The sequence below is a fragment of the Myxine glutinosa genome, chromosome 8 (assembly GCF_964187855.1).
Source record: "Myxine glutinosa chromosome 8, kmMyxGlut1.1, whole genome shotgun sequence".
NCBI lineage: Eukaryota > Metazoa > Chordata > Myxini > Myxiniformes > Myxinidae > Myxine > Myxine glutinosa.
This window is the reverse complement of record NC_136268.1, coordinates 118,457,811-118,601,989: the sequence shown is the minus strand read 5'-3', so window position 1 is coordinate 118,601,989 and position 144,179 is coordinate 118,457,811. Positions and strand designations below refer to the sequence as shown.

The following is a 144,179-nucleotide window of genomic DNA, read 5'->3' as shown; positions in this document are numbered from 1 at the left end:
TCCACACTAATACATGTGCAAAAGTGGTTTCCTGCACCAACACAAGTGCAAAAAGTGGTTTTTCAACACTAACACAAGTGCGAAAAGGGGTTTTTCAACACTATCATAAGTGCAAAAAGTGTTTTTCCACACTAATACAAGTGCAAAAGTGGTTTCCTGCACCAACACAAGTACGAAAAGTGGTTTTTCAACACTAACACAAGTGTGAAAAGTGGTTTTTCAACACTAACACAAGTGCGAAAGTGGTTTCCTGCACCAACACAAGTGCGAAAAGTGGTTTTTCAACACTAACACAAGTGCGAAAAGTGGTTTTTCAACACTATCACAAGTGCAAAAAGTGTTTTTTCCACACTAATACAAGTGCAAAAGTGGTTTCCTGCACCAACACAAGTGCGAAAAGTGTTTTTCCACACTAATACAAGTGCAAAAGTGGTTTCCTGCACCAACACAAGTGCGAAAAGTGGTTTTTCAACACTAACACAAGTGTGAAAAGTGGTTTTTCAACACTAACACAAGTGTGAAAAGTGGTTTTTCAACACTAACACAAGTGCGAAAAGTGGTTTTTCAACAATAACACAAGTGCGAAAAGTGGTTTTCCACACTAATACAAGTGCAAAAGTGGTTTCCTGCACCAACACAAGTGAGAAAAGTGGTTTTTCAACACTAACACAAGTGCGAAAAGTGGTTTTTCCACACTAATACAAGTGCAAAAGTGGTTTCCTGCACCAACACAAGCGCGAAAAGTGGTTTTTCAACATTAACACAAGTGCGAAAAGTGGTTTCCAACACCAACACAAGTGGGAAAAGTGGATTTTCAACGCTAACACAAGTGTGAAAAGTGGTTTTTCAACACTAACACAAGTGCGAAAAGTGGTTTCCTTCACTAACACAAGTGGGAAAAGTGGTTTTTCAACACTAACACAAGTGCGAAAAGTGGTTTCCTTCACTAACACAAGTGGGAAAAGTGGTTTTTCAACACTAACACAAGTGCGAAAAGTTACCCACTAATACAAATGCAAAAGTGGTTTCCTGCACCAACACAAGTGCGAAAAGGGGTTTTTCAACACTAACACAAGTGCGAAAAGTGGTTTGTCAACACTAACACAAGTGCAAAAGTGGTTTCCTGCACCAACACAAGTGCGAAAAGTGGTTTTTCAACACTAACACAAGTGCGAAAAGTGGTTTTTCAACACTATCACAAGTGCAAAAAGTGTTTTTTCCACACTAATACAAGTGCAAAAGTGGTTTCCTGCACCAACACAATTGCGAAAAGTGTTTCTTTCAACACTAACACAAGTGCGAAAAGTGGTTTTTCAACACTAACACAAGTGCGAAAAGTGGTTTCCTGCACCAACACAAGTGCGAAAAGTGGTTTTTCAACACTAACACAAGTGTGAAAAGTGGTTTTTCCACACTAATACAAGTGCAAAAGTGGTTTCCTGCACCAACACAAGTGCGAAAAGTGGTTTTTCAACACTAACAGAAGTGCGAAAAGTGGTTTTTCAACACTATCACAAGTGCGAAAAGTGGTTTTTCCACACTAATACAAGTGCAAAAGTGGTTTCCTGCACCAACACAAGTGCGAAAAGTGGTTTTTCAACACTAACAAGTGTGAAAAGTGGTTTTTCAACACTAACACAAGTGCGAAAAGTGGTTTTTCAACACTAACACAAGTGCGAAAAGTGGTTTTTCCACACTAATACAAGTGCAAAAGTGGTTTCCTGCACCAACACGTGAGAAAAGTGGTTTTTCAACACTAACACAAGTGCAAAAAGTGGTTTTTCCACACTAATACAAGTGCAAAAGTGGTTTCCGGCACCAACACAAGTGCTAAAAGTGGTTTTTCAACACTAACACAAGTGCGAAAAGTGGTTTTTCAACACTATCACAAGTGCAAAAAGTGGTTTTTCAACACTAACAAAAGTGCGAAAAGTTGTTTTTCCACACTAATACAAGTGCAAAAGTGATTTCCTGCACCAACACAAGGGCGAAAAGTGGTTTTTCAACACTAACACAAGTGCAAAAAGTGGTTTTACAACACTATCACAAGTGCAAAAAGTGGTTTTTCCACACTAATACAAGTGCAAAAGTGGTTTCCTGCACCAACACAAGTGCAAAAAGTGGTTTTTCAACACTAACACAAGTGCGACAAGTGGTTTTTCAACACTAACACAAGTGCGAAAAGTGGTTTTTCCACACTAATACAAGTGCAAAAGTGGTTTCCTGCAACAAAACAAGTGCGAAAAGTGGTTTTTCAACACTAACACAAGTGTGAAAAGTGGTTTTTCAACACTAACACAAGTGCGAAAAGTGGTTTTTCAACAATAACACAAGTGCGAAAAGTGGTTTTTCCACACTAATACAAGTGCAAAAGTGGTTTCCTGCACCAACACAAGTGAGAAAAGTGGTTTTTCAACACTAACACAAGTGCGAAAAGTGGTTTTTCCACACTAATACAAGTGCAAAAATGGTTTCCTGCACCAACACAAGCACGAAAAGTGGTTTTTCAACACTAACACAAGTGCGAAAAGTGGTTTCCTACACCAACACAAGTGGGAAAAGTGGATTTTCAACACTAACACAAGTGCGAAAAGTGGTTTTTCAACACTAACACAAGTGCGAAAAGTGGTTTCCTTCACTAGCACAAGTGGGAAAAGTGGTTTTTCAACACTAACACAAGTGCGAAAAGTGGTTTTTCCACACTAATACAAGTGCAAAAGTGGTTTCCTGCACCAACACAAGTGCGAAAAGTGGTTTTTCAACACTAACACAAGTGCGAAAAGTGGTTTTTCCACACTAATACATGTGCAAAAGTGGTTTCCTGCACCAACACAAGTGCAAAAAGTGGTTTTTCAACACTAACACAAGTGCGAAAAGGGGTTTTTCAACACTATCATAAGTGCAAAAAGTGTTTTTCCACACTAATACAAGTGCAAAAGTGGTTTCCTGCACCAACACAAGTACGAAAAGTGGTTTTTCAACACTAACACAAGTGTGAAAAGTGGTTTTTCAACACTAACACAAGTGCGAAAGTGGTTTCCTGCACCAACACAAGTGCGAAAAGTGGTTTTTCAACACTAACACAAGTGCGAAAAGTGGTTTTTCAACACTATCACAAGTGCAAAAAGTGTTTTTTCCACACTAATACAAGTGCAAAAGTGGTTTCCTGCACCAACACAAGTGCGAAAAGTGTTTTTCCACACTAATACAAGTGCAAAAGTGGTTTCCTGCACCAACACAAGTGCGAAAAGTGGTTTTTCAACACTAACACAAGTGTGAAAAGTGGTTTTTCAACACTAACACAAGTGTGAAAAGTGGTTTTTCAACACTAACACAAGTGCGAAAAGTGGTTTTTCAACAATAACACAAGAGCGAAAAGTGGTTTTTCCACACTAATACAAGTGCAAAAGTGGTTTCCTGCACCAACACAAGTGAGAAAAGTGGTTTTTCAACACTAACACAAGTGCGAAAAGTGGTTTTTCCACACTAATACAAGTGCAAAAGTGGTTTCCTGCACCAACACAAGCGCGAAAAGTGGTTTTTCAACACTAACACAAGTGCGAAAAGTGGTTTCCAACACCAACACAAGTGGGAAAAGTGGATTTTCAACGCTAACACAAGTGCGAAAAGTGGTTTTTCAACACTAACACAAGTGCGAAAAGTGGTTTCCTTCACTAACACAAGTGGGAAAAGTGGTTTTTCAACACTAACACAAGTGCGAAAAGTGGTTTTTCCACACTAATACAAGTGCAAAAGTGGTTTCCTGCACCAACACAAGTGCGAAAAGTGGTTTTTCAACACTAACACAAGTGCGAAAAGTGGTTTTTCCACACTAATACATGTGCAAAAGTGGTTTCCTGCACCAACACAAGTGCAAAAAGTGGTTTTTCAACACTAACACAAGTGCGAAAAGGGTTTTTTTTTTCAACACTATCATAAGTGCAAAAAGTGTTTTTCCACACTAATACAAGTGCAAAAGTGGTTTCCTGCACCAACACAAGTGCGAAAAGTGGTTTTTCAACACTAACACAAGTGCGAAAAGTGGTTTTTCAACACTAACACAAGTGTGAAAAGTGGTTTTTCAACACTATCACAAGTGCAAAAAGTGTTTTTTCCACACTAATACAAGTGCAAAAGTGGTTTCCTGCACCAACACAAGTGCGAAAAGTGGTTTTTCAACACTAACACAAGTGCGAAAAGTGGTTTTTCAACACTAACACAAGTGCGAAATGTGGTTTTTCAACACTAACAAAAGTGCGAAAAGTGGTTTTTTCCACACTAATACAAGTGCAAAAGTGGTTTCCTGCACCAACACAAATGCGAAAAGTGGTTTTTCAACACTAACACAAGTGCAAAAAGTGGTTTTTCAACACTATCACAAGTGCAAAAGTGGTTTCCTGCACCAACACAATTGCGAAATGTGGTTTTTCAACACTAACAAAAGTGCGAAAAGTGGTTTTTCCACACTAATACAAGTGCAAAAGTGGTTTCCTGCACCAACACAAGTGCTAAAAGTGGTTTTTCAACACTAACACAAGTGCGAAAAGTGGTTTTTCAACAATATCACAAGTGCAAAAAGTGGTTTTTCCACACTAATACAAGTGCAAAAGTGGTTGCCTGCACCAACACAAGTGCGAAAAGTGGTTTTTCCACACTAATACAAGTGCAAAAGTGGTTTCCTGCACCAACACAAGTGCGAAAAGTGGTTTTTCAACACTAACACAAGTGCGAAAAGTGGTTTTTCAACACTATCACAAGTGCGAAAAGTGGTTTTTCCACACTAATACAAGTGCAAAAGTGGTTTCCTGCACCAACACAAGTGCGAAAAGTGGTTTTTCAACACTAACACAAGTGCGAAAAGTGGTTTTTCCACACTAATACAAGTGCAAAAGTGGTTTCCTGCACCAACACAAGTGCGAAAAGTGGTTTTTCAACACTAACACAAGTGCGAAAAGTGGTTTTTCAACATTATCACAAGTGCAAAAAGTGTTTTTTCCACACTAATACAAGTGCAAAAGTGGTTTCCTGCACCAACACAAGTGCGAAAAGTGGTTTTTCCACACTAACACAAGTGCGAAAAGTGGTTTCCTACACCAACACAAGTGGGAAAAGTGGATTTTCAACACTAACACAAGTGCGAAAAGTGGTTTTTCAACACTAACACAAGTGCGAAAAGTGGTTTCCTTCACTAACACAAGTGGGAAAAGTGGTTTTTCAACACTAACACAAGTGCAAAAAGTGGTTTTTCCACACTAATACAAGTGCAAAAGTGGTTTCCTGCACCAACACAAGTGCGAAAAGTGGTTTTTCAACACTAACACAAGTGCGAAAAGTGGTTTTTCCACACTAATACATGTGCAAAAGTGGTTTCCTGCACCAACACAAGTGCAAAAAGTGGTTTTTCAACACTAACACAAGTGCGAAAAGGGGTTTTTCAACACTATCATAAGTGCAAAAAGTGTTTTTCCACACTAATACAAGTGCAAAAGTGGTTTCCTGCACCAACACAAGTACGAAAAGTGGTTTTTCAACACTAACACAAGTGTGAAAAGTGGTTTTTCAACACTAACACAAGTGCGAAAGTGGTTTCCTGCACCAACACAAGTGCGAAAAGTGGTTTTTCAACACTAACACAAGTGCGAAAAGTGGTTTTTCAACACTATCACAAGTGCAAAAAGTGTTTTTTCCACACTAATACAAGTGCAAAAGTGGTTTCCTGCACCAACACAAGTGCGAAAAGTGTTTTTCCACACTAATACAAGTGCAAAAGTGGTTTCCTGCACCAACACAAGTGCGAAAAGTGGTTTTTCAACACTAACACAAGTGTGAAAAGTGGTTTTTCAACACTAACACAAGTGTGAAAAGTGGTTTTTCAACACTAACACAAGTGCGAAAAGTGGTTTTTCAACAATAACACAAGAGCGAAAAGTGGTTTTTCCACACTAATACAAGTGCAAAAGTGGTTTCCTGCACCAACACAAGTGAGAAAAGTGGTTTTTCAACACTAACACAAGTGCGAAAAGTGGTTTTTCCACACTAATACAAGTGCAAAAGTGGTTTCCTGCACCAACACAAGCGCGAAAAGTGGTTTTTCAACACTAACACAAGTGCGAAAAGTGGTTTCCAACACCAACACAAGTGGGAAAAGTGGATTTTCAACGCTAACACAAGTGCGAAAAGTGGTTTTTCAACACTAACACAAGTGCGAAAAGTGGTTTCCTTCACTAACACAAGTGGGAAAAGTGGTTTTTCAACACTAACACAAGTGCGAAAAGTGGTTTTTCCACACTAATACAAGTGCAAAAGTGGTTTCCTGCACCAACACAAGTGCGAAAAGTGGTTTTTCAACACTAACACAAGTGCGAAAAGTGGTTTTTCCACACTAATACATGTGCAAAAGTGGTTTCCTGCACCAACACAAGTGCAAAAAGTGGTTTTTCAACACTAACACAAGTGCGAAAAGGGTTTTTTTTTTCAACACTATCATAAGTGCAAAAAGTGTTTTTCCACACTAATACAAGTGCAAAAGTGGTTTCCTGCACCAACACAAGTGCGAAAAGTGGTTTTTCAACACTAACACAAGTGCGAAAAGTGGTTTTTCAACACTAACACAAGTGTGAAAAGTGGTTTTTCAACACTATCACAAGTGCAAAAAGTGTTTTTTCCACACTAATACAAGTGCAAAAGTGGTTTCCTGCACCAACACAAGTGCGAAAAGTGGTTTTTCAACACTAACACAAGTGCGAAAAGTGGTTTTTCAACACTAACACAAGTGCGAAATGTGGTTTTTCAACACTAACAAAAGTGCGAAAAGTGGTTTTTTCCACACTAATACAAGTGCAAAAGTGGTTTCCTGCACCAACACAAATGCGAAAAGTGGTTTTTCAACACTAACACAAGTGCAAAAAGTGGTTTTTCAACACTATCACAAGTGCAAAAGTGGTTTCCTGCACCAACACAATTGCGAAATGTGGTTTTTCAACACTAACAAAAGTGCGAAAAGTGGTTTTTCCACACTAATACAAGTGCAAAAGTGGTTTCCTGCACCAACACAAGTGCTAAAAGTGGTTTTTCAACACTAACACAAGTGCGAAAAGTGGTTTTTCAACAATATCACAAGTGCAAAAAGTGGTTTTTCCACACTAATACAAGTGCAAAAGTGGTTGCCTGCACCAACACAAGTGCGAAAAGTGGTTTTTCCACACTAATACAAGTGCAAAAGTGGTTTCCTGCACCAACACAAGTGCGAAAAGTGGTTTTTCAACACTAACACAAGTGCGAAAAGTGGTTTTTCAACACTATCACAAGTGCGAAAAGTGGTTTTTCCACACTAATACAAGTGCAAAAGTGGTTTCCTGCACCAACACAAGTGCGAAAAGTGGTTTTTCAACACTAACACAAGTGCGAAAAGTGGTTTTTCCACACTAATACAAGTGCAAAAGTGGTTTCCTGCACCAACACAAGTGCGAAAAGTGGTTTTTCAACACTAACACAAGTGCGAAAAGTGGTTTTTCAACATTATCACAAGTGCAAAAAGTGTTTTTTCCACACTAATACAAGTGCAAAAGTGGTTTCCTGCACCAACACAAGTGCGAAAAGTGGTTTTTCCACACTAACACAAGTGCGAAAAGTGGTTTCCTACACCAACACAAGTGGGAAAAGTGGATTTTCAACACTAACACAAGTGCGAAAAGTGGTTTTTCAACACTAACACAAGTGCGAAAAGTGGTTTCCTTCACTAACACAAGTGGGAAAAGTGGTTTTTCAACACTAACACAAGTGCAAAAAGTGGTTTTTCCACACTAATACAAGTGCAAAAGTGGTTTCCTGCACCAACACAAGTGCGAAAAGTGGTTTTTCAACACTAACACAAGTGCGAAAAGTGGTTTTTCCACACTAATACATGTGCAAAAGTGGTTTCCTGCACCAACACAAGTGCAAAAAGTGGTTTTTCAACACTAACACAAGTGCGAAAAGGGGTTTTTCAACACTATCATAAGTGCAAAAAGTGTTTTTCCACACTAATACAAGTGCAAAAGTGGTTTCCTGCACCAACACAAGTGTGAAAAGTGGTTTTTCAACACTAACACAAGTGCGAAAAGTGGTTTTTCAACACTAACACAAGTGCGAAAAGTGGTTTTCCACACTAATACAAGTGCAAAAGTGGTTTCCTGCACCAACACAAGTGCGAAAAGTGGTTTTTCAACACTAACACAAGTGCGAAAAGTGGTTTTTCCACACTAATACAAGTGCAAAAGTGGTTTCCTGCACCAACACAAGTACGAAAAGTGGTTTTTCAACACTAACACAAGTGCGAAAAGTGGTTTTTCAACACTAACACAAGTGCGAAAGTGGTTTCCTGCACCAACACAAGTGCGAAAAGTTGTTTTTCAACATTAACACAAGTGCGAAAAGTGGTTTTTCAACACTATCACAAGTGCAAAAAGTGTTTTTTCCACACTAATACAAGTGCAAAAGTGGTTTCCTGCACCAACACAAGTGCGAAAAGTGGTTTCCTACACCAACACAAGTGGGAAAAGTGGATTTTCAACACTAACACAAGTGCGAAAAGTGGTTTTTCAACACTAACACAAGTGCGAAAAGTGGTTTCCTTCACTAACACAAGTGGGAAAAGTGGTTTTTCAACACTAACACAAGTGCGAAAAGTGGTTTTTCAACACTAACACAAGTGCGAAAAGTGGTTTTTCCACACTAATACAAGTGCAAAAGTGGTTTCCTGCACCAACACAAGTGCGAAAAGTGGTTTTTCAACACTAACACAAGTGCGAAAAGTGGTTTTGCCACACTAATACATGTGCAAAAGTGGTTTCCTGCACCAACACAAGTGCAAAAAGTGGTTTTTCAACACTAACACAAGTGCGAAAAGGGGTTTTTCAACACTATCATAAGTGCAAAAAGTGTTTTTCCACACTAATACAAGTGCAAAAGTGGTTTCCTGCACCAACACAAGTGTGAAAAGTGGTTTTTCAACACTAACACAAGTGCGAAAAGTGGTTTTTCAACACTAACACAAGTGCGAAAAGTGGTTTTTCCACACTAATACAAGTGCAAAAGTGGTTTCCTGCACCAACACAAGTACGAAAAGTGGTTTTTCAACACTAACACAAGTGCGAAAAGTGGTTTTTCAACACTAACACAAGTGCGAAAAGTGGTTTTTCAACACTATCACAAGTGCAAAAGTGGTTTCCTGCACCAACACAAGTGCGAAATGTGGTTTTTCAACACTAACAAAAGTGCGAAAAGTTGTTTTTCCACACTAATACAAGTGCAAAAGTGATTTCCTGCACCAACACAAGGGCGAAAAGTGGTTTTTCAACACTAACACAAGTGCAAAAAGTGGTTTTACAACACTATCACAAGTGCAAAAAGTGGTTTTTCCACACTAATACAAGTGCAAAAGTGGTTTCCTGCACCAACACAAGTGCGAAAAGTGGTTTTTCAACACTAACACAAGTGCGAAAAGTGGTTTTCCCACACTAATACAAGTGCAAAAGTGGTTTCCTGCACCAACACAAGTGCGAAAAGTGGTTTTTCAACACTACAGAAGTGCGAAAAGTGGTTTTTCAACACTATCACAAGTGCGAAAAGTGGTTTTTCCACACTAATACAAGTGCAAAAGTGGTTTCCTGCACCAACACAAGTGCGAAAAGTGGTTTTTCAACACTACAGAAGTGCGAAAAGTGGTTTTTCAACACTATCACAAGTGCGAAAAGTGGTTTTTCAACACTAACACAAGTGCGAAAAGTGGTTTTTCCACACTAATACAAGTGCAAAAGTGGTTTCCTGCACCAACACCAAGTGCAAAAAGTGGTTTTTCCACACTAATACAAGTGCAAAAGTGGTTTCCTGCACCAACAGAAGTGCGAAAAGTGGTTTTTCAACACTAACACAAGTGCGAAAAGTGGTTTTTCAACACTATCACAAGTGCAAAAAGTGTTTTTTCCACACTAATACAAGTGCAAAAGTGGTTTCCTGCACCAACACAAGTGCGAAGAGTGGTTTTTCCACACTAACACAAGTGCGAAAAGTGGTTTCCTACACCAACACAAGTGGGAAAAGTGGATTTTCCACACTAACACAAGTGCGAAAAGTGGTTTCCTACACCAACACAAGTGGGAAAAGTGGTTTTTCAACACTAACACAAGTGCGAAAAGTGGTTTTTCCACACTAATACAAGTGCAAAAGTGGTTTCCTGCACCAACACAAGTACGAAAAGTGGTTTTTCAACACTAACACAAGTGCGAAAAGTGGTTTTTCCACACTAATACAAGTGCAAAAGTGGTTTCCTGCACCAACACAAGTGCAAAAAGTGGTTTTTCAACACTAACACAAGTGCGAAAAGGGGTTTTTCAACACTATCATAAGTGCAAAAAGTGTTTTTCCACACTAATACAAGTGCAAAAGTGGTTTCCTGCACCAACACAAGTGCGAAAAGTGGTTTTTCAACACTAACACAAGTGCGAAAAGTGGTTTTTCAACACTAACACAAGTGCGAAAAGTGGTTTTTCAACACTATCACAAGTGCAAAAAGTGTTTTTTCCACACTAATGCAAGTGCAAAAGTGGTTTCCTGCACCAACACAAGTGCGAAAAGTGGTTTTTCAACACTAACACAAGTGCGAAAAGTGGTTTTTCAACACTAACACAAGTGCGAAATGTGGTTTTTCAACACTATCACAAGTGCAAAAAGTGGTTTTCCACACTCATACAAGTGCAAAAGTGGTTTCCTGCACCAACACAAGTGCGAAAAGTGGTTTTTCAACACTAACACAAGTGCGAAAAGTGGTTTTTCCACACTAATACAAGTGCAAAAGTGGTTTCCTGCACCAACACAAGTGCGATAAATGGTTTTTCAACACTAACACAAGTGCAAAAAGTGGTTTTTCAACACTAACACAAGTGCGAAAAGTGGTTTTTCAACACTAACACAAGTGCGAAAAGTGGTTTTTTCCACACTAATACAAGTGCAAAAGTGGTTTCCTGCACCAACACAAGTGCGAAAAGTGGTTTTTCAACACTAACACAAGTGCGAAAAGTGGTTTTTCCACACTAATACAAGTGCAAAAGTGGTTTCCTGCACCAACACAAGTGCGAAAAGTGGTTTTTCAACACTAACACAAGTGCGAAAAGTGGTTTTTCAATACTAACACAAGTGTGAAAAGTGGTTTTTCCACACTAATACAAGTGCAAAAGTGGTTTCCTGCACCAACACAAGTACGAAAAGTGGTTTTTCAACACTAACACAAGTGCGAAAAGTGGTTTTTCAACACTATCACAAGTGCAAAAAGTGTTTTTTCCACACAAATACAAGTGCAAAAGTGGTTTTTCCACACTAATACAAGTGCAAAAGTGGTTTCCTGCACCAACAGAAGTGCGAAAAGTGGTTTTTCAACACTAACACAAGTGCGAAAAGTGGTTTTTCAACACTATCACAAGTGCAAAAAGTGTTTTTTCCACACTAATACAAGTGCAAAAGTGGTTTCCTGCACCAACACAAGTGCGAAGAGTGGTTTTTCCACACTAACACAAGTGCGAAAAGTGGTTTCCTACACCAACACAAGTGGGAAAAGTGGATTTTCCACACTAACACAAGTGCGAAAAGTGGTTTCCTACACCAACACAAGTGGGAAAAGTGGTTTTTCAACACTAACACAAGTGCGAAAAGTGGTTTTTCCACACTAATACAAGTGCAAAAGTGGTTTCCTGCACCAACACAAGTGCGAAAAGTGGTTTTTCAACACTAACACAAGTGCGAAAAGTGGTTTTTCCACACTAATACAAGTGCAAAAGTGGTTTCCTGCACCAACACAAGTGCAAAAAGTGGTTTTTCAACACTAACACAAGTGCGAAAAGGGGTTTTTCAACACTATCATAAGTGCAAAAAGTGTTTTTCCACACTAATACAAGTGCAAAAGTGGTTTCCTGCACCAACACAAGTGCGAAAAGTGGTTTTTCAACACTAACACAAGTGCGAAAAGTGGTTTTTCAACACTAACACAAGTGCGAAAAGTGGTTTTTCAACACTATCACAAGTGCAAAAAGTGTTTTTTCCACACTAATACAAGTGCAAAAGTGGTTTCCTGCACCAACACAAGTGCGAAAAGTGGTTTTTCAACACTAACACAAGTGCGAAAAGTGGTTTTTCAACACTAACACAAGTGCGAAATGTGGTTTTTCAACACTATCACAAGTGCAAAAGTGGTTTTCCACACTCATACAAGTGCAAAAGTGGTTTCCTGCACCAACACAAGTGCGAAAAGTGGTTTTTCAACACTAACACAAGTGCGAAAAGTGGTTTTTCCACACTAATACAAGTGCAAAAGTGGTTTCCTGCACCAACACAAGTGCGATAAATGGTTTTTCAACACTAACACAAGTGCAAAAAGTGGTTTTTCAACACTAACACAAGTGCGAAAAGTGGTTTTTCAACACTAACACAAGTGCGAAAAGTGGTTTTTTCCACACTAATACAAGTGCAAAAGTGGTTTCCTGCACCAACACAAGTGCGAAAAGTGGTTTTTCAACACTAACACAAGTGCGAAAAGTGGTTTTTCCACACTAATACAAGTGCAAAAGTGGTTTCCTGCACCAACACAAGTGCGAAAAGTGGTTTTTCAACACTAACACAAGTGCGAAAAGTGGTTTTTCAATACTAACACAAGTGTGAAAAGTGGTTTTTCCACACTAATACAAGTGCAAAAGTGGTTTCCTGCACCAACACAAGTACGAAAAGTGGTTTTTCAACACTAACACAAGTGCGAAAAGTGGTTTTTCAACACTATCACAAGTGCAAAAAGTGTTTTTTCCACACAAATACAAGTGCAAAAGTGGTTTTTCCACACAAATACAAGTGCAAAAGTGGTTTTTCCACACTAATACAAGTGCAAAAGTGGTTTCCTGCACCAACACAAGTGCGAAAAGTGGTTTTTCAACACTAACACAAGTGCGAAAAGTGGTTTTTCAACACTAACAAGTGCGAAAAGTGGTTTTTCAACACTAACACAAGTGCGAAAAGTAGTTTTTCAACACTAACACAAGTGCGAAAAGTGGTTTCCTGCACCAACACAAGTGCGAAAAGTGGATTTTCAACACTAACACAAGTGCGAAAAGTGGATTTTCAACACTAACACAAGTGCGAAAAGTGGTTTTTCAACACTAACACAAGTGCGAAAAGTGTTTTTTCCACACTAATACAAGTGCAAAAGTGGTTTCCTGCACCAACACAAGTGCGAAAAGTGGATTTTCAACACTAACACAAGTGCGAAAAGTGGTTTTTCAACACTAACACAAGTGCAAAAAGTGTTTTTTCAACACGAACACAAGTGCAAAAAGTGGTTTTTCAACACGAACACAAGTGCGAAAAGTGGTTTTCAACACTATCAAGTGCAAAAAGTGTTTTTTCCACACTAATACAAGTGCAAAAGTGGTTTCCTGCACCAACACAAGTGCGAAAAGTGGTTTTTCAACACTAACAAAAGTGCGAAAAGTGGTTTTTCCACACTAATACAAGTGCAAAAGTGGTTTCCTGCACACAGTGACCATATATATAAATCCTCTAAAAGTTCAAGTCAATCAAATGAAAATTGGTGATTTTAGAAATTTGGCCGATGTTGACCTTTTGGCCTGTGATTACCTAAAATATAATACAAGGTTGAATTCAGTAACAGGATATGCAAGTCCTCTGCAAATTTCAAGTCAATCGGATGAAAATTGAGGATTTTATAAATTTGGCCTATGTTGACCATTTGGCCGATGTTGACCTCAAAAATACTTGGTGGTTGAATTTAGTGACCAGATATGCAAGGCCTCTTCAAATTTCAAGTCAATCGGATGAAAACTGAGGATTTTAGAAATTTAGCAAAGTTGGTGACCTTTGGCCTATGTTGACCTTTTAACCTATTGACCCCAAAAACAACAGGCTTCTTGTTTTTGACCAACTCTACCATTTGGTGAAGTTTCGTGAAGATCGGTTGAAAAATGTGACCTGTCGGCCGGTGACAAACAAACAGACAAACAGACAGAACCACAAACACAACCGACCAATATACTTGAAAAATCTTCGATTTTGCAAGTAACAAGAAGACGTCATGCGCAGCACGATACTTGCAAAATCTGCCCTCCCCCACTCACCCAAAAGTTTTCCATTGATACAGCAAATTGTCCATTTCATGAAGATTAAAATTTACAATCTTGATCAAACCTCGGATCAACAGGATGAAAATTGACGATTTTTCAGATGAAAAATGATGATTTTGGAAGGTTGACCTTGAGTTGACCTTTGACCCTTTGACCTCAAAAATAGTTAGTTTCCCTATTTAGTGACTCGATGTGCAAATGCTGTTCAATTTTCAAGTCAATCGGATGAAAATTAAGGATATTAAAAATTTGGCCTATGTTGACCTTTTGGCCTGTGTTGACCTTTTGGCCTATGTTGAGCTTTTGGCCTATGTTCACCAAAAATATAATTTGTGGTTGAATTCAGTGACCAGATATGCAAGTCCTCTTCAAATTTAAAGTCAATTGGATGAAAATTGAGAATTTTAGAAATTTGGCCTATGTTGATCTTTTGGCCTATGTTGACCTAAAAAATACTTGGTGGTTGAATTCAGTGACCAGATATGCAAGTCCTCTTCAAATTTCAAGTCAATTGGATGAAAATTGAGGATTTTAGAAATTTGGCCTATGTTGACCTTTTGGCCTATGTTGACCTCAAGAATACTTGGTGGTTGAATTCAATGACCATATATGCAAGTTATCTTCAAATTTCAAGTCAATTGAAAGGATAGGCAATTGAATTGATAGGATATGATAGGCAGCCGTGAGGAGAATGGCGCGCTGGTTGCGTGAAGACTGCAGTACCTCAGAGATCGCATTGAGGAGATTTTCCCGCCCGCCTCGAACACCCCATATTTCACATCTCCTCAGGACTCTGCGCTTCGGCCCCTCCATCCATCCGAAGCGCAGCTTGACTCAGCTGTGAGACGAGGCATCCTTGAGGATAATGGCGCCCTGGTTGCGTGAAGACTGCAGTACCTCAGACATCGCGTTGAGGTGATTTTCCCACCCGCCTCGATCACCCGATATTTCACATCTCCTCAGGACTCTGCGCTTCGGCCCCTCCATCCATCCGAAGCGCAGCTTGACTCCGCTGTGAGACGAGGCATCCTTGAGGATAATGGCGCCCTGGTTGCGTGAAGACTGCAGTACCTCAGAGATCACGTTGAGGTGATTTTCCCGCCCGTCTCGATCACCCGATATTTCACATCTCCTCAGGACTCTGCGCTTCGGCCCCTCCATCCATCCGAAGCGCAGCTCGACTCGTTAACAGTTAAAATAAACTTCACGAACAGTTGACTTATTGTGCTTTCAATCGTTTCATGGCCAAATAATTGAGGTGATGAAGCTTGTCCCGAAACCTCGATATGTCAATGCGTTGGACATTTTGTCTCGGGAATGATATTTTAACAATACAGGTGATGGACATGATACAAAGTCCCGTGTGGAATGCCGAATACAACAAGTCCAACAAGGTCCAAACGTGGTTTTAAACAACATCCATGCGAACATCCACGTGGTTTAATCACCGACCTGTATGCAAATCACAGATGACCGTGGGGACCTATCACTTGACATGTGAACATACAATATGCACCTGACAAGTTAATGCATGTGATGAGGCCTATGTTGACCTTTTGGCCTATGTTGGCCTCAAAGATACTTGGTGGTTGAATTCAGTGACCAGATATGCAAGTCCTCTTCAAATTTCAAGTCAATCGGATGAAAATTGAGGATTTTAGAAATTTGGCCTATGTTGACCATTTGGCCTATGTTGACCTTTTGGCCTATGGTGACATCAAATATACTTGGTGGTTGAATTCAGTGACCAGATATGCAAGTCCTCTTCAAATTTCAAGTCAATTGGATAAAAATTGAGGATTTTAGAAATTTGGCCTATGTTGACCATTTGGCCTATGTTGACCTCAAAAATACTTGGTGGTTGAATTCAGTGACCAGATATGCAAGTGGTCTTCAAATTTCAAGTCAATCGGATGAAAATTGGGGATTTTAGAAATTTAGCAAATTTGGTGACCTTTGGCCTATGTTGACCTTTTGACCTATTGACCCCAAAAACAATTGGCTTCTGGCTTTTCACCAACTCTACTATTTGGGGAAGTTTGGTGAAGATCGGTTGAAAATTGTGACCTGTAGGCCGGTGACAAACAAACAAACAAACAGACAGACAGACAGAGTCACAAACACAACCGACCAATATACTTGAAAAATCTTCGATTTTGCAAGTAACAAACAAGAAAAAGAGCAATCAGAGATTGCAAACCCTCGCCAGGATGTATTTTCAGTGGTTTTTAAGGCTTTTGTGTTAAAGAAATATGGCGGCCGAACCACGTGACCGATGACGTCATCAATATTTTTTAAATAAACTAATTTATTCCTAGATTATGCTCAATAAATTTAATCTTGATCGGATGAAGTTTTGTACTTGTCAAATTATAACGTCAAAATAGAGGAACCTATGACATCATCATTAAAATATTTTATTCCCCATGGACAGTTCTTTACAATGAGCCATGTGTCAATTTTTTTATATTCAGCGCTTTCGGAGATATAGAGGTGCAAAGTTTTTCGGTTTTTCCTTGATGGCGGCTGTACCACGTGACCGATGACGTCATCATTTTTTTTTTTTCTCCACCAGTTTATTCCGCCATGGCGCTCAATTAATTTCATCTTCATCGGATGAAGTTTTGTACTTGTCGAATTATGACGTCATAATGGAGGCACCTATGACAACATCATAAACATATTTTATTCCGCATGGAGAGTTCTTTCCAATGAGCCATGTCCTAATTTTTTTATATTCAGCGCTTTCGGAGATATAGAGGTGCAAAGTTTTTCGATTTTTCCAAGATGGCAGCCGAACCACGTAACCTATGACGTCATAATTATCATTAAAAATTACACCGGTGGAGTTGCACCTATGGTGAAAATTTCCTGTCAATCGGACCAAGTGTTGCAGAGAAAATCATATTTATTCTGTGAGGACAAACAGACAAACACACAGACAAACAAACAAGAGGACGTCATGCATAGCACGATACTTGCAAAATCCGCCCCCAAAAGTTTCCATTGATACAGCAAATTGTCCATTTCATGAAGATTAAAATTTACAATCTTGATCAAAGCTCGGGTCAACAGGATGAAAATTGACGATTTTTCAGATGAAAAAAGATGATTTTGGAAGGTTGACCTTGAGTTGACCTTTGACCTTTTTACCTCAAAACCAGTTAGTTTCCCTATTTAGTGACTCAATGTGCAAATGCTGTTCAATTTCAAGCCAATCGGATGAAAATTGAGGATTTTTGAAACTTGGGCTATGTTGACCTTTTGGCCTATGTTGACCTCAAAAATAGATGGTGGTTGAATTCAGTGACCATGTATATAAATCCTCTTAGAAGTTCAAGTCAATCAAATGAAAATTGGTGATTTTAGAAATTTGGCCTATGTTGACCTTTTTGGCCTGTGTTTACTTAAAATATAATACGTGGTTGAATTCAGTGACCAGATATGCAAGTCCTCTTCAAATTTCAAGTCAATTGGATGAAAATTGAGGATTTTAGAAATTTGGCCTATGTGGACCTTTTGGCCTATGTTGACCTCAATAATACTTGATGGTTGAGTTCAGTGACCAGATATGCAAGTCTTCTTCAAATTTCACGTCAATTAGATGAAAATTGAGGATTTTAGAAATTTGGCCTATGTTGACCTCAAAAATACTTGGTGGTTGAATTCAGTGACCAGAAATGCAAGTCCTCTTCAAATTTCAAATCAATTGGATGAAAATTGAGGATTTTAGAAATTTGGCCTATGTTGACCTTTTGGCCTATGTTGACCTTTTGGCCTATGTTCACCTAAAATATAATTTGTGGTTGAATTCAGTGACCAGATATGCAAGTCCTCTTCAAATTTCAAGTCAATTGGATGAAAATTGAGGATTTTAGAAATTTGGCCTATGTTGACCTTTTGGCCTATGTTGACCTTTTGGCCTATGTTCACCTAAAATATAATTTGTGGTTGAATTCAGTGACCAGATATGCAAGTCCTCTTCAAATTTCAAGTCAATTGGATGAAAATTGAGGATTTTAGAAATTTGGCCTATGTTGACCATTTGGCCTATGTTGACCTCAAAAATACTTGGTGGTTGAATTCGGTGACCAGATATGCAAGTGGTCTTCAAATTTCAAGTCAATCGGATGAAAATTGGGGATTTTAGAAATTTAGCAAATTTGGTGACCTTTGGCCTATGTTGACCTTTTGACCTATTGACCCCAAAAACAATAAGCTTCTTGATTTTGACCAACTCTACCACTTGGTGAAGTTTGGTGAAGATCGGTTGAAAATTGTGACCTGCAGGCCGGTGACAAACAAACAAGCAAACAAACAAACAGACAGACAGACAGACAGAATCACAAACACAACCGACCAATATCCTTGAAAAATCTTCGATTTTGCAAGTAACAAACAGACAGACAGACAGACAGAATCACAAACACAACCGACCAATATACTTGAAAAATCTTCGATTTTGCAAGTAACAAACAGACAGACAGAACCACAAACACAACCGACCAATATACTTGAAAAATCTTCGATTTTGCAAGTAACAAGAAGACGTCATGCGGAGCACGATGCTTGCAAAATCCGCCCCCCCCCCCCCCCAAGTTTTCCAATGACACAGCAAATTGTCCATTTCATGAAGATTAAAATTTACAATCTGGAGCAAAGCTCGGGTCAACAGGATGAAAAGTGACGATTTTTCAGATGGAAAATGATGATTTTGGAAGGTTGACCTTGAGTTGACCTTTTACCTTTTGACCTCAAAAATAGTTAGTTTCCCTATTTAGTAACTCAATGTGCAAATGCTGTTCAATTTTCAAGTCAATCATATGAAAATTGAGGATATTAAAAATTTGGCCTATGTTGACCTCAAAAATAGATGGTGGTTGAATTCAGTGACCATATATATATAAATCCTCTTGGAAGTTCAAGTTAATCAAATGAAAATTGGTGATTTTAGAAATTTGGCCTATGTTGACCTTTTGGCCTATGTTGACCTCAAGTATACTTGGTGGTTGAATTCAGTGACCAGATATGCAAGTGGTCTTCAAATTTCATGTCAATCGGATGAAAATTGGGGATTTTAGAAATTTAGCAAATTTGGTGACCTTTGGCCTATGTTGACCTTTTGACCTATTGACCCTCCCTCCCCTCCCCCTCCCCTCCCCTTCCTCTCCCCTACCCCTCCCCCCTCCCCCTCCTCTCCCCTCCCCCTCCCCTCCCCCTCCCCCCTCCTCTCCCCTCCCCCTCCCCCCCCCCTCCTCCCCCCCGTCCTCTCCCCTCCCCCTCCCCCCCTCCCCCTCTCTCCCCCCCTCTCCTCTCCTCCCCTCCCCTCCGTTCCCCTCCCCTTCCCCCTTCCCCCTTCCCCTCCCCTTCCCCCTCCCCTCCCCCACCCGGCAATGCTGGGTACTTCTGCTAGTATATATATATATATATATTCATTGTGTTCAACAAACTCACGTGATGCAGCTTCTTTAGCGCCCAAGGTAGGTAGTTGCCCTCCTGCAGTCTCTGCAGACCTCGAAGGTTACTCCTGAAGTATTCCCGAGGTTGGAAGTGCGACTTGTAATCCTCACCTGAATATGTGCCGCTTTCTTTGGCCATGGTGCTGCCGGCTGCGTCGTGACGTATGCCCGACCTGTTGGATTTCGAACAATTCTTATTCTTCTTCTTCCCTTTTTTACCTTCAGCTTGTTGTTGTTGTTACTGTTGCTGATGGTTTCTCCGCCCTATTATTGCTAATTCTGCTGCATTATTTTGCGGTTTGAAACTATAACATTTGCCAAATAACTTGACTGTCCTTTAAAACTTTACGATTTATATCTGAGATAAAAAATGCTATTGTAGCGGTTACCGGAAGCATACACAATCACCTTGCACTGGCCGATGACGCAACCGGCGAGCAGTTACTTGTCCGGACTCGCCCGGACGTGTCCAGACTTGCCTTTCCCGGGCGAACACTTGATTTGCATACCAAGCCCCGTTGAGAGGCGTGGCTTACATATTTGCATACCACGCTCCACCTGAGAGGCGTGGCTTTTGTGTGTTCAACTTGACTTATAAATTGCTGCCCGTTCGATCCGCTGATTCAGTGCTTTTAAGTTGAGCTAGAAATAAATAGCTCAGTGAAACTTCGTTCCTGGTGTCATCCATTTTGTCTGGCTTTATCATGAGAGCATAGCTCCACAATTGGTGACCCCTTTTCAAGAACATGGCGATGGAGTCATCTGTAGCTTTGAAGCTCCCCGGCTTTTGGGAATCACACGCAGCCGTCTGCTTCGCCCAAGCGGCTTCTCAATTTGCCCTGCGGAACATTATGGAGGACATGACGCGCTACCACCATGTGGTCTCCGCGCTCAATGCCGCCACTGCTGCCCGGGTCCTGAGCTTCCTACAGAACCCACCGAATGCTGACAAATACGGCGCGCTCAAAGGCCTACTCCTCGGTGCGTTTGGACTCATGGAGACAGAACGCGCGCGACAACTGCTCGACCTCCCGGAGCTGGGTGAGGCCCGTCCATCCGAACGCATGGACCACATGCTTGCTCTACTTGGTGACCACAGCCCAGATTTCCTCTTCCGCGAGCTGTTCCTCCGGCAGCTACCCAGGCAGGTACGATTAGCTCTGGCTAATTCGCCCATCAGGGACCCTCGCGCCCTGGCCAAGGAGGCCGATAAATTTTTCTCGGCCAGGCGACACGTCGGAGCAGCCGCCTGGAACCCTGGGCCGACCGAGGCAATGCCCGCGCCACGACCGGCGCCACCACCGGCGGAGTTAGCGCCACTGGCGGCAGCGGCCGCCGCGACGCCCCGTCGACCGAACCCGACGCGACTGCCGGAGCGTCCACCAGAGTGGACCATGTGCTACTACCACGCCAGGTTCGTGCAGAAGGCCAGAACGTGCCACCCGCCGTGCACTTTCGGCAGGTCGGGAAACGACCAGGCCGGCGCTCGCTGCCTGCCATGAGCGTCGGCCATTCAGGCAGCCTTCTGTTTATTATGGACACAGCGTCCGGGCGGCGTTTTTTGTGCGACACCGGCGCTCAGCTGAGCGTGATACCCGCCTCGGTGCAGGACAAACAGGCCGCGCTTTGCGGCCCCGCCTTGGTCGCCGCAAACGGCTCCTCCATCCGCACCTTCGGTTCGCGCAGCGTCACATTCTGCTTCGGGGGCCAGCGCTTCAGGTGGGACTTCATCACGGCGAACGTACCCATGACCTTGCTGGGTGCAGATTTTATTTGCGCGCATGGGCTTTTGGTTGACGTAAAACGGCGTTGGCTCATCAACGCGGAGACCTTCAGCTCAATCGCTTGCTCATTGAGCGGCTCCGCACCAACCAAGCTAGCCTGCGCTCTCCCAGCCGCGGACAATTTCACCCGCCTACTCGCCGAGTTTTCCGCCCTCACGCAGCCGACGTTTTCGGCCGTCGCCGTCAAACACGGCGTCGAACACCACATCCCGACCATAGGTCCACCGGTCTATGCCAGGGCTCGTCGCCTCAACCCGGCCAAACTCGTCGTGGCGAAGCCGGAATTCGACTCGCTGGAGCGATTGGGCATTGTGTGGCGCTCGAATAGTGCGTCGGCCTCGCCCCTGCACATCGTGCCCAAACCGAGTGGCGGATGGCGACCATGCGGTGATTACCGCCGCGTCAACGACGCCACCACCCCCGACCGGTACCCGATACCACATATACAGGACTTTTCTGCCCGTTTGGCGGGGTGGGTGATCTTTTTCAAGGTCGACCTCATTCGGGGCTACCACCAGGTACCCGTCCGTCCGGCCGACGTGCCAAAGACGGCGGTAATTATACATTTTGGCCTCTTCGAGTTCCTTCGCATGCCGTTCGGCCTTAAGAACGCGGCCCAGGCCTTCCAACGGCTGATGCACAGCGTGCTGCGCAACCTCACCTTCCTTTTCGTCTCCTTGGACAACATTCTCGTCGCCAGCACTTCCCGGGCGGAGCACCTCATCCACCTGCGCACGCTTTTTGACTGCCTCGGCCAGCATGGCCTCATCATCAACCCGGCGAAATGCCAGTTTGGCGTAACGGCCGTCGACTTCCTGGGGCACCGCATCACGAAGCGCAGGGCCGTTCCGCTACTGACCAAGGTGGAGGCAGTCACAAGTTTCTCGCACCCCCGCTCCATCAAGGCCCTACAGGAATTTTTGGGAATGGTAAATTTCTACCACCGGTTCGTGCCTCGCGCCGCCCAACTCATGCGCCACCTGTACGAAGCCCTCCGGGGCAAGCCGGCCAAACACGACGTCGCCTGGACCAAAGAGATGGACGAGGCGTTCACGGGCGCTAAGCTGGCCCTCGCCAACGCGACCATGCTGGCGCACCCGGCGCTCGACGCACCCATCGCCCTCACCACGGACGCTTCCGACTACGCGGTGGGCGCCGTGCATGAGCAGTGGGTGAACGGGGCTTGGCAACCGCTGGCCTTCTTCAGCCGACAGCTTCGCCCTAATGAGCGCAAGTATAGCGCTTTCGACCGCGAGCTCCTCGGCCTTTACCTGGCCGTTCGCCACTTCCGCCATCTTTTGGAGGGCCGCCCGTTCACGGCGTTTGTGGACCACAAACCCCTGGTCTTTGCCATGGCCAAGGTTACAGAGCCATGGTCGGCCCGCCGGCAGCGCCACCTCTCCGCCGTGTCCGAATTTACGACGGACATCCGGCACGTCGCGGGCAAGGACAACGCTGTGGCCGATTGCCTCTCCCGGTCCGGCGCGAACGCCGTCCACCTGGGTGTGGACTTCGCCCGCATGGTGGCCGACCAGACCGCCGACCCCACGGTGCAAGCCCTCCGGACAGCCGACAGAGGGCTGCGGTTGGCCGACGTCCCCTTCGAGGACACGGAAACAGTTCTCCTGTGCGACGTTTCGCTGGGCCAACCTCGCCCCATCGTGCCCACAGGATGGCAGTGGCACATTTTTGACGCCCTCCACGGCCTTTCCCACCCGGGCCGGAAAGCATCGCAGAAGCTCGTGGCAGCGAAATTCATCTGGCACGGGCTCCGTAAAGACGTCCGCGACTGGGCCAATGCCTGTGTCGCCTGCCAGCGCGCGAAGGTCCACCGGCACACCCAGGCCACATTGGCACCATTCGACGTGCCCGCGCGGCGCTTCGACCACGTCAATGTGGACCTGGTGGGACCCCTTCCCTCCTCGCAGGGCTTCACCCACCTCCTCACGATGGTGGACAGGACCACCAGGTGGCCGGAGGCCACCCCGCTGGCATCAACAACATCCGCCGACATGGCGCAGGCCTTCATTGGCACCTGGATTGCCCGTTTCGGCGCCCCTTCGGACATCTCCTCCGACAGAGGCCCGCAATTCACCTCCGAGCTTTGGGGCATGGTCGCCCAGGCCTTGGGGGTCAAGCTTCACCACACCACGGCCTACCACCCCCAAGCCAACGGCTTGTGGGAGCGGTTCCACCGCTCGATGAAGGCCGCTCTCAGGGCCAGCCTCCAGGACGACGGTTGGGCCGACAGGCTCCAGTGGGTCCTATTGGGCCTCCGAACGGCCCCTAAAGAGGTCCTCCAGGCTTCCACCGCCGAGCTGGTCTATGGCCAGCCACTGCGCGTGCCGGGCGAGTTCATCCCTGATGCCACCGGCCCCTGGTCTGTGGCTCGCCAACGCTCGGTCCTCCAAGAGGTCGCCAGGAGATTCGCCCCCGTGCCCACGTCCCATTACGGCTGCCCCAAACCCCACGTCCCCCCAGCACTTCGCACTGCGGAGTACGTTTTTATCCGCAACGACCCACACCGGGGACCGCTCCGGCCGCCGTACGATGGACCCTTCCGGGTCCTGAAGAGGGACAAGTCGTTCATCGTGGACATCGGCGGCAAACCAGACCACATCTCCGTGGATCACCTCAAACTGGCCCATTTGGACCTCGACCAACCTCCACGGTTGGCCCTTCCTCCACGGCGGGGCCGTCCCCCGTCAACCAGGCCCCCCGCCCGACCATCCGCCGCCACGCCACCTACCACCCCCACACGAATCACCAGGGGTCGTTTCGGCCGGGTCATCAAGACCCCCCTCAAACTGACTCTCCCGGTGCAAGTTAATTCTGGGGGGGCGCATGTAGCGGTTTTTTTTTTGTTTGTTTTTTTTGTTTTGTATACAAGATCGAGGCTCGTGAAAGAGCGAACATTAATCACACAAAAAGGCAAACAGACACACAAAACAAATAACATCGGGAGCGGTAGACAAGATGGGGAGAGAGGGGGAAGGACACAAACAACATTTGAGAGCAGGGACCGAGAGACATGGAGACATCGAGAGAACTGTGGGAGGGAGAGGGCTTTGGGGGGGAGGCATGGGAAGGGGGGGGTGGGAGAGGTATAAAACATATGGACACTGCCAAGACTTCCAGGAAAGAAGTTGGAATTTCAAACAAGGTGGATCTGGGGTGAATTATTGGGGGTAGAAAAGATCAAGGTTTTGGATGGGGGAAGATAAGAGATGGTGGTGAACAGCTGTTTTGAAGACCTGGAGGGAGGAGTGTGATTGAAGTGAGTGTGGGAGTTTGTTCCAGAGGCGGGAGAAAAGAGGCATGAAAGAGCGAAGGTGAGCAGAGAGCCGAGATTTCGGCAGTTTAACCATCAGAGGGTGGCTGGCAGATCTTGTGCGACCTGTAGGAATATTTGGGGGACAGAGCACAGAGAGAGCTGGGGGAGCAAGGCCGGAGAGGAGTCGGTAGAAGACAGAAAGATAGCCCTCAGAGATAGCTTCATCGCGGGAGATTCCAATGATTCTGAAAGCTTTGGATTCAACAGCGTGAAGCCGAGCCAGGTGTGAGGCAGGAGCACCAGCCCATAGGGGAGAACAGTATTCCATTGAGCTGCGGATGAAAGCCTTGTATGTGGTGAGGAGCTCAGTTGTGCCTAGGAAGGACTTCGCACGACGGAGGATGCCCAGTCGGCGACTGGCTTTGGAGGCCAGCTTGGAAATGTGGTTTTCCCAAGAAAGATCATGGCAGATGGTGAGACCCAAAAGCTTGAGCGACAGAACTTCTTGGAGAGGATTGTTGAGAAAGTAGATGGGAGGGTTGTCCAGTCGATCTTTTCGGAGAGACATAGTAAGAGTGTGAGATTTGTCAGGATTGAAAGACATGTTCCACATGTTTGACCAGTCTGTGATTTTGTCCAGGTCTTCAGAGAGTGAGGAGGCTGCAGACTGCCGATCTGAGGGAAGAGGCATGGAGCGGCAGAGAGTGGAGTCATCAGCAAAGAGATACAGAGGATTTTCCAGAGGGTCGGAGAGATCATTGATAAAGACCAGAAAAAGCACAGGGCCCAGCACACTGCCTTGGGGAACTCCAGCCTGAACGGGAAGGGGAGATGAGAGAAATCCATTCAGGGCCACACGTTGACTACGACCAGAGAGGAAGTCCGCAAGCCATGCATGGAGATTTCCATGGATACCATAGGAGGAGAGTATGGTGAGCAGAGCTGGGTGCCAGACCGTATCGAAGGCACGTAATATGTCAAGGGAGACAGCTCTGATTTCCTGTTTGGCATTGAGGACCTCCATCCATTGTTGAGACAGCAGAAGCAGCATGTCCAGAGTAGAGTGACCTGGTCTGAAACCAAATTGATGATCAGAGATCAAGCCATTGGAGAAGAGGAAAGATTTCATATCCGAAGCAATGATGGATTCCATGACTTTGCTGATAATTGGGAGCAGGCTGATTGGTCTGTAGTTGCAAGGATCTGTTTTTGCACCTTTTTTGTGTAAAGCGGTAATATTTGCTGATTTCCAGGATGCTGGCAGATGACCTTGAGCAAAGGATAGGGTGAAAAGAACAGAGAGAAGGTGAGATAGAGCGGCAGAGCAGGATTTTAGGACCCGTGGGCTGATGCCATCTGGTCCAGTTGCAGAATCAGAGTCGAGGTTTGACAAAAACTCCTCCACCTTGTCAGGAGAGAAGGTCACAGAGTCCAGGAGCAGTTTGGTTCGACTGGGAAAGGTGGGAACAGAGAGAGATGGGTTTGGAACTAAGGATTTTGAGGCAAACACAGAGTTGAGGCAAACACGTGCGATGTCAACTGTGTGGCCATTTGAGGTAAGGGAGGGGATGGAGGGGGAACAAACACCCGAAACGGATTTGACCAGACGCCACCAGGATTTGGAGGAAGGAGACAGGTTTGAGAGTTCATTCTTGAGTGAGGAGAGATAGTGCTTCCTGGCACTCCTGAGGGTAGACACACACTTGTTCCGAGCTTGGTGGAAGGAACTGAGATTTCCTTCAGTTGGATTAGCCTTCCAAGAGGCAAAGGCAAGTTGTTTCAGGGCAACTGCCTCACCACAAGATTCAGTGTACCATGGACGGGAGGAAGGGTAAGACAACTGAAGGCGAGATGGGATAAATCTGTGCATGAGAGAGATCAGTTTGCTTTGGAAGAATTCCCAGGAAGAATTGATGTCAGAGGCAGTGGAGATGGGAGACCAATCCAGACGATTGATGGCTGCTTGAAGACCGTCCCAGTCGGCCTGAGTGAAATGCCAGACTCTTCGACGCTGAGGAGGCTCTCTGAGAATGGCCAGAGAGATGTCCACTTTGACAAGCACATGATCAGAAGAACCGATTGGAGCAGAAGAAGAGCAGCAGACATTAGCAGGGAAGTTAGACATAACCAAGTCTAGAAGAGAAGATACTCCATTGGCTGAGATCCGGGTCGGGAAATTGACAGATTGTGTCAATCCTAATTTTACATTACGTGGTATTTCCTCGGGTCCCTGCTAGTCTTTTCATAAACCACTGATTACAAACATGGAAAAGTCCAACAAATTTGTGGCCCCTAATTCCTAGCATTATGGGTGTTCACGCTATTTGCTTTCTTCTCAGAAACTACACAGGTAATTTTGATTAAAATTTACCAAAACCTTCCTCACCCATGATGTATCAATGTTTGTTCACGCTATTAGAAAAATTGGGGCTAAGGAGGTATACGTGGTTATATTTATAACAAAACAAACGGTTACCGGAAGCATACACAATCACCTTGTCGATGACGCAACCGGCGAGCGGTTACTTGTCTGGACTCGCCCGGACGTGTCCAGACTTGCCTTTCCCGGGCGAACACTTGACTTGCATCCCACGCCCCGTTGAGAGGCGTGGCTTTCCTATTTGCATACCACGCCCCGCCGGAGAGGCGTGGCTTTTGTGTGTTGAACTTGACTTATAAATTGCCGCCCGTTCGATCGGCTGATTCAGTGCTTTTGAGTTGAGCTAGAAATAAATAGCTCAGTGAAACTTCGTTCCTGGTGTCGTCCATTTTGCCTGGCTTTATCGTGAGAGCATAGCTCCACACTATAATATGAAATATGCTTTGACAGAAGCAACAACCTCATATACACAGGTCGAGCTACTTTGTACATTAATGACCTGCACAAGAAGTACCTGTACAAGAAGTTGCATTTGGCAAATGATTCCACTTTACATAAATATAACAAAACAGGTAAATGTGGACACGTACAGACGTATCCTAATGATTAGAAAAATACAGAAAAGTTTATAAGTGATCTTTCATTTTGGATATACTTAATGACCTTTGCAATCCTATTTTTAGCTACCTTGAACATATAATTCTGGGGACCCTATCTGATGGCGAGTAGTCAGTCCGTAAACACTTAATTGCAACTTCTCCGAAACCGCTGATGGGATTGTGACCAAATTTGGCACAAACGATATTTGTTGTGTTGTGACTAAAGTTTGTTCATGGCATTAAAAAAATCGAGGTCTAAGGGGGTTTACCAGGGGGTCAAAGTGGATCCAGTGGTTGCCACCCAAAATTGGTATTTGCTTTCTTCTCAGAAACTACACAGGTAATTTTGATTAAAATTTACCAAAACCTTCCTCACCCATGATGTATCAATGTTTGTTCACGCTATTAGAAAAATTGGGGCTAAGGAGGTATACCTGGTTGGGGGTGGAGGGAGAAGGATGTTGCCAAACAAAATTGATATTTTTCTGTTTGTTTGTTTAAAGTCTCATGATTATGTTAGTATGATTCTACATGCTGTACTGTCTTCTCGCAGCCATGAAAATTGGTTTAAAATACCATGAGTCAGTGCACTATACTGTTTTTTCTACCAGGTGAGCACCAGGGGTATTGCCCCTATGTTTAAAATCTCCCTCATGTCTGAAAGAAGCAGTTTGTGTGCAAAGATTGCACGTTACAGCACTTCCAGATGCTGACAACATTAGAACCCTTCATAATTACCCTTTAGAATCACCCTTTAGATTTTCCCTTTATAATTTCCCTTTATAATTTCCCTTTATAGTTACCCTTTACAACCCTTTAGAATTACCCTTTAGAACCCTTTGGAATTAACCTTTAGAACCCTTTATAATAACCCTGTAGAATCACCCTTTAAAATTACGGGGTTGGGTGGATTGGCGAAGATAAGAGATGGTGGTGAACAGCTGTTTTAAAGACCTGGAGGCAGGCGTGGGATTGAAGGGAGTGGCGGAGTTTGTTCCAGAGGCGGGAAAAAGGGGACTAAAAGAGTGAAGGTGAGCAGAGAGCCTAGATTTTGGCAGTTTAACAATCAGAGGGTTGCTGGCAGATCTTGGGCGACCTGTAGGAATATTTGGGGGACAGAGCACAGAGCGAGCTGGGGGAGCAAGGCCGGAGAGGAGTCAGGAGAAGACAGAAAGACCACCAACCTGCCTGCGGTGAGTGAGTGAAAGGCCCTCGGAGTTAGCTTCATCGCAGGAGATTCCAATGATTCTGAAAGCTTTGGTTTCAACAGCGTGAAATTTCGTACGACGGATTCCCAGTCGGCGACTGGCTTTGGAGGCCACCTTGGAACTGTGGTTTTCCCAAGAAAGATCATGGCAAATAGTGAGACCCAAAAGCTTGAGCGACATAACTTCTTGGAGAGGATTGTTGAGAACGTAGATGGGAGGGTTTTCCAGTCGGTCTTTCGGGAGAGACATCGTAAGAGTGTGAGATTTGTCAGGATTGAAAGACATGTTCCACTTGTTTGACCAGTCTGTGATTTTGTCCAGATCTGCAGAGAGTGAGGAGGCTGCAGACTGCCGATCTGAGGGATGAGGAATGGAGTGGCAGAGAGTGGAGTCATCAGCAAAGAGATAGAGAGGATTTTCAAGAGAGTCGGAGAGATCAATGATGAAGACCAGAAATAGCACAGGGCTCAGAACACTACCTTGGGGAACTCCAGCCAGAACAGGCAAGGGCGATGAGAGAAATCCATTCAGGGCCACACGTTGACTACGACCTGAGAGGAAGTCCGCAAGCCAAGCATGGAGATTTCCTTGGATTACATATGAGGAGAGTTTGGTGAGCAGAGCTGGGTGCCAGACTGTATTGACGGCACGTGATATGTCAAGGGAGACAGCTCTGATTTCCTGTTCGGCATTGAGGACCTCCATCCATTGTTGACACAGCAGAAGCATCATGTCCAGAGTAGAAAGACCTGGTCTGAATCCAAATTGATGATCAGAGATCAAGCCATTGGAGAAGAGGAAGGATTTGATATCCGAAGCAATGATGGATTCCATGACTTTGCTGATAATTTGGAGCAGGCTGATTGGTCTGTCGTTGCAAGGATCTGTTTTTGCACCTTTTTGTGTAAAGCGGTAATGTTTGCTGATTTCCAAGATACTGGCAGATGACCTTGAGCAAAAGAGAGGGTGAGATAGAGCGGATGAGCAGGGTTTTAGGACCCGTGGACTGATGCCATCTGGTCCAGTTGCAGAATCAGAGTCGAGGTTTGACAAAAACTTCTCCACCTTGTCAGGAGAGAAGGTCACAGAGTCCAGGAGCAGTTGGACTCGACTGGGCAAGGTGGCAACAAGGAGAGATGGGTTTGGGACACAGGATTTTGAGGCAAACACAGAGTTGAGGCATTCGGCTTTGTCACGTGTGGTGTCAACTGTGTAGCCATTTGAGGTGAGGGAAGGGATGGAGGGGGAACAAACACCAGAAACGGATTTGACCAGACGCCTCCAGGATTTGGAGGAAGGAGATAGGCTTGAGAGTTCAATCTTGAGTGTGGAGAGATAGTGCTTCCTGGCACTCCTGAGGGTAGACACACACTTGTTCCGAGCTTGGTGGAAGGAACTGAGATTGCCTTCAGTTGGATTTGCTTTCCAAGAGGCAAAGGCAAGTTGTTTCAGGGCAACTGCCTCACCACAACTGCCTCACCACTTTAGAATTAACCTTTTGAATTACGCTTTAGAATTACCTCTCAGAATTACCTTCAGAATTACCCTTTAGAATTACCATTTAGAATTAGCCTTTCGAATTACCCTTTAGAATTACGCTTTAGATTTACGCTTCAGAATTACCTTTTAGAATTACCTTTTGGAATTACCCTTCAGCATCACCCTTTACAACGACGCTTTATAATTACCCTTGAGCGTTACGCTTTAGAATTACGCTTTCGAATTACCTCTTGGAATTACCCTTCAGAATTACCCTTAAGAATTACCCTTTAGAATTACCATTTAGAATTAGCCTTTAGAATTATCCTTTAGAATTACGCTTTAGATTTTCGCTTTAGAATTGCCTTTTGGAATTACCTTTAGGAATTACCCTTTAGCATCACCCTTTACAACTACGCTTTATAATTACCCTTGAGAGTTACGCTTTAGAATTATGCTTTAGAATTACCTCTGAGAAATTAATCTTTCGAATTACCCTTTAGAATTCGCCTTTAAAATTAGCCTTTAGAATTACCCTTTGCAATTCCCCTTTATAATTAGCCTTTAGAATTACCCTTTCGAATTACGCTTTAGAATTACCTTTTAGAACCCTTTAGAATCACCCTTTACAACTACGCTTTATAATTACCCTTTAGAATTACCCTTTAGAATAACCTCTTAGAAATACCCTTCAGAATTACCCTTTATAATTATGCTTAAGAATTACCTTTTAGAACACTTTAGAATTACCATTTACAACTACACTTTAGAATTACCCTTCACAACTACACTTTAGAATTACCCTTTAGAACCCTTTAGCATTACACTTTAGAACCCTTGAGAATTACCCTTCATAATTACCCTTTATAATTACTCTTTAGAATTACCCTTTACAATTTGCCTTTAGAATTACCCTTTAAAATTACCCTTCATAATTACCCTTTATAATTACCCTTTAGAATTACCCTTTACAATTTTCCTTTAGAATTACCCTTTAGAATTACCCTTTAAAATTTTCCTTTCGAATTAGCCTTTTTAATTACCCTTTAGAATTACACTTCATAATTACCATTTACAATTTTCCTTTTAAATTATCCTTTTGCATTGAATGAATGAATGAATGATCGTTTTAAGGCCATTTTCCCCGCTAGAGCAGGGGTTAGCCATGCGGGCCCCATGACAATCATGGTTCCCTGTTTGAGGCAATGTTTTTATGGCCGGATGACATTGCATTACCCTTCATAATTACCCTTTATAATTAACATTTATAATTGCCCTTTAGAATTACCCTTTACAATTTTCCTTTAGAATTACCCTTTAGAATTACCTTTTGGAATTACCCTTTAGAATTAAACTTCAGAGTTACCCTTTAGGATTAGACTTTAAAATTAGCCTTTTGAATTAGCCTTTAGAATTAGCCTTCAGAATTACCCTTCAGAATTACCCTTCAGAATTACCCTTCAGAATTACCCTTCAGAATTACCCTTCAGAATTCGCCTTCATAATTGCCCTTTATAATTACCTTTTGGAATTATCCTTTAGAATTAAACTTCAGAGTTACCCTTTATAATTACCCTTTAGGATTAGACTTTAAAATTAGCCTTTGGAATTACCCTTTAGAATCACCCTTCAGAACCCTTTAGAAATAATCCATTAGGATTACCCTTTAGAACCCTTTCGAATAATCCTTTAGGATTACCCTTTATAACTAGCCTTTCGAATTACCCTTCATAATTAGCCTTGAGAATTACTCATTAGAATCACCCTTCAGAATCCTTTAGAATAATCCTTTCGAATTACCTTTAAGAACCCTTTAGAATAATCCTTTCGAATTACCTTTTATAATTACCGTTCATAATTACCCTTCACAATTTTCCTTTAGAATTACCCTTTGGAATTACCCTTTAGAATTACCCTTTGGAATTAACCTTTAGAATTACCCTTTAGAATTACCCTTTAGGATTAGACTTCAAAATGAGCCTTCAGAATTAGCTTTTATAATTACCCTTCAGAATTACCCTTTAGAATTACCCTTTATAATTCGCCTTCATAATTGCCCTTTTAATTAGCCTTGAGAATTACCCTTTAGCATTAACCCTTTACAACTACGCTTTATAATTACCCTTGAGCGTTACGCTTTAGAATTACGCTTTAGAATTACCTCTTGGAATTACCCTTTACAATTACCCTGAAGAATTACCCTTTAGAATTATCATTTAGAATTAGTCTTTAGAATTATCCTTTAGAGTTACGCTTTAGATTTACGCTTTAGAATTGCCTTTTGGAATTACCTTTAGGAATTACCCTTTCGCATCACCCTTTACAACTATGCTTTATAATTACCCTTGAGAGTTACACTTTAGAATTACGCTTTAGAATTACCTCTGAGAAATTACTCTTTCGTTTTACCCTTTAGAATTAGCCTTTAAAATTAGCCTTTAGAATTACCCTTTAGAATTACCCTTTATAATTAGCCTTTAGAATTACCCTTTAGAATGACGCTTTAGAATTACCTTTTAGAACCCTTTAGAATCACCCTTTACAACTACGCTTTATAATTACCCTTTAGAATTACCCTTTAGAATTACCTCTTAGAATTACCCTTCAGAATTACCCTTTATAATTACGCTTAAGAATTACGTTTTAGAACACTTTAGAATTACCATTTACAACTACACTTTAGAATTACCCTTCACAACTACACTTTAGAATTACCCTTCACAACTACATTTTAGAATTACCCTTGAGAACCCTTTAGCATTACACTTTAGAACCCTTGAGAGTAGATGATAAATGTTGTTCCTGGGACAGCCCCAAATCTCCATTCACTTACATGTAAATTTTCCTCTCACCATCACTTTCCTTCATTTCCCATAAACAACTCTATTCCTGCCCCCCTTGGTCTTATGGGCCTTTTACTCTTACTATCAATGATCATTGTTGTTTAGTAGACCACTGAAACAATGATCCTATAAATATTTGTTTATGTGTGGGAAATAATTTAATTCTCTTACCACTTCCATCACCATCTAATACATTAACAAAGAATATGTTTGAGTTTGGTTCTTTATCAAGATATTTTAACTGAGCTAAGATAAAATGATAAACCTCCCTCAATGTTCTTGTTTGAGCGCCTCCTGTGCCACACACTTTTTGGTCGGCTCTGTCCATTTTTTGTTAAGCTCCGCCCACATTTTTGTTAAGCCACGCCCACTTTTTACGAAGTCCCATCCACTTTTTGCTAAGGTCCGCCCACTTTTGTTAAGCCCTGCCCATTTTTTGCTAAGCCCCACCCACTTTATAAACTCTGCCATTGTATCATTTTCAGTTAAGACATGCCCAGGCAATTTCCACAGGAAATGACACCCAGTCCTTCTTATAAAAGGCACCGACCACACAGGCTTTTTCAAACACGCTTTCTGCTTCACTTGAGAATGGCCGACAGTGCTGACATGGATTGGGATAATTTTGGTATCCCTTGGAGTCCTACTACCTGTGAAGCGCTCAACCTTCAGATTGATGAACTGGACTCGAACCTCTTATCAATGGAGGTAAGTTTGTTTATGTATTTATTTATTTATTTAATTTTTAATTTTTATTTTTATTTTTTTATTTTTAGGTGAGACTCGTGTAAGAGTTAACAAAGTTTATTTTAATATTCATAGTGCTTGATTTATACAAATAAAAATATTGTATTAAATTAATACATTGTTATTTTCTCCCACAGGAAATTGGATCTGAGATACGAAATGAAAATTCTACTTTTAACACAACTTGGGATAAAGATTTTTTTTGTTTGAAGATCTTTTGAACAACCAAGACCCACAGAACGAGTTCTACCTTGATGACCCAGCCAAAGAGTTATACCTTGGAAATCCACAATATACTGAAAAAGAGTTCTACCATGATGATACTTATTGTGAGTTATCAAAACAAAACCCACTGAACAAGTTCTACCTTGATGAGCCAGAATACAAGTCATACATTGGAGACCCACAAATTTCTGAAAATTGGGAAAGGGGAGTTCTCCCTGATGGTCCGCAGTTATACTATGTGAGACACATCATAGAAACCCTAAAAAATTGGGCAAGGAGAGTTCTCCCTGATGGTCCGCAGTTATACTATGTGAGACACATCATAGAAACCCTAAAAAATTGGGAAAGGGAAGTTTTCCCTGATGGTCCGCAGTTATACTATGTGAGACTTATCACGGAAACCCCCAATATTTCTGAAAATTGTGGTTCTACCTTGGAGACTTGGAAAGATGGTTATATTTTTGGAGACTCGGAATGGGGGTTTTGTTTTGATGACTCGGAATGTGATACCTATAGTCTAGTAGGAAGACTAGGTCCCCCTGCACCCCCCGGAGATATACTTCTAATCAGTGTTTCTAGATTGGAAAAAATGTGTAGAAAATGACTAGCTATGGCCCCAAGCTGAAAAAATGTCCCACATACCATTTTTATGCAAATTACTGCTGCAAATTTTATGCAAAATTATGCAAATTTTATGCAAATTTTTGATGAGGAGTAGAGTTGAGGGGTCTTTGAGGGCTTCATCGAGGTGCTCTCGGTTGCAAGACTGGGTCATTCTGAGAAGCACAGCAGGGTCAGAGATCATGATGTTCTCCTCCTCAGTGAATCTCTCCATCAACAGCCTCTCCATTGCCTCACACACTGTTTTGAGGCAAAAGAGGGACTTTGCGTAGGCCTTTCCACTGAGAACACCTTTGAGAGATCCACTTGTTACTAGTTGTGCCTCAAAGAGAATCTCTGCATATCCAGAACCACGCATCTTGTGTCCAGTGAGCATCCCGATGTAGTTCATGGATGTGTGGAAGGGTCCAATCGTTACTACATGACTAGCAAATTCATTTGGCCAGCGCCAGATGATGGGAAGGGCTTTCATGCAGACACCCAGATCAAATGTATTCAGGACCCATCTCTGACCCACCTCAGCAGTTGCTGCCTCGGAACGCTTCAGTAGCTCACGAACAACTGCGTTGTCTGTGATCGGTTGGTGGATAGGCGTGCAGTAGTCGACTGTTGATTTGCTGGGTGGGGGAGAACCAGTTGCAGAGGTGAAACCCCCTAGCCCAGGCACAGGCTGCAGGCCATTGCCATGCCATGCAGGCACCAGGCACAGACCGATCACAGACAACGCAGTTGTTCGTGAGCTACTGAAGCGTTCCGAGGCAGCAACTGCTGAGGTGGGTCAGAGATGGGTCCTGAATACATTTGATCTGGGTGTCTGCATGAAAGCCCTTCCCATCATCTGGCGCTGGCCAAATGAATTTGCTAGTCATGTAGTAACGATTGGACCCTTCCACACATCCATGAACTACATCGGGATGCTCACTGGACACAAGATGCGTGGTTCTGGATATGCAGAGATTCTCTTTGAGGCACAACTAGTAACAAGTGGATCTCTCAAAGGTGTTCTCAGTGGAAAGGCCTACGCAAAGTCCCTCTTTTGCCTCAAAACAGTGTGTGAGGCAATGGAGAGGCTGTTGATGGAGAGATTCACTGAGGAGGAGAACATCATGATCTCTGACCCTGCTGTGCTTCTCAGAATGACCCAGTCTTGCAACCGAGAGCACCTCGATGAAGCCCTCAAAGACCCCTCAACTCTACTCCTCATCAAAAATTTGCATAAAATTTGCATAATTTTGCATAAAATTTGCAGCAGTAATTTGCATAAAAATGGTATGTGGGACATGTTTTCAGCTTGGGGCCATAGCTAGTCATTTTCTACACATTTTTTCCAATCTAGAAACACTGATTAGAAGTATATCTCCGGGGGGTGCAGGGGGACCTAGCCTTCCTACTAGACTACTATCTTGGAGGCTCAACAGGAATGTGGTTATACCTTGGAAACTTGGAAAGTTGGTTTTATTTTGGAGACTCTACATGTGGGGTTCATCTTGGAGACTCTTTGGATTCTAAAGCAATGAACAATGTTCTTTGTTTAATGACGCTTGATTTAAGCAATATCAAGAAAGTTCGCGGAAGAAAATGCTGGAAAATTCTTTCTTCCCATTTCTACTTCTTCAAACTTGAAAGCCTTGAAAGACAGAATTGGTGGGAAGAGGAAAAAAAAAAAATGAAATACGTATTTTTTAAAAAGGAGAAAAAAAAGATTATGTTAGGGTTAGGGTTAGGGTGGGATTTTGAATGTGAGGGTTAGGGATGGGGTTGGGTTAGGGATGGGGTTGGGTTAGGGTTGGGATTTTGAATGTGAGGGTTAGGGTTGGGGTTGGGTTAGGGATGGGGTTGGGTTAGGGTTGGGATTTTGAATGTGAGGGTTAGGGTTGGGTTTGGGTTAGGGATGGGGTTGGGTTAGGGTTGGGTTAGGGATGGGGTTGGGTTAGGGATGGGGTTGGGTTAGGGATGGGGTTGGGTTAGGGATGGGGTTGGGTTAGGGATGGGGTTGGGTTAGGGATGGGGTTGGGTTAGGGATTGGTTGGGTTAGGGATGGGGTTGGGATGGGGTTGGGTTAGGGATGGGTTTGGGTTAGGGATGGGTTTGGGTTAGGGATGGGGTTGGGTTAGGGATGGGTTTGGGTTTGGGATGGGGTTGGGTTAGGGATGGGGTTGGGTGAGGGATGGGGTTGGGTTAGGGATGGGGTTGGGTTAGGGATGGGGTTGGGTTAGGGTTTGTATATTATTATGACTCACTCACACATACACACACACAAAAGTTAAGCCCCAACTGAAAAGTTGAGGGATTCTGTGTTTGGGGTTCACAGATCTCAAGAACGAATCCCCATTGTACACACAAAAGTTAAGCCCCAACTGAAAAGTTGAGGGATTCTGTGTTTGGGGTTCACAGATCTCAAGAATGTATCCCCATTGTACACACAAACAAAAGTTAAGCCCCAACTGAAAAGTTGAGGGATTCTGTGTTTGGGGTTCACAGATCTCAATGTATCCCCATTACATTTTATTTATTTATTAATTATTTTCAAGGGTATCATCTGCTTACTTGTGTTTTTTGTAATTCTTGTGAGTAAAATGAACCCAAGATTTCTTCCCCATTCATATCATATAATTTGTAAGTCCAAGGGACTGTATCCATTACATCAACAATTTTGAAAAATTCATTAGTCCATCTCTTTGTATAACCTTTCTCAAAATGGCTTTTCCATTTGAAAATTCTTACAATATCACCAACTTTGAACTTGGGCTTTCTCAAATTAATCTCCTTTTCATATTCTAATTTTGTAAATGTTTCTGATGGTTTTGATTTTGTTGATGAATGAACGGTATTATTGTAATTATCTACAATATCCTGAATTAAATATACCCATTGTTGAGAACCGAGTTGTGTGAATTTTTTTTATAATTTCTCTTTCAAAGTACGATTAAAACGCTCAATAACAACTGCTTTTCCTTCATTAAAGGTGCTGTATAATTTAATACCCTCCTCCTCAAGAAATTTCATAAATATTTTGTGAGAGAACTCTGATCCCTCATCAGTCCATAACTTCTTTGGTTTCCTTTTATCCCTATCAAATATTAGCTTAAAGGCTAACATTAAAGTATTACCTCTCTTGTTTTTCAAAGGAACAACCTAGGCAAATCTACTCCTCAAATCAATAACGGTTAAAGCATACCTGTATCCCTTATCATTATTTAGTTCGATTAAATCAGCGGACCATATGTGGTTGGTGTATTTAGAATAAACTTTCCTTCTTTTAAACTTTGTGATTATAGGTTTATGTAATTCATTAGCCAAAAGCTCCTCAGTCTTGATAACATCATTGGAGTTTAATAGTTTTTTGGGGAATAACCAAGACCAAGTTTCAATTTAGCACTTATCATTTTTTTCACAATAAACCTATCAACTTTCTCTCTCAATGTAGGATTTCGTATCAAGGACAAATTATACAATATTTCTCTGTCTGCTTCATGTTTTTCATTCAATGTAGTGGTATTCCCATAAGCAATATCATGCTTCATACACACTTCATAAACCCTATTTATAGGCTTGGACCAAGGTTTAGGATTGTCAGCCTCATCTAATCTTTTATCCAGGGTTGTTCCAGGACCACAGAAAGAATATCCAGGAAGATGTAGTTCCCCAGGAATTCCAGTTGTTGTAAATTTACTTCCTGACAGAAACTTTTGTATGTCTCCTCCACTTTTCGGAGAGATGAATTGGCACTTTTTAGAGCCACACACTTGACATATTCCATTTTGATAAACTCTATTATTTTTAGCTTTAACATCAGAGATATTTTTAGATTTGGTTTTCTTTTTACATTTGAGACAATAACTCATATTTATTTATCAGAAAAATTCTGACAGAGTATCAAAACCTTTTTGGTTTTCAACATATACATTTCTATCTTAATTTTTAAAACATAAAGAATCCTTAGGAATGCCTTCACTCTCTCCTCCATTTATTTACAAATAAAAACGAACTAAAGTCAATAACACCAACATCATCAACTATATGACCTTTGTCTTCTTCATGTAAATCTCCTCGCTGAACTCATCTCAACCATTTTTAAAATCATTATCTTAGTAAGAGTCGTTAATTCTTTATTTTCCTCTTCGGTGCGTTGAGATTGATTTATTTGCTGTAATACACTCAATCTTTTACGAATCTCACTGATTTCCATCTTTTTATATTTTTCCTCCCTCTCTCTTTGCTCCCTTTCCTCCCTCTCCTCCTTCTCCTTTTTCTCCCTCTCCTCCTTCTCCTTTTCCTCCCTCTCCTCCTTCTCCCTTTTTCTCTTTCCTCCTTCTCCCTTTTCTCTCTTTCCTCCTTCTTCCTTTTCTCCCCCTCCTCCTTCTCCTTTTTCTCCCTCTCCTCCCTCTCCTTTTTCTCCCTTTCCTCCTTCTCCTTTTTCTCCCTTTCCTCCTTCTCCTTTTTCTCCCTTTCCTCCTTCTCCTTTTTCTCTCTTTCCTCCTTCTCTTCTTCAACTCCTTCCTCATCCCTTGCTACCCTTGAGTTTGAGCCCCAAAGAATATTATACATATACTCATCTGGATTTTGAGATATTCTTGTATCTATAATTATTTTTCTCATAATAGGATACCAATAAGATTTGTTGATGATTTCTAAAAGAGTTTTATATTTCATAACTTTGAGAAGTTCATTTTTATTTAATATTTTAAACAAGTCTCTATTTGTGGGTTTAGCAATATCAGTATAAGTCCAGTTTTTTATGACAAAATTCCCATGTATATGCTCCAAATCATAAGGTATATAATACCGAGCACCCTTTTCTTGTAGGTATCCTTGAATACAAAAATTATAATTCTCTTGTAGTCTTCTTCCTGCCATTTATGTATCAGAAATATATGTGAGATTAATATTATGACAGGTAATACCACCCCATCTTCCCACTACCAAATCGGTTTGTATTCCTCGGCTTTCTATCCTTATCTCATTACCTTCCTTCTTTGTCATGCTAACCATCGCTATACTATCATATATTTTTCTTTTCTTAAAATCATGTATTTGTTGTTAACTAATTGTACTTCCACATAAATCCTTATCCTCGCCAAGTGGATAATATTCTTCTTTACGAGACTGATTCAAATCATGTAGGTCTTCTAAGTTTATTGAAAAATACCAATTATACCCGAAATCAGGCATATCATACCCCCATTTATTAATTCGCATATTAACTACATGTCCTTCTTTATAAAATTCAATTGTAAGCAGGTAGTTAAATTCAATGAGGAAAGGTGTATGGTCAGTATAACCAGGTGTTGTGGTTGTAAATTTTACTTGTTTAACAAAACGTGCTGTTTTCTTTAAAAATATATATTGTGATAAATCACTGAATCTAATTAAGTCATTCGCATCTGTAGGGTTTGGATAATTGATTAATTTATAAGTATTCTTCATATTAATATTTTTACTTATACTATATTTTTGTCGTTCAGCCTGTGCCTTTGTATAATAATTTGATAAATCAATATCCTGAGAGGGTTCTCCAAAGATAGAACCATCTTTTCCAACATAAGTCATTTATATTAGATTAAAAATGATATCATAAAAATTTTCATTATTGTTGAGTTGAAATAATACATATAAACATAATTGACCACAACATTTAGAATTAATTTATTGAACTTGAAATGTTTGATAAACACCATTCTGTAAGAATTGTATTACTTCAACAGGTGGTGGCATACCATAACTATCAAAATAATATTTATCCTGACTATTATGAATACAAACCCAATGAGAACCATTCTGTGTGTCTAAATTCATAATAATATTTTTTGTATTCTTGGACAACTTTGTTAATTCATCTTTCATACAGATTACCACATTATCAATTTTTAGTTTTTTACAATACTTAGCTAGTTCTATATTTGACGTTGTATTCTTTCCAAATTGTTTAAACCATTTATCCATTTATTTATGAGAAAGATACAATCCATTACCCCGTTTAGTTAGTTTAACACCCGCTTGAGCGATAGAGGAAAGCATATCTCCAACCAACAATCTAGCTTTATCAGGTAGACTTTCAAGTTTTTGAGCAAAATCTACAATTACACCACTTCCACTAATTTGTTTCTCCAACTCCTTGTTATGTCTTTCCAATTCTTTTTGAGCTTTTAGTTGTGCCTTCCTTTCGTTTGCAGTTTTTACCGCTGCTGAAATACCACCAGTCAATGCTCCCGCCGCACTTAAACCAGCAAATAAAGGAATTAGAAATGGGAGAAATCCTCCCTCTTGTATTGAATATCTCTTTAACATAGGTTTTGTCATTTTAATTTTAAGTGATCCAGCATCATTTAGTGTTTTTACCTGCTCTCTTGTGAGTAAAACATCAATTCTTACTGCTCCTTTTCTTTGAATTGTATTAACATTAATAATACAAGGCTTTTGATTTTGAATGCAAGATGTTAATTTATTAAGATTGATTTGATTAACATATACCGGTTCTTTCCTACTCATTTATTTATGAGAAAAAATCTATGTGATATTAATCATAACACCATTATCTGTATTAATCTGTAATTCTGTTTCTTCCAAAAGCAAACAATATGCATTAACCTCTTCACTCTCCCATCTTTCAATGTAAAGAGAAGTATCCACTCTATTAGACTTTATAGTTTCTTTTTGAGAACTCAGGTCAATTGCGTAGATCGTATGAAGTTTTTGAAACGCAACCATATCCAAAATAGGGTCATTATTAACGTTGCTTTCACGCACATTTTGGTAAGACTTGTAGGCTTCTGCATAATCATTTTTTTCCCAATCAATTTCCAATCTATCTCGTGGATAAAATGTGCCATCAAGAGAAACCCGAAGTTGTTTCACCTTAGCATTATCACTCAGCGCATTATTCTTATCAGTACCGTCCTCTCCATCTGGTTTTTTAAAAAATGAGCCATAGGTATCGTGGCTTTCCTTGAAGAACCCCCAAATTCCAAGTGTAGGTAGTGTGTTCCAGTTTAACGTGTTGACATCTTCTTTTAAGGTATGATACATTTAGCGGTTTCTTTGAGTTAAGTCTTCTGTTTAACATCTCTTCCGTTTTAAGATTAGGAGTATATTCGCTGATATACCAACACAAATCATTAATAACAAATTTATTATTATCACCAAAAGCATCTTGAGCCCCAAAAAGCAATCTATTTACATTATCATTCCTTTGTAGTTGAAAGCTAATTTTAAGCCCATACAAAACTTTATCATAATCACAAAATCCAAATATACCTTTAAGAGGTACTGCTACGGTAAAACTATTCTCTGCTTTTGCATCATCATTATACATTGCCTTCCTTTGACTATAACCAGGGTCAGCATTTGTTCCCGTTGACATATCAGGAATAAAACCTTCAACAACTCACTTACCCATTCTATCACGAAACGAATATAGTGTAAATTTCATCATTTCAGATGTAGCAGAGACATAATCAACCGCTTCAACCTCTTGTGTTCCAATATACAGGCGAACACTATCAAACATTTTCCAGAAGAAATCATTTACGAGTGTAGCATTAGTGTTATTCGCAGCCTTAGTGAATTTAAATTTACACAGCAAGAAACTATCAGCGAGATTCAAGTAAGTTTGTTGATTATTTATTTCAAAACTTTTTGTTCCATTTGAATTCCAGTCTGTTCCTGTTATAGCATTTACCTTAAAATAGTCTTCCTTTTTCGTGGAGTTTGAAATGATAATTGTATCATCCAAATCATAGATACTATCAATCGCTTCCATACTTGTATTTATATAGCATTAAAATCGTTGAAACCCTGACCCAAGTATTTTCATGATTTTTTGTCGTTCTTGTGAAGACAGTTGAGTTTTGCCTTTTTTAAATTTCTTTGATTGCTTGTAATTTATGAGACTCCTTTTGAGCATCTTTTATACTCTTTATAGCACCCGCTACATTTCCTACGGCAGAAGCAGTTGAACCAATTAGGTCTTTATGTTGAAGAATGGTTGAACCAATACCCATAAGAGTATCAATTATCCCATCTCCTTTATTTCTAAATTGATGAGCTACACCTCGTTGTCTCTTAGGTTTATAGTATCCTCTCCCAAGAAACATACCTTCACCATTATAGTATGGTGAAAGGTACATGCCCTCCCCTGTAATTATTTTATATTTTCCCAACTCGTGTTTTCTCACAATAACCATTATTTATTTATCAAAAAAATTCACGAAGGTGAATTCTGATGGATATAATTTCTTCATTAAAGGATATCATACGATTATCTTGGTCGGTTATCCTAAAATTTACTCTGTATATGGTTTTTCCTGACACAGGTAAATAAACAAGATTTTTGGGTTCCATATTAAATTTATAACCAATTGGTGTTGAGTATGCGCTGAATGAAAATATTGTATTTGTTTTTATTCATCCGTTATAAGCACCATCAATCAAATCACTATGAATTAACACCGAATTTATACCGGAGGATGTTTGAATGACATTATCACTGAAAAACGTCCCGTTCGTTTCAATCTTTTTTTAGGAGAAACCCAACAACTCTCTAAATGATTTATCAATTGTGAAATCCACTTTATAATTATTTTTAAGTTTAATAGTTGATTTTGAAGTGTGTTTTTGAATATCTATGACAATATTTTTTGGTTCATCACCTTGTTCTTTCATAAGGCGAGAGACTTCAGAAGATATTTGAGAAATCTCGTAAGCTCCAGGTGAAATGGTTATAGTTTTATATCCACTTCCTGGATTATAACTAAACTTGTTGTTTTTCTCTGTGATATTAAAAAGGGTATTGTAAGTCTCCATTGACAACAAAGAAGCCTCATATTCTTTTGTGGGGTTAAGTTGTAGTGGGTAAGGGAATGAAGCTGTGTAATCACTCATTGTGAAATTAAAACTAAGAATTGTGCTTCTCATCTTATTTAATATCTAATAAAATATCTTTGTATTGACATTTATTAATTATTTTCATGTTCATCAACTGGTCTAAAATGGCTGAGGCTTCATTAAAACAATTGTTGTTTCCAGCCTTCTTACTACCCAACAGCAATAATAGTCTATTAACTAATTGTGATGGGTCATTTGGAAGAAAGCTAACACCCAAACCAAGCTTACTTAAAGCATCAATAATATGTTTCTCCTTCTCATTCTTCTTCCTTTTACCAGCAACAGAAACTCCATAATCAAGTGCGTTTAGCAACTCAATATATACCCTGTCTTCCGCATTTTCCGTATCAAGTGGTTCCTCAAAATAAGGTGAATTAGTATATCCATCTTTTGTTCGAAGAAACATTAATCTTGGAGTTAATTCAACATTTGGTTGAACAGAACTTAAGAACATCAATTTATCATTAAATATCAATAACTTTTCTTTCACAAGATGGAACTGTGCTGGTTCTTCTGTTGGAATGAGACCTGCTCTGGTTTTTGAACCCACCGAATATTCATTGTTTTGAAGAGCTTCCACAACATAATTAGGGGGTTGATTTACCTCCTCAAGTTTCCGAAATAATCCTTCACCATCATATTCTAATCCTCCAAGTTCTTGCTCTGTCATTTGACTAAAATCTTTGAGCATTTGAAGTTTTTTCGGAGTAAATTCTACCATGGGAACTGTCGGTGAAATCGTTTGTTGAGTTTTTTAAAGTGGTTTAAAAAATTTCTCTTGTTTTCTTTCAAAGGCTTCTTCACCAGTTAGTTTCTGTCTCCGTTCTTCTTTATCTCTTCCTGTTGCTTTACAACTTTTGAAACCAACTCTTGATGTTCTTTAAACTTTCTTGCTCTTTCTTCGGTATTCATCTTCTGTATTTATTTTTTGAAAAATATCATTTAATGAATTGTAAAGGTCAATGGGAAAATTTTCCTTTTCTTCGTCATTATAGTAAATGTGTTGAAATAAAAGCTTTTCTTTAAATATTTCATCAAATTCTTTGTTGGTATTAATATGAGTTGTTATTTCTTCTTCACTAATACTTGTATCTCTGCTTTTCATACGTTTGCGTTGAGTCTCCTCATCGATATCAAAACAGAATGATAAAATCTTATCCCCATCACCACACAAATGTTTAATAATTTGTCTCATTCCTTCAGGATTGTTTTCTAAAATCCCAAGACCATTAGATTTTACTTTATTTAACTCACTCTTACAATGTGAATATTTTGTAGAACCAAGAGAGACCAATCAAATATTTGACCTTCGTTCCTCAATCGCATATGTTCCTCCATTGAAATGTAGTAATAATCTTTCCCTTCTATTTCTCCTGGTCGCATTGCTCTGGTTGTAGTACCTACAAAACGAATCATAGGGTGTTTAAAAAAAAAAACTTACAATCTTTTCATTTTTACTATTCAAGAGTTTAGATTCATGAAAGTTCTTTCCTGAAGCAGATTTACCCACAAGATTAAAAATATTAGTTGTCATTTATGTGTGTAAAATATCAGTTAGTATCTCATCTTGTTTCACAACAATATATTTATATTTTCCAATCGTGTGTTTCATATAATTTTCAAATTCTATTTTTACTACATAACGTAGAGCAATTATCTCTCCAAAAATTATTTACATCTATTGAATTTAATTTAAATACAATAAAAGTATTGGCATTGTTTCTTATTGAGCGTCGAGTGAGTTGAAAATATGACTGACTCAGATAAATACAACTACAAGAAGAATGTCTCCCTCTTGTATAATAGCTCTCCATTACTGTTTGGTTTCTCTCATTAACACAATCATCAAAGATAACGAGGTTCTTTTTTGATTTATCTAAATCTTGAGGTGAAGGTATATCATCCGTATTATCACTGAGAATACAAGTTATGGGTTTTGATTTTGATTTATGTGTATCACAAAATAGTTGTATTATATCCTCAATGTTGGATTCATTTAGTTTGTTTTGAAGTTTAAATAAACCGATAATGTCTTCCTTTTTAAGACCCGCATTAAAACCTTGTGATAGTAATTGTAACTCGGGTTGAAAACTTGACTTCGTAAAAATTATTAAATTATCATAATCTAAAAAGTTGGGGGTAAGGAGCATCTTTAAAAGCAAACAGGTTTTTCCACATCCGCTTGATCCGACTATTAGACATCTTAATGAATTTGGAAGATTTTTATGGTTGTTAAATTTTATCTTGTTTTCCCAAATGGGTAAAAAATCATTCATTTATATATTTGGAAAACAAGTCATCTAACTTTTTTTGAGCTATTTTAGAAACTCTATATTTTATCCTGAGTTCAGGTTTAATTTCAAAATAATTCATTATTTTATTTATATAGTATCTTGTATTAACATTTCCATTAAAATTATTTTGAATAATAAATATCATTAAACCCTTATGCATTTCCTCAATACAAAGAGTCTCTTCCCTTGAAAGAAATGGTGTATTATCATCATAATACTTAACATTCATCTCTCTTATTAATCTTGTAAAGTAATTCATTTTTGGTTCTAATTTAAAAGAGTTATATGTATTTTTATATTTTTTATCATCATTAATTAGAAGATAATCACAGAAAATACATTGTTTATATGAACCCTCATTATTAAGCCCTATTCTATCACAAGCTGGACAATTCTCTAATTTATCATATGGAGAGTCTGGAAATTCTAAATATCCTTCAGAACTTATCATATTTATATGGTAAATTTTTACTTAAACTAAACGCAAGCTTATTCGTTAATAAATACAATGTTTCAAAGCACAAAAGACAAATTTCAATCAATCTCTACTTTGGTGGAAGATATAGAAAAATATGTCAAAGATGTTAAATTGAACAAAGATAAATATGAAAATTTTTGGGTAAAACTAGTTATGGAAAATAACATGAGCCCCTCTATTTCATTTAAAGGAAGAGCTCTAACTATACCTGGAAAGACATCCATTAAAGTAAATCGAACAAAAGTTTCTCCTCTACTCCTGGCAATTTATTCAAAGCTTGAAAAAGTGATCGATCGCGATACTTTGAAAAAGAATGATAAGACCATCAACAATACTAGTGGAGAAATTTGTATATACTTTAATAATCCAAAGGGTGTAGATCTAAGTAAAATGAATGATGTTAATATTTATGGTGAAATGTCATTTCGTTCTATGATAGTTAGAGATTATTTAAAGATAACTTTTGATATTAAAAATGTAGAGATTAAATCTGTTAATGAAAGAAAGTATATAGATATTGATGGGAATATTTTTCCTGCTAATTAAATATGAGTCATTACAGCAGTGAAGATTTTACTATTTTATTGAACTCGGACGATAGTGATGATAGTATTTTTTTTTTTTTTTTTTTGTTTTGTTTTGTTTTGTATACAAGATCGAGGCTCGTTAAAGAGCGAACATTAATCACACAGAAAGACAAACCGACACATAAAACATATAACATAGGGAGCGGTAGACAAGATGGGGAGAGAGGGGGAAGGACACAAACACAACATTTGAGAGCAGGGACCGAGAGACATGGAGACATCGAGAGATCTGAGAGAGGGCGAGGGCTTTGGGGGGGGGGGCGTGGGAAGGGGGCAGTAGGAGAGGTATAAAACATATGGACACTGCCAGGACTTCCAGGAAAGAAGTTGGAATTTCAAACAAGGTGGATCTGGGTTGAATTAGCGGGGGTAGAAAAGATCAAGGTTTTGGATGGGGGAAGATAAGAGATGGTGGTGAACAGCTGTTTTAAAGACCTGGAGGGAGGAGTGGGATTGAAGGGAGTGAGGGAGTTTGTTCCAGAGGCGGGAGAAAAGAGGAATGAAAGAGTGAAGGTGAGCGGAGAGCCGAGATTTCGGCAGTTTAACCATCAGAGGGTTGCTGGCAGATCTTGTGCGACCTGTAGGAATATTTGGGGGACAGAGCACAGAGAGAGCTGGGGGTGCAAGGCCGGAGAGGAGTCGGTAGAAGACAGAAAGACCACCTACCTGCCTGCGGTGAGTGAGTGAAAGGCCCTCAGAGATAGCTTCATCGCGGGAGATTCCAATAATTCTGAAAGCTTTGGTTTCAACAGCGTGAAGCCGAGCTAGGTGTGAGGCAGGAGCACCGGCCCATAAGGGAGAACAGTATTCCATTGAGCTGCGGATGAAAGCCTTGTATGTGGTGAGGAGCTCAGGTGTGCCGAGGAAGGACTTCGCACGACGGAGGATGCCCAGTCGGCGACTGGCTTTGGAGGCCAGCTTGGAAATGTGGTTTTCCCAAGAAAGATCATGGCAGATAGTGAGACCCAAAATCTTGAGCGACAGAACTTCTTGGAGAGGATTGTTGAGAAAGTAGATGGGAGGGTTGTCCAGTCGATCTTTTCGGAGAGACATAGTAAGAGTGTGAGATTTGTCAGGATTGAAAGACATGTTCCACTTGTTTGACCAGTCTGTGATTTTGTCCAGGTCTTCAGAGAGTGAGGAGGCAGCAGACTGCCGATCTGAGGGAAGAGGAATGGAGCGGCAGAGAGTGGAGTCATCAGCAAAGAGATAGAGAGGATTTTCGAGAGAGTCAGAGAGATCATTGATGAAGACCAGAAAAAGCACGGGGCCCAGAACACTGCCTTGGGGAACTCCAGCCTGAACAGGAAGAGGAGATGAGAGAAACCCATTCAGGGCCACACGTTGACGAAGACTAGAGAGGAAGTCCGCCAGCCATGCGTGGAGATTTCCATGGATACCAAAGGAGGAGAGTTTGGTGAGCAGAGCGGGGTGCCAGACCGTGTCGAAGGCACGTGATATGTCGAGGGAGACAGCTCTAATTTCCTGTTTGGCATTGAGGACCTCCATACATTGTTGAGACAGCAGAAGCAGCATGTCCAGAGTAGAGTGACCTGGTCTGAAACCAAATTGATGATCAGAGATCAAGCCATTGGAGAAGAGGAAAGATTTCATATCAGAAGCAATGATGGATTCCATGACTTTGCTGATAATTGGGAGAAGGCTGATTGGTCTGTAGTTGCTAGGATCTGTTTTTGCACCTTTTTTGTGCAAAGCGGTGATGTTGGCTGATTTCCAAGCAGATGGCAGTTGACCTTGAGCAAAAGAGAGGGTGAAGAGAACAGAGAGAGGGTGAGATAGAGCAGCAGAGCAGGATTTTAGGACCCGTGGGCTGATGCCGTCGGGTCCAGTTGCAGAATCAGAGTCGAGGGTTGACAGAAACTTTTCCACCTTGTCAGGAGGAAAGGACACGGAGTCCAGGAGCAGCAGGGTACGACTGGGTATGGTGGGTACAGAGAGGGATGGGTTTGGGACACAAGATTTAGAGGCAAACACAGAGTTGAGGCATTCAGCTTTTTCACGTGCGGAGTCGGCTGTGTAGCCGTTTGAGGTAAGGGAGGGGATGGAGGGGGAACAAACACCAGAAACGGATTTGACCAGATGCCACCAGGATTTGGAAGAGGGAGACAGATAAGAGAGTTCGGTCTTGAGAACGGAGAGATATTGTTTCCTGGCTCTCCTGAGGGTGGACACACACTTGTTTCGGGCTTTGTGAAAGGAAATGAGATTTCCTTCCGTTGGATTTGCTTTCCAGGAGACGAAGGCAAGTTGTTTCTGGGCAACAGCCTCACCACAAGATTCCGTGTACCATGGACGGGAGGAAGGGTATGACAACTGAAGACGAGATGGGATAAATCTGTGCATGAGAGAGAGCAAACGAGATGTGGATTTCATTGAACTCGGACAATGGTGATGATAGTATTTCATTGAACTCAGATGATAGTTATGATGCTAATAGTTTGTGCTCAAATGATAGTTATGAGAGTAGCTTTATTGATGACTGAGTATGATTCTGAGTATTCATGTGATAGTTATGACTCAGATGATTCTGAGTTAAAAAGTGTTTTAGTTTAAGTATAGTTTCATATATAAAAAGCCTGTAAAAAGGCACTTTCTTCTATAAGTGTTTTACTTTAAGCACAGTTTCATCTTTAAAAAAGCCTCTAAAAAGGTGTTTTACTTTAAGTATAATTTTGCTATATAAATATGATCAAAGCAACGTATTGCGACATTTGTGAACAAGAATATAAACAATACAAAAGACACCTTGAAACTAACAAACACACATTTAATCTACTTCACCTACTATCTCCTATTCAGAAGGAAACAAAACACCGTTCTGCCTTAATAAAAATATCCTCAAGAAAGGCTTCGAAATACATCTTAAAACAAATCAACATTTATCAAATTTTATTACAACTAAAAACAGTGATGGAGCATTCAAAGGACATATTAAAATAAGAGTCTTTGACTTCAAACCTCCCGAACCAAATTCTATAGTTGATGCTGTAGAAATAGTTAAACCTGCTGTTCAAACATTGATTGAAAAAACACTAAAAGAAATGAAACCACTTAAATTTTATATGGGAGTAAAATTAGAAATGACAAAGGACGAAGGAGTTATAGATACACCATACATGAGAACTGAGCCACACTTTATATCTTCATATCAAGATTTTAAAACATCAGGAGTCTATAATGAACTTATTAAACAAGAGCAAGATGTGGATAATTCAATCGTAGGAAGTGGATTCAATATAGGAAAAATTATTTTCATTGACATTCATATTCTTAAATCAGATCCTCTAAAAGCTTCTTCTTACATTGATTTACCTAGTGTTATCAAAAATAGAAAAGCAGTTATCAATATCAAAAATAAAGACAATAAATGTTTTCTCTGGTCTATTCTAGCACACTTACATCCTCCACATTTTCATGATGAAAGAGTATCTCATTATAAAAAATATGAGAATATATTAAATACGAAAGATCTAAAGTTTCCTATGGCTTTAAATGACATTCCTAAATTTGAAAAGATGAATAATTTATCAGTTAATGTTTATGGTTTAACAGAAACAAACAACATTCAGGTTTTAAAGCTTTCTGACAATTGTAAACAAACTCATATTAATCTTCTATATTTTAATTCAGAGGAAAATTCACATTATACATACATCAAAGATATTGCTAAATTAATAAAACCACAAGTATGTAAAAGAACAAATAAAATATATATTTGTTTGCGTTGTCTTAACTTCTTCAATTTACAAGAAAGATAAGATAAACATTCAAATTATTGTGGTAATCATAAATCAATGGTAATCAATATGTCGAAAGAAGGCTCGAAGATCACATTCAAAGATGAAAAGAAAAAGATCAAACATCCATTTGTAATATATGCTGATTTTGAAAGTATTCTAGAAAAAATAAATACTGCTTCTCCAGATCCAAAAGAATCATACACAAATAAATATCAAAAACATACTCCTTGTGGTTTTTGTTATGATATCAAGTCATCCGTTGGTGATAAATATAACAAGTTAGAGGAGTATAGAGGCTCAAATACCCCAGAGGAGTTTGTGAAATGACTAGAAAAAGACTGTGTTCGATTAACCAAGATAATGAGAGAAACCAATAAACCAATGTCCTTGACGAGTGATGAGAAAAGGGAATTTAGAAAAAACAATGATTGCCATATTTGTGAGGAAAAAATTGGTGGAGGTCTGAAGGTTAGAGATCATTGTCATCTCACTTGTAAATATAGAGGTCCGGCTCATCAAAGTTGTAATATTAATTATAAACTCCCCTCTTTCATTCCTGTCTTTCTTCATAACAATGCTCATTATGATACGCATCTATTTATTAATGAACTTTCAAAGACATCTGGACACATTTCAGCAATTCCTAACACAGATCAGAAATACATTTCATTCACAAAAACAATTCACACATCTCATATTACTCATATCAGATTTCCTGATACATTTAAATTCATGGCATGTCCATTGGCTAACTTGATTCAAAATCTAAAAGAGTTTCCATGTCTTTCAGAGTATTTTTCAGATAAAGATTTACTAACACAAAAGGGAATTTACCCCTATGACTATATGGACTCATTTGAGAGATTCAATGAAACACAACTTCCTTCAAAAGAAAATTTCTATAACAAATTAAACAAGTCATATATCTGATATAGATTATGTACACGCACAAAATGTTTGGGAAAAATATAACATCAAGAATCTTGGCGAGTATCATGATTTGTATCTCAAAACTGATGTGCTTTTATTGGCCGATGTATTTGAAGCCTTTAGATCTGTTTGTCGCACTGGATATGGATTGGATCCTGCTCACTACTACACAGCACCTGGATTGGCTTGGAGCGCGATGTTGAAAATGACAAAACAAGCTTTGGATTTGATAACCGAAGTTGATATGCTTTTGATGATTGAAAAGGCAAAAAGAGGTGGAATTTCACAAGTCTGCTCGAGCAGATACGCAAAAGCAAATAACAAATATCTTCCAAATTATGATTCAACGAAAGAGAGTTCTTACTTGATGTACTATGACGCAAACAACTTGTCTGGCTGGGCAATGTCTCAAGCTCTTCCTTATGGAAAACTTAGATGGGTAAAGGAAAAAGACTACAAAAAGGTTTTACAAGATGTATGTATCTCTACACAAAAAGAAATGGATGATTCAAAGGTTGGTTATTATTTTGAGGTCAATTTAAAATATCCTGAAGAACTTCATATCAAACATAAAGATCTTCCATTTGCTTGTGAGAAAGAAAGTCCAAAGAAAGAATGGTTGAGTGATTATCAACGATCGTTTGATATAGGTGAATCAACAGAAAAATTACTTACTACATTATATAACAAGATAAATTATGTTCTACACCAAAGTAATTTGCGACAATATTTATCAAAAGGTCTAAGAGTAGAGAAGATCCATAGGGTTCTAAAGTTCAATCAAAGTCATTGGCTAAAGGAGTACATTGATTTTAATACACAAAGAAGAACAGAGTCAAAAACAGATTTTGAGAAAGACTTTTATAAATTGATGAATAATGCGGTCTTTGGTAAGACTATGGAGAATGTGAGGAAAAGACAAATTATCAGACTATCAACATCTTGGAAACAAGCATCAAAATTAATTAATAGACCGAGTTTTATAAGAGCCGAGGTCTTTTCTGAGAACTTTTGTGCGATCCATTTGGTTAAAGAGAGTATTGAAATGGACAAACCTATTTATATTGGAACATCAATTCTTGATTTATCAAAGTCATTAATGTATGATTACTTTTATAATAACTTGAGGAAAAAATATCAAAATGATGTTCATCTACTTTATATGGATACAGATAGTTTTATTTTGAAAATTAATACTGATGATGTTTATTCAGACATGAAAAAGGACATTAAAATCTATGATACAAGTAATTACAGTCCAGAGAGTGAGTTGTTCTCTTCTAAAAATAAAAAGGTGATTGGAAAGTTCAAGGATGAATTAGGAGGAAATGTTATGAGTGAATTTGTGGGATTGAGGTCCAAGGCTTATGCTTATAAATACATTGTGAATAACGTTGAAAAGACTGATAAGAAGTTAAAAGGTGTAAAGAAAAATGTTATTAAAGAAACAATAAACTTTAAGGATTATTATAACTGTTTAACAACAAAGAAAGAAGAGTTTAGAAAGATTAATGGAATAAGAAGTTATAAACATAAATTATATACAGAAGAAATAAATAAGAAAGCATTGGGGGCTTTTGATGATAAGAGGTTTATTTTAGAAAATGGAATTGATAGTCTCCCTTATGGTTATATAAGTATATAAGTGATAAGTTAAAAAGGGGGTTAGGGATTTTAACGAGCTACCGCCGCCTTTTTTTACTATTATATAAATGATAGAACCAAGTATCAACCAGACTAAAGAGTGGAGGTGTAATCAACCTTGGTATATAAATGGAAAACATAATGAATGTGAAAAATATCAAATAAGACTTATTGAAAAGGCAACTGGTAAAAAAGTTCACAAAACAAATAAGAGAATTAATTTAAATATTGGTGAGTTGGGTAAAAAAGATGGAAATATTTTTGAGTGGATGGAAAACTTTGATGGCTGTCAGGAAAATATATACTTTAATTTAAAAATGGTGTGTGGCACTGGCCGTGCTCAGACAAGAACATTGAGGGAGGTTTATCATTTTATCTTAGCTCAGTTAAAATATCTTGATAAAGAACCAAACTCAAACATCTTCTTTGTTAATGTATTAGATGGTGATGGAAGTGGTAAGAGAATTAAATTATTTCCCACACATAAACAAATATTTGTAGGATCATTGTTTCAGTGGTCTACTAAACAACAATGATCATTGATAGAAAGAGTAAAAGGCCCATAAGACCAAGGGGGACAGGAATGGAGGTGTTTATGGGAAATGAAGAAAAGTGATGGTGAGAGGAAAATTTACATGTAAGTGAATGGAGATTTGGGGCAGTCCCAGGAACAACATTTATCATCTACTCTTGAGAATTACCCTTCATAATTACCCTTCATAATTACCCTTTAGAATTACACTTTACAATTTTCCTTTCCAATTACCCTTTAGAATTACCCTTCATAATTACCCTTTATAATTACCTTTTAGAATTACCCTTTACAATTTTCCTTTAGAATTACCCTTTGTAATTACCCTTTAGAATTACACTTCATAATTACCATTTACAATTTTCCTTTCAAATTATCCTTTTGCATTGAATGAATGAATGAATGATCGTTTTAAGGCCATTTTCCCCGCTAGAGCGGGGGTTAGCCTTGCAGGCCCCATGACAATCATGGTTCCCTGTTTGAGGCAATATTTTTATGGCCGGATGCCCTTGGATTACCCTTCATAATTACCCTTTAAAATGAACATTTATAATTGCCCTTTAGAATTACCCTTTACAATTTTCCTTTAGAATTACCCTTTAGAATTACCTTTTGGAATTACCCTTTATAATTAAACTTCAGAGTTACCCTTTATATTTACCCTTTAGGATTAGACTTTAAAATTAGCCTTTAGAATTTGCCTTTATAATTACCCTTCAGAATTACCCTTCAGAATTACCCTTTAGAATTTGCCTTTATAATTAGCATTTAGAATTACCCTTTAGAATTACCCTTTAGAATTACCCTTTAGAATTACCCTTTAGAATTACCCTTTATAATTAACCTTTAAAGTTACCCTTCAGAATTATCCTTTAGGATTAGACATTAAAATTAGCCTTTGGAATTAGCCTTTAGAATTACTCTTTAGAATCACCCTTTAGAACCCTTTAGAAATATTCCTTTGGGATTACCCTTGAGAACCCTTTAGAATAATCCTTTAGGATTACCCTTTATAATTAGCCTTTCGAATTACCCTTTATAATTAGCCTTTATAATTACTCTATAGAATCACCCTTCAGAACCCTTTAGAATAATCCTTTCGAATTATCTTAAATAATGATCGTTTATAATTACCCTTTACAATTTTCCTTTCGAATTACCCTTTGGAATTACCCTTTAGAATTAACATTTAGAGTTACCCTTTCGAATTACCCTTTAAAATTCGCCTTCATAATTGCCCTCTATAATTAGCCTTTATAATTACCCTTCAGAATTACCCCCTTAGAATTACCCTTTATAATTCGCCTTCATAATTTCCCTTTATAATTAGCCTTTAGAATTACCCTTTAGAAATCCCCTTTATAATTTGCCTTCATAATTGCCCTTTATAATTAGCCTTTAGAATTACCCTTAAGAATCACCCTTCAGAACCATTTAGAAATAATCCTTTTAGTTTTACCCTTTAGAACCCTTTAAAATAATCCTTTAGGATTACCCTTTAAAACTAGCCTTTCGAATTACGCTTTATAATTAGCCTTTAGAATTACTCATTAGAATCACCCTTCAGAACCCTTTAGAATAATCCTTTCGAATTACCTTTTAGAACCCTTTAGAATAATCCTTTCGAATTACCTTTTATAATTACCGTTTATAATTACCCTTCACAATTTTCCTTTAGAATTACCATTTAGAATTAACCTTTAGAATTACCCTTTAGAATTACCCTTTAGAATTACCCTTTAGGATTAGACTTTAAAATTAGCCTTTAGAATTAGCTTTTATAATTAGCCTTTAGAATTACCCTTTAGAATCACCCTTTAGAACCCTTCAGAAATAATCCTTTTTGGATTACCCTTTGGAACCCTTTGGAATAATCCTTTAGGATTACCCTTTAGAATTACCCATTGGAACCACTGAATGGATCAGGACGCAACAGGACAATGGAGAGTGTGAGCGGTGAAACACCAAAGGCAATGTTGAAGGCCAAGAGTGACTTGGACAAAGACAAGTGACAGACTTGGACAAACAATGAGTGTAGTGAGGTATGAGAGGCAGGGCAGGATGCATGTGGTGGAAAAAGATGGATACAGAAGGAAAACTGGAGATTTGGAAGGATGATGGATTGGTGTGGAAGGGTGTGGGGAGGGGAGGGGGAGGGGTTAACGAGGAAAGAAACGGTAATGGTTTTGGATCGGCGGTACGATTTGAGATGGTGTTGAACAGCTGTCTTGAAGACCGGGAGGGAAGAATGAAATTGAAGAGAATGTGGAAGTTGGTTCCACATGCGGAAAAAAGAGGAACAAATGAGTGGATGTGAGCAGTGGCCCTGGATTTAGCTACCGTAGTTTCACCAGAAGGGGGTTGATGGGAAGACCATACACCACCTGCACAAACCTGAGGGGCAGGGGAAAGGACAGAGCACATAAAGAGCAGAGGGTTCAAGACCAGAAAGGAGGCGGTAGAAGACAGAGAGACCATTGACCTGTCTGCGATGGCGAAGCGATGGGCCCATACACTCAGATTCAGCATGGGAGATTCTAATGATCTTGAAGGCCTTGGTTTCCATGGCATCAAGCTGAGCAAGATGTGAGGCAGAGGATCCAGCCCAAAGGGTAGAGCAGTACTCCATTAATTTATGGATGAAGGCCTTTTGGTGGAGAGGAGTTCATGTGTGCAAAGGAAGGACTTTATACGACGGAGGATGCCCAGTTGGTGGCTGACTTTGGAGGCCAATTTTGAAATGTGGTTTGCCCAACAAAGATCATGGCTGATCGTGAGACACAGGAGGATAAATGACTGAGCCTCCTCCAGAGGGTTATTAAAGGGGAAACCAAATGCTCAGCCTTCCTCGACGCTAATCTATGCCTTGATACCCTACCAAATAGATATGATGTGTCTTTTTCGATTTGTAATTTAGAAAGGGGGTAATTTTGCAATTAAAGGTCGAAATCTTCATTCTTCTTCATCTTCACAATTATCTGTGACGTCACACCATGAAGCCAAGCGCCACTTCTGCATTTTTTATGGGTTACATCGCGGTACGATTGAACTCAAACGTCGAATAGTTTTCGAATATCTGCAAATATGCCTCGTCCATGCGTCCTTGGTGGTTGTTGTAATCCAATGGCCGAAAGATCCAAGGGTTTCCAGAAATTGTACCAGGTGTGTCCTAAATACCCAAGTGTGGATCGGGCCTACAAAATATTGTTCTTACTTTTTTAACGTTTTTATGTTTGGGACATTTTACAGAGAACTGTTATGAAACATCAGAGATAGCTAGATCTTGAGGTTTTCCATCACGATTGAAAGAGGTTGCCATCCCCATGATTAAGCAGAAGAATCAGCAGTCGTTCGGAACTATAGCACTATCTCTGCCGAGGTACCAGCATATGGACAAGGGCAATTTCATTGGTGAATCAAACCCCTGTGTTTGTTGCCGGGCAACTGATCTCACCTTGCCACCACCCCTCCTTCCCCCTTCCACTGTTTCGTGACATTGAAAGAGCACGGACATGAAACAACCGTCATTCAAAACTGTAAGACCATCTCCACCGAGCTGCCAGCATATGGACATGGGCAATTTGAGTGGTGAATCAAACACCTGTGTTGGTCTGCTTGTGACCGATCTCACCTTGCTAGATTTTCTAGCGAACATCGCCGCCACCTTGCCCGATGCATTTGAAGAGCTCAAAAACCCTAGCTAACAATACCCATGACGACACAACACCTCCTGCCCTCCCCCCCCCCCCCCCCCCCATTTTCACCTTCCCCCTACAATCCCCAATCACCCACAAAATACCCATCACCATCCCACACGAACACCTGGACAAGGACAAACTTGATCTTCAAATTCATTTTCATTCTGAGGGAGAAGAGATGTAATGTAATGCTGTTCAGATCCATGTTTTGTGAAAGAATATATGTGCTCTTGCAACTCAAGCGGGATCACGTGAGATCTCGCGAGAGTACGCTACAGCGTCGGCCTTGACAAATAAGGCAGTTATTTTCGACCATCTCACACCCCTCCTCCATCCCCATCAACCCGTCACTCCAAAATACCCACCACCATACCACACCCTCCCACTGCCCCCTTCATGATCGCCTGTCAATCATTTGCCTGAGCGGTGTCGGTGTTGAGTGTGTTCCGCATCATGTCCATGCCATATTTCTTCTGGAGTTAAATATAACTGATTTTATTTATCAATTCATACAACATTCCTGATAAACCGTCGATTTAATGGAGAAACAAACCTATCGATCTGTCGTAAACATTCGACCGGCGTCTCCATCTGCAATACAAACAGGGCGATCTTCACCAACACCATGTTCATCTGATTCGCTCGCACAAAGCTCAAAATGATACGGAGATACAATTCCCACAAAGTGTTTCCAGCCATAAGTAGAGACTTTGGAGAGTAAGGCAGGATGCCAGACTATATCAAAAGCATGACATGCAGTCACGTGAAAAAGTAAGTACACCCCATGTAAAGTTTTGACCTTTTCAACATATTTCAACATGCAGTTATTTGATCTTCATTTCAACAATATTGATAGATAAAGGTGATATAATATAACAAATAACCGACACCGCCCAGACTTCCTCTCTAGTCGGAGTCAACGTGTGGCCCTGAATGGGTTTCTCTCATTTCCTCTTCCTGTTCAGGCTGGAGTTCCCCAAGGCAGTGTTCTGGGCCCTGTGCTTTTTCTGGTCTTCATCAATGATCTCTCTGACTCTCTTGAAAATCCTCTCTATCTCTTTGCTGATGACTCTACTCTCTGTCGCTCCATTCCTCATCCCTCAGATCGGCAGTCTGCAGCCTCCTCACTCTCTGCAGACCTGGACAAAATCACAGACTGGGCAAACAAGTGGAACATGTTTTTCAATCCTAACAAATCTCACACTCTGACGATGTCTCTCCGAAAAGACCGACTGGACAACCCTCCCATCCACTTTCTGAATAATCCTCTCGAAGAAGTTCTGTCACTCAAGCTTTTGGGTCTCACTATCTGCCATGATCTTTCCTGGGAAAACCACATTTCAAATCTGGCCTCCAAAGCCAGTCGCCGACTGGGCATCCTCCGTCGTGCGAAGTCCTTCCTTGGCACACCTGAGCTCCTCACCACATACAAGGCTTTCATCCACAGCTCAATGGAATACTGCTCTCCCCTCTGGGCTGGTGCTCCTGCCTCACACCTAGCTCGTCTTCACGCTGATGAAACCAAAGCATTCAGAATCATTGGAATCTCCCGCGATGAAGCTAACTCCAAGGGCCTCTCACTCATTCACCACAGGTAGGTTGGTGGTCTTTCCGTCTTCTACTGACTCCTCTCTGGCCTTGCCCCCCCCCCCAGCTCACTCTGGGCTCTGTCCCGCAAATATTCCTACAGGTCGCACAAGATCTGCCTTCAACCCTCTTGTGGTTAAACTGCCAAAATCAAGACTCTCTGCTCATCATCACTCCTTCATTCCTCTTTTCTCCCGCCTCTGGAACAAACTCCCTCACTCTCTTCAATCCCACTCCACCCTCCAGGTCTTTAAAACAGCTGTTCACCACCATCTCTTATCTTCCCCCATCCAAAACCTTGATCTTTTCTACCCCCGCTAATTTCACCCCAATTCCACTTTTTTTAAATACCAACTTCTGTCCTGGAAGTCCTTGGTGTCCTTGTGTTTTATACTTCTCCCTCCCCCCCCCCCCCTTCCCACGCCTCCTCCCCCCAAGCCCTCTCCCTTCCACACATCTCCCTGCTCTCAAATGTTGTGTTTGTGTGCTTCCCCTTCTCTCCCCATCTTGTCTTCCGCTCCCTCTTTTTATATATTTTGTTTGTCTGGTTGATTTGTTTGTGAAGTAAATGTTAGCTCTTTCACGAGCCTCGATTCAGTATAAAAAATATATATATATATCATGAAACATTTACATTTTGTAGTCCATTGTATAATGTAAATGAACATAAATGCAAATTTCGCATGTGGAAAAAGTAAGTACACCCCAAAATTTATCACTACTTCAAATACCTAAAATTAGAATCAAGTGCACCAGCTCAGGTGCAAATGATTAGAACATCGTTAGAGAGGACCTTGGAGGAACCTGTCTTATTTATACCTCCAAGACATTTAGTTTGGTTTGGTCTTTGTTGTTGAAGTGTGCGGCATCACCATGCCTAGATCAAAAGAGCTCTCTGAGGCCTTCAAAAAGAAGGTTATAGATGCCTACGAGTCTGGGAAGGGATTTAAAAAGATCTGCAAACAATTTGAAATCAATCATTCGACTGTCTGAAAGATCATCTACAAGTGGAGACGATTCCAAACAACTGCCAACTTGTTCAGGCCAGGGCGCCCCAGCAAGTTCAGCCCGAGAGCAGACCGCAATATGCTGAAAGAAGTCTCGAAGAAACCCAGAATGTCATCACGGGACCTACAGGTAGCTCTTGCCACTGTTGATGTCAAAGTGCACGAGCCTACCATTAGAAAGAGGCTGCATAAATTTGATCTACATGGGAGGTGTGCCAGGAGGAAACCTTTGCTGTCCAGAAAGAACATCAAGGCAAGACTAAAGTTTGCCAATGAACACCTAGGCAAAGACCAGCACTTCTGGAACAATGTGCTCTGGACAGATGAGTCAAAGGTAGAGCTATTTGGCCACAGTACCAGAAGACATGTTTGGCGAAAACCAAAGACAGCATTTGACCACAAGAACCTGACACCAACTGTAAAACATGGTGGTGGAAATATTATGGTTTGGGGCAGCTTTGCTGCATCAGGGCCTGGGCAGCTCACCATCATAGAATCCACTATGAATTCTTCATTGTACCAGAGGGTGCTTGAGGATAATGTGATGCCATCTGTCGGAAAGTTGAAGCTCAACCGAAGGTGGACCTTGCAACATGACAATGACCCTAAACATACCAGTAAATCCACCAAGGAATGGCTGAAAAGAAAGAAATGGAGGGTTCTGAAATGGCCAAGTCAAAGCCTGGATCTAAATCCCATCGAGATGTTGTGGGGGGATTTGAAACGAGCTGTACATGCAAGAAACCCCTCAAATATCACACAGCTGAAATAATTCTGCATGGATGAGTGGGCAAAAATTTCTCCCAGTCGATGTCAGACTGGTAGACAGTTATAAGAAACGCCGACTTGAGGTTGTTTCTGCCAAAGGGGGCAATACCACCTATTAGAGCCAAGGGTGTACTTACCTTTTCCACATGCGAAATTTGCATTTATGTTTATTTAAATGATACAATGGACTACAAAATGTAAATGTTTCATGATATTCGTTGTATGATATCACCTTTATCTTTCAATATTGTTGAAATGAAGATCAAATAGCTGTATGTTGAAATATGTTGAAAAAGTCAAAACTTTACATGGGGTGTACTTACTTTTTCACGTGACTGTATGTCCAGAGTGAGGGTAGCAGGGTAGCTGTTCTTCGGCTACCTCAGGGAGTGACGTCCCTGCCCTATGCGAGTCCCGGGCTCAGCTGGCTCTGGCTGACAGTACCTGGTATGGGCCCCTTGTCCAGGGTAACCGATACCCACTGCCTTGTGGGTGGGGGAAGCCTCTTTTGGCTAAGGCTATGAGAAGGACACTCAAATAGCAAACCGCACCTGTATGTCAGCCTGGGCAGTGCGACATTGTGGATAAATGTGCCATGAAAGTCAGTGTTGGCACCAATTTGGGCAACACTGTGCTTGATCTATAAATTCATTTTCATTCTGAAGGAGAAGAGATGTAATGTCATGCTGTCCTGTTCCATGTTTTGTGAAATAATATACAGACTTGGCATTTAATATGGAATTTTTTTTTTTCTTGACTTGTTTACTTTCCTAACTCAGTATATCAATCTGGTGAGTTTCTTTTACACTTTGGTGATTTATTTGTTAAAAGAACCGTGTCACTGATCGTCTGTCGCAGCAAGAAGTCAACAACAGGATTATATCACAGGTGGCGTGGCAAAATGTACGGACAGGTGCATTTGATGATTGGCTTCACAGTCGGGTATACAAGGGTTGTTGCGTTCTGTATTAGTGGAAAACAACTGCTGCACGTCTCCAAAAGTTATTGCCGCTTCCTCTGGAGATGGTCCGTCAACTCGACAATGCTTTTTGTCATGGAGTGGTGGCTTTACGAAATTACGGCATGACACAGCGTGCTATTGCTCGGCAGTATGGCATCACTCAAGGTCAGGTGTCAAAGATCCTGAAACGAAATGCGCAGAGGAGTGTCCCTACTCCAATACCGAAGCCAGGACGTCCCCGCAGAACCACAAGCAGGGATGATCGCCAGATGCACCGGTTTGTCCGCAATGGCCGTACCAAGTCAGCTAATCGGCTTAGGGCTGAGTGGCAGCAACTGACAAATGTGCCTGTATCCAGAAGGCTAGTCAACCAACGACGGGTTCAAGCAGGCTATCGTGCCAGGCATCCCCTGAGAAAGCCACGCCTGACCAGACAACACCGCCAGCAGTGGGCCAGAGAGCAGTGGGCCAGAGAGCACCGTCAATGGCAGCCAGGACACTGGAATCACGTCATCTTCAGTGACGAGTCTAGATTTCTGGTCTATCGTCAAGATGGTCGTGTCCGAGTGTGCAGACAAGTACATGAAGCCAACAACAAAGATTGTATAGTGCCAAGAGTCCAAGCTGGAGGTGGTGGGGTGACCGTTTGGGCTGCTTTTCATGCAGGGGGCAAAACTGACCTGGTTGTTCTGTATGGAAACCTGAACCAGTTCAAGCACAGGGCCATTCTGGAAGAAACATTGCTTCCAATTGCTCGTGCAGCCTTTTGAGGAAACGTTGTCTTCCAAGATGACAATGCATGGCCTCATCCTGCTCGCATGATCCAACACTTTCTTGCTGACCGTGGTGTAGAGCATATGGAGTGGCCTGCCATGTCCCCGGATATGAATCCGATAGAGGACTTGTGGGCAGAATTAACGCATCAAATCGACCACTTGGACCAGCAGCCGACCTCTGTGTGTGAATTGCAGCAGGCTATTGTCACTGCATGGCAAGCGATTCCTGTCCAAACCTTGGCAAATCTCGTGAACAGCATGCCTCAACGTGTACGTGCTCTCCTGAATGCTCGTGGGGGTTACACGAAGTACTGAACTGTAATTTTACTGTCCGTAATCCCAGTCGTAATTTAACTTTTGTTTTTGTGATAAAAAAATTTTTGGCTAATGTGCAAAATAAAGAGATACTTCTGGAAAACGTACAGAAGTTTAACACAGTACTCTCCATGAATTGAGTTCGATATCAGTTTACATCACTTTCAAGGATCAATTTATTTGTTTCGAAATGTCAAATGTGGTTTTTGTTTCTTTTAAAGGTCACATGAACAAAATCTAGAATAATTTCAACATAATTCCAATGAACTTTTGGTTCTAAGACATCTTGAAAAGTAAGTTCACCCCCATCAAAAAAATATTCCATATTAAATGCCAAGTCTGTATATGCTCTTGCAACTCAAGCGGGATCACGTGAGGTCTCGCGAGAGTACGCTGCAGTGTCGGCCTGACAAATAAGGCAGTTATTTTCGACCATCTCAAACCGCTCCTCCAACCCTATCAACCCGTCACCCCAAAATACCCACCACCATCCCACACCCGACCACCGCCCCCTTCATGATCGCCTATCAATCATTTGCCCTGGGCGGTGAAGGTGTTGAGTGTGTTCCGCATCAGGTCCATGCCATATTTCTTCTGGAGTTAAATATAACTGAGTTTATTTATCAATTCAGACAACATCCCTGATAAACCGTCGATTTAATGGAGAAACAAACCTATCGATCTGACGTGAACATTCGACCAGCGTCTTCATCTGCAATATAAACATGGCGATCTTCACCAACACCATGTTCATCTGATTCACTCGCACAAAGCTCAAAATGATACGGAGATACAATTCCCACAAAGTGTTTCCAGCCATAAGTAGAGACTTTGGAGAGTAAGGCAGCATGCCAGACTATATCAAAAGCATGACATATGTCCAGAGGTATGGTAGCAGGGTAGCTGTTTTTCAGCTACCTCAGGGAGTGACGTCCCGGCCCTATGCCAGTCCTGGGCTCAGCTGGCTCCGGCTGACAGTACCTGGTATAGGCCCCATGTCCAGGGTAACCGATACCCACTATCTTATGGGTGGGGGAAGCCTCTTTTGGCTGAAGCTATGAGAAAGACACTCAAATATCAAACCACACCTGTAGGTCAGCCTGGGCGGCGCTACATTGTGGATAAATATGCCATGAAAGTCAGTGGTGGCACCAATTTGGAGATCACTGCGCAGCATCTGCAGACAGCTGTGTCCTCTTCTGGTCAGTCTGCTGCACCTATGTGCATCAGGCTTCACGTTGCATTTACTGCACCTGCAGCCAACGATGCTCATAGGAATAGAGGGTGAGAGTGGGATAGCGCACACCTCTATCACTTTAATCGCAATAAAATCACAATAAAAAAAGAATATAATGCATCACTTGAAATGGAAATAAGCTTACAAATATTGACACAGCGACAATGTGAATTAGTACTCCCCAAGTTGCATATTTAGGACTCACGTGTTGGAGGTGATGTGTGGAATCGTCTTCCCCAAAGTAAACGACAATGTGCTGTTCGTGAGATTATGATGTATGATCTTCTCGGTTCCGCTCACCATTTCCTTGTTGCTATTTAATGAAGACTCACTTGCACAAACAAGACAGATAAATGAATTGATTTCCTTTACTTTCTCTCGACTTTTATTTTGAAGAACTTATTTCCTATGATGAATTATTCTTTTATTACTTTCAGATATTTAACAAGAAAACAGTTCAGAAAACAGTTCCCCCGTGCTATAAATTTCCACGAAAGATCATCGTACAATAAGTAGGTTTACACACAAACTGCATGAAGTCAAGCAATAATCATTTAGCTGAAGGGTGAAATCATGGTAAAGCAAACGAATGTTTAAGTGGTGAAGCTGCTTCAATATCTAGCTATGACTGTCCATCCATCAAAAATGCAGAAGAAGAACCTTTCTACCACACTGCGTTTAATTCTAAAGGGTTGTAAAGTGTAATTATAGGGGGTTCTAAAGGGTAATTCTAATGAGTTTCGTTCATTTCTAGGCTTGCCCATTTCGTATTAGAAAAGCCAAGCTGAACTGCTTCCTTTGACACAGGTGCGATTTTTTTTAATGCAACAGAAAAAAAACCTATTGTTGCTTGAGAGGATTTTTCTGAGCAACAATAAGTAAAATTGAGGTGAAATTTGAATGAGCATCTCCAAACTCTGACCTGCAACACTTTTCATAAACTGTAATGGAGAGACCAGCCTTAATTAATGCTTCCTGCACTGTGGACTCACTGAGTGCCAAAGAACAGAAACGTTTGTTTCCAACATGGTAAAATGTCTCCTCTAAGGTGTCTAACATTACCAAATGGCCACCAGCCTTCAGGAGCCCAGCAAGGCGACCCACAGCTTGATGATACATTTCAATATCCAAGCAAGCAACCTCTAGGCAAAAGGTAGTCAGGATGCAGTCGAATGGAGGATCTATTCCGCACACTGGAGGATCTTGGTTGACGTCACAAGAAAGGACCGATTTAACTTTCCTCCGCAGCCGCTCGGACTTTGACTCACACGTGTCTCCGTTTCCTTCCAGGTCACACACGTACTGAATTATTGGGCTCCAGTTGAAAGCTTCAGGCGAGTCTTCCAGCCAAAGGTGCAACTCATTCCTGTTAACCTCTGTGAAGTCCGACAAGTAGATGTCATCAAAAGCCTCACTTGCAGAGAGTATTTGGTAGATGCTTGGTCCAGACCCCACATCCAGCAAGCGATGGCCGTGCAGATCTGAGTGGCTAAAAACCTGATGCATATAATAAAGACAAGATACATAAAAGACATGCATTTGCTGTATTGTTGATTTTCAATTAGCATATGTTGCAACCTTTCTTGTCATAAAATTCCTCCAACTGATTCACATGGATGTTCCTTTCATGGAAATAATTTTTTTAAATCAGTAGAATTTTTTTTTTTTTTTTTTTTTTTTTTTTTTTTTTTTTTTTTTTTTTTTTTTTTTGTATACTGAATCGAGGCTCGTGAAAGAGCTAACATTTACATCACAAACAAATCAACCAGACAAACAAAATATATAAAAAGCGGGAGCGGAAAACAAGATGGGGAGAGAAGGTGAAGCACACAAACACAACATTTGAGAGCAGGGAGATGTGTGGAAGGGAGAGGGCTTGGGGGGAGGAGGCATGGGAAGGGGGGGGGGGGGGTGGAGGGAGAAGTATAAAACACAAGGACACCAATGACTTCCAGGACAGAAGTTGGTATTTCAAAAAAGTGGAATTGGGGTGAAATTAGCGGGGGTAGAAAAGATCAAGGTTTTGGATGGGGGAAGATAAGAGATGGTGGTGAACAGCTGTTTTAAAGACCTGGAGGGTGGAGTGGGATTGAAGAGAGTGAGGGAGTTTGTTCCAGAGGCGGGAGAAAAGAGGAATGAAGGAGTGAAGGTGAGCAGAGAGTCTTGATTTTGGCAGTTTGACCATAAGAGGGTTGCAGGCAGATCTTGTGCGACCTGTAGGAATATTTGCGGGACAGAGCCCAGAGAGAGCTGGGGGGGCAAGGCCAGAGAGGAGTCGGTAGAAGATGGAAAGACCACCAACCTGCCTGCGGTGAGTGAGTGAGAGGCCCTTGGAGTTAGCTTCATCGCGGGAGATTCCAATGATTCTGAATGCTTTGGTTTCAACAGCGTGAAGACGAGCTAGGTGTGAGGCAGGAGCACCAGCCCAGAGGGGAGAGCAGTATTCCATTGAGCTGCGGATGAAAGCCTTGTATGTGGTGAGGAGCTCAGGTGTGCCAAGGAAGGACTTCGCACGACGGAGGATGCCCAGTCGGCGACTGGCTTTGGAGGCCAGATTTGAAATGTGGTTTTCCCAGGAAAGATCATGGCAGATAGTGAGACCCAAAAGCTTGAGTGACAGAACTTCTTGGAGAGGATTATTCAGAAAGTGGATGGGAGGGTTGTCCAGTCGGTCTTTTCGGAGAGACATCGTAAGAGTGTGAGATTTGTCAGGATTGAAAGACATGTTCCACTTGTTTGCCCAGTCTGTGATTTTGTCCAGGTCTGCAGAGAGTGAGGAGGCAGCAGACTGCCGATCTGAGGGATGAAGAATGGAGCGACAGAGAGTAGAGTCATCAGCAAAGAGATACAAAGGATTTTCAAGAGAGTCAGAGAGATCATTGATGAAGACCAGAAAAAGGACAGGGCCTAGAACACTGCCTTGTGGAACTCCAGCCTGAACAGGAAGAGGAGATGAGAGAAACCCATTCAGGGCCACACGTTGACTACGACTAGAGAGGAAGTCCGCCAGCCATGCGTGGAGATTTCCATGGATACCAAAAGAGGAGAGTTTGGTGAGCAGAGCGGGGTGCCAGACCGTATCGAAGGCATGTGATATGTCAAGGGAGACTGCTCTAATTTCCTGTTTGGCATTGAGGACCTCCATCCATCGTTGAGAAAGCAGAAGCAGCATGTCCAGAGTAGAGTGTCCAGGTCTGAAACCAAATTGATGATCAGAGATCAAGCCATTGGAGAAGAGGAAAGATTTCATATCTGAAGCAATGATGGATTCCATGACTTTGCTGATAATTGGGAGAAGGCTGATTGGTCTGTAGTTGCTGGGATCTGTTTTTGCACCTTTTTTGTGCAAAGCGGTGATGTTGGCAGATTTCCAAGTAGATGGAAGATGACCTTGAGCAAAAGAGAGGGTGAAGAGAACAGAGAGAGGGAGTGAAAGAGCGGAAGAACAGGATTTTAGGACCCGTGGGCTGATGCCGTCAGGTCCAGTTGCAGAATCCGAGTCGAGGGTTGACAGAAACTTTTCCACCTTGTCAGGAGGAAAGGAGACAGAGTCCAGGAGCAGCTGGGTACGACTGGGTACGGTGGGTACAGAGAGTGATGGGTTTGGGACACAAGATTTAGAGGCAAACACAGAGTTGAGGCATTCAGCTTTTTCGCGTGCGGAGTCAGCCGTGTGGCCATTTGAGGTGAGGGAGGGGATGGAGGGGGAACAAACACCAGAAACAGATTTGACCAGACGCCACCAGGATTTGGAAGAGGGAGACAGATAAGAGAGTTCGGTCCTGAGAACGGAGAGATATTGTTTCCTGGCTCTCCTGAGCGTGGACACACACTTGTTTCGGGCTTTGTGAAAGGAAATGAGATTTCCTTCCGTTGGATTTGCTTTCCAGGAGACGAAAGCAAGTTGTTTCTGGGCAATAGCCTCACCACAAGATTCCGTGTACCATGGACGGGAGGAAGGGTATGACAACAGAAGACGAGATGGGATAAATCTGTGCATGAGAGAGAGCAGTTTGCTTTGGAAGAATTCCCAGGAAGAATTTATGTCAGAGGCAGTAGAGATGGGAGACCAGTCCAGATGATTGATGGCTGCTTGAAGACCGTGCCAGTTGGCCTGAGTGAAATGCCAGACTCGTCGACGCTGAGGAGGCTCTCTGAGAATGGTCAGAGAGATGTCCACTTTAACAAGCACATGATCAGAAGAACCGATTGGAGCAGAAGAAGAGCAGCAGACATTTTCAGGGAAGTTAGTCATAACCAAGTCCAGAAGAGAAGATGCTCCGTTGACTGAAATCCGGGTCGGGAAATTGACAGTTTGTGTCAGTCCCAGTGAGTCACAGAAGTCCTTTGCTGAAGAGCCATGGCTGGTGAGAGAGGTACCCACACCCAGCCAACTGGCATGGTGACAGTTGAAATCACCACATATGAGGAAGAGAGAGTTGGGATGGGTAGATAGAAGTTGGTCCATATCAAGTCCAATTTGTCCAATTTGGTTTAATACCAAATCAAGGCTAATGGAAGATTGAGATGACAGGGGAATTAAAGACGATGTAGTTACATCAGCCAAAAGTAGCAGCCACTGTACAGCTCTAAACAAAAATATGTGAAGACCACATCAACCACCGCTCTGTCGCATCTGTACAATCCTCATGTCGCATCTGTACAATCCTTTGTACATTAATGACCATTCACTCGTATATTGGTTGTTTTGGTCTGTTATAAACTGTCTGACCCTTTAGACCTTTTATAACCTAAGGCCCTCAAGACTCTAAAACTTCTAAGACCCTCAGGAACTTGAAGACACTTTCGGAACCTGAAGACCATATGTACCCCCATTAGAACCCTTAGTCCCCCAAGACCACATAGACCCTGTGAGGCCTTCTGTATGAGGGCCTTCTGTAATCATACTTGAAGGTCACTAGTCATAATCAAAACGCCCCTCATTGGTAAACCACCTCAATACCAAGCAAAGAGTGTGCAAAGCAGAATTAAATCATGAAATGTATCTTGCTTTTTTCAGATCCTGCTCATCATGGATCGTGGCACAGGGAAAAGCTCCACGTGGCATAGAAAACGTCCCACGTGGCATAGAAAAAGTCCCACGTGGCATAGAAAAAGTCCCACATGGCAGAGAAAAGTTCCACGTGGCATAGAAAAAGTCCCACATGGCATAGAAAATGTCCCACATGGGAGAGAAAAGTTCCACGTGGCATAGAAAAAGTCCCACATGGCATAGAAAAAGTCCCACGTGGCATAGAAAAAGTCCCACATGGCAGAGAAAAGTTCCACGTGGCATAGAAAAAGTCCCACATGGCATAGAAAATGTCCCACATGGGAGAGAAAAGTTCCACGTGGCATAGAAAAAGTCCCACGTGGCATAGAAAAAGTCCCACATGGCAGAGAAAAGTTCCACGTGGCATAGAAAAAGTCCCACATGGCATAGAAAAAGTCCCACATGGCAGAGAAAAGTTCCACGTGGCATAGAAAAAGTCCCACATGGCAGAGAAAAGTTCCACATGGCATAGAAAAAGTCCCACATGGCATAGAAAAAGTCCCACATGGCAGACAAAAGTTCCACATGGCATAAAAAAAGTCCCACATGGCATAGAAAAAGTCCCACATGGCATAGAAAAAGTCCCACATGAGTAGTGTATATATGTTGCTTCTGGGACACTCTCATTTCCCCATTGACTTACATGTTAATTTTCCTCTTAACCTCATTGCCCATTAACACCTCTATTTCTCCCACCCTCATCGTTATGAACCTTTTGTCTATAGTACCTATCTTTAATGTTGTTCATTAGACCACTCAAACACTACAAATATTTGTTTTCCCTTATAGACCTATAATCCTTCTTCTACATATCATCTGGCAGATTATCTTTGACCCACTCAAACATCGACCCATTCACTTACATGTTAATTTTCCTCTCACCTCTTTACGAACCTTTTAGCCTTTTGACACCTATCCTTAATGTTGTTCATTAGACCACTCAAACAATGATCCCCCCTTGGGTTTTATGGTACTCTTACTCTCAATGATCCTGAGTAGACCACTCAAACATTGATCCTACAAATATTTGTTTTGTGCGTGGGAAATAATTTAATTCTCTTGCCACTCTCTTCACCATCTAATATATTAACAAAGTATATGATTGAGTTTGGTTCTTTATTAAGATATTTTAACTGAGCTAAGATAAAATGATAAACCTCCCTCAATGTTCTTGTCTGAGCGCCTCCAGTGCCGCCCACTTTTTGGTAAGCCCCGCCCACTTTTTGGTAAGCTCCGCCCATGTTTGGTAAGCTCCGCCCACTTTTTACTAAGCCCCGCCCATTTTTGTTAACCCCACCCACTTTATAAACTCTGCCATTGTATCATTTTCAGTTAAGACATTACATCATTTTCAGGGAATTTCCATCACATCATTTCCAGTTAAGACCTGCCCAGGGAATTTCCACAGGAAATGACACACCCAGCCCTTCTTATAAAAGGCACCGACAACACAGGCTTTTTCAAACACGCTTTCTGCTTCACTTGAGAATGGACTACTAGTACCGACTGCAAAGCCGCAATGAGCCGGCGAAGCCAAAACCTCTTGCCACTATTTTACCCATCACCATGGCATCAGTAGGTTAGGTAGTTGGTAGTAGGTAGGTAGGTAGTTGGTAGTAGGTAGGTAGGTAGTTGGTAGTAGGTAGGTGTAGTAGGTACCATACCTGGTAAGACTTGGTAAAAGAGAAGAGCAGACAGTCCTCCCCAATGGCAATACCTGCATACAATAAATGTCACAAGAAGCTTAAGGAAGTAACGATACGATGTGCTAGCTTAAGGCCTATTTTTAACTGGGCTTAACATACGTTTTCACAGTAAGTGTGTGTAGTCTTCTAACTTCAGTCGCTGTCAGGCGCCAGGGCTGGTTCTCTGACTCTCCGGGCACGGCGGCTTCGTCCACCAGAAGAAGTTAGCTTGCAGTGATTAATTCGGTGAATTCCATCTCAACTTCGGTTATTTCCGGCCGTGAAAAACTATCCGTATTTCTAAACTAAATATGTAAACCGCTTATACCGTATTTATGGCCGTGAAAAACTATCCCATACGGCCGCGAGATTTCTAAAAAATAATTTTTCGTCAATGTGAGAATATTTCACGCCGTTTTCACCCTCCGAAACGCGTAATAAGCTTGAAAAAAATATTTTTCAAATGCTCGAATCTCATTGGTTCTGGTCTTTGATGACGATTTTCGTTGAAGATAACGAGCTTGGTCTTAACGTATTTTAATTACTAATGAGAGGTTTCATTAGATTATGAATCAAAGAACGACGGGTGAAACAAACTCCTATTGAACTTTTTCGCAATTGTTTTATGCAAACCTCCGCATCCGGTCGATGGCTGTCTCCAGCACTCCATCCAGTGAAAAAATATTTTTTCAAATGCTCGAATCTCATTGGTTCTGGTCTTTGATGACGATTTTCGTTGAAGATAATGAGGTTGGTCTTAACGTATTTTAATTACTAATGAGAGGTTTCATTAGATTATGAATCAAAGAACGACGGGTGAAACAAACTCCTATTGAACTTTTTCGCAATTGTTTTATGCAAACTCCCACATCCGGTCGACGGCTGTCTCCAGCACTCCATCCAGTGAGCACTTTCATTTTAGAAATTTTTTGCAAATGCTCGACTCTCATTGGGTCCGGTGTTTGGTGACGCGTTTTGTTGAAGATGACCAGGCCCGTGCGGGGCGATGTTGGTCTTAAATTATTTTATTAATACATCGGAGGTGCATAACATTGTGAATCAAACGACGACGGGTGAAAGAAACTCCTAATGAACGTTTTAAATTTGTTATGCATACTTCCGCCTCCGCAAGATGGCTGCGCCCACTGTGCTTCGGATTCTCGAGCCATGCCATAATCAGGTTTTCAACATAATACGTACTCGTTTACTGACAACACCGGCTTCGCCAGCTACTATGCCGAAATGGAATGGGATAACTTTGCTATTCCTTGGAGTCCTACTACCTGTGTAGAACTCAACCTTCAGATTGATGAACTGGACTCGAACCTCTTATCAATGGAGGTAAGTTTGTTTATTTATTTATTTATTTATTTATTTAATTAATTATTTATTTATTTAATTATTTATTTTAATTTTTTTTTTTTTAGATGAGACTCGTGTAAGAGTTAATAAAGTTTCTTTTAATATTCATAGAGCTTGATTTATACAAATAAAAATATTGTATTAAATTAATACATTGTTATTTTCTTTCACAGGAAATTGTATCTGAGATACGAAATGAAAATTCTGCTTTTAACACAACTTGGGATGAAGTTATTTTTTTGTTTGAAGACATTTTGAACAACCAAGACCCCCAGAACGAGTTCTACCTTGATGACCCAGCCAAAGAGTTATACCTTGGAGATCCACAAAATCCTGAAAAAGAGTTTTACCATGATGATACTTGTTGTGAGTTATCAAAACAAAACCGACTGAACAAGTTCTACCTTGATGAGCCAGAATACAAGTCATACACTGGAGACCCACAAATTTCTGAATATTGGGAAAGGGGAGTTCTCCCTGATGGTCCGCAGTTATACTATGTGAGACACATCATAGAAACCCTAAAAAATTGGGCAAGGACAGTTCTCCCTGATGGTCCGCAGTTATACTATGTGAGACACATCATAGAAACCCTAAAAAATTGGGCAAGGACAGTTCTCCCTGATGGTCCGCAGTTATACTATGTGAGACACATCATAGAAACCCAAAAAAATTGGGAAACGGGAATTCTCCCCGATGGTCCGCATTTATACTATGTGAGACACATCATAGAAACCCTAAAAAATTGGGCAAGGAGAGTTCTCCCTGATGGTCCGCAGTTATACTATGTGAGACACATCATAGAAACCCTAAAAAATTGGGAAAGGGAAGTTTTCCCTGATGGTCCGCAGTTATACTATGTGAGACTTATCACGGAAACCCCCAATATTTCTGAAAATTGTGGTTCTACCTTGGAGACTTGGAAAGATGGTTATATTTTTGGAGACTCGGAATGGGGGTTTTGTTTTGATGACTCGGAATGTGATACCTATCTTGGAGGCTCAACAGGAATGTGGTTATACCTTGGGAACTTGGAAAGTTGGTTTTATTTTGGAGACTCTACCTGTGGGGTCCATCTTGGAGACTCTTTGGATTCTAAAGCAATGAACAATGTTCTTTGTTTAATGACGCCTGATTTAAGCAATATCAAGAAAGTTCGAGGAAGAAAATGCTGGAAAATTCTTTCTTCCCATTTCTACTTCTTCAAACTTGAAAGCCTTGAAAGACAGAATTGGGAGAAGAGGAAAAAAAAAAAATGAAATACGTATTTTAAAAAAAGAAGCAAAAAAAGATTATGTTAGGGTTTGGGTGGGATTTTGAATGTGAAGGTTAGGGATGGGGTTGGGTTAGGGATGGGGTTGGGTTAGGGTTGGGATTTTGAATGTGAGGGTTAGGGTTGGGGTTGGGTTAGGGATGGGATTGGGTTAGGGTTGGGATTTTGAATGTGAGGGTTAGGGATGGGTTGGGTTAGGGATGGGGTTGGGTTAGGGTTGGGTTAGGGATGGGGTTGGGTTAGGGATGGGGTTGGGTTAGGGATGGGGTTGGGTTAGGGATGGGGTTGGGTTAGGGATGGGTTGGGTTAGGGATGGGGTTGGGGTTGGGTTAGGGATGGGGTTGGGTTAGGGATGGGGTTGGGTTAGGGATGGGGTTGGGTTAGGGATGGGTTTGGGTTAGGGATGGGGTTGGGTTAGGGATGGGGTTGGGTTAGGGATGGGGTTGGGTTAGGGATGGGGTTGGGTTATGGATGGGGTTGGGTTAGGGATGGGGTTGGGTTAGGGTTTGCATATTATTATGACTCACTCACACATACACACACAAATGTTAAGCCCCAACTGAAAAGTTGAGGGATTCTGTGTTTGGGGTTCACAGATCTCAAGAACGTATCCCCATTATACACAAACAAAAGATAAGCCCCAACTAAAAAGTTGTGGGATTCTGTGTTTGGGGTTCACAGATTTAAAAACGTATCCCCATTATACACACACAAAAGTTAGGCCCCAACTAAAAAGTTGTGGGATTCTGTGTTTGGGGTTCACAGATTTAAAAACGTATCCCCATTATATACACACAAAAGTTAAGCCCCAACTAAAAAGTTGTGGGGATTCTGTGTTTGGGGTTCACAGATTTAAAAACGTATCCCCATTACATTTTATTTATTTATTTATTATTTTCAAGGGTATTATCTGCTTACTTGTGTTTTTTGTAATTCTTGCGAGTAAAATGAACCCAAGATTTCTTCTCCATTTAAATCATATAATTTGTAGGTCCAAGGAGCTGTATCCATTACATCAATGATTTTAAGTAATTAACGAGTCCATTTTTGTGTATAACCTTTCTCAAAATGACTTTTCCATTTGTATATTCTTACAATATCACCAACTTTAAACTTGGGCTTTCTCAAATTAATCTCCTTCTCATATTCTAATTTTGTAAATGTTTCCGATGGTTTTGATTTTGTTGATGAATGAACAGTATTATTGTAATTATCTGCAATATCCTGAATTAAATACACCCATTTTTGAGAACCGAGTTTTGTGAATTTTTAATATAGTCTCTCTTTCAAAGTACGATTAAAACGCTCAATAACAACTGCTTTTCCTTCATTAAAGGTGCTGTATAATTTAATACCCTCCCCCTGAAGAAATTTCATAAATATTTTGTTATAGAACTCTGTTCCCTCATCGGTCCACAGTTTCTTTGGTTTTCTTTTATCCCTATCAAATAATAGCTTAAAGGCTAACATTAAAGTATTACCTCTCTTGTTTTTCAAAGGAACAACCCAGGCAGAACTACTCCTCAAATCAATAACGGTTAAAGCATACCTCTATCCCTTATCATTATTTCGTTCGATTAAATCAGCGGACCATATGTGGTCAGTGTATTTAGAATAAACTTTCCTTCTTTTAAACTTTGTGATTATAGATTTATGTAATTCATTAGCCAAAAGCTCCTCAGTCTTGATAACATCATTGGAGTTTAATAGTTTTTTGGGGAATAACCAAGACCAAGTTTCAATTTAACACTTATCATTTTTTTCACAATAAACCTATCAACTTTCTCTCTCAATGGTGGATTTCGTATCAAGGACAAATTATACAACATTTCTCTGTCTGCTTCATGTTTTTCATCCAATATAGTGGTATTCCCATGAGCAATATCATGCTTCATACACACTTCATCAACCTTATTTTTTGGCTTAGACCAAGGTTTAGGATTGTTAGCCTCATCTAATCTTTTATCCAAGTTTGTTCCAGGACCACAGAAAGAATACCCTGGAAGGTGTAATTCCCCCGGAATTCCAGTTGTTGTAAATTTACTTCCTGACAGAAACTTTTGTTTGTCTCCTCCACTTTTAGGAGAGATGAATTGGCACTTTTTAGAGCCACACACTTGACATATTCCTTTTTGATAAACTCTATTATTTTTAGCTTTAACATAAGAGATATTTTTAGATTTAGTTTTCTTTTTACATTTGAGACAATAACTCATATTTATTTATCAGAAAAAGTCTGACAGAGTATTTCAACATATACATTTCTATCTTAATTTTTAAAACATAAAGAATCCTTAGGAATGCCTTCACTCTCTCCTCCATTTATTTACAAATAAAAACCAACTAAAGTCAAGAGCATCATCAACCACATAATCTTTGTCTTCTTCATGTAAATCTCCTCGCTGAACTCATCTCAACCATTTTTAAAATCATTATCTTAGTAAGAGTCGTTAATTCTTTATTTTCCTCTTCGGTGCGTTGAGATTGATTTATTTGCTGTAATACACTCAATCTTTTATGAATCTCACTGATTTCCATCTTTTTATATTTTTCCTCCCTCTCTCTTTGCTCCCTTTCCTCCCTCTCCTCCTTCTCCTTTTTCTCCCTCTCCTCCTTCTCCTTTTTCTCCATCTCCTCCCTCTCCTTTTTCTCCCTTTCCTCCTTCTCCTTTTTCTCCCTTTCCTCCTTCTCCTTTTTCTCCCTTTCCTCCCTCTCCTCCTTCTCCTTTTTCTCCCTTTCCTCCTTCTCCTCCTTCTCTCTTTCCTCCTTCTCTCTTTCCTCCTTCTCTTCTTCAACTCCTTCCCTTGCTACCCTTGAGTTTGAACCCCAAAGAATATTATACATATACTCATCTGGATTTTGAGATATTCTTGAATCAATAATTATTTTTCTCATAATAGGATACCAATAAGATTTGTTGACGATTTCTAAAAGAGTTTTATATTTCATAACTTTGAGAAGTTCATTTTTATTTAATATTTTAAACAAGTCTCTATTTGTGGGTTTAACAATATCAGTAGAAGGCCAGTTTTTAATGACAAAATTGCCATGTATATGCTCCACATCATAAGGTATGTAATACCGAGCACCCTTTTCTTGTAGGTATCCTTGAATACAAAAATTACAATTCTCTTGTAGTCTTCTTCCTGTCATTTATGTATCAGAAATATATGTGAGATTAATATTATGACAGGTAATACCACCCCATCTTCCCACTACCAAATCGGTTTGTATTCCTCGGCTTTCTATCCTTATCTCATTACCTTCCTTCTTTGTCATGCTAACCATCGCTATCCTATCATATATTTTTCTTTTCTTAAAATCATGTATTTGTTGTTTACTAATTGTACTTCCGCATAAATCCTTATCCTCGCCAAGCGGATAATATTCTTCTTTACGAGACTGATTCAAATCATGTAGGTCTTCTAAGTTTATTGAAAAATACCAATTATACCCTAAATCAGGCATATCATACCCCCATTTATTAATTCGCATATTAACTATATGTCCTTCTTTGTAAAATTCAATTGTAAGCAGGTAGTTAAATTCAATGAGGAAAGGTGTATGGTTAGTATAACCAGGTGTTGTGGTTGTAAATTTTACTTGTTTAACAAAACGTGCTGTTTTCTTTAAAAATATATATTGTGATAAATCACTGAATCTAATTAAGTCATTCGCATCTGTAGGGTTTGGATAATTGATTAATTTATAAGTATTCTTCATATTAATATTTTTACTTATACTATATATTTGTCGTTCAGCCTGTGCCTTTGTATAATAATTTGATAAATCAATATCCTGAGAGGATTTTCCAAAGATAGATCCATCTTTTCCAACATAAGTCATTTATATTAGATTAAAAATGATATCATAAAAATTTTCATTATTGTTGAGTTGAAATAATACATATAAACATAATTGACCACAACATTTAGAATTAATTTCTTGAACTTGAAATGTTTGATAAATACCATTCTGTAAGAATTGTATTACTTCAACAGGTGGTGGCATACCATAACTATCAAAATAATATTTATCCTGACTATTATGAAAACAAACCCAATGAGAACCATTCTGTGTGTCTAAATTCATAATAATATTCTTTGTATTCTTATTTATATGTATTAATTCATCTCTCATACAAATAACCACATGATCAATTTTTAGTGTTTTACAATACTTAGCTAGTTCTATATTTGCCGTTGTATTCTTTCCAAATTGTTTAAACCATTTATCCATTTATTTATGAGAAAGATACAATCCATTACCCCGTTTAGTTAGTTTGTTGACGTCAACAACGTTTAGTTAGTTTGAGTTTAACACCCGCTTGAGCGATAGAGGAAAGCATATCTCCAACCAACAATCTGGCTTTATCAGGTAGACTTTCAAGTTTTTGAGCAAAATCTACAATTATACCACTTCCACTAATTTGTTTCTCCAACTCCTTGTTATGTCTTTCCAATTCTTTTTGAGCTTTTAGTTGTGCCTTCCTTTCGTGAGCAGTTTTTACCGCTGCTGAAATACCACCAGTCAATGCTCCCGCCGCACTTCAACCAGCAAATAAAGGAATTAGAAACGGGAGAAATCCTCCTCTTGACACGTCTATTGAATATTTCTTTAACATAGGTTTTGTCATTTTAATTTTAAGTGAACCAGTATCATTGTGTTTTTACTTGTGTGTGTGTGAGTAAAACATCAATTCTTACAGCTCCTTTTCTTTGAATTGTATTAACATTAATAATACAAGGCTTTTGATTTTGAATACAAGATGTTAATTTATTAAGATTGATTTGATTAACATATACCGGTTCTTTCCGACTCATTTATTTATGAGAAAAAACCTATGTGATATTAATCATAACACCATTATCTGTATTAATCTGTAATTCTGTTTCCTCCAAAGGCAAACAATAAGCATCAACTTCTTCATTCTCTCCTCTTTCAATGTATAGAGAAGTATCCACTCTATTAGACTTTATAGTTTCTTTTTGAGAACTCAGGTCAATTGCGTAGATCGTATGAAGTTTTTGAAACGCAACCATATCCAAAATAGGGTCATTATTACCATTACTTTCACACACCTTTTGATAAGACTTGTAGGCTTCCGCATAATCATTTTTTTCCCAATCAATTTCCAATCTATCTCGCGGATAAAATGTTCCATCAAGAGAAACCCGAAGTTGTTTTACCTTAGCATTATCACACAGCGCATTATTCTTTTTAGTACCGTCCTCCCCATCTGGTTTTTTAAAAATGAGCCAGAGGTATCGTGGCTTTCCTTGAAGAACACCTAAATTCCAAGTGTAGGTAGTGTGTTCCAGTTTAACGTGTTGACATCTTCTTTTAAGGTATGATACATTTAGCGGGGTCTTTGAGTTAAGTCTTTTATTTAACATCTCTTCCATTTTAAGATTAGGAGTATATTCACTGATATACCAACACAAATCATTAATAACAAATTTATTATTGTCGCCAAAAGCATTTTCAGCCCCAAAAAGCAACCTATTTACATTATCATTCCTTTGTAGTTGAAATCTAATTTTAAGACCATACAAAACTTTATCATAATCACAAAATCCAAATATACCTTTAAGAGGTACTGCTACGGTAAAACTATTCTCTGCTTTTGTTTCATCCTTATACATTGCCTTCCTTTGAATATAACCAGGGTCAGCATTTGTTCCCGTTGACATATCAGGAATAAAACCTTCAACAGCTCCCTTACCCATTCTATCACTAAACGAATATAGTGTAAATTTCATCATTTCAGATGTAGCAGAGACATAATCAACCGCTTCAACCTCTTGTGTTCCAATATACAGGAGGACACTGTCAAACATTTTCCAGAAGAAATCATTTACGAGTGTAGCATTAGTATTATTCGCAGCCTTAGTGAATTTAAATTTACACAGCAAGAAACTATCAGCTATATTCAAGTAAGTTTGTTGATTATTTATTTCAAAACTTTTTGTTCCGTTTGAATTCCAGTCTGTTCCTGTTATAGCATTTACCTTAAAATAGTCTTCCTTTTTAGTGGAGTTTGAAATGATAATCGTATCATCCAAATCATAGATACTATCAATCGCTTCCATACTTGTATTTATATAGCATTAAAATTGTTGAAACCCTGACCCAAGTATTTTAATGATTTTTTGTCGTTCTTGTGAAGATAGTTGAGTTTTACCTTTTTTTATTTCTTTGATTGCTTGTAATTTATGAGACTCCTTTTGAGCATCTTTTATACTCTTTATAGCACCCGCAACTGAGCCCACGGCAGAAGAAGTTGAACCAATTAGGTCTTTATGTTTAAGAATGGTTGAACCAATACCCATTAGAGTATCAATTATCCCATCTCCTTTATTTCTAAATTGATGACCTTCACCCCGTTGTCTCTTTGGTTTATAGTATCCTCGACCAAGAAACATACCTTCACCCTTATAGTATGGTGAAAGGAACATCCCATCCCCTGTAATTACTTTATATTTTCCCAACTCGTGTTTTCTCACAATAACCATTATTTATTTATTGAAAAACTTCACGTAGGTGAATTCTGATGGATATAATTTCTTCATTAAAGGAGTTCATACGATTATCTTGATCGGTTATCCTAAAATTTACTCTGTATATGGTTTTTCCTGACACAGGTAAATAGACAAGATTTTTTGGTTCCATATTGAATTTATAACCAATCGGTGTTGAGTATGCGCTGAATGAAAATATTGTATTTGTTCTTATTCCATCGTTATAAGCACCCGAATCACACCCGTCAATCAAATCACAATGGATTAATACTGAATTTATACCGGAGGATATTTGAATGACATTATCACTGTAAAACGTTCCGTTAGTTTCAATCTTTTTTGAAGAGAAACCCAATAGCTCTCCAAACGATTTTTCAATCGTGAAATCAACTTTATAATTATTTTTAAGTTTAATAGTTGATTTTGAAGTGTGTTTTTGAATATCTATTACAATATTTTTTGGTTCATCACCTTTTTCTTTCATAAGGCGAGAGACTTCAGAAGATATTTGAGAAATCTCGTAAGCTCCGGGTGAAACTGTTATAGTTTTGTACCCACTTCCTGGATTATAAATAAACTTGTTGTTTTTCTCTGTGATATTAAAAAGTGTATTGTAAGTCTTGTTACGAATTCCGGGTTTATGGGGGTTACAATTCAGGTCATTTCTTATAAATGTATATTCTATTAAAGGTTGTTGTGATTAAAGGGGTCAGGAGCCCTTCTGGGAAAAACGAGACCGGAAACGGGATCGTGAAGAAGAGGAGGAGGAAAAGAAAGGGCGATCTTAAGCTTCGAGAGCTCCGACGCGAGATCGTTACCTACTTTGGAACGGAGTTGGAAAAGCCCGTCTGGGCGAGAGGAGTTACCTGCGGGGGTGATTGATTGCCGGTTACGTGTCCAGGTGCCGTGTGGTCCTGCAAGGAAACAAGAGCCCGGCGCTGTTCGCCTCGACGCCTACGAGGGCGTGTACGGGTCACACCTTGGGCCTGGCGTGCGCGAAAGAGATTGGAAGGAGACGGTTGAGAGTTGAGACGGCAGCTCGAGACCGAGCCGCCGAACATAAAGGACAAGGGAACCGTGCCTCTGTGAACCGAAGTCCAAGCGTCCAGAGATCGCTGGATTACTGCGGAACCTGCGAAGTCGGGTAGCCTCGCTGAGGTTGACGAGTATCTTCACTCCCAGCCCCGGATTGGAATCGGACATTGATTCCCCGATCGCTGGATCGACTCGACGTCACCTGGGAGGCGTGCAGAGACATTGGGGGCAAGGGCCGTGAGTGTTGGGGGGTTAAGGTGACGTCACCTATAGTATAGATAAGGATTGCATGGAAGTGCTGTAAACGCATTGTGATTCCTGTGCGGGATTTGGGAATATATTGGGTTTGTTCGTAACCCTGGGTGTGGACTCGTTATTGATCGACTTATTTTCACCCAAGGACCATACATCTTTCTGCCGGGGCTCCCTTCGAGGTTGACCCCGTAACAGTCTCCATTGACAACAAAGAAGCCTCATATGAGGTAAGGGGGTCAAGTTGTAGTGGGTAAGGGAATGAAGCTGTGTTATCACTCGTTGTGAAATTAAAACTAAGAATTGTGCTTCTCATATTATTTAATATCTAATAAAATATCTTTGTATTGACATTTATTAATTATTTTCATATTCATCAACTGATCTAAAATGGCGGATGCTTCATTAAAACAATTGTTGTTTCCAGCCTTCTTACTACCTAACAACAATAATAACCTATTAACTAATTGTGATGGGTCATTTGGAAGAAAGCTAACACCCGAACCAAGCTTACTTAAAGCATCAATAATATGTTTCTCCTTCTCATTCTTCTTACTTTTACCGGCAACAGAAACTTCATAATCAAGTGAGTTTAGTAAATCAATATATACCCTATCTTCCGCATTTTCCATATCAAGTGGTTCATCAAAATATTTTGAACCGCTGAATCCAGAGTTTGTTAGAAGAAACATTAATCTTGGAGTTAATTCAACATTTGGTTGAGCAGAACTTAAGAACACCAATTTATCATTAAATATCAATAACTTTTCTTTCACAAGATGGAACTGTGCTGGTTCTTCTGTTGGAATGAGACCTGCTCTGGTTTTTGAACCCACCGAATATTCATTGTTTTGAAGAGCTTCCACAACATAATTAGGTGGTTGATTTACCTCCTCAAGTTTCCGAAATAATCCTTCATCATCATATTCTAATTCTCCAAGTTCTTGCGCCGTCATTTGACTAAAATCTTTGAGCATTTGAAGTTTTTTTGGAGTAAATTCTACTGTGGGAACTGTAGGTGAGTGTTGAGTTTTCAAAAGTGGTTTTAAAAATTTCTCTTGTTTTCTTTCAAAGGCTTCTTCACCAGTTAGTTTCTGTCTCCGTTTCTTCTTTATCTCTTCCTGTTGCTTTACAACTTTTGAAACCAACTCTTGATGTTCTTTAAACTTTCTTGCTCTTTCTTCGGTATTCATCTTCTGTATTTATTTACTGAAAAATATCATTTAATGAATTGTAAAGGTCAATGGGAATATTTTCCTTTTCTTTGTCATTATAGTAAATGTGTTGAAATAAAATCGTTTTCTTTAAATATTTCATCAAATTCTTTATTGGTATTAATACAAGTTGTTATTTCTTCTTCACTAATACTTGTATCTCTGCTTTTCATACGTTTGCATTGAGTCTCCTCATTGATATCAAAACCGAATGATAAAATCTTAACTCCATCACCACACAAATGTTTAATAATTTGTCTCATTCCTTCAGGATTCGTTTCTAAAATCCCAACACTGTTAGATTTTACTTTATTTTACTCACTCTTACAATGTGAATATTTTGTAGAACCAAGAGAGACCTCCTCAAATATTTGAACTTCGTTCCTCAATCGCATATGTTTCTCCATTGAAATGTAGTAATAATCTTTCCCTTCTACTTCTCCTGGTCGCATTGCTCTAGTTGTAGTACTTACAAAACGAATCATAGGGTGGTTTTTTAAAAAAAAAAAAAAAAAAAAAAAAAAAAAAAAAAAAAAAAAAAAAAAAAAAAAAAAAAAAAAAAAAAAAAAAAAAAAAAAAAAAAACTTACAATCTTTTCTCATTTATGTGTGTAAAATATCAGTTAGCATCTCATCTTGTTTCACAACAATATATTTATATTTTCCAATCGTGTGTTTCATATAATTTTCAAATTCTTTTTTACTACATAACGTAGAGCAATTATCTCTCCAAAAATTATTTACATCTATTGAATTTAACTTAAATAAAATAAAAGTATTGGCATTGTTTCTTATTGAGCGCCGAGGGAGTTGAAAATATGACTGACTAAGATAAATACAATTACAAGAAGATGTCTCCCTCTTGTATAGTAGCTGTCCATTACTGTTTGGTTTCTCTCATTAACACAATCATCAAAGATGACGAGGTTCTTTTTTGATTCATCTAAATCTTGAGGTGAAGGTATATCATCCGTATTATCACTGAGAATACAAGTTATGGGTTTTGGTTTCGATTTTGATTTCTGTGTATCACAAAATAATTGTATTATATCTTCAATATTAAAATCATTTAGTTTGTTTTGAAGTATAAATACACCGATAATGTCTTCCATTTTAAGACCTGCATTAAAACCCTGTGAGAGTAGTTGATACTCGGGTTGAAAACTAGACTTTGTAAAAATTATTAAATTATCATAATCGAAAAAATTAGGACCAAGGAGCATCTTTAAAAGTAAACAGGTTTTTCCACATCCACTTGAACCAACTATTAGACATCTCAATGAATTTGGAATGTTTTTATGGTTATTAAATTTTATCTTATTTTCCCAAACGGGTAAAAAATCATTCATTTATATATTTGGAAAACAAGTCATCTAACTTTTTTTGAGCTATTTTAGAAACTCTATATTTTATCCTGAGTTCGGGTTTAATTTCAAAATAATTCATTATTTTATTTATATAGTATCTTGTATTAACATTTCCATTAAAATTATTTTGAATAATAAATATCATTCAACCCTTATACATTTCCTCAATACAAATAGTCTCTTCCCTTGAAAGAAATGGTGTATTATCATCACAATACTTAACATTCATCTCTCTTATTAATCTTGTAAAGTAATTCATTTTTGGTTCTAATTTTAAAGAGTTATATATATATATTTTTTTTTTATTATCATTAATTAAAATTAAATCACAGAAAATACATTGTTTATATGAACCCTCATTATTAAGCCCTATTCTATCACAAGCCGGACAATTCTCTAATTTATCATATGGAGAGTCTGGAAATTCTAAATATCCTTCAGAACTTATCATATTTATATGGTAAATTTTTACTTAAACTAAACGCAAGTTTATTCATTAATAAATACAATGTTTCAAAGCACAAAAGACAAATTTCAATCAATCTCTACTTCGGTGAAAGATATATAAAAATATGTCAAAGATGTTAAATTGAACAAAGATAAATATGAAAATTTTTGGGTAAAACCAGTTATGGAAAATAACATGAGCCCCTCTATTTCATTTAAAGGAAGAGCTCTAACTATACCTGGAAAGACATCCATTAAAGTAAATCGAACAAAAGTTTCTCCTCTACTCCTGGCAATTTATTCAAAGCTTGAAAAAGTGATCGATCGCGATACTTTGAAAAAGAATGATAAGACCATCAACAATACTCGTGGAGAAATTTGTATTTACTTTAATAATCCAAAGGGTGTAGATCTTAGTAAAATGAATGATGTTAATATTTCTGGTGAAATGTCATTTCGTTCTATGATAGTTAGAGATTATTTAAAGATAACTTTTGATATTAAAAATGTAGAGATTGAATCTGTTAATGAAAGAAAGTATATAGATATTGATGGGAATATTTTTCCTGCTAATTAAATATGAGTCATTACAGCAGTGAAGATTTTACTATTTTATTGAACTCGGACGATAGTGATGATAGCATTTCATTGAACTCGGACGATGGTGATGATAGTATTTCATTGAACTCAAATGATAGTTATGATGCTAATAGTTTGTGCTCAAATGATAGTTATGAGAGTAGCTTTATTGATGACTCTGAGTATGATTCTGAGTATTCATGTGATAGTTATGACTCAGATGATTCTGAGTGAAAAAGTGTTTTAGTTTAAGTATAGTTTCATATGTAAAAAGCCTGTAAAAGGGCACTTTCTTCTGTAAGTGTTTTACTTTAAGCACAGTTTCATCTTTTTAAAAAGCCTCTAAAAAGGTGTTTTACTTGAAGTATAATTTTGCCATATAAATATGATCAAAGCAACGTATTGCGACGTTTGTGAACAAGAATATAAACAATACAAAAGACACCTTAAAACTAACAAACACACATTTAATCTACTTCACCTACTATCTCCTATTCAGAAGGAAACAAAACACTGTTCTGCCTGTGATGAAAATATCCTCAAGAAAGGCTTCGAAATACATCTTAAAACAAATCAACATTTATCAAATTTTATCACAACTAAAAACTCTGATGGTGCATTCAAAGGACATATTAAAAAAAGAGTCTTTAACTTCAAACCTCCTGAACCAGAGTCTATAGAACCCGTCTCCGCTCATCCCTCTCCTCCACGGCTGCAGAAACCCTCATCCACGCCTTCATCACCTCCCGTCTGGACTACTGCAATAGCCTCCTCTATGGTTCACCCTCAAAAATCACCAATAAACTCCAATACATTCAGAACTCCGCTGCCCTTCTACTCACCCATTCCCGGACCCGTGACCACATCAACCCCGTCCTTTACAAGCTTCACTGGCTCCCCATCCCCCAGAGAATCCAGTACAAAATCCTCCTCTTGACATACAAAGCCCTCCATAACCTGGCCCCATCCTACCTGGCTGACCTCCTCTCCAGACACACTCCCACCCGCAACCTCCGCTCTGCTGGTACCAACCTCCTGACCCCCTCCATCCGGACCAAATTCAGATCCTGGGGGGACAGGGCCTTCTCCATCGCTGCTCCCACCCTCTGGAACTCACTACCTCACACCATCAGAGACTCCTCCTCACTCACCACATTCAAAACATCAATAAAGACCCAGCTGTTCAACACTGCATTCAACATTCAACCCACAGCATTTAACCCCTGACTATCTCTTCTCCTTCTCCCTCCTTTTGCTTTAAATATTTCCCTATTGATTCTTGTCTTTTTGCAATTGTTGTTTTCATGTATTGTTATGCATTATGTTTGCCACTCTGTCAAAGCGCCTTTGGGCTTCTGGAAAAGCGCTATACAAAATAAATGAAATATTATTATTATTATTATTATAGTTGATGCTGTCGAAATAGTTAAACCTGCTGTTCAAACGTTGATTGAAAAAACACGAAAAGAAATGAAACCACTTAAATTTTATATGGGAGTAAAATTAGAAATGACAAAGGACGAAGGAGTTATAGATACACTGTAGCGGCTGCCGCTGAGTTTTCACAATCGCCTTGCACCTATCAAGGACGCGGAGCGATCACCATGCCGGGCTCGTCCAGGACGCCCAGGCCCGCGCTCAACTTGCCAGGCCGCAGCCAGGACGCTGGGCCACGCCCCCTGGCGCCGGGCCTGTGCAAACCCCCTGGCGGAATAGATATATATTGCTGACTGATAAACGGTTTTTCAGAGTGCCTGAGTGTTTGATTTCATTAAAGCAACTCAGATGAATTCTAGCTTTTTGTCGCGTCCATTCTTCCGATCGACGTGGGAGCCCCGGCTCCTTCATTGGTGACCTATCGACATGGACACGGCAGTCGCCCTTAAACTGCCTACCTTCTGGGAGGCTCACGCGGCGGTTTGGTTCGCACAGGCGGAGTCCCTGTTCGCCCTGCGAGGCATCACGGCCGACGACACCCGCTTCCACCATGTGGTAGCTGCGCTCGGGTCGGTTACCGCGGCCCGCGCCCTGAGCCTCCTCGAAAGCCCGCCAGCCGCTGACAAATACGGCGCGATTAAGAAGCTGCTCCTCGATGCTTTCGCCCTCCCATCGGCGGAACGCGCACGGCGCCTGCTCGATCTGCCTGAGCTCGGCGACACGCGCCCTTCCGAGCGCATGGACTACATGCTTTCACTGCTCGGCGAGCACTCTCCGGCATTCCTGTTCCGGGAGCTGTTCTTCCGTCAGCTGCCTAACCCGGTACGCCTCGCCCTGGCAAGCACGACGATCACAGATCCCCGGGCCCTTGCCAGAGAAGCCGACAAGATCTCCGCCGCAGGACAGCGCATCGTAGCGGCGACATGGGACCCACCGCCGTCCGACGCAACACCCAGGGCGCCCGAGCACCCGGCACGGTCGACGGCCGAACTGCCGACGCCATTGGCGGCCGCTCTACCGAGCCGACCACCTCCGGCACGACGACCGAGGCCTCCACCTGACCAAGCGTGGTGTTACTATCATGCCAGGTTCGGACAGAAGGCCCGGACATGCCGACCCCCGTGCACCTTCGGCAGGCCGGGAAACGGCCGGGCCGGCGTTCATTACCAGCCATGAGCGCCGGCCACACGGGCAACTTACTGTTCATCACGGATAAAGCGTCCGGACGGCGCTTCCTGTGCGACACCGGCGCCCAACTGAGCGTCATACCCGCCTCTGACCAGGACAGGCAATCCGCGGTTTGCGGCCCCTCCTTAGTTGCGGCCAACGGATCGACTATCCGCACCTTCGGCCCGCGCAACGTCACCCTCTGCTTCGGCGGCCAACGCTTTGCTTGGACGTTTGTAACCGCCAACGTGCCCGTGGCTCTGCTAGGCGCCGACTTCCTCTGCGCACACGGACTGCTGGTGGACGTCCAACGGCGTCGTTTAATCAACGCTGAAACCTTCAGCTCCCTGGTATGCACATTGAGCAGCTCCGCGCCGACCGAGCTGGCATGCGCCGTCCCGGCGGCGAACGAGTTTGCTCGCCTGCTCACGGAGTTCCCGGCCCTCACGCGGCCGACGTTTTCGGCCGTCGCAGTACGGCATGGGATCGAGCACCACATACCAACCACGGGCCCGCCGGTCTACGCCAGGGCCCGCCGCCTCGACCCAGCCAAGCTCGCCGTAGCGAAGGCCGAATTCGACGCGTTGGAGCACCTCGGCATCGTGCGGCGCTCCGATAGCGCGTGGGCCTCGCCACTGCACATCGTGCCAAAGCCGGGGGGTGGATGGCGCCCGTGTGGCGACTACCGCCGTCTCAATGACGCTACCACCCCCGACAGGTACCCGATCCCGCATATCCAAGACTTCTCCGCCCGTCTGGCGGGACGGGTCATTTTTTCGAAAATTGACCTCATACGGGGATATCACCAGGTACCTGTCAGGGCGGCCGACGTCCCTAAAACGGCAGTCATCACGCCGTTCGGCTTATTCGAATTCTTGCGGATGCCGTTTGGTCTCAAGAACGCGGCTCAGGCGTTCCAGCGCTTGATGGACGGCGTGCTGCGTGACCTGCCGTTCCTTTTCGTTTACCTGGACGACATCCTCGTCGCCAGCACGTCCCGGGCCGAGCACCTCCTCCACCTCCGGACGCTGTTCGAGCGCCTCAGCGAGCACGGCCTCATCGTCAACCCGGCCAAATGCCACTTCGGCACGACGGCCGTTGATTTTTTGGGCCATCACATCACCAAGAACGGGGCCGTGCCGCTGCCAACCAAGGTCGAGGCCATCACCACGTTCCCGCGTCCCCGCACCATAAAGGCCCTGCAGGAATTCCTGGGAATGGTGAATTTTTATCACCGCTTCGTGCCCCGTGCTGCTCAGCTCATGCGGCCCCTCTACGAAGCCCTCCGGGGCATGCCGGCCAAGCACGACATCGCCTGGTCCGCAGCAATGGATGCGGCCTTCCAAGGCTCAAAGCGGGCCCTCGCCGACGCAACACTGCTCGCTCACCCGGTGCTCAACGCTCCCATCGCCCTCACCACGGATGCCTCCGACTACGCGGTGGGCGCCGTACATGAGCAATGGGTGAACGGGGTTTGGCAGCCACTCGCTTTTTTCAGCCGGCAGCTCCGGCCGAACGAGCTCAAATACAGCACGTTTGACCGGGAGCTCCTCGGTCTACACCTGGCCGTCCGCCATTTCCGCCACCTCCTGGAGGGCCGACCTTTCACGGCGTTCGTCGACCACAAGCCGTTGGTTTACGCCATGGCCAAGGTCACGGAGCCATGGTCGGCCCGCCAACAGCGCCACCTCTCCGCCGTGTCGGAGTTTACCACGGACATCCGGCACGTCGCCGGCAAAAACAACGCCGTGGCCGACTGTCTTTCCCGGGCCAGCGCGAACGCGGTCCACCTGGGCGTGGATTTTGCGCTTATGGCGGCGGACCAAACCACCGACACCACGGTGCAAGCCCTCCGGGCGGCGGACACGGGCCTCCGCCTGGCCGACATCCCCTGCGCGGACACTGTCCTGCTCTGCGACATCTCCCAAGGCCAGCCTCGCCCCATCGTGCCCGTCGCCTGGCAACGCCGCATCTTCGCCTCCCTCCACGGCCTTTCCCACCCGGGCCGGAAAGCTTCCCAGAAGCTGGTGTCGGCGCGTTTCGTCTGGCACGGCCTTCGTCGGGACGTCCGCGATTGGACCAGCGCCTGCACGGCCTGGCAACGGGCCAAGGTCCACCGACACACCCAGGCCCCGCTGGCACCTTTCACCGTGCCCGAACGACGTTTCGACCACGTCAACGTGGATCTGGTGGGCCCCCTCCCCCCGTCACGGGGGTTCACACACCTGCTCACCATGGTGGACAGGACCACCAGGTGGCCGGAGGCCGTTCCCCTCGTCTCCACCACCACCGCCGACGTGGCGCAGGCTTTCATCGCCACCTGGGTCGCCCGCTTCGGCGCACCGGCGGACATCTCGTCAGACCGCGGTTCACAGTTCACCTCCGAGCTGTGGGGCGCGGTCGCCCGCAACCTGGGGATCAAGCTCCACCGTACTACGGCCTACCACCCCCAAGCAAACGGGTTGTGCGAGCGATTCCACCGCTCCATGAAGGCCGCGCTCATGGCCGGCCTTCAAGACGTCGGGTGGGCCGACCGGCTGCCGTGGGTCCTTTTGGGCCTTCGCACGGCCCCCAAGGAGGACCTCCAGGCATCCACCGCCGAGCTTGTCTATGGCCAGGTGCTACGCGTCCCGGGCGAATTTGTGCCCGACGCTACCAGTCCCTGGTCCGCAGCTCACCAGCGCTTGGACCTCCAGGAGGCCGCCCGACGGTTTGCCCCCGTGCCAACATCCCACCACGGTGACCCCCAGTCCTACGTCCCCCCAGCACTCCGCACAGCGGAGTATGTTTTTGTGCGTCACGACGCACATCGGTGGCCACTCCAGCCGCCGTACGACGGGCCCTTCCGGGTGCTGCGACGGGACGACAAGTCGTTCGTCATCGACATCGGCGGCAGGTCGGACCGGATTGCTGTGGACCGCCTCAAGCCGGCGCACGTGGACGTCGACCACCCACCACGGGTGGCCCTTCCGCCGCGGCGAGGCCGTCCCCCGTCCACGGTGCCCCCCACTCGACCGCCCACCACCTCACCGGACCCCCTCCCATGACCCGCCAGGGGTCGCTTCGGCCGGGTCATCAGGACCCCCCTCAAATTGACCCTGCCGGTGCAAGTCGATTCTGGGGGGACGTGTGTAGCGGCTGCCGCTGAGTTTTCACAATCGCCTTGCACCTATCAAGGACGCGGAGCGATCACCATGCCGGGCTCGTCCAGGACGCCCAGGCCCGCGCTCAACTTGCCAGGCCGCAGCCAGGACGCTGGGCCACGCCCCCTGGCGCCGGGCCTGTGCAAACCCCCTGGCGGAATAGATATATATTGCTGACTGATAAACGGTTTTTCAGAGTGCCTGATTGTTTGATTTCATTAAAGCAACTCAGATGAATTCTAGCTTTTTGTCGCGTCCATTCTTCCGATCGACGTGGGAGCCCCGGCTCCTTCAACACCATACATGAGAACTGAGCCACAATTTATATCTTCATATCAAGACTTTAAAACATCAGGAGTCTATGATGAACTTATTAAACAAGAGCAAGATGTGGATAATTCAATCGTAGGAAGTGGATTCAATATAGGAAAAATTATTTACATAGACATTCATATTCTTAAATCAGATCCTCTAAAAGCTTCTTCTTACATTGATTTACCCAGTGTTATCAAAAATAGAAAAGCAGTTATCAATATCAAAAATAAAGACAATAAATGTTTTCTCTGGTCTATTCTAGCACACTTACATCCTCCACATTTTCATGATGAAAGAGTATCTCATTATAAAAAATATGAGAATACATTAAATACGAAAGATCTAAAGTTTCCGATGACTTTAAATGATATTCCTAAATTTGAAAAGTTGAATAATTTATCAGTTAATGTTTATGGTTTAACAGAAACAAACAACATTCAGGTTTTTAAGCTTTCTGACAATTGTAAACAAACTCATATTAATCTTCTATATTTTATTTCAGACGAAAATTCACATTATACATTCATCAAAGATATTACAAAATTAATAAAACCACAAGTATGTAAAAGAACAAATAAAATATATATTTGTATGCGTTGTCTTAACTTCTTCCATATGTTACGTGGTCCTCCCGGTGACTACCTGGTCTCGGTGACCCCCGGACCGTGAGAGGAACTCCGCCAGAAAGATCTATGATTTATACGCTTTCGTAACGCAATCAATATGAAAGACACAACAATTCAAGTCAATAAGAAACCCCACACCAAGGATCCGGGTTAATCAATAATATATTCCCCAATCCATGAACAACCATCAACAATCAATCACCAATATTACTAAGATGGCCATCTTATATATGTCCCCCCTTTCCCCACTCACGACCCCTCAATGGTCACTGTCCCTCACAATGTCTCTGGGCCCCTCCAGACCAAGGTGAAGGTCGACTTCTCCGCACCCGGGTGGTTGAACGAACCCCTGGCTGACGTGTTCCAAACGTGCACGTCGCGTACCGGGGACAGCTGTTGCAGCGCACACCTCCTTGCTAAGCAAAGCGGGCAAAGCAAAGCATGGCTTGCAAAGCGCGCGAGGCCCAAGGTGCGACCCGTACGCGTCCTTGTAGACGTTGAGGCGAATTGTGCCGGACGCTTGGTTCCGTGCACGAACCCACGGCAACTTGATGTGTAATCGGTAATTACACCGCGCAGGTAACTCCTTTCGCCAGACGGGCTTTCAAACGCAGCGTCCCCCACGCTGCTCAATATCGACACCGCTCGCGTCGGAGCTGGGCGAGGAAGAAGAAGATCACCGCTTCTCCCGGACCTCGTGTGTTTTCTTCTTCCATTTCCGGTCTCCTTTTCCCCAGAAGGGCTCCTGACCCTTTAATCACAACAACCTTTAATCGAATAAACATTAATAAGCAATGACCTGAATAGTAATTCACATAAATTCACATAAATCCGTAACACTCCCCCCCTTCAAGAAAGAAAGTTTGAACACAGCGAAAACTTTCTTTGCTGGCCAACTTTGATAAACAAACCAGATGACTCACACCCCCAAATCATCAGTTCCCCCCGGGCACAATTATGACTTAAAAATAAAGCAACAAAATTTCACAAAACCCCTAGATTAATTCACTCTGGACCAAGAGTCAACCACTTCTAGTTTCTCTTGAATGACGGTGAAGAGGTGGTGACCAAAGCCCCAAAGTTAAACCTCTCGATAGCACTTTTTCGGGAGGCCCAGCTGAGTATTCCCTACATGGACGCCTTAAGGAATGTGGAGTTCACGGTTAGTCCGGGGAGGAAAGTTCATTACATGGACGCCTTTAAGAACATGGCGTTCACGGTTAGTCCGTGTAGGAGCCCCGGCTCGGCGGCTCCACCGTATATAGTGCTTTAACTTCTCCAGACTCCTAACAGTTACGGTGGGACCCCTTGTCCCAGCCGTTACCTGACTGGCGGTCTCCTTCTCGGCCAGTGCTCTGACATTCATTCTTTCGGGAGGTGCCGTAACTCTGGGAGCCTCCATAGTAATATCGGCTGCTGCCAACCCCAAAACTACCGCCACGTTGTCCTCTTCTGTAGACCTCTCGACGCCTACGAAATGCCTTCCCTACTGTTATGGTCCGATCCTCCAAATCCTTACCATTCCAATTCTTCTCTGCCTCTCTGGCGTCTTTTGTGCTTGCAAACGTGACAAAGCCGAACCCTCTTGACCGTTGCGTTTCCCTGTCTTTTACCACCCGCACTTCCACCAGCGGCTCATATCTGTTGAAGACAGAGGTCAGAACTTCTTCCTCTGTGTTGAAGTTCAGTCCCCCTACAAATAACTTGGAACTTTTGTCGCCATCCCGAGCTGGGGTGGTGTTATTTCCCCTGCGGGGCTCTTTACCCCCCCTCGGGTTACCATAAATTTGCCCCCCGGCCAAATCATTCCCGATAATCACAGATACTCCCTCTACAGGAAGCGTGGCTTGTAAACCGACGGTGACCGGTCCTGACACCAAATCGGATTCCAAATGGATGACATGAAGTGGGGCACTAACACAGCCACCAATCCCTTGCAACCGAACACTATCACCAGTTGCGGTACTCTTTGACAATGGCAAAATGCCTTCCAGCATTAAGGATTGATGGGCTCCTGTGTCCCTCAATACCCTAACAGGTCTTGGGTTAGTCAAGCCTCCCTTGAGTGAGACCAACCCCTCATAAATAAATGGTTGGTAACTGTTCTGTGGGCGATTTCTTACGCTTGCCATCGCATTCGGAGTGGTAATAGTCGGACTCCGCTCTGGGTTTTCCCTTTTCATGAGGTAACAACTGGACATCAAGTGTCCAGGTTTCTTGCAAAAAGCGCAAGTAGGCCAGGAGGAAAAACTCGTGGTCTGCCTCGGGCCCCCCGGAAAATAAGTTTGTCTTGGGCCCGTAGCCCTCGGATTTCGAACAGTTGGGGTATCCGCGTTGTCCCCATAATCCTCTCGAGGCCGCCGCCATGTATTGTCGTTCTCCGCACCGGGTGTTCCATAACTCCCCTGCTGAAGTCTAGGCGAGGAGCTAGGTGTGTGGACCCCTATCCGTTGTGTTAAGGCATAATCATCTGCCATGGTGGCTGCGTCCCACAACTTTGGTACTTTATTTTCCTGCAGGTACACTTTGATGTCCTCGTGGACACGCTGTTGAAATTCCTCCACCAGCATCAGGTCACGCAATGCTTCGAAGTCGTTCCCGACTCCTTTTGACTCACACCACCGATCAAACATGTTTTCTTTCACTCTAGCAAACTCCACATGGGTCTCACTCTCCCTCTTCCAGGCATTCCTGATTTTTTGCCGGTAAGCTTCCGGAACCAACTCATAGGCTTTGAGGATGTGCTTCTTCAATACCTCATAATCTGCACATTGGTCCATTGGTAGCGCCGAATAAATCTCTTGAGCTTTACCCACCAGCACACTTTGCACTAGTATGGTCCAGGCCTCCTCCGGCCAGTTTAACTGTCGAGCCACTTTCTCAAAGTGTGGAAAAAATTGAGTGACTTCCTTTTCACTGAAGGGTGGAACCAGCCTCACATGTCTGCCCACATCCCAGGTGTTTTGGCTAGGTGTCGACCCCGTCAGCAAGGGTGGTACCTCTCCCCGTTCTCTCATTAAATCCAGCTCCTTGAATTTAATTTCTTGCTGAAGCGCCAGATCACGTTCCTTCAACTCCCTTTCGGCTTTTCTCTCCTCTGCTTCGAGTTCCCTTGCAGCTCTCCTCTCCTCTGCTTTTCTCCCTTCTAACCTTTCCTGGAGTTCTCGTTCCACTCTCCTTTCCTCTGCTTGTTTCTCTTCTCTCCTCTCTTCTACTTTCCTTTCCTCTTCTGCTCTTTCCTTTTCTGCTTTCCTTTCTTCTTCTGCTCTTTCCTTTTCTGCTTTCCTTTCCTCTGTTTTCATCCTTTCTAACCTTTCCTGGAGTTCTCGTTCCACTCTCCTTTCCTCTGCTTGTTTCTCTTCTCTCCTCTCTTCTGCTTTCCTTTCCTCTTCTGCTCTTTCCTTTTCTGCTTTCCTTTCTTCTTCTTTGATCCGTTCCTGGCTCCGTAATTGCAACTCCAGTTTCCGGAGCTCAACGTCTTCTGGTTCTTCGGGTAGCCACTCCCAGGCTAACTCGTCCCATGTTCCTAATCCCACCATAGACTGTATCACCGTGGTCTGCAACTCTGCCTTCCTCAAATTAGTTCGGACCTCCAAGTTAAAATGTTTGGCCAATTTCAAGAGGTCCGATTTTAGTAATGCTCGGAACTGTGCCTCACTAGGGGTTACCGCAAAGTTCTGTGCCACAAACGCCATGGTGACTACTGGTAACACCTGTTAACCTTCACCCCAGAAATTTCCAACAAAGAAAAGCAACAGTATTACTATTATTGCTATTGGTTTTTTTTTGTTTTTTTTGTTGTTGTTGTTTTGTCGACAGAGCAAAACAATTTTGGGAACATTGGAAAAGTTACCACTCTTGGGAATTCTTTCCCGGACTAAAATTTAGAAAATTTTATAGATCCCGGACGTAGACCCAATTGCGAATCCGCAAATTGTAATTTGGACGAGCCCCCAATTTCTGTTACGTGGTCCTCCCGGTGACTACCTGGTCTCGGTGACCCCCGGACCGTGAGAGGAACTCCGCCAGAAAGATCTATGATTTATACACTTTCGTAACGCAATCAATATGAAAGACACAACAATTCAAGTCAATAAGAAACCCCACACCAAGGATCCGGGTTAATCAATAATATATTCCCCAATCCATGAACAACCATCAACAATCAATCACCAATATTACTAAGATGGCCATCTTATATATGTCCCCCCTTTCCCCACTCACGACCCCTCAATGGTCACTGTCCCTCACAATGTCTCTGGGCCCCTCCAGACCAAGGTGAAGGTCGACTTCTCCGCACCCGGGCGGTTGAACGAACCCCTGGCTGACGTGTTCCAAACGTGCACGTCGCGTACCGGGGACAGCTGCTGCAGCGCACACCTCCTTGCTAAGCAAAGCGGGCAAAGCAAAGCACGGCTTGCAAAGCGCGCGAGGCCCAAGGTGCGACCCGTACGCATCCTTGTAGACGTTGAGGCGAATTGTGCCGGATGCTTGGTTCCGTACACGAACCCACGGCAACTTGATGTGTAATCGGTAATTACCCCGCGCAGGTAACTCCTTTTGCCAGACGGGCTTTCAAACGCAGCGTCCCCCACGCTGCTCAATATCGACACCGCTCGCGTCGGAGCTGGGCGAGGAAGAAGAAGATCGCCGCTTCTCCCGGACCTCGTGTGTTTTCTTCTTCCGTTTCCGGTCTCCTTTTCCCCAGAAGAGCTCCTGACCCTTTTATCACAACAACCTTTAATCGAATAAACATTAATAAGCAATGACCTGAATAGTAATTCACATAAATCCATAACACATACACAAGAAAGATTAGATAAACATTCAAATTATTGTGGTGAACATAAATCAACGGTAATCAACATGCCTAAAAATGGCTCAAAGATCACATTCAAAGATGAAAAGAAAACAATAAAACATCCATTTGTTATATATGCTGATTTTGAAAGTATTTTAGAAAAAATTGATACTGCTTCTCCAGATCCAAAAGAATCATACACAAATAAATATCAAAAACATACTCCTTGTGGTTTTTGTTATTATATCAAATCATCCGTTGGTGATGAATATAACAAGTTAGAGGTGCATAGAGGCTCAAATACCCCAGAGGAGTTTGTGAAACGACTAGAAAAAGACTGTGTTCGATTAACCAAGATAATGAAAGAAACCAATCAACCAATGTCCTTAACAAGTAAAGAAAAAAGAGAATTTAGACAGCCAAAGGTTGCCTGTCATATTTGTGAGAAGAAAATTGGTAAAGGTCTAAAGGTTAGAGACCATTGTCATCTCACTGGTAAATATCGAGGTCCGGCTCATCAAAGTTGTAATATTAATTATCAACTCCCCTCTTTCATTCCTGTTTTTCTTCATAACAACGCTCATTATGATACACATCTATTTATCAAGGAACTCTCAAAGACTTCTGGAAGTATCTCAGCAATTCCAAACACGGATCAGAAATACATTTCATTCACAAAAACAATTCACACATCTCCTATTACTCATATCAGATTTCTTGATACATTTAAATTCATGGCAAGTCCATTGGCTAACTTGGTTCAAAATCTAAAAGAGTTTCCATGTCTTTCAGAGTATTTTTTAGATAAAGATTTTCTAACACAAAAGGGAATTTACCCCTATGACTACATGGACTCATTTGAGAGATTCAATGAAACACAACTTCCTTCAAAAGAAAATTTCTATAACAAATTAAACAACAGTCATATATCTGATAAAGATTATGTACACGCACAAAATGTTTGGGAAAAATATAACATCAAGAATCTTGGCGAGTATCACGATTTGTATCTCAAAACTGATGTGCTTTTATTGACCGATGTATTTGAAGCCTTTAGATCTGTTTGTCGCACTGGATATGGATTGGATCCTGCTCAATACTACACAGCACCTGGATTGGCCTGGAGTGCGATGTTGAAAATAACAAAACAAGCTTTGGATTTGATAACCGATGTTGATATGCTTTTGATGATTGAAAAGGCAAAAAGAGGTGGAATTTCACAAGTCTGCTCGAGTAGATAAGCAAAAGCAAATAACAAATATCTTCCAAATTATGATTCAACGAAAGAGAGTTCTTACTTGATGTACTATGACGCGAACAACCTGTATGGCTGGGCAATGTCTCAGGCTCTTCCTTATGGAAAACTTAGATGGGTAAAGGAAAAAGACTACAAAAAGGTTTTACAAGATGTATGTATCTCTACACAAAAAGAATTGGATAAAGAAAAAGTTGGTTATTATTTTGAAGTTGATTTGAAATATCCAGAGGAACTTCATAACCTACACAAAGATCTCCCATTTGCTTGTGAAAAGGAAAGTCCAAAGAAGGAGTGGTTAAGTGATTATCAACAATCATTTAATATAGGTGAATCAACAGAAAAATTCCTTACTACATTATATAACAAGAAAAATTATGTTCTACACCAAAGAAATTTGCGACAATATTTATCAAAAGGTCTAAGAGTAGAGAAGATCCATAGGGTTCTAAAGTTCAATCAAAGTCATTGGTTAAAGGGGTACATTGATTTTAATACACAAAGAAGAACAGTCAAAAACAGATTTTGAGAAAGACTTTTATAAATTGATGAATAATGCAGTCTTTGGTAAGACCATGGAAAATGTGAGGAAAAGACAAAATATCAGACTATCAACATCTTGGAAACAAGCATCAAAATTAATTAATAGACCGAGTTTTACTTGAGCTGAGGTCTTTACTGAGAACTTTTGTGCGATCCATTTGATTAAAGAGAGTATTGAAATGGACAAACCTATTTATATTGGAACATCAATTCTTGATTTATCAAAGTCATTAATGTATGATTACTTTTATAATAACTTGAGGAAGAAATATCAAAATGATGTTCATCTACTTTATATGGATACAGATAGTTTTATTTTGCAAATTAATACTGATGATGTTTATTCAGACATGAAAAAGGACATTAATATCTATGACACGAGTAATTACAGTCCAGAGAGTGAGTTGTTCTCTTCTAAAAATAAAAAGGTGATTGGAAAGTTTAAGGATGAATTAGGAGGAAATGTCATGAGTGAATTTGTGGGATTGAGGTCTAAGGCATGCTTATAAATACATTGTGAATAACGTTGAAAAGACTGATAAGAAGTTAAAAGGTGTAAAGAAAAATGTTATTAAAGAAACAATAAACTTTAAGGATTATTATAACTGTTTAACAACAAAGAAAGAAGAGTTTAGAAAGATAAATGGAATAAGAAGTTATAAACATAAATTATATTCAGAAGAGGTGAATAAGAAAGCATTGGGGGCTTTTGATGATGAGAGGTTTATTTTAGAAAATGGAATTGATAGTCTCCCTTATGGTTATATAAGTATATAAGTGATAAGTTAAAAAGGGGGATTAGGGATTTTAACTGGCTACCGCCGCCTTTTTACTATTATATAAATGATAGAACCAAGTACCAACCAGACTAAAGAGTGGAGGTGTAATCAACCTTGGTATATAAATGGTAAACATAACGAATGTGAAAAATATAAAATAGGTATAATTGAAAAGACAACTGGTAAAAAAATTTACAAAACAAATAAGAGAATTAATTTAAATACCGGTGAATTGGGTAAAAAAGATGAAAATATTTTTGAGTGGATGGAAAACTTTGATGGTTGTCAGGAAAATATATACCTAATTTAAAAATGGTATGTGGCACTGGAGGCACTCAAACAAGAACATTGAGGGAGGTTTACCATTTTATCTTAGCTCAGTTAAAATATCTTAATAAAGAACCAAACTCAATCATATACTTTGTTAATATATTAGATGGTGAAGAGAGTGGCAAGATAATTAAATTATTTCCCACGCATAAACAAATATTTGTAGGATCAATGTTTGAGTGGTCTACTCAGGATCATTGATAGTAAGAATACCATAAGACCAAGGGGGGATCATTGTTTGAGTGGTCTAATGAACAACATTAAGGATAGGTGTCAAAAGGCTAAAAGGTTCGTAAAGAGGTGAGAGGAAAATTAACATGTAAGTGAATGGGTGGATGTTTGAGTGGGTCAAAGATAATCTGCCAGATGATATGTAGAAGAAGGATTATAGGTCTATAAGGGAAAACAAATATTTGTAGTGTTTGAGTGGTCTAATGAACAACATTAAAGATAGGTACTATAGACAAAAGGTTCATAAAGATGAGGGTGGGAGAAATAGAGGTGTTAATGGGCAATGAGGTTCAGAGGAAAATTAACATGCAAGTCAATGGGAAAATGAGAGCTTCCCAGAAGCAACATATATACACTACTCACATGGCAGGGAAAAGTTCCACGTGGCATAGAAAATTCCCCACATGGCAGAGAAAAAAAAAGCAAGGACAAGCAGTGACAAGAACGAGCCGATTAGATTTTGGATCAGGTCCAAATCCAAATCCAGCCTATCAGTGGGATACAAAACAAACTGTTCAGCTTGGCCGACATCATGTGTGTGCTCTACCGAGTGTAGTTGTAGTTGCAGATGTTAAGGTCGATTAGGTTAATGCTTAGAATGGGGGTCCTGCTCATCATGAGCAGCATATAAGTCAATGGGGTGGTTAATGAACTGGCATTATGAGTCAAATGTCCTCGCATTTATAAGTTTCCATGTACATTTAGTTCACTCTTGGCACAAAACTGACATTTTAAAAGTTGTAAAACCTTAACTTTTTATGAATTGCGAAATAAATCTAAACCAACTCAGAGTCAACAAATAGCGCACACGCACACACACACACGTATATATATATATATATATATATATATATATATATATATATATATATATATATATATATATATATATATATATATATATATGTATGTATATATATATATATATATATATATATATATATATATATATATATATATATATGTATGTATATATATATATATATATATATATATGTATGTATATATATATATATATATATATATATATATATATATATATATATATATTCATTGTGTTCAACAAACTCACCTGATGCAGCTTCTTCAGCGGCCAAGGCAGGAAGTTGCCCTTCTGCGGTCTCTGAAGACCTCCAAGGTTATTAATGAAATATTCCCGAGGTTGGAAGTGCGACTTGTAATCCTCACCTGAATATGCGCCGCTTTCTTTGGCCATGGTGCTGCCGGCTGTTGGGGGTCACGTATGCCCGACCTGTCGGATTTGGAACAATTCTTATTCTTCTTCTTCTCTTTTTACCTTCAGCTTGTTGTTGTTGTTGCTGTTGCTGATGGTTTTTCCGCCCTATTATTGCTCACGCTGCTCACGGATACCTCCGTGACGCTGCTGCATTATTTTGCGTTTTGAAACTATAACATTTGTCAAATAACTTGACTGTCCTTTAAAACTTTACGATTTATATCTGAGATAAATAATGCTGTAATATTAAATATGCTTAGACAGAAGCAACAACCTTTAAATCTACACAGGTCGATCTACTTTGTACATTAATGACCTGCACAAGAAGTACCTGTACAATAAGTTGCATTTGGCACATGATTACACTTTACATAAATATAACAAAACAGGTAAAAGTGGACACGAACAGACGTATCCTAATGATTAGAAAAATACAGGAAAAGTAAATAAGTGATCTTTCATTTTGGATACACTTAATGACCTTTGCAATCCTATTTTTAGCTCACCTGGAACATAGTTCCGGGGACCTTATCCGATGGCGAGTAGTCAGTCCGTAAACACTTAATTGCAACTTCTCCGAAACCGCTGATGGGATTGTGACCAAATTTTGCACAAATTATATTTGTTGTGTTGTGACTAAAGTTTGTTCATGGCATTAAAAAAAATCGAGATCTAAGGGGGTTTACGAGGGGTCAAATTGGATCCAGGGGTTGCCCCCCAAAATAGGTATTTGCTTTCTTCTCAGAAACTACACAGGTAATTTCGATGAAACTTTACCACAACCTTCCTCACCCATGATGTATCAATGTTTGTTCACGCTATTGGAAAAATTGGGGTCTAAGGAGGTATACGGGGTTGGGGGTGGAAGAGGGAGGAGGTTGCCAAACAAAATTGTTATTTTTTTTTGTTTGTTTGTTTAAAGTCTCATGATTATGTTAGTATGATTCTACATTCTGTCCTTTCTTCGAGCAGCCATTAAAATTGGTTTAAAATACCTTGAGTCAATGCACTGTACTGTTTATTCCACCAGGTGAGCACCAGGGGTATTGCCCCTATGTTTAAAATCGCCCTCATGTCCGAAAGAAGCAGTTTGTGTGCAATCCATGCAAGTTACACACTTCCAGATGCTGACAACTTGAGAACCCTTTAGAATCACCCTTTAGAATTTCCCTTTATAATTTCCCTTTACAACCCTTGAGAATTACCCTTTATAATTTCCCTTTATAATTTCCCTTTATAACCCTTTAGAATCACCCTTTAGAATTTCCCTTTATAATTTCCCTTTATAGTTTCCCTTTCTAACCCTTTAGAATCACCCTTTAGAATCACCCTTTAGAATCAACCTACAGAATCATCCTTTATAATCACCATTCAGAATCACCCTTTATAATCACCCTTTAGAATCACCCTTTAGAATCACCCTTTATAATCGCCCTTTAGAATCACCCTTTATAATCACCATTTATAATCACCCTTTATAATCACCCTTTAGAATCACCCTTTAGAATCACCCTTTATAATCACCCTTTAGAATCAGCCTTTAGAATCACCCTTTAGAATCACACTTTATAATCACACTTTATAATCACCCTTTATAATCATCCTTCAGAATCACCATTCAGAATCACCCTTTATAATCACCCTTTAGAATCACACTTTATAATCACCCTTTCGAATCACCCTTTATAATCACCCTTTCGAATCACCCTTTAGAATCACCCTTTATAATCACACTTTCGAATCACCCTTTAGAATCACCCTTTAGAATCACCTTTTATAATCACCCTTTATAATCACCCTTTAGAATCACCCATTATAATCACCCTTTAGAATCACCCTTTAGAATCACCCTTCAGAATCACCCTTCATAATCACCCTTTATAATCACCCTTTATAATCACCCTTTATAATCACCCTTTATAATCACCCTTTATAATCACCCTTTAGAATCGCCCTTTATAATCACCCTTTATAATCATCCTTCAGAATCACCCTTTATAATCACCCTTTATAATCACCCTTTATAATCATCCTCTATAATCACCCTTTATAATCACCCTTTAGAATCACCCTTTATAAAAACCCTTTAGAATCACTCTTTATAATCACCCTTTATAATCACCCTTTAAAATCACCCTTTAAAATCACCATTTATGATCACCCTTTATAATCACCCTTTAGAATCACCCTTTATAATCATGCTTTATAATCACCCTTTATAATCACCCTTTAGAATCACCCTTTATAATCACCCTTTAAAATCACCCTTTATAATCACCCATTATAATCACCCTTTATAATCACCCTTTAGAATCACCCTTTAGAATCACCCTTTATAATCACCCTTTAGAATCACCCTTTAGAATCACCCTTTATAATCACCCTTTATAATCACCCTTTATAATCACCATTTATAATCACCCTTTGGAATCACCCTTTATAATCACCCTTTATAATCACCCTTTATAATCACCCTTTATAATCACCCTTTATAATCACCATTTAGAATCATCCTTTATAATCACCATTTATAATTACCCCTTATAATCACCCTTTATAATCACCCTTTATAATCACCCTTTGGAATCACCCTTTATAATCACCCTTTGTAATCACCCTTTATAATCACCCTTTATAATCACCATTTATAATTACCATTTATAATTACCCCTTATAATCACCCTTTATAATCACCCTTTATAATCACCCTTTGGAATCACCCTTTATAATCACCCTTTGTAATCACCCTTTATAATCACCATTTATAATCACCCTTTATAATCACCCATTATAATCACCCTTTAGAATCACCCTTTAGAATCATCCTTTAGAATCACCCTTTAGAATCACCCTTTAGAATCACCCTTTAGAATCACCCTTTAGAATCACCCTTTATAATCACCCTTTATAATCATCCTTTAGAATCACCCTATATAATCACCCTTTAGAATCACCCTTTATAATCACCCTTTATAATCATCCTTTATAATCACCCTTTGGAATCACCCTTTAGAATCACCCTTTAGAATCACCCTTTATAATCATCCTTTATAATTACCCTTTGGAATCACCCTTTATAATCACCCTTTATAATCATCCTTTAGAATCACCCTATAGAATCACCCTTTATAATCACCCTTTATAATCATCCTTTATAATTACCCTTTATAATCATACTTTATAATCACCCTTTATAATCACCCTTTATAATCATCCTTTATAATCACCCTATATAATCACCCTTCATAATCATCCTTTATAATCACCCTTTAGAATCACCCTTTAGAATCAACCTATAGAATCATCCTTTATAACCCTTCAGAATCACCCTTTATAATCACACTTTGGAATCACCCTTTATAATCACCCTTTATAATCACCCTTTATAATCACCCTTTATAATCACCCTTTAGAATCACCCTTCATAATCACCCTTTATAATCACCCTTTGGAATCACCCTTTATAATCACCCTTTATAATCACCCTTTATAATCACCCTTTATAATCACCCTTTATAATCACCATTTAGAATCACCCTTTATAATCATCCTTTATAATCACCCTTAAGAATCACCCTTTAGAATCACCCTTTAAAATCATCCTTTATAATCACCCTTTATAATCACCCTTTATAATCACCCTTTATAATCACCCTTTATAATCACTTTAGAATCACCCTTTATAATCACCATTTATAATCACCCATTATAATCACCCTTTAGAATCACCCTTTAGAATCATCCTTTATAATCACCCTTTAGAATCACCCTTTAGAATCACCCTTTAGAATCACTCTTCATAATCACCCTTTATAATCGCCCTTCATAATCGCCCTTTATAATCGCCCTTTAGAATCACCCTTTATAATCACCCTTTATAATCACCCTTTATAATCATCCTTTATAATTACCCTTTGGAATCACCCTTTATAATCACCCTTTATAATCACCCTTTAGAATCACCCTTTATAATCACCCTTTATAATCATCCTTTAGAATCACCCTATATAATCACCCTTTATAATCACCCTTTATAATCACCCTTTATAATCATCCTTTATAATCACCCTTTGGAATCACCCTTTAGAATCGCCCTTTAGAATCACCCTTTATAATCATCCTTTATAATTACCCTTTGGAATCACCCTTTATAATCACCCTTTATAATCACCCTTTATAATCACCCTTTATAATCATCCTTTAGAATCACCCTATATAATCACCCTTTAGAATCACCCTTTATAATCATCCTTTATAATTACCCTTTGGAATCACCCTTTATAATCACCCTTTATAATCACCCTTTATAATCACCCTTTATAATCATCCTTTAGAATCACCCTTTATAATCACCCTTTATAATCATCCTTTATAATCACCCTTTAGAATCAACCTATAGAATCATGCTTTATAACACCCTTCAGAATCACCCTTTATAATCACACTTTGGAATCACCCTTTATAATCACCCTTTATAATCACCCTTTGTAATCACCCTTTATAATCACCCTTTATAATCATCCTTTATAATCACCATTCAGAATCACCCTTTATAATCACCCTTTGTAATCACCCTTTATAATCACCCTTTATAATCATTCTTTATAATCACCATTCAGAATCACCCTTTATAATCACCCTTTTGAATCACCCTTTATAATCACCCTTTATAATCATACTTTATAATCACCATTCAGAATCACCCTTTATAATCACCGTTTAGAATCACCCTTTATAATCACCCTTTATAATCATCCTTTAGAATCACCCTATATAATCACCCTTTAGAATCACCCTTTATAATCACCCTTTATAATCATCCTTTATAATCACCCTTTATAATCACCCTTTAGAATCAAATTTATAATCATCCTTCAGAATCACCATTCAGAATCACCCTTTATAATCACCCTTCATAATCACCCTTCAGAATCACCATTCAGAATCACCATTCAGAATCACCCTTTAGAATCACCCTTGAGAATCACCCTTTATAATCACCCTTCAGAATCACCCTTTATAATCACCCTTTGGAATCACCCTTTATAATCACCCTTTAGAATCACCCTTTAGAATCACACTTTATAATCACCCTTTATAATCACCATTTATAATTACCCCTTATAATCACCCTTTATAATCACCCTTTATAATCACCCTTTGGAATCACCCTTTATAATCACCCTTTGTAATCACCCTTTATAATCACCATTTATAATCACCCATTATAATCACCCATTAGAATCACCCTTTAGAATCATCCTTTATAATCACCCTTTATAATCACCCTTTATAATCACCCTTTATAATCACCCTTTAGAATCACCCTTTAGAATCACCCTTTATAATCACCCTTTATAATCACCCTTTAGAATCACCCATTATAATCACCCATTATAATCACCCTTTATAATCACCCTTTATAATCACCCTTTATAATCACCCTTTATAATCACCCTTTATAATCACCCTTTATAATTACCCTTTATAATCACCATTTATAATCACCCTTTATAATCACCCTTTATAATCATCCTTTATAATCACCCTTTATAATCACCCTTTAGAATCACCCTTTATAATCACACTTCATAATCACCCTTCATAATCATCCTTCAGAATCACCATTCAGAATCAAGCTTTATAATCACCCTTGAGAATCACGCTTTATAATCACCCTTTAGAATCACCCTTTATAATCACCCTTTATAATCACTCTTCATAATCACCCTTTATAATCGCCCTTTAGAATCACCCTTTATAATCACCCTTTATAATCATCCTTTATAATCATCCTTTATAATTACCCTTTGGAATCACCCTTTATAATCACCCTTTAGAATCACCCTTTAAAATCACCCTTTAGAATCACCCTTTCTAATCACCTTTTAGAATCACCCTTTAGAATCACCCTTTATCATCACCCTTTATAATCACCCTTTATAATCACCCTTTAGAATCACCCTTTAGAATCACCCTTTATAATCACCCTTTATAATCACCCTTTATAATCATCCTTTATAATCATCCTTTATAATTACCCTTTGGAATCACCCTTTATCATCACCCTTTATAATCACCCTTTATAATCACCCTTTATAATCACCCTTTATAATTACCCTTTATAATCACCCTTTATAATCACCCTTTATAATCACCCTTTATAATCACCCTTTATAATCATCCTTTATAATCACCCTTTGGAATCACCCTTTATAATCCCCCTTTAGAATCACCCTTTATAATCACCCTTTATAATTACCCTTTATAATCACCCTTTATAATCACCCTTTATAATCACCCTTTATAATCACCCTTTATAATCACCATTTATAATTACCCTTTATAATCACCCTTTGGAATCACCCTTTATAATCACCCTTTATAATCATCCTTTATAATCACCCTTTATAATCACCCTTTAGAATCACCCTTTAGAATCACCCTTTAGAATCACCCTTTAGAATCACCCTTTAGAATCACCCTTTATAATCACCCTTTAGAATCACCCTTTATAATCACCCATTATAATCACCCTTTAGAATCACCCTTTATAATCACCCTTTGGAATCACCCTTTATAATCCCCCTTTAGAATCACCCTTTAGAATCACCCTTTATAATTACCCTACATAATCACCCTTTATAATCACCCTTTATAACCACCCTTTATAATCACCCTTTAGAATCACCCTTTAGAATCACCCTTTATAATCACCCTTTATAATCACCCTTTAGAATCAACCTATAGAATCATCCTTTATAACACCCTTTATAATCACCCTTTAGAATTACCCTTTAGAATCACCATTTAGAATCACCCTTTAGAATCACCCTTTAGAATCAACCTATAGAATCATCCTTTATAACACCCTTCAAAATCACCCTTTAAAATCACCCTTTAGAATTACCCTTTAGAATCACCCTTTAGAATTACCCTTTAGATTCACCCTTTAGAATCATCCTTTATAATCACCCTTTATAATCACCCTTTATAATCACCCTTTATAATCAAGCTTTATAATCACCCTTTATAATCACCCTTTATAATCACCCTTCAAAATCACCCTTTAAAATCACCCTTCAAAATCACCCTTTAAAATCACCCTTTAGAATTACCCTTTAGAATCACCCTTTAGAATTACCCTTTAGATTCACCCTTTAGAATCATCCTTTATAATCACCCTTTATAATCACCCTTTATAATCACCCTTTATAATCAAGCTTTATAATCACCCTTTATAATCACCCTTTATAATCACCCTTTATAATCACCCTTTAAAATCACTTTATAATCACCCTTTAGAATCACCCTTTATAATCCCCCTTTATAATCACCCTTTATAATCACCCTTTATAATCCCCCTTTATAATCCCCCTTTATAATCACCCTTTATAATCACCCTTTATAATCACCCTTTATAATCATCCTTCATCATCACCATTCAGAATCACCATTCAGAATCACCCTTTATAATCACCCTTTTATAATCACCCTTTATAATCACCCTTTAGAAACACCCTTTAGAATCACCCTTTATAATCACCCTTTATAATCACCCTTTATAATCACCCTACATAATTACCCTACATAATTACCCTTTGGAATCACCCTTTAGAATCACCCTTTAGAATCACCCTTTATAATCACCCTTTAGAATCACCCTTTAGAATCACCCTTTATAATCACCCTTTATAATCACCCTTGATAACCACCCTTGATAATCACCCTTTATAATCACCCTTTATAATCACCCTTTATAATTATCCTTTATAATCACCCTTTATAATCATCCTTTTCATCATCCTTCAGAATCACCATTCAGCATCACCTTTTATCATCACCCTTTATAATCACCCTTTATAATTATCCTTTATAATCACCCTTTATAATCACCCTTCAGAATCACCCTTCAGAATCACCCTTCAGAATCACCCTTTATAATCACCCTTTATAATCACCCTTTAGAATCACCCTTTAGAATCACCCTTTATAATCACCCTTTAGAATCATCCTTTATAATCACCTTTTAGAATCACCCTTTATAATCACCCTTTAGAATCAACCTATAGAATCATCCTTTATAACACCCTTCATAAGTACCCTTTATAATTACAATTCAGAATTACCCTTTACAATTTTCCTTTAGAATTACCCTTTACAATTACCCTTTAGAATCACCCTTTATAATCACCCTTTATAATCACCATTCAGAATCACCCTTTATAATCATCCTATATAATCACCCTTTAGAATCACCCTTTATAATCACCCTTTAGAATCACCCTTCAGAATCAACCTACAGAATCATCCTTTATAACACCCTTCATAATTACCCTTTACAATTACCCTTTAAAACTACTCTTTACTATTTTCCTTTCGCATTACCCTTTTGAGTTTCCCTTTATAATTACCCTTCAGAATTACCCTTTTGAATTACCCTTCATAATCAGCCTTTAGAATTACTTCTTGGAATTACCCTTTAGAATTACCCTTTAGAATTACCCTTTAGAATCACCCTTTAGAATCACTGAATGGATCAGGACGCAACAGGACAATGGAGAGTGTGAGCGGTGAAACACCAACAGCAACATTGAAGGCCAAGATATAGACAGACTTGGACAAACAATGAGAGTAGGGAGGTATGACAGGCAGGACAGGATGCATGTGGTGGAAAAGATGGATACAGAAGGAAAACTGGAGATTTGGAAGGATGATGGATTGGTGTGGAAGGGTGTGGGGAGGGGAGAGGGAGGGGTTAACGAGGAAAGAAAGGGTAATGGTTTTGGATCGGCGGTACGATTTGAGATGGTGTTGAACAGCTGTCTTGAAGACCGGGAGGGAAGAATGAAATTGAAGAGAATGTGGAAGTTGGTTCCACATGCGGAAAAAAGAGGAACTAATAAGTGGGGGTGAGCAGTGGCCCTGGATTTAGCTGCCGTAGTTTCACCAGAAGGGGGTTGATGGTGAGACCATAGATCACCTGCACAAACCTGAGGTGTGGGGGAAAGGACAGAGCACTTAAAGAGCAGAGGTTGCAACACCAGAAAGGATGCGGTAGAAGACAGAGAGACCATTGACATGTCTGCGATGGCGAAGCGTTGGGCCCATACACTCAGATTCAGCATCAGAGATTCTAATGATCTTGAAGGCCTTGGTTTCCAACGCGTCAAGCTGAGCAAGATGTGAGGCAGGGGATCCAGCCCAAAGGGTAGGACAGTACTCCATTAAGCTACGGATGAAGGCCTTTTGGTGGATAGGAGTTCATGTGTGCAAAGGAAGGACTTCGTACAACGGAGGATGCCCAGTTGGTGGCTGACTTTGGAGGCCAATTTTGAAATGTGGTTTGCCCAACAAAGATCATGGCTGATAGTGAGACCCAGGAGGATGAATGACTGAAACTCCTCCAGAGGGTTATTAAAGGGGAAACCAAATGCTCAGCCTTCCTCGACGCTAATCTATGCCTTGATACCCTACCAAATAGATATGATGTGTTTTTTCGATTTGTAATTTAGAAAGGGGGTAATTTTGCAATTAAAGGTCGAAATCTTCATTCTTCTTCATCTTCACAATTAGCTGTGACGTCACACCATGAAGCCAAGCGCCACTTCTGCATTTTTTATGGGTGACATCACGGTACGATTGAACTCAAACGTCGAATAATTTTCGAATATCTACAAATATGCCTCGTCAATGCGTCCTTGGTGGTTGTTGTAATCCAATGGCCAAAAGATCCAAGGGTTGACAGAAATTGTACCAGGTGTGTCCTAAATACCCAAATGTGGATCGGGCCTACAAAATATTTTTCTTACGTTTTTTTACGTTTTTCTGTTTGGGACATTTTACAGAGAACTGTTATGAAACATCAGAGATGGCTCGATCTTGTGGTTTTCCATCACGATTGGAAGAGGTTGCCATCCCCATGATTAAGCAGAAGAATCAGCTGTCGTTCGGAACTAGAGCACTCTCTCTGCCGAGCTACCAGCATATGGGCACGGGCAATTTCATTGGTGAATCAAACACCTGTGTTTGTTTGCCGGCGACTGATCTCACCTTGCCACCACCCCTCCTTCACCCCTCCACTGTTTCGGGACATTGACAGAGCACGGACATGAAACAACCGTCATCAAAACTGTAAGACCATCTCTACCGAGCTGCCAGCATATGGACACGGCAAGCATACCCATGCAAGCATACCCATGACGACACCACTCCTCCGCCCCCTCCCCCCCCCCCCCCCATTTTCACCACCCCCCTACAATCCCCAATCATCCACAAAATACCCATCACCATCCCACACGAACGCCTGGACAAACTTGATCTTTAAATTCATTTTCATTCTGGAGGAGAAGAGATGTAATGTCATGCTGTCCTGTTCCATGTTTTGTGAAATAATATATATGCTCTTGCAACTCAAGCGGGATCACGTGAGATCTCGGGAGAGTACGCTACAGTGTAGGGCTGACAAACAAGGCAGTTTTTTTCGACTATCTCACACCGCTCCTCCAACCCCATCAACCTGCCACCCCAAAATACCCATCACCCTCCCACAACCTCCCACCGCCCCCTTCCTGATCGCAATTCAATCATTTGCCCTGGGCGGTGTAGGTGTTGAGTGTGTTCCGCATCATGTCCGTGCCATATTTCTTCTGGAGTTAAATATAACTGATTTTATTTATCAATTCAGACCACATCCCTGATAAACCGTCGATTTATTGGAGAAACAAACCTATCGATCTGTCGTGAACATTCGACCAGCGTCTTCATCTGCAATATAAACACGGCGATCTTCACCAACACCATGTTCATCTGATTTGCTCGCACAAAGCTCAAAATGATGCGGAGATACAATTCCCACAAAGTGTTTCCAGCCATAAGTAGAGACTTTGGAGAGTAAGGCAGCATGCCAGACTATATCAAAAGCATGACATATGTCCAGAGTGACGGTAGCAGGGTAGCTGTTTTTCAGCTACCCCAGGGAGTGACGTCCCTGCCCCAATGCCCCATGCGAGTCCCGGGCTCAGCTAACTCCGGCTGACAGTACCTGGTATGGGCCCCTTGTCCAGGGTAACCGATACCCACTGCCTCGTGGGTGGGGGAAGCCTCTTTTGGCTGAGGCTATGAGAAGGACACTCAAATATCAAACCACACCTGTCGGTCAGCCTGGGGGGCACTACATTGTGGATAAATGTGCCATGAAAGTCAGTGGTGGCACCAATTTGGGCATCACTGTGCAGCATCTGCAGACATCTGTTGATACATCTGTTGATACACTGATACACCATCATGTCCAGAGAGACCGCCCTGATCTCATATCTGACATTGACGGCATCCATCCATTGTTGGGTGAGTTGAAGCAGCATGTCCAAGGTGGTGTGACCTGGTATGAATCCAAATTGGTGACCTGAGATGAGGTTATCGGAGAAAAGGAAGGATTTCATATCAACTGCGATCATGCATTCCACACCCAAAATACCCATCTTGCAGAGCAACACATCTTGATGATTTTGCTTATGATTGGAGGTAAGCTGATATATCTGTGGGTGAAGGTATCAGTTTTTGCACCTTTCTATGTAATGCAGTGATGTTGGCAGGTTCCAAGCAGATGGAAGATGAACTCAAGCAAACAATAGTGTGAAAATGGCAGAGAGAGCATGTGCTAGAGCAAGAGAACAGGTTTTTAGGAAATGTGAATTGGTGCCATCTGGCCCAGTAGCAGTCAAGGGTTGAAATTTGGGCATGCTTGTACAAGAAACAACCTTGCACAATGGTTGCCAAATTACAGTTGTTTGTACATGCGCTATCGTTTTGAAATGCTGAGTTTTCAGCAAGTTAGTAGCTAGCACATGCTATTTTTAAAGGTCTTTGCTATGACTCGGCCATGGATCGAACCACCAACCTCTCTGACTCAGAGTGGACCATAAACCCCCCCTCCAAGCTTTCATTTCCCTCACACAGATCTCCCGTTGTCCCTGTTCTCTACTGTTGTACTTGTGTGCTTCCCTCTTTCTACATATCATTTCTCCCGCTCCCTTTATCATATGTTTCATGTGTCCGTTTGTTTTTTGTGTGATTAATGTTAGCTCTTACATGAGCCTCGATCTTGTATACAAAAAAAAAACCTCCACCAAATCTGTTTATTTCTTATGATGTCCCTCTTAATGGCCCTTTACCCTTGTACCAGGTGTGTCCTAAATACTTTGGGGTGTTTTGGGTCTACAGGGTCTGTGACCATGAGCACCAATCAGTGATGGACCCCATTTTCATTTTTGAAAACTTTTCAGGCTTGCTTCTGCACATGGGAGATTTTTATTCTGCACAGACTCATCGAGATCTTTATTTTTCTTACAAGGCATTTGGCTCCATTTACAGGGAGTTTTCCTTGTCATTCTTTGCCTCTACGGAATTCCAGAAGTACCGTCTGACTGTCCCGAGTCGCAAAGTTCATTTTCCCTGAATGGATTAATTAGCTCTAACCGAAACTTGGTTCGAGGAAAATACACCTCTTGAGCTGTTTACTCTTCATGGATTTTATATTTCTTCTGAACCTCGGGTTGGAACACCTGGTGGAGGTGTATCACTATATGCAAGATACCACCTGAAGCTTACCACCTGATACTGACCTAACTTATACCTGGTAGGTTAAGCGTTATGGGTGATCATGAGTTGGGAATAAATGTTGTTCCTGGACCACCCATCATTTCTCCATTCACTTACATGTAAATTTTCCTCTCACTCTCATTTCCCCTAAACACCTCTATTTCTCCCACCCTGATCTTTACGAACCTTTTGGCCTTTTGACATACTAGCTATAGCACCTACTCTTATCCTCAATGTTGTTCATTAGACCATTCAAACAATGATCCTACGAATGTTTGCTCTCCCTTATGAACCTCCTAACATTTACCCTTATGAACCTATGATCCTTCTACCCTTATGAACCTATGATCCTTCTACCCTTATGAACCTCTAACATTTACCCTTATGGACCTATGATCCTTCTAGCCTTATGAACCGATGATCCTTCTCGCCTTATGAACCTATGATCCTTCTGGCTCTTATACTATTGACACTGAGCACAGGTCCTTACACACTGGCAGATCATCAAGTAGACCACTCAAACAATGATCCTACAAATATTTGTTTATGTGTGGGAAATAATTTAATTCTCTTACCACTCTCTTCACCATCTCATCCAACTCACCGGTATTTAAAATAATTCTCTTATTTGTTTTGTTCTTTTGTAATTCTTGTGAGTAAAATGAACCCAAGATTTCTTCCCCATTCATCTATATTATAATAGCCGTAGATGATTCTGTCTGTCTGTCTGTCTATCTGTTGGGTGTCTGTCCGGGGTGTGGCTTACTCGGTTTGCAGAGTAGCTCCACCCATAGCTCCACCCATTCTGCGAGAGGCTTCATATAATTACAAACAAATATCCACCATTTTATTAACTCGCATAGCTTTGGCCTTTGAGGCCTGTGGTGTCTTGCTCTCCCTCCCAGTTTTATTTCAAATCAAATTCGATATATCATTTCATTTTTCACAGTCGCTAACATAGTTTTAGACTCGGTTGAAAAAAACCGGGAAGAAAATCCGATGAAAGTTGCCGTTTATAGAACGAAATGAATTCTCAAACGCCTGTAACTTCAAGGCCATTGAGTCTCTCTCACGCCTTTATCTCCAATCTAACTCACCATATGATTTCATTTTTATCGATGGTTTCAGACTCGGTGTCAGCAATAATTGAGAACATTCCACACACGCGGGAAAATGCAGTGATATATTTTTAAAAATCGCGTCATGGTGTATCATACACCGCCCAACATGACCGACGGCAACGTGTCGATATATATTAAAAATTCGCTTTTGCTTTTCCGTTAAGATATTGTTATGAATTTGGTAATGCAACATCTAGAGCTAGGTAGATCTGAATAGGTAGGTATTCGGCTGTCGTGACAGGGACTCTACATGTAATAAGTTATTGATGTTTAGGCGGTTGTCGGGGTAAGATGTATGAGTGTGGATCTACCTGGAGATTCGAGTGTTAAATAGTGAGGGGTTAAAGGTAACGCCCCTGTGAGTATCACCTAGTAATCAAACCTTTGTCCTTTATGGCACTGCAAACCACATAAACATTAGTTAGGTCCTTAGCGCAACATTAAATAATCCCCTTTCCCTGACAAGGACTTCGTATTAAATTGACAGGAAACCAGGCCAAAAACACCGCCACGGCTGGCCGCCACCGTGTACACCTCCCAAGGCCTACAAACCGGGCCGGCACGTGTTATGCCAGGACCGCAGGGTCGCGTAACGGGGGAGATGTTAGGAGTCGCATGCCGTAGAGGGCGTGACCGGCGAGCTGGGACCATATGATTGGCTGAGGAGTGCGCCAAGGTGACGTCATCGGGGAGAGATATATGCGACGGTCGGACGCCATTTTCGCCAGTTGAGTCTCTCAGAGTTCGTTGAACAGTTGAGTCTCTCAGAGTTCGTTGAACAGTTGAGTCTCTCAGAGTTCGTTGAACAGTTGAGTCTCTCAGAGTTCGTTGAACAGTTGAGTAGAGCGTCCCAGTTCGGTACCGGAGTGGCAGTTGAGAGAAGTGAGAGCTCGTGGCAGTTGACGGTTCGTGCCATTTTCTACAGTTCGTGACCACAGCTCGTTGCAGTTGGCAGTTGGCACTCGGCACTCAGCAGTTGGCAGTTGGCACTTGGTTTTTGGTTGCTTCGTGCAGCCCTGCGTTGGACCGACGAGGCCTGGTGGCGCTTGGAGGCGGAGGCAGAGGGCCGTGGAACTTGGAGCGAGGTGTGCGATCGGGCCGAAAGGAGCGGTGTTGGACGGCAGCCACAAGGACGACAAAGACAGATAAGCCCGAATCCGCGTACACTGTACACGACGTGACTTGTTATTTTCGTATTAATCTCCCTCGTTTGTGTCTGATATCAGTCGTGTGGGGACGTCCCGATTTAGTTATTAGTATTACCGGCGCGTGCTTTTTCACTGGCTTTACTTTTAATAATAAATCCTTATATTATTTTCTGTACATATTTGAACGCAGTTTCCTGGGTGTTTCATTTTAATAGCGAAGGCTGCGGAGCCTTCGCTGCGTCCCGCCATTTCGCGCGTTGGTGTTGAACGTGAGTCCGCCATTGAGTGTTCGCCTCGGGAGTTAAAGTCTCGCAAATCGGTCATCCGTACTCTGTGGTGTTAATCACGGTTACGCGACAAGTGGTGTCAGGAGTGTAGGATTTGAACCCGTCGGACAAATTTTTTTGTCCGCGGCGAGACATCGACACGGTCGGACAAATTTTTTTTGTCCGCGGGGAGACATCGACACGGTCGGGCGTACATTGCGCCCGACGTTCGAACGCAAAATTTGTATAGGCGAGGCGGAGAAATTAATAATCAATTGGGCATACGGAGCGCGATATCGCGTCTTCGTCAAATTTAAATTGTGTTTTTGGTATTAAAATAAATACGCGCGCGGGAAACAATCTTCCGGAAAGCGGATGTCGGAAATTGACGAGATGGAAGTACGCAGCGAGGCCTCCGTCAGCGTCGGGAGTGAGCCGGAAATGGGGGATAAGGAGGATAGCGTTGGAACTTTCCCCGCCGCTGGGACGGCCCCGATAGATCTCCAGACCATAGTAAATTTAATAAATGCTCAGAGGGCCGATAGTGAGCGATTGGGAAAGCAAATGGGAGAAATGAAAAGTGGGATGGAAAATATAATGGAGTCGCAGGGGAGGGAATGGCGGAAATGGAGTATAAAAATTGATGGGCTGGCAAACAAAATGGGGGATGATGGGGAGACTGCAGGTGCAGAGGTGGATGGGGAATGTCCACAGGTGGATGAGGAATGTGTACAGGTAGATGGGGAATGCCTGCAGGTAAACGTGGAGAGTCCACAGGTGAGCGGGGAAGGAAATTTGGAATGTGAGAGTTGTAATGGGGAATGTTTCCCACATTCTGGCCTGGTTGTTTATCGGGACCGTGTGGATGTCACAACACCCCAACCGGGGGATGAATTTGGAATTGTGCAGCACCAGGGCGGTGGTGCGGAGCAAGAGGGGGTAGAGTTTTTGGGGGTCCATGCGATAGAGCCGGACCGGGTATTTATTGGGGATATTGATCAAAGCCTGGCGGGGCCAGGAATGATTTCTAATGATGAGGATGAGTTGATCCAGCGGCTGGAGACCTGTGACAGTCCCATGGAGGTAGAGCTTGTTCAGGCCCAAAGGAGTCTGGGGGAAGAGGTGAGTTGGTTCGAGGAGGTGGTTGGAATGACCGAGGGGACGCTCACTGTACACTGCTATTTGGAAACCGAGGCTCCAAAATTGGACAACCAGTTGGGGGAGTGTGTTGGCTCCGGGCTGGATTTGGATCTTGGAGGATCGGGAGATAGAGCTTCTGGAGATTTGGTCCCTGTAGGGAATTTGGATCAACTGCAGGGAGGGGCAGAACAACCGGTGGTAGAGGTTGTTCCCTGCAGCTGCGGTTTGGCGGTGGGAATGAAAATTTGTAAAATAAAATTTAAAATAAAATTACAATGGGAACTTGATTTGGAGCAGCCATGGTTGGGATTGGTCCCCGGGCTGCGGGATCTGGATATGGAGAGGTCATGGGTGATGGCCTCGGGCAAAAGTTGCCCCTTTCAAAATTTGGGTATGCCAGCCAGCTGGGGGGCTGTGATGGCGAGATTTGGACGTGGGGTCCAGCCTTGGGTGTCGAGGTACGACCTGGGTCCCACGGGGGGTCTGGTGGAGTGTGGCGTCCCTTGTCCGTCGGGGCGCCGTCCGAGCTGGTGGCTCGGGCCGGCAGGGTCACCGGACCCTGGTGGGGGTTAAGACCTCCAGGGAGGTCCGAGGTGGTTTCTCAAGCCTGGGATGGCAAATATTGAGGACCACTGGGGGGAGGTGTTGTGGGTCGCGCTTTGGTGGTGGCACCGCAGATGGCCAGCTTGGGCCTGATGTAGTGATCACCCGGGCATGCGACCTGACACCCTCTCCCTGAGACTCTGGGACAACCAGCATGTGGTGACCTGGCATGGTGGTTGATCTATGGACGCGGGTCAAACCGAATGGACAGGGATGGAGATAGCCTGCCGGACAACCATTGGGGCATCTGTGGAACGTGATGGTGTGAGTGACCTTCCACAGATGCTCCGTTGTGATTTATGGACTCTCGGGTTGGGAAGAGAGCCATGGGGATGTGAATCGGGAGATGTGTAACGAGCCGAGCATATGGGCCATGCTCGGCTGGCATGTGTATGGCAAAGCATCCTTCTTTGGTGAGGTTAGTGAAATGTGACAAATGGTTGGCATGGGTAATCTGTGGGTTAGATGGAAATTTAAGGGTGGATTTTGAAATGCCATGGTGGACACTGTACAGTGACGCCATTATTGATCCAGGTGTGTAGACCAAAGTGTTGGAGGCTGTGATGAAATTAATAGGGTAGCAAGACACAGCTTTCAACTGGTTGCGGGGGCAACTGTGCTGATATTTGGGACGCGGGATGATGGGGATGTAGTTGTGTAGCCTGAGGGTCAACGTGGTGCTGTGCGTGTCCGAGGTGTGTGGACCATGTCTTCTGGGTGGGTCTCCTGGTGGAGCATGGCTGTTGACTGGACCTTGGAGTGGTCAAGTGTGGGTGAGCACTGGGGGGCTGCAGTTCTGTAGTCGGACTGGGGGATGATGGGGAGGTGCAGGGGACGTGGCTGTAGGGATGCCACGCACTGCGACCGTGCCCCCCAGGGCCGAGGTTGTGTGTGCGGTAGTGTGTGTTGTGGCAGCAAGTGCTCACCACATTGGCCAGCTGGGGCTGCTGCAGCTGTGTTCCTCGCAGGGGGGCCGAAGGATGGATGGTGGGTCGCGCCCTTATGGACACTCATGGGCCATGTTGGCGTTTTGACTGCTCACCTTGTCCCGGTGACCCTTGCACGGTAGAGGTGCAGAGCTGTCGTGGCCACAGGTAGTTGTGTAGTGATGATCACCGTTGGATGCGGATCCACATACCTGCCAGTGTAGTGGGGACAAAAGAGAAATTTGGAAGGATTTGGTAGGCCCAATGTGAAATTTTGGGAATTGTAGTGGTGGATGACACCCTTGAACCTGACCAACCTGCAACTACCTGCACTTAAGGTGAGTGCTTTGAGGAGTACTGTCCCAGGCTTCAGGACTTGCTTTGGAAATTGGGGACATGTAAATTGGAGTTGGGAGGCGGGTGAGAGTGATGACATGGCCGGTGAGGGGATGGAATGGGAGCCACAGTGTCTTGTGGGTGGCGTATGTTTTTGTATTGTGGTTACGTGTTTTGATGTGGTCGTGAGAGTGGAACCTGGAGAGTGTGTGATGATTATTGGAGATAATGAGGGGTGATAATTGTGCTTGTGGAAATGTGCTTTTGGGAAGATGTGATGGTTTAAATGTGAACTGGGGGAATTTCACATGTAGCAGGCCATGGCAAGCCTTGTAACACCTTTTACACCATCTATGGAATTGTACTGAATTGTGCTGAGTTGTGTGGAGAATTGAATGGCAGTGGGGGAGGAAGTGTGTTTTGGGGTCTTGTGGGTGGGGAAGGTGTGTGTGTCCGCAGGTACAGAGCAAGCTCTGAGGAGCGATGCCTGCGGGCCCCCCTCTGCGGCAATTACCCCTGGCAGCCGGTGGTAACTGGAAATTGGAGCTCGTCGGTGGAGGGTCTGGTTGGGCGCCGCGGGGTGAGGAAGTCCCCCGGTGACCCGTGTTGCTGCGCGAAAGCAGGAGGCAAAGGAGCCTGGTGTGTGTGGAGACCCTCACCGGCGAGGTAACGGCGAAAAGGGGCTGTTGGGCTGTCATGGGGCCAAGAGGTAAAGGGGGGGGGGCAATGAACTTGTAAGTCGGTTGACTTGTTTTTGGGACTGCGGGCACCACAGCCTGATGTGCCCCCCACCATCTTTTTGTGCGGTACCTCCCCGCTGCCTAGTTGAGGAATGCACACACACGTGAATGACATCAATGCCATGGTCCTGCAGGGGGTGTACTGGGAATAAGTGCTTTGTTGATTTTTGCAATGCCTTGATGACCTATGGAATGAGAATGAGTGGTTAAGGGGTCTGTGTTGCATGAATGTGGGCGAAATCCACCGAGCCGTGTCACTCACCTGTAACATCTGGACAGGGCCCGTGAAAATTTAGTGGGATGCATTGGGGATGGCCCCGCAGGTAAGGTTGAGTCTTGTGGCATCCACCGGGGGACGCGGTCTGTAGACCGGGGTATGTACAAAGGTTAGAGTTTTGAGTTTTTGGTAAGATGGTTAAGTTTGTGGATAAGGTAGGAGTTTTGGTGTGTTGTTTGTTCCCCCCTCCACAGGAACAAGGAAGAAGATGTACATACTTGCATGATGGTTAAGGGGTTCAGCATGTTAAGGAAGTGTAGGTAGGTAGTCCGACTCACTTCCCACAGCCCTTCCTGATTTATTTCGTAGGTTAATTAAGCGTGTGACAGTAAGTGTTAAGGCTGGAATGGTAGCCCTGCGGTGAACCTTGCAGGAGCTACGGTTCCAGGGGGGGGGCTGTGTTATGAATTTGGTAATGCAACATCTAGAGCTAGGTAGATCTGAATAGGTAGGTATTCGGCTGTCGTGACAGGGACTCTACATGTAATAAGTTATTGATGTTTAGGCGGTTGTCGGGGTAAGATGTATGAGTGTGGATCTACCTGGAGATTCGAGTGTTAAATAGTGAGGGGTTAAAGGTAACGCCCCTGTGAGTATCACCTAGTAATCAAACCTTTGTCCTTTATGGCACTGCAAACCACATAAACATTAGTTAGGTCCTTAGCGCAACATTAAATAATCCCCTTTCCCTGACAAGGACTTCGTATTAAATTGACAGGAAACCAGGCCAAAAACACCGCCACGGCTGGCCGCCACCGTGTACACCTCCCAAGGCCTACAAACCGGGCCGGCACGTGTTATGCCAGGACCGCAGGGTCGCGTAACGGGGGAGATGTTAGGAGTCGCATGCCGTAGAGGGCGTGACCGGCGAGCTGGGACCATATGATTGGCTGAGGAGTGCGCCAAGGTGACGTCATCGGGGAGAGATATATGCGACGGTCGGACGCCATTTTCGCCAGTTGAGTCTCTCAGAGTTCGTTGAACAGTTGAGTCTCTCAGAGTTCGTTGAACAGTTGAGTCTCTCAGAGTTCGTTGAACAGTTGAGTCTCTCAGAGTTCGTTGAACAGTTGAGTAGAGCGTCCCAGTTCGGTACCGGAGTGGCAGTTGAGAGAAGTGAGAGCTCGTGGCAGTTGACGGTTCGTGCCATTTTCTACAGTTCGTGACCACAGCTCGTTGCAGTTGGCAGTTGGCACTCGGCACTCAGCAGTTGGCAGTTGGCACTTGGTTTTTGGTTGCTTCGTGCAGCCCTGCGTTGGACCGACGAGGCCTGGTGGCGCTTGGAGGCGGAGGCAGAGGGCCGTGGAACTTGGAGCGAGGTGTGCGATCGGGCCGAAAGGAGCGGTGTTGGACGGCAGCCACAAGGACGACAAAGACAGATAAGCCCGAATCCGCGTACACTGTACACGACGTGACTTGTTATTTTCGTATTAATCTCCCTCGTTTGTGTCTGATATCAGTCGTGTGGGGACGTCCCGATTTAGTTATTAGTATTACCGGCGCGTGCTTTTTCACTGGCTTTACTTTTAATAATAAATCCTTATATTATTTTCTGTACATATTTGAACGCAGTTTCCTGGGTGTTTCATTTTAATAGCGAAGGCTGCGGAGCCTTCGCTGCGTCCCGCCATTTCGCGCGTTGGTGTTGAACGTGAGTCCGCCATTGAGTGTTCGCCTCGGGAGTTAAAGTCTCGCAAATCGGTCATCCGTACTCTGTGGTGTTAATCACGGTTACGCGACAATATATTACTTTTTCGTTTGATGACAGTCGTCACAAAAACGTCAACAATGATGCCGACATATATTTCTTCGTTTTTATTTCATTCAACATTATTATCCGGAAGTAAAATATGTTTCAGGAAATTACCGAGAGATATTTCTTCGTTTTTTAAAATTAGTTATGTGCGCATACACTTTAAATAGGTTTATTTGAAATCTTTAATTTTCCACAATATAATTTACTTGCCATTTATCATTTGATGATTACGAGACACTTCCTCTTGAGGATCGTGACAATTCATGCGCTGCGTGGAAACTTCTATTTCCAAAATGAATGAGACGATCGATGAAGAACGCAGACTTGAACAGGAAGCAGCAAGAAAACGAATGAGACGGGCGAACGAGTCCATCGACGAACGTCAATGCAAACTTGCGGGGTCACCCATGGGAATCCCACGGGCATGGATGTGTGTGACATTTCGACATATTGAGTTAGATGCTGCACATTCATTTTTACAAAATGGTTACTGGCAAGTCATCAGATCCAGAAATGGTGTAATGAACACAATTTATTTACGCGCAAGCACGAAAGCAAGACGGGCCGATTTCCGATTCCGACGGGCGAGACGGGCCGATTTGGAGCAAGAAAAAGAACGAGACGGGAGAAAAACGAGAGAAACGAGATGGGGAAAGCCGATTGGAGAGGCGAGTGAGGAGCGATTGGAGAGGCAAGTGAGAAGCGATTGGAGAGGCGAGTGAGGAGCGATTGGAGAGGCGAGTGAGGAGCGATTGGAGAGGCGAGTGAGGAGCGATTGGAGAGGCGAGTGAGGAGCGATTGGAGAGGCGAGTGCGGAGCGATTGGAGGGGAGTGTGAGGCACGATTGGAGAGGAGTGTGAGGCGCGATTGGAGAGGAGTGTGAGGCACGATTGGAGAGGAGTGTGAGGCGCGATTGGAGAGGTGTGTGAGGCACGATTGGAGAGGAGTGTGAGGCGCGATTGGAGAGGAGTGTGAGGCGCGATTGGAGAGGAGTGTGAGGTGCGATTGGAGAGGAGTGTGAGGCGCGATTGGAGAAGGGTGTGAGGAGCGATTGGAGAGGCAAGTGAGAAGCGATTGGAGAGGCGAGTGAGGAGCGATTGGAGAGGTGAGTGAGGAGCGATTGGAGAGGCGAGTGAGGAGTGATTGGAGAGGCGAGTGAGGAGCGATTGGAGAGGCGAGTGAGGAGCGATTGGAGGGGAGTGTGAGGCATGATTGGAGAGGAGTGTGAGGCGCGATTGGAGAGGAGTGTGAGGCACGATTGGAGAGGAGTGTGAGGTGCGATTGGAGAGGTGTGTGAGGCATGATTGGAGAGGAGTGTGAGGCGCGATTGGAGAGGAGTGTGAGGTGCGATTGGAGAGGAGTGTGAGGTGCAATTGGAGAGGAGTGTGAGGCACGATTGGAGAGGGGTGTGAGGCGCGATTGGAGAGGAGTGATTGGAGGGGAGTGTGAGGCGCGATTGGAGAGGAGTGTGAGGGGCGATTGGAGAGGAGTGTGAGGCACGATTGGAGAGGAGTGTGAGGCGCGATTGGAGAGGCGTGTGAGGGATTGGAGAGGAGAGGAGTGTGAGGGATTGGAAAGAGGAATGTGAGGGATTGGAGAGGAGAGGAGTGCTAGGTGGAGAGAGGAGAGTGTCAGGTGGAGACAGGAGAGTGTCAGCTGGAGAGGAGTGAGGGGTCACATATTATGTGAAATAAATAAATTGTGTTCATTACACCATTTCTGGATCTGATGACTTGCCAGTAACCATTTTGTAAAAATGAATGTGCAGCATCTAACTCAATATGTCGAAATGTCACACACATCCATGCCTGTGGGATTCCCACGGGTGACCCCGCTAGTATCATATAATTTGTAGGTCCAAGGGACTGCATCCATTAAATTAACGATTTTAAATAATTCATTAGTCCATTTTTTTGTATAACCTTTCTCAAAATGGCTTTTCCATCTGTATATTCTTACAATATCACCAACTTTGAAGTTGGGTTTTCTCAAATTAATCTCCTTTTCATATTCTAATTTTGCAAATGATTCTTACGGTTTTGATTTTGTTGATGAATGAACTGTATGATTGTAATTATGTACAATATTTTGAATTAAATATACCCACTGTTGAGAAACGAGTTGTGTGAATTTTTTATATAATTTCTCTTTCAAAGTACGATTAAAACGCTCAATAACAACTGCCTTTCCTTCATTAAAGGTGCTGTATAATTTAATACTCTCCCCCTTAAGAAATTTCAGAAATATTTTGTCATAGAACTCTGTTCCCTCATCGGTCCACAGTTTCTTTGGTTTTCTTTTACTTTTACTAAATATTCCACTGAAAGCTAACATAAGAGTATTACCCCTTTTGTTTTTCAAAGGAACAACCCAAGCATATCTACTCCTCAAATCAATAACGGTTAAAGCATACCTGTATCCCCTATCATTATTCAATTCAATTAAATCAACGGACCAGATGTGGTCGGTGTCTTTGGAATAAACCTTCCTTCTTTTAAACTTGGTGATTATAGGTTTGTGTAATTCTTCAGCCAAAAGCTCCTCAGTCTTGATGACATCATTAGAGCCTAATAGATTTTTGAGGAATAACCAAGACCAAGTTTCAATTTAGCACTTATCATTTTTTTCACAATAAACCGATCAACTTTCTCTCTCAATGTAGGATTTCATATCAAAGACAAATTATACAACATTTCTCTGTCTGCTTCATGTTTTTCATCCAATGTAGTGGTATTCCCATAAGCAATATCATGCTTCATACACACTTCATCAACCCTATTTATAGGCTTCGACCAAGGTTTAGGATTGTCAGCCTCATCTAATCTTTTATCCAGGTTTGTTCCAGGACCACAGAAAGAATATCCAGGTAGATGTAGTTCCCCAGGAATTCCAGTTGTTGTAAATGTACTTCCTGACAGAAACTTTTGTATGTCTCCTCCACTTTTAGGAGAGATGAATTGACACTTTTTAGAGGCATACACTTGACATATTCCTTTTTGATAAACTCTATTATTTTTAGCTTTAACATGAGATATTTTTAGATTTCGTTTCCTTTTTACATTTGAGACAACTAGGGCATGCCCGTACTATATCTATATCTAAAATTATATCCCCCCCTCTATTTACATGAATGGTTTGGTCCATTCGCAACGACCACAGAACCCCCCCCCCCCCCCTCTATTTACATGCAATGGTTTGGTCCAAAGCGAACGGTTTGGTCCATTCGATGTGATTCGATGATTCGATGTGAATGGTTTGGTCCATTCGCAACGACCACAGAACCCCCCCCCCCCCCCCTCTATTTACATGAATGGTTTGGTCCATTCGCAAAGCCAAAGCGAACGACCACAGAACCCCCCCCCCCCCCCCTCTATTTACATGAATGGTTTGGTCCATTCGCAAAGCCAAAGCGAACGACCACAGAACCCCCCCCCCCCCCCCTCTATTTACATGAATGGTTTGGTCCATTCGCAACGCCAAAGCGAACGGCGAACGGCTAAATCGCCATAGCTCGGTAAGTACTTGTCCGATTAATTTCAAACCTTGAAAAGGCACATCCTCGGGTCCCCAGCAATATACCTGGCAAGTTTCAAGTATATCGGACCGGTAGTTGTCGAGAAACAGCGGTCACAGACAAACGTACAGACGTACAGACGTACAAACGTACAAACGTACAGAGATTACTGGAATTATAGATAGATAACTCATATTTATTGATGAGAAAAAGTCCTACATAGTGCCAAAACCTTTTTGGTTTTCAACATATACATTTCTATCTTGATTTTTAAAAAAAATAAAGAATCCTTAGGAATGTCTTCACTCTCTCCTCCATTTATTTACAAATAAAACTAACTAAAGCCAATAACACCAACATCATCAACTATATGACCTTTCTCTTCTTAATCACCACTTTCTCGTTTAAACCTCCTCCCTGAAATTGTAGTAAAGGTTGTTTTCATTCTTTCAAATAATATTTTCCTTAGACTTTGAATTTCTTTATTTTCCTCTTCGGTGCGTTGAGATTGATTTATTTGCCGTAATACCTTCAATCTTTCATTAATCTCAGAAATGGTCATATTTTCATATTTTTCCTCCCTCTCTCTTTCCTCCCTTTCCTCCCTCTCCTCCTTCTCCTTTTTCTCCCTCTCCTCCTTCTCCTTTTTCTCCCTCTCCTCCTTCTCCTTTTTCTCCCTGTCCTCCTTCTCCTTTTTCTCCCTCTCCTCCCTCTCCTCCTTCTCCTCCCTCTCCTCCTTCTCCCTTTCCTCCTTCTCCTTTTTCTCTCTTTCCTCCTTCTCTTCTTCAACTCCTTCCTCATCCCGTGCTACCCTTGAGTTTGAGCCCCAAAGAATATTATACATATACTCATCTGGATTTTGAGATATTCTTGCATCTATAATTATTTTTATCATAATAGGATACCAATAAGATTTGTTGATGATTTCTAAAAGAGTTTTATATTTCATAACTTTGAGAAGTTCATTTTTATTTAATATTTTAATCAAGTCTCTATTTGTGGGTTTAACAATATCAGTTTAAGGCCAGTTTTTTATGACAAAATTTCCATGTATATGCTCCAAATCATAAGGTATGTAATACCGAGCACCCTTTTCTTGTAGGTATCCTTGAATACAAAAATTATAATTCTCTTGTGGTCTTCTTCCTGCCATTTATGTATCAGAAATATATGTGAGATTAATATTATGACAGGTAATACCACCCCATCTTCCCACTACCAAATCGGTTTGTGTTCCTCGGCTTTCTATCCTTATCTCATAACCTTCCTTCTTTGTCATGCTAACCATCGCTATACTATCATATATTTTTTTTATCTTAAAATCATGTATTTGTTGTTTACTAATTGCACTTCCACATAACTCCTTGTCCTCACCAAGCGGATAATATTCTTCTTTACGAGACTGATTAAAATCATGTAGGTCTTCTAAGTTTATTGAAAAAAACCAATTATACCCTAAATCAGGCATATTATACCCCCATTTATTAATTCGCATATTAACTATATGCCCTTCTATATAAAATTCAATTGTAAGCAGATAGTTAAATTGAATGAGGAAAGGTGTATGGTCAGTATAACCAGGTGTTGTGGTTGTAAATTTTACTTGTTTAACAAAACGTGCTGTTTTATTTAAAGACTAGCGGGGTCACCCGTGGGAATCCCACGGGCATGGATGTGTGTGACATTTCGACATATTGAGTTATATGCTGCACATTCATTTTTACAAAATGGTTACTGGCAAGTCATCAGATCCAGAAATGGTGTGAATTTAGTTATTTCACATAATATGTGACCCCTCACTCCTCTCCACCTGACACTCTCCTGTCTCCACCTGACACTCTCCTGTCTCCACCTGACACTCTCCTCTCTCCACCTAGCACTCCTCTCCTCTCCAAACCCTCACATCCCTCTCCTTTCCAATCCCTCACCTCTCCAATCCCTCACACTCCTCTCCTCTCCAATCCTTCACACGCCTCTCCAATCGCGCCTCACACGCCTCTCCAATCGCGCCTCACACTCCTCTCCAATCGCGCCTCACACTCCTCTCCAATCGTGCCTCACACTCCTCTCCAATCGTGCCTCACACTCCCCTCCAATCACTCCTCTCCAATCGTGCCTCACACTCCTCTCCAATCACGCCTCACACTCCTCTCCAATCGTGCCTCACACTCCTCTCCAATCGCGCCTCACACTCCTCTCCAATCGCGCCTCACTCGCCTCTCCAATCGGCTTTCCCCGTCTCGTTTCTCTCCTTTTTCTCCCGTCTCGTTCTTTTTCTTGCTCCAAATCGGCCCGTCGGAATCGTAAATCGGCCCGTCTCGCCCGTCGGCCCGTCGGAATCGGAAATCGGCCCGTCTTGCTTTTGTGCTTGTGCGTAAATAAATTGTGTTCATGACACCATTTCTGGTGTTGGGCTAGCGGCTAGGGTGCCGGCTTAGGATCCTGGGTTCGAATCTCGGTCGATCGCCGAATTAATGCCAGGGGGGTTGACTCAGCCTGTCATCCTTCCGAGGTCGGCTAATTGAGTACCAGTTCACTGGTAATTCCCTGTTTGTCGTTGAAGGCGGCAAAAAGGGTTGGCGTCAGGAAGGGCATCCGGCCGTAAAACATTGCTTCAAAAAGGGGACAAAAAAACAACAACTACCACGGTCCCCGAAAAGGCCAACCCCCGCTTTGCGGGGAAAAATGGCCTCTAAACGGTGGTTTTTACACCATTTCTGGATCTGATGACTTGCCAGTAACCATTTTGTAAAAATGAATGTGCAGCATCTAACTCAATATGTCGAAATGTCACACACATCCATGCCCGTGGGATTCCCACGGGTGACCCCGCAAGTTTGCATTGACGTTCGTCGATGGACTCGTTCAGTCGTTCGCCCGTCTCATTCGTTTTCTTGCTGCATCCTGTTCAAGTCTGCGTTCTTCATCGATCGTCTCATTCATTTTGGAAATAGAAGTTTCCACGCAGCGCATGAATTGTCACGATCCTCAAGAGGAATTTGTCTCGTAATCATCAAATGATAAATGGCAAGTAAATTATATTGTGGAAAATTAAAGATTTCAAATAAACCTATTTAAAGTGTATTCGCACGTAACTAATTTTAAAAAACGAAGAAATATCTCTCGGTAATTTCCTGAAACATATTTTACTTCCGGCTAATAATGTTGAATTAAATAAAAACGAAGAAATATATGTCGGCATCATTGTTGACGTTTTTGTGACGACTGTCATCAAACGAAAAAGTAATATATCTTAACGGAAAAGCAAAAGCGAATTTTTAATATATATCGACACGTTGCCGTCGGTGTCATGTTGGGCGGTGTATGATACACCATGACGCGATTTTTAAAAATATATCTCTGCATTTTCCCGCGTGTGTGGAATGTTCTCAATTATTGCTGACACCGAGTCCAAAACCATCGATAAAAATGAAATCATATGGTGAGTTAGATTGGAGATAAAGGCGTGAGAGAGACTCAATGGCCTTGAAGTTGAAGTTACAGGCGTTTGAGAATTCATTTCGTTCTATAAACGGCAACTTTCATTGGATTTCCTTCCCGTTTTTTTTCAACCGAGTCGAAAACTATGTTAGCGACTGTGAAAAATGAAATGATATATCGAATTTTTAATATGTATCGACACGTTGCCGTCGGTGTCATGTTAGGCGGTGTATGATACACCATGACGCGATTTTAAAAAATATATCTGCATTTTCCCGCGTGTGTGGAATGTTCTCAATTATTGCTGACACCGACTCTAAAACCATCGATAAAAATGAAATCATATGGTGAGTTAGATTGGAGATAAAGGCGTGAGAGAGACTCAATGGCCTTGAAGTTACAGGCATTTGAGAATTCATTTCGTTCTATAAACGGCAACTTTCATCGGATTTTCTTCTCGTTTTTTTTCAACCGAGTCTAAAACTATGTTAGCGACTGTGAAAAATGAAATGATATATCGAATTTAAAATAGATATCGACACATTGCCGTCGGTGTCATGTTGGGCGGTGTATGATACACCATGACGCGATTTTAAAAAATATATCTCTGCATTTTCCCGCGTGTGTGGAATGTTTGTGGAAAATTAAAGATTTCAAATAAACCTATTTAAAGTGTATGCGCACATAACTAATAAAAAAAACGAAGAAATATCTCTCGGTAATTTCCTGAAACATATTTTACTTCCGGCTAATACGTTGAATGAAATAAAAACGAAGAAATATATGTCGGCATCATTGTTGACGTTTTTGTGACGACTATCATCAAACGAAATAGTAATATATCATAACGGAAAAGCAAAAGCGAATTTTTAATATATATCGACACATTGCCGGCGGTGTCATGTTGGGCGGTGTATGATACACCATGACGCGATTTTAAAAAATATATCTGCATTTTCCCGCGTGTGTGGATTGTTCTCAATTATTGCTGACACCGAGTCTAAAAGTAAAACCATCGATAAAAATGAAATCATATGGTGAGTTAGATTGGAGATAAAGGCGTGAGAGAGACTCAATGGCCTTGAAGTTACAGGCCTTTGAGAATTCATTTCGTTCTATAAACGGCAACTTTCATCGGATTTTCTTCCCGTTTTTTTTCAACCGAGTCTAAAACTATGTTAGCGACTGTGAAAAATGAAATGATTTATCGAATTTGATTTGAAATAAAACTGGGGGAGAGCAAGACACCACGGGCCTACAAAACAGGACTCAAAGCTATGCGAGTTAATAAAATGGTGGATATTTGTTTATAGCCACTCCCAGAATGGGTGGAGCTATGGGTGGAGCTACTCTGCAAACCGAGTAAGCCACACCCCGGACAGACACCCAACAGATAGACAGACAGACAGACAGAATCATCTACGGCTATTATAATATAGATATATATTGTGATAAATCACTGAATCTAATTAAGTCATTCACATCTGTCGGGTTTGGATAATTGATTAATTCATAAGTATTTTTCATATTAATATTTGTTGTTATATTATATTTTTTGTCGTTCAGCCTGTGCCTTTGTATAATAATTTCATAAATCAATATCCTGAGAGGATTCTCCAAAGATAGAACCAACTTTTCCAACAAAAGTCATTTATATTAGATTTAAAATGACATCATAAAAATTTTCATTGTTGTTGAGTTGAAATAATACATATAAACATAATTGACCACAACATTTAGAATTAGTTTCTTGAACTTGAAACGTTTGATAAACACCATTCTGTAAGAATTGTATTATTTCAACAGGTGGTGGCATACCATAACTATCAAAATAATATTTATCCTGACTATTATGAATACAAACCCAATGAGAACCATTCTGTGTGTCTAAATTCAGAATAATATTCTTTGTATTCTTGGACAACTTTGTTAATTCATCTCTCATACAGATTACCACATTATCAATTTTTAGTTTTTTACAATACTTAGCAAGTTCAATATTTGACGTTGTATTCTTTCCAAATTGTTTAAACCATTTATCCATTTATTTATGAGAAAGATATAACCCATTACCCCTTTTAGTGAGTTTAACACCTGCTTGAGCGATAGAGGAAAGCATATCTCCAACCAACAATCTAGCTTTATCAGGTAGACTTTCAAGTTTTTGAGCAAAATCCACAATTACACCACTTCCACTAATTTGTTTCTCCAACTCCTTGTTATGTCTTTCCAATTCTTTTTGAGCTTTTAGTTGTGCCATCCTTTCATGAGCAGTTTTTACCACTGCTGAAATACCACCAGTCAATGCCCCCGCCGCACTTAGACCAGCAAATAAAGGAATTAGAAACGGGAGAAATCCTCCACTCGTTTCCCTTGTTGAATATTTCTTCAACATAGGTTTTGTCATTTTAATTTTAAGTGATCCAGCATCATTTAGTGTTTTTACCTGCTCTCTTGTGAGTAAAACATCAATTCTTACTGCTCCTTTTCTTTGAATTGTATTAACTGTAATAATACAAGGCTTTTGATTTTGAATACAAGATGTGAATTTATTAAGATTGATTTGATTAACATATACCAGTTCTTTCCTACTCATTTATTTATGAGAAAAAACCTATGTGATATTAATCATAACACCATTATCTGTATTAATCTGTAATTCTGTTTCTTCCAAAAGCAAACAATAAGCATCATCTTCTTCATTCTCTCCTCTTTCAATGTATAGATAAGTATCCACTCTATTAGACTTTATAGTTTCCTTTTGAGAACTCAGGTCAATTGCGTAGATTGTATAAAGTTTTTGAAACGCAGTCATATCCAAAATAGGATCATTATTACCGTTGCTTTCACACACCTTTTGGTAAGACTTGTAGGCTTCCGCACAATCATTTTTTCCCCAATCAATTTCCAATCTATGTCGCGGATAAAATGTGCCATGAAGAGAAACCCCGAAGTTGTTTCACCTTAGCATTATCACTCAGCGCATTATTCTTATCAGTACCCTCCTCTCCATCTGGTTTTTTAAAAATCAGCCAGAGGTATTGTGGCTTTCCTTGAAGAACACCCAAATTCCAAGTGTAGGTAGTGTGTTCCAGTTTAACATGTTGACATCTTCTTTTAAGGTATGATACATTTAGTGGTTTCTTTGAGTTAAGTCTTCTATTTAACATCTCTTCCGTTTTAAGATTAGGAGTATATTCGCTGATATACCAACACAAATCATTAATAACAAATTTATTATTATCGCCAAAAGCATTTTCAGCCCCAAAAAGCAACCTATTTACATTATCATTCCTTTGTAGTTGAAATCTAATTTTAAGACCAGACAAAACTTTATCATTATCACAAAATCCAAATATACCTTTCAGAGGTACTGCTACGGTAAAACTATTCTCTGCTTTTGTATCATCATTATACATTGCCTTCCTTTGACGATAACCAGGGTCAGCATTTGTTCCCGTCGACATATCAGGAATAAAACCTTCAACAGCTCCCTTACCCATTCTATCACTAAACGAATATAGTGTAAATTTCATCATTTCAGATGTAGCAGAGACAGAATCAACCACTTCAACCTCTTGTGTTCCAATATACAGGCGGACACTATCAAACATTTTCCAGAAGAAATCATTTACGAGTGTAGCATTAGTATTATTCGCAGCCTTCGTGAATTTAAATTTACACAGCAAGAAACTATCAGCTAGATTCAAGTAAGTTTGTTGATTATTTATTTCAAACCTTTTTGTTCCGTTTGAATTCCAGTCTGTTCCTGTTATAACATTTACCTTAAAATAGTCTTCCTTTTTCATGGAGTTTGAAATGATAATCGTATCATCCAAATCATAGATACTATCAATCGCTTCCATACTTGTATTTATATAGCATTAAAATCGTTGAAACCCTGACCCAAGTATTTTAATGTTTTTTTGTCGTTCTTGTGAAGATAGTTGAGTTTTACCTTTTTTAATTGCTTTGATTGCTTGTAATTTATGAGACTCCTTTTGAGCATCTTTTATACTGTTTACAGCACCCGCAACTGAGCCCATGGCAGAAGCAGTTGAACCAATTAGGTCTTTATGTTTAAGGATGGTTGAACCAATACCCATTGGAGTATCAATTATCCCATCTCCTTTATTTCTAAATTGATGTCCCACACCCCGTTGTCTCTGGTTTATAGTATCCTCTACCAAGAAACATACCTTCACCCTTATAGTATGGTGAAAGGAACATCCCATCCCCTGTAATTATTTTATATTTTCCCAACTCGTGTTTTCTCACAACAACCATTATTTATTTATTGAAAAACTTCACGGAGGTGAATTCTGATGGATATAATTTCATCATTAAAGGATATCATACGATTATCTTGGTCGGTTATCCTAAAATTTACTCTGTATATGTTTTTTCCTGACACAGGTAAATAGACTAGATTTTTTGGTTCCATATTAAATTTATAACCAATCAGGGTTGAGTATGCGCTGAATGAAAATATTGTATTTGTTCTTATTCCATCGTTATAAGCACCATCAATCAAATCACAATGAATTAATACTGAATTTATACCGGAGGGTATTTGAATAACATTATCACTGTAAAACGTCCCGTTACTTTCAATCTTTTTTGAAGAGAAACCCAATAGCTCTCTAAACGATTTTTCAATCGTGAAATCAACTTTATAATTATTTTTAAGTTTAATAGTTGATTTTGAAGTGTGTTTTTGAATATCTATTACCATATTTTTTGGTTCATCATCTTGTTCTTTCATAAGGCGAGAGACTTCAGAAGATATTTGAGAAATCCCGTAAGCTCCGGGTGAAACGGTTATAGTTTTATATCCACTTCCTGGATTATAACTAAACTTGTTGTTTTTCTCTGTGATATTAAACAAGGTATTATAAGTTTCCATCGACAATAAAGATGCCACATATTCTTTTGTGGGGTCAAGTTGTAGTGGGTAAGGGAATGATGCTGTGTAATCACTCGTTGTGAAATTAAAACTAAGAATTGTGCTTCTTATCTTATTTAATATCTAATAAAATATCTTTGTATTGACATTTATTAATTACTAGCTGAGGTACCTGGCTTCGCCCAGGTTGAATAAGAATAATACAAATATATGATGAAAAGAACATGTATATTTTAGAGCAATATCACAGTACATTTCCTACATGACGTTTTTTCAATTTTCAATTTCTCGAAACCTCTGGGTATGCAACATTTCTGGTTTTCTTACTTGGTGCCAAGACATAAAGATTGCTTGGTTTTCCAACCCTTGAGCAGCCCACGTACAGCTGGCCATGGGCAAACACTTGTTCTGTGAAGTTCAGGCCTACAACCTTCATTGATTGCCCCTGTGCCAGAAATATGTCTTGAAATATTCCTGAAATAGGTTGTTGACCTTTTGGCCTATGTTAACCTCAAAAATAATTGGTGGTTTAATTCAGTGATCTGATGTGCAAATCCTCTTCAAATTTCAAGTCAATTAGATGAAAATTGACGATTTTAGAAATTTGGCCCATATTGATATTTTCACCTTTAGACCTCAAAAATAATTGGTGGTTGAATTAGGTGACTCGATATGCAAATCCTATCTAAATTTCAAGTCAATTGGATGAAAATGTAGGATTTTAAAAACTTCACCTTAAGTTGTTGACCTTTGGCCTATGTTTACTTTTTGGCCTATGCTGACCTCAAAAAGAATTGGTGGTTCAATTTCAGTGACCTGATATGCAAATCCTCTTCACATTTCAAGTCAATCAGATGAAAGTTGAGAATTTTAGAAATTTGAAATTGTTGTTGACTTTTGGCCTATGTTTCTCTTTTGGCCTATGGTGATCTCAAAAATAGTTGTTGGTTGAATTCAGTTTGCTGATATGTAAATCCCATTCAAATTTCAAGTGAATCGGATGAAAATTGAGGATTTTAGAAACGAAAAAAAAAAGTGGTTGACCTTTGGCCTACGTTGACCTTTTGGCCGACGCCGATCTCAAAAATAGTTGGTGGTTTAATTCGGTAAGCCGATATGTAAATCCTAATCAAAGTTCAAGTCAATCGGATGGAAATTAAGGATTTTAGAATTGAGGCTGACGACTGTTGAGAAACTCAGTTGGGAGGTTTACTGCCTGATCTGCATGTCACTTTGGCAAGAGAATCATAATTTCTTTCATGACCGGGCAGCGAACGTCATTATGTGCGACTTTACGTCACTCCTACGGACGTGAAAACATTTGTTTTCCTTAAAAATATATTTAAAATAAATAAAATAGTACATAAATTAACAATAAAAGAAGCTAAAAAACAATTTAAAATACAATAAAAAGCACATTAAAAATATATAAATATGTACGTACAGTATACTGTACGTACGCGCAACCACTGATTCGCATTCAAAACAGAGGCGACGTACAGTATTCCTTTACTGTGTCTGTGTCTGTGTTAGCCATGGGTCCGAAGAAGGATAATGCTAGTGTTTCCAAGCATAATGTGGTTACGATGGACGATAAGGTAAATCTGATTAAAAGGTATGGAAAAGGTGGAAAAGTGTCGGTGATAGCGCTTAGACCTTATCGCGAATCGGAACCACAATGCGTCATGGGATCGGAAAGGGGCAATAGCGCCACCACAAACTACACCATGGAATTGCAGCTAGCACGTTTTTTTTAAACCATTGATATTAAAATAAAAAGTAGCCTATAACCACCGGAATTTTATGCTGATTCCGAATCTGTGTCTAAAACTTTTCTCCAATGTGTAGTTCTTGAGTTATAAGCGGACATCCCGACAGACAGACACTCCTCCTTTATATATAGAGATTTTCATATTCATCAACTGGTCTAAAATGGCGGATGTTTCATTAAAACAATTGTTGTTTCCAGCCTTCTTACTACCTAACAACAATAATAGCCTATTAACTAATTGTGATGGGTCATTTGGAAGAAAGCTAACACCCGAACCAAGTTTACTTAAAGCATCAATAATATGTTTCTCCTTCTCATTCTTCTTACTTTTACCAGCAACAGAAACTCCATAATCAAGTGTGTTTCGGAACTTAATATAGTCTCTATCTTCCTCTCTTTCCATATCAAGTGGTTCCTGAAAATATTTTGAACCGCTGAATCCGGAGTTTGTTCGAAGAAACATTAATCTTGGAGTTAATGCAACATTTGGTTGAGCAGAACTTAAGAACACCAATTTATCATTAAATATCAATAACTTTTCATTCACAAGATGGAACTGTGCTGGTTCTTCTGTTGGCTCTGGCCAATTCAGACCTGCTCTGGTTTTTGAACCCGCCGAATATTCATTGTTTTGAAGAGCTTCCACAACATAATTTGGGGGTTGATTTACCTCCTCAAGTTTCCGAAATAATCCCTCATCATCATATTCTAATTCTCCAAGTACTTGCTCTGTCATTTCACTAAAATCTTTGAGCATTTGAAGTTTTTTCGGAGTAAATTCTACCGTGGGAACTGTAGGTGAAATCGTTTGTTGAGTTTTTTAAAGTGGTTTAAAAAATTTATCTTGTTTTCTTTCAAAGGCTTCTTCACCAGTTAGTTTCTGTCTCCGTTCTTCTTTATCTCTTCCTGTTGCTTTACAACTTTTGAAACCAACTCTTGATGTTCTTTAAACTTTCTCGCTCTTTCTTCGGTATTCATTTTCTGTATTTATTTATTGAAATATATCATTTAATGAATTGTAATGGCCAATGGGCCTTTTCTTCGTCATAATAGTAAATGTGATGAAATAAATCCTTTTCTTTAAATATTTCATCAAATTTTTATTGGTATTAATACGCACTAATACTTGTATCTCTGCTTTTCATACGTTTGCATTGAGTCTCCTCATCGATATCAAAACCGAATAATAAAATCTTAACTCCATCACCATGCAAATGTTTAATAATTTGTCTCATTCCTTCAGGATTAGTTTCTAAAATCCCAAGACCATTAGATTTTACTTTATTTAACTCACTCTTACAATGTGAATATTTTGTAGAACCAAGAGAGACCAATCAAATATTTGACCTTCGTTCCTCAATCGCATATGTTCCTCCATTGAAATGTAGTAATAATCTTTCCCTTCTACTTCTCCTGGTCGCATTGCTCTGGTTGTAGTACCTACAAAACTAATCATAGGGTGTTTAAAAAAAAAAACTTACAATCTTTTCATTTTTACTATTCAAGAGTTTAGATTTATGAAAGTTCTTTCCTGAAGCAGATTTACCCACAAGGTTAATAATAATAGTTGTCATTTATGTGTGTAAAATATCAGTTAGTATCTCATCTTGTTTCACAACAATATATTTATATTTTCCAATCGTGTGTTTCATATAATTTTCAAATTATTTTTTACTACATAACGTAGAGCAATTATGTCTCCAAAAAATATTTACATCTATTGAATTTAACTTAAATAAAATAAAAGTATTGGCATTGTTTCTTATTGAGCGTCGAGGGAGTTGAAAATATGACTGACTAAGATAAATACAATTACAAGAAGAATGTCTCCCTCTTGTATAGTCGCTATCCATTACTGTTTGGTTTCTCTCATTAACACAATCATCAAAGATAACGAGGTTCTTTTTTGATTTCTCTAAATCTTGAGGTGAAGGTATATCATCCGTATTATCACTGAGAATACAAGTTATGGGTTTTGGTTTCGGTTTCTGTGAATCACAAAATAGTTGTATTATATCCTCAATGTTATAATCATTTAGTTTGTTTTGAAGTTTAAATAAACTGATAATGTCTTCCCTTTTAAGACCCGCATTAAAACCCTGTGAGAGTAGTTGATACTCAGGTTGAAAACTTGACTTTGTAAAAATTATTAAATTATCATAATCTAAAAAATTAGGGCTGAGGAGCATCTTTAGAAGCAAACAGGTTTTTCCACGTCCACTTGAACCAACTATTAGACATCTCAATGAATTTGGAAGATTTTTATGGTTATTAAATTTTATCTTATTTTCCCAAACGGGTAAAAAATCATTCATTTATATATTTGGAAAACAAGTCATCTAACTTTTTTTGAGCTATTTTAGAAACTCTATATTTTATCCTGAGTTCAGGTTTAATTTCAAAATAATTCATTATTTTATTTATTTAGTATCTTGTATTAACATTTCCATTAAAATTATTTTGAATAATAAATATCATTAAACCCTTATACATTTCCTCAATACAAATAGTCTCTTCCCTTGAAAGAAATGGTGTATTATTAATCATCATAATGCTTAACATTCATCTCTCTTATTAATCTTGAAAAGTAATTCATTTTTGGTTCTAATTTAAAAGAGTTATATATATTTTTATATTTTTTATTATCATTAATTAAAATTTAATCACAGAAAATACATTGTTTATATGAACCCTCATTATTAAGCCCTATTCTATCACAACGGCGGCAGATTTCTAAATTATCATATGGAGAGTCTGGAAATTCTAAATCTCCTTCTATCATATTTAAACAGTAAATTTTTCCTTATACTAAACGCAAGTTTGTTAGTTAATAAATACAATGTTTCAAAGCACAAAAGACAAATTTCAATCAATCTCTACTTCGGTGAAAGATATAGAAAAATATGTCAAAGATGTTAAATTGAACAAAGATAAATATGGAAATTTTTGGGTAAAACCAGTTATGGAAAATAACATGAGCCCCTCTATTTCATTTAAAGGAAGAGCTTTAACTATACATGGAAAGACATCCATTAAAGTAAATCTAACAAAACTTTCTCCTCTACTCCTGGCAATTTATTCAAAGCTTGAAAAAGTGATTGACCGAGATACTTTGAAAAAGAATGATAAGACCACCAACAATACTCGTGGAGAAATTTGTATTTACTTTAATAATCCAAAGGATGTAGATTTAAGTAAAATGAATGATGTTAATATTTCTGGTGAAATGTCATTTCGTTCTATGATAGTTAGAGATTATTTAAAGATAACTTTTGATATTAAAAATGTAGAGATTGAATCCGTTAATGAAAGAAAATATATTGGTATAGATGGAAAGGTTTTTTCTGCTCATTAAATATGAGTCATTACAGCAGTGAAGATTTTAGTGTTTCATTGAGTGATAGTGATGATAGTATTTCATTGAACTCGGACGATGGTGATGATAGTATTTCATTGAACTCAGATGATAGTTATGATACTAATAGTTTGTGCTCAAATGATAGTTATGAGAGTAGCCTTATTGATGACTCCGAGTATGATTCTGAGTATTCATGTGGTAGTTATGACTCAGATGATTCTGAGTGAAAAAGTGTTTTAGTTTAAGCACAGCGATATATATAAAACGGAGCTGAAAAGCTCAAAAGTGTTTTATTTTAAACACAGTAATATATATAAAACGGAGCTGTAAAGCTCAAAAATGTTTTATTTTAAGCACAGCGATATATATAAAACGGAGCTGAAAAGCTCAAAAGTGTTTTATTTTAAACACAGTGATATATATAAAACGGAGCTGTAAAGCTCAAAAATGTTTTATTTTAAGCACAGCGATATATATAAAACACCACGTTTTCTCACGCTATAATTATGGTTTATTGTGATACTTGCGAGAAGGAAGTAAAATATTATAAACAACATATTCTCACCACAAAACATACATACAACATTCTTAACAAACTTTCCCCTCTTCCACCTAAAACAAAATATTGTAAGGTCTGTAAAACAACCATCCTCAAGAAGGGGTTTAAAGCCCATCTTAAAACAAACAAACACTTGTCAAAATTGTTTACTATTAAGAATACTGATGGTGCTTTCAAAAATCATATCAGAATACACACATTTGACTTTCATCCTCCTGGCCCCAACTCAATTGTTGAGGCTGTGGATATCATCAAACCCTCTGTGAAAGATTTTATTGAAAAGACTCTTATTGAGTTGAAATCAATCAAGTTCTATATGGGTATTAAAATGAAAATCTCAAAAGAAGAACCATTCACTGGTGATGTTTTCACTGATACAGCTTACATTAGAACAGGCACACACTTTATAACAACATACATTCAGGTTAATCCCGTTTATGATGAACTTATCCAGCAAGAACAAGAACTTGAGCATACTATTACTGGAAGTGGTTTCAATATAGATGGGATACTATTTATTGACATTCATATTCTTAAATCAAATCCTCTAAACGCTTCTTCTTACATTGATTTACCTAGTGTTATCAAAAATAGAAAAGCAGTTATCAATATCCAAAATAAAGACAATAAATGTTTTCTCTGGTCTATTCTAGCACATCTTCATCCACAAGATAGTCATGTTGAAAGAGTATCTCATTATAAAAAATATGAGAATACGTTGAATACAAAAGAACTAAATTTTCCAATGACTTTAAATGATATTCCTAAATTTGAAAAGATGAATAATTTATCAGTTAATGTTTATGGTTTGATGGAAACAAACAACATTCAGATTTTAAAGCTTTCTGAAAATTATAATCAAACTCATATTAATCTTCTATATTTTAATTCAGAGGAAAATTCACATTATACATACATCAAAGATATTACAAAATTAATAAAACCACAAGTATGTAAAATAACAAATAAAATATATATTTGTATGCGTTGTCTTAACTTCTTTCATACACAAGAAAGATTAGTATTAGGGTCATTTGCTTGGAATGCGTGACCATTTTGTTCCTACCTTTTTCTCTCGATGGATTTGACAACCTGAACCATTTTAAAGGAAAATTAGCTCCTATGCCCCTCTGAAAAATGACGGCTAACTCTGCTAGAGCCCAATATTCAAAATGGCCACCAACGTCATCTTGAAAAACATGAAATGTAATATCTCTGGCATCAGATGAGCTACAAGGACGAATGAGGTGTCCTTTTTCACTAATTCTGGCATTACAAATCCACTGGAATGGTTATTGTAGAGTTTAGGGATCATTCTGACCTCTAAATCCAAGATGGCCGCCAACGCCATCTTGAAAAACATGAAATGTAATATTGTAGCGACCCATGGGTCCCCCAAGCGAGACCAGCAGCAGAATCTCCTTGCTCCAGCCGGTGACGTCACCGGCGGGGAACCGCGGCGCCGGGGTGGCTGGTCACGTGACCACCAAAGCGTGCCGCGCGTGCGTTTATAATCCTTTACACCTGTCGATCACGTGACCACCGAAGCACGCCTCGCCTGAGAGGCGTGGCTTTCGGTTTCGGTTATGTTTTCTGGTTGTGATATATATGCAGCCCGATAAACGGGCTTTTTAGAGTTCCCGAGTTGGTTTTTACAATAAATATCTTCTCGGACGAGTTTGTGTCTTGCCCGTCATTTTGTCCGTCTCATGCTGGAGCATGGGCTCCTTCAATATCTCTGGCACAAGATAAGCTAGATGGGCATGTGAGTTGTTTTCCACTAATTTTAGCATATCTAATATTACTTTTTATATTATTTCAGATGCATCGCATGCCCACGATACGGCGAAGTGGGGAAAAAATCTAGTGTATATCTAATATTACTTTTGTACTGTTTCAGATGCATCGCATGCCCATCTGATGAAAATCGCAGACTTGTGAAGTGACCGAAATAATGGATAATAGAAGAGAGAGTGAAGAGTTACCAGACAAGACATTAAATGAATACGAGTGCATTTTACTCTGTGGTAAGCCATGTACCGCAGATGATCGTTTGGAAAACATTACACCTGAGAAGTGGGCATCCATCCGGGAAAAGTCTTTACAATGGAAAGAACATAAGTTTCAACATATACATGAAAATGTGGATTGGGAGAAGGGACCAAAGGGTCACCACATGCATAGCACTTGTTACGCATCATTATCCAGCAAGCGCAAGCTCTCTCGAGCCGAAAAACGCAAACACAAATCCGAGGAACGTCTTGAAAGAGATGAAGCATCAGATCAACAAGACCCTTCCCCAGAGGCCAGTGCACCTAAAAGGTTCCGCTCCAGTATGGGTGTCCTTCACGATAAGACTGTGTGTGGTGCATGAAAGGGGCATACAAGAGTAGTGATCGTGACAAGCATATTTTACTCCTATCAACAGTAGATGCCTGGACTAAATTCAAGTTACATACTGTCCGTCTGGAAGATGAGGTCATGAGATTGAGACTTGACACTCTGATTGCATCCATCCCAGATAGTCAAACAGCATTTGGGTTGGAAATCCGCTACCATCGTGCGTGCTGGCGCAAATATCTAAGCGACCACAAGCCCCTTTCAGATGAAAGCACTCAACATCTGCAGCGTGTAAACCTCCGAGAGGCCCAAGCTCTCTTCTTTCATCATATTCGTCAAGTCATCTTCAAAGACCATGAAATTCGCACACTGCAAGGCCTGCTGCAGGACTATAAGCACATTATCTCAAATCACGGACATAACTCAGTAGTAAAATCCAGCTACTTAAAGGAAATTCTCGTCAATGAATTTGGGGAAGACATCGGATTTCATGAACGCATTCAAAGGAATGTGAGTGAACTGGTATATGATACAACAGCAGCAGGTACATACATCGAGGCGGCAATATCTTCATTGGGTGTCAGCAATGATCAGTTGGTGATGAATGTTGTGGCACGACTCAAAGAGCAAGTCATCAGGACAAATACTATTCCCTGGCTCCCATATATACATGAGTTGGAGAGAGAAGAAGACCTCAGTGAGCTCCTGCTGAAGCTGCTCACATGGCTGAAACACCCAAATAAGTCTGCAATTGATGACAGTCCATCCGTCCGATCGATTGCATCTATCCTCACAAGCTACATCACTGGAAAACGCACTGCATTTGAGATAAATATCTCTGTCTTGCTACATGGACTGACCAAGAGTAGGGAGATAGTCGACATAATGCACAAAGATGGACTGGGCATCAGTTACAATGACGTACTTATGCTGCGAGATTTTTGGGTGGTCAATGACCTCAAGTGCTCATCTGATTGCCCCTTCGAACTAGCTGAGGGTAAGCCTGCTATCGCTATCGTCGACAACGATGACTTCAAGAGCGACACACTGACCAGTGCTGGCCAGTCACACCGCACTAATGTCATGTTTGTGCAGCCAGAATCATTTGATACAGAACTTCCTTCCGAGAATCACGAGGATAGACCAGTTCCCGGTGCCAACTTTGCATCGAACCTCTCGACAATTCTCAAAGAGCTCGGAAGTGAAATGCAAAAAGTCAACCCATACAAGACAGCGAAGCGTGGGGAACCACCTCTCAGTAAGCCACCAGCTGATCAAAGTACTCCTCCTCCTGACACATCGGTGCAAATAATTCGTGGTGTGATCCATGCATTGGCCAGGGTGCAAGATGACCGAACGAGACCTAAGCCAGAAGAACAGACTGTGCCTGGGTTTTCAGGGTTTCACACCAGCATGTCAAATGCAGATGAGAAGAGTCGAGCAATACACCACATGACCTATCCCAACCCACCCAGTAAGACAAGTCTCAATGATGTGATGTGTAAGCTTGCAAAATCAATCGAAGAAAAAAAGATGCCTTTTGCAATAATTGTTGGTGATCATCCTGTCTACGTGCTCATGCTAGAGTTGAAAAGTGAGAATGCTGAGCTGTTCAGCAAAATATTACCATTCATGGCACCCTTCCACATCCAAATGTCGTTCATTTACACTATATACAAGAGGTTTAAGGGATCTGGCATCTCAGATGTGTTGGTGGCAGCTGGTGTTATAGCAGACGGGTCTGTTGATCAGGCCCTTCGTGGAAAACATGTTAAGCGTGGGGTTCGCTGCTTGCGACTATTCTACGAGACTCTGGTCCACCATGTCATAGACAAACGTTTGGAAGATTCCCCTCTATCTGAAGAAGTAAAGGCATCCCTTGCCAAGCTTCGACATCCGATTGATGCACAGGAACTTGCAGATGAACATGCAGAGCTAGAGAGAAATGCTGAGCTGAAGGACCTCATTGATGCTCTCTTCAAGGACTTTGAGGGTGCCCCACAAGTAGAATACTGGATGTCATTCATGGAAATGTTTGAGGTTCTAACTCAAAATATCCATGCAATCATCAGAACAAGCAACTGGACTGAGTTCAAGTCCTCACTCAAGCTCATGCTTCCTTTGATGCAAATCTATGATAATAACAACTATGGTCGGCATCTCCCCGATTTCACCGCAGTGCTTGATACCCTTCCTGTCGATCAGGCTGCATTCATGGAGAGTGGTATGTTTGCACAGTCAATGACAGGAAAACCATATTCGTGTGTCGCCCTCGACATATGGATAGAGTCAACAATGAATAAGGGCTCTAAGCTGAAGTCTGGTTGGTTGGCCATTCTGAACAATGAAAAGCAGCTCCTTTCAAACACTCGGAATGTGAATAACATCAATCGGGTGAGAACAAAGGTCCATCGCCATGCTAATCACAAGAAACAAGGAAAAGGGAAGCATGCTGATTGCTCGTCGAGTAAAATGAAGAAGGATGAACAAGCTGTA

The 144,179-nt window shown here is 40.9% G+C and overlaps 1 protein-coding gene and 1 long non-coding RNA gene across 3 annotated transcripts; both read right to left on the bottom strand.

Annotated features, from left to right (window-relative positions):
• Window positions 1–36,213: 36,213 nt before the first annotated feature.
• Window positions 36,214–101,009, bottom strand: LOC144893324 (uncharacterized). Of its 2 annotated transcripts, XR_013624390.1 has the most exons (4): window positions 100,836–101,009; window positions 80,994–81,364; window positions 73,244–73,550; window positions 36,214–36,261 (listed from the first exon to the last, which is right to left on the bottom strand). It is a non-coding gene; the product is annotated as an uncharacterized LOC144893324 (long non-coding RNA). The 2 variants fall into 2 exon arrangements; XR_013624389.1 differs by lacking the exon at window positions 36,214–36,261 and having other exon boundaries at window positions 72,411–73,550.
• LOC137416431 (nicotinamide N-methyltransferase-like) lies at window positions 64,592–100,216 on the bottom strand. The gene is made up of 3 exons (XM_078783705.1): window positions 100,011–100,216; window positions 70,951–71,003; window positions 64,592–65,730 (listed from the first exon to the last, which is right to left on the bottom strand). Exons 1-3 carry the CDS (start codon window positions 100,051–100,053, stop codon window positions 65,074–65,076), a joined length of 753 nt encoding a protein of 250 aa, XP_078639831.1. The 5' UTR covers window positions 100,054–100,216; the 3' UTR covers window positions 64,592–65,073.
• Window positions 101,010–144,179: the final 43,170 nt, after the last annotated feature.

What these genes read in the sequence shown, in the direction of transcription:
- LOC137416431 (XM_078783705.1), bottom strand. Translation starts at nt 100,053, where the DNA reads ATGTGGGGAATTTTCTATGCCACGTGGAACTTTTCCCTGCCAT. An exon ending in GTGGAACTTTTCCCTGCCAT is followed by an intron (nt 71,004 to 100,010) that starts GTGAGTAGTGTA and finishes TATTGTATGCAG; the next exon opens with GTATTGCCATTGGGGAGGAC. An exon ending in CTTTTACCAAGTCTTACCAG is followed by an intron (nt 65,731 to 70,950) that starts GTATGGTACCTA and finishes TATATGCATCAG; the next exon opens with GTTTTTAGCCACTCAGATCT.